This window comes from Ustilago hordei (assembly GCF_900519145.1).
Source record: "Ustilago hordei strain Uho2 genome assembly, contig: UHO2_contig_02, whole genome shotgun sequence".
NCBI lineage: Eukaryota > Fungi > Basidiomycota > Ustilaginomycetes > Ustilaginales > Ustilaginaceae > Ustilago > Ustilago hordei.
In genome coordinates, this window is record NW_024545252.1 from 2502850 (window position 1) to 2645442 (window position 142593).

General features: G+C 49.7%; 20 protein-coding genes across 20 annotated transcripts; 8 read left to right on the plus strand and 12 right to left on the minus strand.

Moving 5' to 3' along the window:
* Window positions 1-1664: 1664 nt before the first annotated feature.
* Window positions 1665-4100, minus strand: UHO2_01568 (uncharacterized protein; the record flags this gene model as incomplete). Its single annotated transcript, XM_041554035.1, has 3 exons — window positions 1665-2087; window positions 2127-3861; window positions 3913-4100. The coding sequence occupies 3 exons, from the start codon at window positions 4098-4100 to the stop codon at window positions 1665-1667; spliced, it is 2346 nt and encodes a 781-aa protein (XP_041409969.1).
* A 1180-nt stretch (window positions 4101-5280) lies between these two features.
* Window positions 5281-6156, plus strand: UHO2_01569 (uncharacterized protein; the record flags this gene model as incomplete). The annotated part of the gene is made up of 1 exon (XM_041554036.1): window positions 5281-6156. One exon carries the CDS (start codon window positions 5281-5283, stop codon window positions 6154-6156), a length of 876 nt encoding a protein of 291 aa, XP_041409970.1.
* Window positions 6157-8499: 2343 nt separating this feature from the next.
* On the plus strand, window positions 8500-11787 carry UHO2_01570 (uncharacterized protein; the record flags this gene model as incomplete). Its single annotated transcript, XM_041554037.1, has 5 exons — window positions 8500-9441; window positions 9556-9863; window positions 9963-10159; window positions 10247-10428; window positions 10705-11787. The coding sequence occupies 5 exons, from the start codon at window positions 8500-8502 to the stop codon at window positions 11785-11787; spliced, it is 2712 nt and encodes a 903-aa protein (XP_041409971.1).
* Window positions 11788-12068: 281 nt separating this feature from the next.
* Window positions 12069-13438, minus strand: UHO2_01571 (uncharacterized protein; the record flags this gene model as incomplete). The annotated part of the gene is made up of 3 exons (XM_041554038.1): window positions 12069-12245; window positions 12366-12588; window positions 12654-13438. 3 exons carry the CDS (start codon window positions 13436-13438, stop codon window positions 12069-12071), a joined length of 1185 nt encoding a protein of 394 aa, XP_041409972.1.
* A 1323-nt stretch (window positions 13439-14761) lies between these two features.
* UHO2_01572 (uncharacterized protein) lies at window positions 14762-16185 on the minus strand (the record flags this gene model as incomplete). Its single annotated transcript, XM_041554039.1, has 3 exons — window positions 14762-15015; window positions 15043-15903; window positions 16002-16185. The coding sequence occupies 3 exons, from the start codon at window positions 16183-16185 to the stop codon at window positions 14762-14764; spliced, it is 1299 nt and encodes a 432-aa protein (XP_041409973.1).
* Window positions 16186-17784: 1599 nt separating this feature from the next.
* Window positions 17785-18741, plus strand: UHO2_01573 (uncharacterized protein; the record flags this gene model as incomplete). The annotated part of the gene is made up of 1 exon (XM_041554040.1): window positions 17785-18741. One exon carries the CDS (start codon window positions 17785-17787, stop codon window positions 18739-18741), a length of 957 nt encoding a protein of 318 aa, XP_041409974.1.
* A 12832-nt stretch (window positions 18742-31573) lies between these two features.
* On the minus strand, window positions 31574-35389 carry UHO2_01574 (uncharacterized protein; the record flags this gene model as incomplete). Its single annotated transcript, XM_041554041.1, has 1 exon — window positions 31574-35389. One exon carries the CDS (start codon window positions 35387-35389, stop codon window positions 31574-31576), a length of 3816 nt encoding a protein of 1271 aa, XP_041409975.1.
* Window positions 35390-40977: 5588 nt separating this feature from the next.
* On the minus strand, window positions 40978-43798 carry UHO2_01575 (uncharacterized protein; the record flags this gene model as incomplete). The annotated part of the gene is made up of 2 exons (XM_041554042.1): window positions 40978-43272; window positions 43766-43798. 2 exons carry the CDS (start codon window positions 43796-43798, stop codon window positions 40978-40980), a joined length of 2328 nt encoding a protein of 775 aa, XP_041409976.1.
* Window positions 43799-50497: 6699 nt separating this feature from the next.
* Window positions 50498-52218, plus strand: UHO2_01576 (uncharacterized protein; the record flags this gene model as incomplete). Its single annotated transcript, XM_041554043.1, has 3 exons — window positions 50498-50860; window positions 51002-51085; window positions 51331-52218. 3 exons carry the CDS (start codon window positions 50498-50500, stop codon window positions 52216-52218), a joined length of 1335 nt encoding a protein of 444 aa, XP_041409977.1.
* A 286-nt stretch (window positions 52219-52504) lies between these two features.
* On the minus strand, window positions 52505-53877 carry UHO2_01577 (uncharacterized protein; the record flags this gene model as incomplete). Its single annotated transcript, XM_041554044.1, has 2 exons — window positions 52505-53024; window positions 53099-53877. 2 exons carry the CDS (start codon window positions 53875-53877, stop codon window positions 52505-52507), a joined length of 1299 nt encoding a protein of 432 aa, XP_041409978.1.
* Window positions 53878-58203: 4326 nt separating this feature from the next.
* Window positions 58204-59642, minus strand: UHO2_01578 (uncharacterized protein; the record flags this gene model as incomplete). The annotated part of the gene is made up of 3 exons (XM_041554045.1): window positions 58204-58357; window positions 58420-59162; window positions 59286-59642. The coding sequence occupies 3 exons, from the start codon at window positions 59640-59642 to the stop codon at window positions 58204-58206; spliced, it is 1254 nt and encodes a 417-aa protein (XP_041409979.1).
* A 1120-nt stretch (window positions 59643-60762) lies between these two features.
* UHO2_01579 (uncharacterized protein) lies at window positions 60763-62191 on the minus strand (the record flags this gene model as incomplete). The annotated part of the gene is made up of 2 exons (XM_041554046.1): window positions 60763-61821; window positions 61871-62191. 2 exons carry the CDS (start codon window positions 62189-62191, stop codon window positions 60763-60765), a joined length of 1380 nt encoding a protein of 459 aa, XP_041409980.1.
* Window positions 62192-66853: 4662 nt separating this feature from the next.
* UHO2_01580 (uncharacterized protein) lies at window positions 66854-67836 on the minus strand (the record flags this gene model as incomplete). Its single annotated transcript, XM_041554047.1, has 2 exons — window positions 66854-67057; window positions 67144-67836. The coding sequence occupies 2 exons, from the start codon at window positions 67834-67836 to the stop codon at window positions 66854-66856; spliced, it is 897 nt and encodes a 298-aa protein (XP_041409981.1).
* Window positions 67837-70087: 2251 nt separating this feature from the next.
* Window positions 70088-74377, plus strand: UHO2_01581 (uncharacterized protein; the record flags this gene model as incomplete). Its single annotated transcript, XM_041554048.1, has 4 exons — window positions 70088-70348; window positions 70402-71221; window positions 71272-73300; window positions 73360-74377. 4 exons carry the CDS (start codon window positions 70088-70090, stop codon window positions 74375-74377), a joined length of 4128 nt encoding a protein of 1375 aa, XP_041409982.1.
* Window positions 74378-89740: 15363 nt separating this feature from the next.
* UHO2_01582 (uncharacterized protein) lies at window positions 89741-94909 on the plus strand (the record flags this gene model as incomplete). The annotated part of the gene is made up of 1 exon (XM_041554049.1): window positions 89741-94909. The coding sequence occupies one exon, from the start codon at window positions 89741-89743 to the stop codon at window positions 94907-94909; it is 5169 nt and encodes a 1722-aa protein (XP_041409983.1).
* Window positions 94910-102055: 7146 nt separating this feature from the next.
* UHO2_01583 (putative Potential protein lysine methyltransferase SET5) lies at window positions 102056-103606 on the minus strand (the record flags this gene model as incomplete). Its single annotated transcript, XM_041554050.1, has 1 exon — window positions 102056-103606. One exon carries the CDS (start codon window positions 103604-103606, stop codon window positions 102056-102058), a length of 1551 nt encoding a protein of 516 aa, XP_041409984.1.
* Window positions 103607-104223: 617 nt separating this feature from the next.
* On the minus strand, window positions 104224-105066 carry UHO2_01584 (uncharacterized protein; the record flags this gene model as incomplete). Its single annotated transcript, XM_041554051.1, has 1 exon — window positions 104224-105066. One exon carries the CDS (start codon window positions 105064-105066, stop codon window positions 104224-104226), a length of 843 nt encoding a protein of 280 aa, XP_041409985.1.
* A 16309-nt stretch (window positions 105067-121375) lies between these two features.
* UHO2_01585 (uncharacterized protein) lies at window positions 121376-122296 on the minus strand (the record flags this gene model as incomplete). Its single annotated transcript, XM_041554052.1, has 1 exon — window positions 121376-122296. One exon carries the CDS (start codon window positions 122294-122296, stop codon window positions 121376-121378), a length of 921 nt encoding a protein of 306 aa, XP_041409986.1.
* A 4132-nt stretch (window positions 122297-126428) lies between these two features.
* On the plus strand, window positions 126429-127001 carry UHO2_01586 (uncharacterized protein; the record flags this gene model as incomplete). The annotated part of the gene is made up of 1 exon (XM_041554053.1): window positions 126429-127001. One exon carries the CDS (start codon window positions 126429-126431, stop codon window positions 126999-127001), a length of 573 nt encoding a protein of 190 aa, XP_041409987.1.
* A 4431-nt stretch (window positions 127002-131432) lies between these two features.
* UHO2_01587 (uncharacterized protein) lies at window positions 131433-133511 on the plus strand (the record flags this gene model as incomplete). Its single annotated transcript, XM_041554054.1, has 1 exon — window positions 131433-133511. The coding sequence occupies one exon, from the start codon at window positions 131433-131435 to the stop codon at window positions 133509-133511; it is 2079 nt and encodes a 692-aa protein (XP_041409988.1).
* Between the last annotated feature and the right edge of the window lie 9082 nt (window positions 133512-142593).

A 142593-nucleotide genomic window follows, 5' to 3' on the forward strand; every position in this document is an offset into this window, starting at 1 on the left:
TGATGTGATCCCTGGACCACAGTGGACGACTGCCTTTGGTTCTATCGATATCCGGACTGCTGGTTTGCTAAGAACTGCCTTCAGATGTCAGGAAACAGTGATACAACACACATGCTTCAATGAGGAGCAATCTATTGATTGCAACTTAAGCTGACTGAAAACTAATGAGTACTTATGTTTCTAAAGTATTGACTAGTTGTATGGTGAGTAGAGTGGATGAGGATCCACTCAACCACTAGCAACGAGAAGGTATGGCTTTATACCTCTTCACAGTGGCACCAGCGCCACTGCTCCTGCTCTCCCTCCAGAGAGTACCTTCTGCATCGAGTACTTCACAGGAGTCTTCAATGAGACCCCTCTGTCAGGGGTCTCGCGCCTGAAACCTAGGTCAGTCTGTCGAGATACTTGGTGACTATCAAGTTGTGCGACAGCTATTGTCTCAGTATTGGTCTCGACAAGCTAGTTGTTTGGTGACTATCAAGTTGCATGATGACAGCAGGTGGCATTCGTTGTATATACTATTGTAGGTTTCAGCTGACCTCTGTGGACACTCCATTCAGGGGTAGCTTGGCATGATCAATATCATTGCATAGGTTATGATGACACCAAGGTCTGGTGTGAGTGTTGCTGATGATGAGGTTGATGGTGTTGGTGATAAGGTTGGTGGCATCAACACGAGTGTCCAGTGTGTTGACTTGATGCTTGAAGTGATCCCCAGACCGCAGTGGACTACTGCCTTTGGTTCTATCTATATCCAGACTGCTGGTTTGCTATGAACCACTTTCAGACATCAGGTAGTGGTGATACAACACATGCACTACAATGAGGAGCAACCTTGATAGATTGCTGCTATGCTGACTGAAACTAATATATACTTATGCTGAAGTGATAACTAGTTATGATGTGTGTAGAGTGGATGAGGATCCACTCAACCTTTGATGATGAGAAAGCATGGTTATATACCTCTTCACAGCGTCGCCAGCGATGCTGCTCCTGCTCTCTCTCTCCAGAGAGTACCTTCTTCATCGGGTACTGTTCAGGGGGCCTCTCCTGCTTGCTTGGCACCCCTGTGCCTCTTGAGCTGTGTCGACTCCTTCGACACTGCTCCTCCTCCTTGCTATCCTGCTTGTTTGGCACCCTTGTGCCTCCTGAGTGGTGTCGACTCCTTCGACACTGCTCCTCCTCCTCAGGACCTGGTGTCAACTCCTTCAACACTGCTCCTCCTCCTCAGGACCCACTTGCCGGTTCCCTATACACTGCTCCTTCTCCTTTGACTGGTGACAGCTCCATTGACTCTTGTCTCTCAAGCCCTTGAGTGGTAACCATCTGCATGCTCCTTGAGCTTGGTCCTCTTCATGGCTGTGCCTGGCCCTCCTCACATATGGGCTCAGTCCTCCTTTGCATGTGAGTCTGTAGGAGTCCATGGTCTCCATGGAGACTGCACTACGACCATGCTCTCTAATGGTATCGACTAGATCTTTGATACCTGTGCTCCTTCCATATGAACCAGTGACCCTCCTGCTTCTTGAGCATTCAGGCCCATGACACTACACCCCTCTTAAGAGCCGAGCTTCATTGAGGCATGCTCTGGTCTGGTTCATGCTGACTCCTCCTCCTCCTCCTGCTCAACAACATCGCCAACATCGCCCTTCCTCCTTCTCTCTCTACTCCTCCTGTTCTCTCCTCCTCTCTCTACTCTGTCTACTCGCTCGTCCCCCCTCCGATACCTCATACTCCTGGATGAGGTCGGGGCAATTGAGGTTCTCTACTGGTTCCCATGAAGCAGCTTCTTCTGAGTACCCTCTCCACAACACTTTGTACTCTGCAGTCCCATTGTGTGAATGCTTGTCGATGAGTGCTTCAACTTCGAAATCAAGGTCCTCATCAGGAAGTGATGGTATGGTGGGCTGTTCAGCTCGTTGAGGAAGAGAAATTGTTCTTGCTGGTTTGAGCATGGAGACATGGAACACATCATGCACCCTAAGGTTTGCTGGCAATGTGATTCGATAAGCTTGGCATCCTACCCTTTCCTGAACTGGGTAGGGTCCTGCAAACTGAGTATCTAACTTGGGTGTGGGTCTCCTTGTCTTCCAGTTTCAACAGTTGATATAGACCATATCACCCACCTTGAACTCGATGTCCTTGTGCTTCCTGTTATACTGGTCTACTGATCTACATTGTGCCTCTCTGATCTGCTCCTGGAGGTACTTGCAATGCTCCTTCCCATCCATGAGGTACTCGAAGCGACCTGGGTCATTGACTCCCAACCATTGAGGGATATCAGGATGAGCTTTGGGGTTCCATCCATAGCATGCAAAGAATGGTGAGACACCAATGCTGTTGTGGACTGTGTTGTTGTATGCAAAGGCTGCAGTGTCCAGCAGGTTGGCCCAGTCATTCTGCTCATAGTTGCAGTACATCCTTAGGTATTGCTCCATGACCTGATTGACCCTCTCTGTCTGACCATCAGTTTGAGGATGGTAAGCTGTGCTAAGTGAGTGCTTCACACCCATTTGTTCTGCGAATGCCTTCCATGCTCCTGATATGAACTGCCTGCCTTGGTCCAAGACCATGTGATCTGGATATCCAAAAAGTCTAACCATGTGTCTGTGTAGCAACACTGCAGTCTGTTTGGCCATGACTGTCTTATGGGTTGGAGCTAGTATGGCAAACTTGGTCAGCCTGTCAACAATGACGAGGATGGAGTCATAGTTCCTTGATGGTGGTAATCCTTTGATGAAGTCGAGGGATTTGGAGCCCCAGGGCCTGTCTGGTGTTGCTAGTGGCTGTAGCAAACCATATGAATGGTGACGAGGAGCTTTGTACCTAGCACATACAGGACAACTTGCTACATAGTCTGCAATCCAAGCTGTCATGTTTGGCCACCAGTAATGTCGTTGTGCTGCCTTGATGGTAGCATCTCTTCCTACGTGTCCAGCAGTGATACCATCATGGCATTGGGTCATCACCATGAATCGCAGATGCTCTACAGAGAGAGACTGTCCATCTACCTCTTTGGCACTCCTTGAGTGTCGGTTGTTGGTCCTCCCTGGCATGATCACTTTGGGGATAACCAACCTTCCTCCACTGTACCATAGGTCATCCCTGACCTCGAAGGGCTTCTTCCTATGTATCTCCTGTAGCTCTTGGTCTAAGGGCTGGAAGATCTGGACCAGGTCTTTGAGACCTTTTGATGCTATGGACTCCATCGAGATCATGGGGGCCACTAGGAGCGAGTCATGGACTGCTGTCTCCTTGAACACTCGAGGAGGCAGTAGTTGCCTCACATTGTGATCCTGCTCTTCACCGGCTGGCTGCATGTCTGTCCTTCTGGTGAGAGCATCGGGTTCACCACCTTTGTCTCCTGGTCGATACTGCAATATGAAGTCGAAGTCTGCTAGTAGTATTGCCCATCGAGCTTGTCGACCTGTGATGCGTCTCTGTGACTTGAAGTACTTGAGGGCTTCATGGTCAGTGAGGATGACCAGTTGGTTCGGTAGTCCAGCTAGCATGTGTCGCCACTGAGTGAGGCAGGCGACCACAGCTAGGAGCTCCTTATCATGGATCTCATAGTTCTTCTCGGCAGAAGACATCTTCCTAGAGTAGAAGGCCACTGGATGCCATCGTCCTTCATGCTCCTGCTTGAGTACTCCTGCTATAGCAAAGTCACTTGCATCAGTTTCCAACCTTGTTGAAAGGTGGTAGTTGAAGTGCTGGAGCACTCCTGCTGATGTGAATGCCTGGATGAGCTTGTGGAAAGCCTGCTGGGCCTCCTCTGGTAGCTCGAACTTCTTGAACCGTTCTATAGGCTTTACCAGTGATGTCAAGGGCTTGGCTATGTGAGCAAAGTGGGCTATGAACCTTCAGTAGAAGTTGGCAAAACCCAGGAACCTTTGGATGTCATGGATTGACTCTGGCATTGGCCACTCCTTGACAGTGCACACCTTTTCTGGGTCCATCTCTATGCCCATCAGCTTGATGATGTATCCCAGGAACTCGACTATCTTGGTGTGAAACTCACACTTCGACAGCTTAGCAAAGAGCCTGTTGCTCCTTAAGTGAGTGAGGACCTCGGTAACATGCTTCACATGTGCTGTCATGGGCCTAGGTGCGCAGAACGAGGAAAGACCGAAATCCATATGAAGGTAGTGCAGGAATCATGGAATCGGGTAGATTGGAGGAGCTGTGACAAAGTTCACCAAGATCAGTAGTAGAATCAGCTCTATGGCAGATCACAGCGAAATCAGCACGAGCATCATCAATATCACGAATCCCACCAGAACCTGCAGCAAGCAAGATCGTGTGGCAGATTCTGTGGGGATCGGTAGTAAGGATGTCCATATGACAATTCACATGCAAGAGGGACCGAGCTCAGTGACATGCGGTCAGTTACCACTCAGGGGCCCACAGGACAGGAGTAGAAGAGAACCATCGCTGGTCAAAGGAAGGAGATCTGTGTATGGGACACCGGTGAAAGGGACATGAAGAGGAGGAGCAGTGTCGATGAAGTCGACACAGCTCAGGAAAGACAGGAGGGACAAGGCTTGAAATGGAGAAGGTGCCTCCTTGGAGTTCCCTGTGCAGTACTCGATGAGGAGGGTACCCTCTGGAGAGAGGGAGCAGGGGCAGTGCCACTGGTGACGCTGCGAAGAGGTATATAGTCCTACCTCCTCATCACAAATGGTCGAGTGGAGGCTCATCCACTCTACACTCATCAACCGTACTAGTATTACTTCAAGCAATAAGTATCATTAGTACACAGCCAGCATAGAAGTAATCAACAGATTGCTCCTCAATGAAGCACATGTGTTGTATCACTGTTTCCTGGCATCCGAAGGTGGTTCGTAGCAACCAGCAGTCTGGATAACAATAGAACCAAAGGCAGTTGTCCACTGTGGCCTGGGGATCACTTCAAGCGTTAGCTGACACACTGGACACTCGTGTTGGCATCATCAACCCATACTCACACCAGACCATTGGTGTCAACATCAAGCTCATTTAGAGTCATATCGTAGTCTGATCGTGCCAAGCTACCTCTGGACAGAGTGTCCACAGTGGTTAGTCGAAATCTGTCACAATGATAATACAACTACAGATTCTAGCGAGAAAGGTGACAGAGAAGGCTCTGTCGCATATTTCACTAAGAATCGAAATACCATTAGCACTGTCACATAATTTGACAGAATCGGTGATAGTACTGATACTACTACTGTTCTCAGGTTTCAGGCATGCGACTGCTGACATTAGAGTGGATCATTCAAGCAGCACCCCACGATCACGATGACAGACCAAGGCCTCAACGATAAGCTCTACTGGCTCCTAGCACTATTGGAAGCCCAACTCGAGCTCACCAGGCAAGGCCAACGAGAAGAACGACTTCGCCGTGCTCATCTAAGCAGAGAAGAGACGATTGAGTTCTCACCATTGGGAGAACAGGTAGGAGGTGACGAATCCATGATAGGAGATCCTCAGACTCCTACACCAGCATCACGACCAAGACAATCGGTCTCGTTTGCTGCCGAAGATGAGCAAGACGACGTTAATTACGAAAAGTATGCATCGCCCACTGGGCCAAGGTACTACAAACCCAGGGAGGATCCATATAGCAGGACTAGGACAGAACCTTATGCCCCATACTCGGAGGAGGATACTAGTGTATTGGCGAACCTCTCTCGATCAAAGCCAATCGTCACACCCTTTCCTAAGTTTAACCCGCGAGATGTGGAGATATTCATTCTCAAAGCCGAAGCCTGGTTTAAGTTTAACCAGGTATATGAGCAAACAAGAATGATCAACCACATGGGCTCTCAATTGGAAGGGAATGCACAGGAGTGGTGGACCTCCAAACTCCGAATTGACAGGGCATGGGAAGGAAGGTTATTCAATGACTGGCACTACTTTACAGAGCGGCTGTCGGAACAATTCAATCCCCGGAATGCTAGAATGGAAGCCTACAACAAGCTGTTGGCTCTCAAACTCACTAGTGATGCACCCGGTGCCACCACATGCCATGTGGAACGTTTCAGAGACCTGGAAGGACAAGTCAATCTGGATGATAACGAACTCATCATTGACTTGTTCAGAGGCAGTCTCACACATAGTCTGCAAGAAAAGTTTGAGCATAACCCGCCTGCAAAGAGGTGGGGATGGTACTGAGAGGTCGAAGATATCGACCGTCAGAGGATGCTGCTACAGCAGTCCTCTGCTAGGCACTCAAGCGCTGCCCCTCCACGATTGAACCCAGGAATCCGACCAACGCCACCCGCTCAGAGTTCACTCCCCATTCAACAACCAGTACAAAGAAACTCCACTTGTATGCTGGCACCAATAATGGCAGGAAGCCTGAGCAGACCAACCAATTGGCTGCTCCCTCAGCAATATGTACTGGGCCCGAAACAAGGAGGCCCCACAGTACCAGGCAATAGCACTTGCCATATCTGCAAAGGCATTGGACATTGGGCCAGAGACTGTCCAAGCAAGAAGGCAGACCCTCTGGGACCACGACCTTCGGGCCCAAGAGTCATGGTAGCCACGGAAGATCCCTTTGAAGAAGGGGCCACCGACTCAGGGGATGGGCATACAGGCAGTGCTGAAACGAGTGACCCTGATGACCTAGACTTCAGTCATTACCAAGTTCCTAATGATGCTAATTGTCATGGGCCTGGATGCTCAAGAAGCAGGAGGGTCACTGGTTCATATGGACGGAGCACAGGTATCGAAGACCTAGCCGATACCAGTAGAGAGCATGGTCGCAGTGCAGTCTCCATGGAGACCATGGACTCCTATGGATTCACATGCAAAGGAGCACTGAGCCCATATGCGAGGAGGACCAGGCACAGCCACGAGGAGGACCAAGCTCAAAGAGCAGGCGCAGCCATGAGGAGGACCAAGCTCAGATGGTTACCACTCAGGGGCTCGAGAGACAGGAAGTCGACACAGGTCATGAGGAGGAGGAGCAGTGTCGAAGGAGTCGACACAGGTCATGAGGAGGAGGAGCAGTGTCGAAGGAGTCGACACCACTCAAGAGGCACAGGGGTGCCAAGCAGGAGAGGCCCCTGAGCAGTACTCGATGAAGAAAGTACTCTCTGGAGAGAGAGCAGGAGCAGCATCGCTGGCGATGCTGTGAAGAGGTATATAACCATGCTTTCTCATCATCATAGGTCGAGTGGATCCCCATCCACTCTACTCACCATACAACTAGTCAATACTTTAGAAACACAAGTACTCATTAGTTACAGTCAGCATAGCAGCAATCTATCAAGGTTGCTCCTCATCGTAGTGTGTGTGTTGTATCACCACTACCTGACGTCCGAAGGCGCCCATAGCAGGTTAGCGGTCCGGATATAGATAGAACCGAAGGCAGTAGTCCACTGCGGTCCGGGGATCACTTCAAAGCATCAAGTCAACACACTGGACACTCGTGTTGACGCCACCAACCTTATCACCAACACCATCAACCTCATTATCATTGACATCACCAATCTTATCATCAACACCATCAACCTCATTATCATCGACATCACCAATCTCATCACCAACACCATCAACCTCATCATCATCAACACCCACACCAGACCTTGGTGTCATCATAACATTGATATTGATCGTGCCGAGCTACCCCTGAACGGAGTGTCCACAGAGGTCAGCCGAAACCTACGATAGTATATACAACGAACGCCACCTGCTGTCACTGCACAACTTGATAGTCACCGATACCGAGACAATAGCTGTCACACAGTTTAATAGTCACCGAGTATCTCGACAGACCGACCTGGGTTTCAGGCGCGAGACCCCTGACACTAATCATGAGGAGCCCCAAGATGACGACGACGAGGGAAATGACAGTGGGGTGATGCACTGATGGCATGCATGGCCCTACAAACCTCCTCACCATCATTGTGTATATATCAAGATTGCCAAATATGTTTCTCCACCAGCAAAGGAAAAGCAGTATTAGAGCTTACAGGAATGGTCCAAGACCATCCTGCTCGTATACTCGCTGACACTGGTGCTGGCTTGTCCATAGTTTCAGATTCCTTTATCAGTAAGTACCTAATACCCACAAAACTCTCAAAAACAAGATCGATTCATGGTGTCACTGGACACCAGCTTGTCATCAATAGTGCCACAACCATACAGGTGGTTATTGGCAAGCACAGCCTAGGTGTAGTTGAAGTATCAGTAGCTGATACCACCAACTACGACCTTATATTGGGATTCACCGAGCTCAGAAGGCTCAAACCCACCATACGATGGGACACAGGCCAACTAGAGTTCAGGTCCCGGGACCGAAAATGACCCCCTGAAGCCGCCGCAACTAGGGGTTTACAATCAAAACCGTCGAAATCGGTCATAGTAGTGGAACTGCTGCAGAATTCGACGAAAGCCACCGCAACAGGTGAGCAAAAACAGGAGCTTGTCATAAGAGAAAGCTTATCACCGATTTCAACGAGATCTGTGGTAATGGGTTCCTACGAGGAAAAAATGGCTTGGCCAACCATGCATGGAAACGAGTTTGTCTCAGCAAAGCGCTTACTTCAGGCAGCTTTAGAGGATGGACCCATAGGGTTCATGTTATTGGAAGTACCACCCTCATCACTCCTGGCCTTCGGTTTTGTTCCTACCAGTGCCGACAAAGGAGTAGAGATGGAGGTTGAGATCGAGAACAAGGTGACGGCAACGGATATACCAAAGCCATACCAACACCTTTGTGATGTGTTCGACGAGGTGGAGGCAGACAGGCTTCCCCAGCATACCGAACATGATCTCCACCTTGAACTAATAGAAGGAAGTCGACCGCCTCAAGGCCCATTGTATCTCAAGGGGCCTAAAGAAATGTCTGAATTGAGGAAGTATCTGGACGAGAACCTCGCGAAGGGATTCATAGGACCGTCGAAGAGTCAAGCAAGGTCACCTGTGCTATTTGTACCTAAAAAAGACAGAGGTCTCAGGCTTTGTGTGGACTATTGGGGACTCAATGAGATTACTGTCAAGAACAGGGCTCCGTTGCCCCTCATCGAGGAGCAACTGTTCCTGCTCTGGAAGGCGAAGTTCTATTCCAAGCTAGATCTCCGAGCAGCATACAACCTCATTCGCATCGCGAAAGGAGATGAATGGAAAACAGCGTTTGGTACACAATTGGGACTATATGAGTACCTTGTGATGCCATTCGGGCTAGCAAATGCACCAGCTCATTTCCAATCATTCATCAATGTCATCTTCCAAGACATTATCAGAGTATATGTTGTGGTATACTTGGATGACTTCCTCATCTTCAGTGACACAGAGGAAGCACACATACGACATGTCACTGAAGTTCTCACCCATTTGAGAAACAATTGGCTGTTTGCTAAACTGTCAAAGTGTGAGTTCCACACCACGACAGTAGAGTTTCTAGGGTATATCATCAAACCCACAGGGGTAGAGATGGATCCTGAGAAAGTATGGACAGTCAAGGAGTGGCCAATGCTGGAATCAATCCATGATATCCAAAGATTCCTTGGCTTTGCCAACTTCTATAGGTGATTCATTGCTCACTTCGCTCGAATCGCCAAGCCACTAACATCACTGGTGAAACCGACAGAACATTTCAAGAAGTTTGAGTTGCCGGAAGAAGCTCAACAAGCTTTCCACAAACTCATCCAAGCATTCATGATGGCCGGAGTACTACAGCACTTCAATTACCACCTTCCTATGAGGCTGGAAACAGATGCAAGCGACTTTGCCATTGCTGGAGTGCTCAAACAAGAGCATGAAGGACGCTGGCACCTGGTAGCATTTTATTTGAGGAAGATGTCGTCAGCTGAGAAAAACTATGAGATCCATGACAAGGAGCTCCTAGCAGTGGTCACCTGCCTCACTCAGTGGTGACACATGCTAGCAGGACTTCCAAGTCAGTTAGTCATCCTCATGGATCACGAAGCACTCAAGTACTTTAAGTTGCAACATCGTATCACTGGCAGACAAGCAAGATGGGCAGTATTGTTAGCAGATCTCGACTTTGTGCTACAATATCGGCCAGGAGACAAGGGTGGCAAACCCGATGCTCTCACCAGACAAGCTGATATGCAGCCAGTCGGGGAAGAGCAGGAGCACAACATTCGACAACTACTGCCCCCCCAGGTGTTTGAACAAGTCGAAAACGAAATCGTGACAGGGAGTGAGTTGCAGCAGATTTCAGCTGAAAATGTAATAGCAAGCATGATATTGCCGATTTCAGCGGAATCGGTTCTAACAGCATGCTCAGGTGACGATTCCGTATTAGTGGCTCCCATCCTCACAATGGAGTCTATATCCATGAAAGGAATCAAAGATCTGGCAAGAATCTTCCAGCCTCTGGATCCCAAGCTGCAGGAGATTCACCTAAGGAAGCCATTCGAGATCAGGGATGACTTATGGTATAGTGGCAGACAGTTGGTTATCCCCAAGGTAACAATGCCAGGGAAGACCAATGACCATCGTTTGCGAAGCACCAAAGAAGTTGATGGGCAATTGTTGTCTGTAGAACATTTGCGATTCATGGTCATGTCTCAATGTCATGATGGCATCACAGCTGGACATGTGGGACGAGATGCTACCATTAAGTCAGCCCAATGACATTATTGGTGGCCAAACATGTCAGCCTGGATTGCTGATTATGTCGCAAGTTGCCAAGTGTGTGCCAGATATAAGGCTCCTTGCCATCGCCCATATGGCTTGCTGCAGCCACTCGCTACCCCGGACAGGCCATGGGGCTCAATATCCTTGGACTTCATTGAAGGATTACCACCCTCAAAGGGATATGATTCATTCCTGGTCATTGTCGACAGATTGACCAAGTTTGCTATTCTGGCCCCTACATACCAAATGGTCACAGCGAAACAGACTGCTGTGCTGCTATGGGGACACCTGGTTAGACACTTCGGTTATCCAGATCACATGGTCTCGGACCAAGGCAGGCAGTTTATCTCAGGAGCATGGAAAGCATTTGCCGATCAAATGGGTATGAAACATTCACTCAGCACTGCTTATCACCCTCAAACAGATGGGCAAACAGAAAGGGTCAACCAAGTAGTAGAGCAGTACCTTCGTATGTATTGCAACTATGAACAGAATGACTGGGCTAGCTTGCTCAACACTGCAGCATTTGTGTACAACAATACCATACACAATAGCATCGGTGTCTCGCCATTCTTTGCATGTTATGGATGGAACCCGAAAGCCCATCCTGACATTCCTCAACACCTAGGAGTGAATGACCCCGAACATTCTGAGTACTTGCTTGATGGCAAGGAGTGCTGCAAGTACCTCCAAGAACAGATTAGGGAAGCACAGCGCCGTACAGTGGACCATTATAACAGGAAACACAAAGACATTGAATTTAAGGTTGGTGACATGGTATACATCAATCGCAAGAACTGGAAGACCAGACAACCAACACCAAAGCTGGACACCAGGTTCGCAGGACCATATCCAGTTCAGGAAAGGGTAGGACATCAAGCCTATAGGATTACATTACCAGCAAACCTCCGAGTTCATGATGTGTTCCATGTGTCATTGCTCGAACCAGCTAGGAACAGTTCCATCCCTCAACAATCGACACAACCAATTGTACCACCACTACCAGATGAGGACCTTGACTTCGAAGTTGAAGCCATTACCAGCAAACGGTTACACAACAGGGTGACAGAATACAAAGTGCTTTGGAGGGGGTACCCAGAGGAGGCTGCCTCTTGGGAACTGTTGTCGCATCTCAACTGTCTGGACCTCATCCGGGAGTATGAGGTTTCAGCAGGGGGACGAAACTAACAAAAGCGAGGAAGAGGCGAAAGCGGTAAGGAAGGAGTTGGGATAGATTTGAGCGAAATCTGCAAGAGTAGAGGCACTATTACAGATTTCGTGGGAATCAGTAGTTGAAGTAGCGGTATGACAGCCTTTCACAACAAAACAGGAAGCAGTGGTTTTCTCACTCACATGAGAAACCAGAGATGAAGTAACCAATGAAACGAGGTCACAGGTATCACACAAGGGTCAGGACACAGGCTCAGAGTGATCACAAGGAAAACTACATTCAGGGTGCAACTATGTCACTATATGTCGACATAGCCAGAGGGGACAGAGGGAGTGGCAAGGGCCACACGAGTCCACCACTCGTCAATTGTAGGCTCCACCCATGAGTCGATGGGGTCAGGAGGACCACCAGATTCTGTCATGGACTCATGGGGTTGGCGCTCGGAAAACAAATGGTCATGACGCTCAACATAGGACTGGAGCATATGAAGGAGTGAGCTTACCAAGTCTTGACAGCAGAGGTGCCAAATCATGCACATCACTGACACCCAGTCTTGAGTCATGACTGGGTAAATTGTCCATTCCTGGGAACAAACAAGACCAGGGCCATTGCCATCAGCCACAGTCAGGTGAGCTCGCTCAGCCTGATGCGAGCCCCGCTGCTGCAAGCTGGGAGTCCCATCGCCAGGGTACTCCATGCCCGGGTGGGTGGGGATGGTATGCTCGCAATGCCCCAAGCCAGCTAGATAGCAATGGGTACAGGCACGAGGAATTCTGTTGCGCTCACCAAAAGGATTGGTGAAGGCAGAAGCAAAACAACTGAGAAAAGCAAAAGTAGTGTTAGCATTGGAAGGGTAGGAAGAGCATGAGGAATAGGAACTTACAGAATACCCAGATTGAAACACCATCGGCACTGCCAACTGGGCCAGGGCATGCAACCCTCAGTAAGACACAGCATGACCAACTGGTGTAGACGACACTCAGGCAAGGAGCCAGTGGGCACATCCCAGTCCAAAGGTAAGTACCAGTCAGCAATCTGAGCCATGAGCTCGGCCACAAAGAACCTCTCAGACCATCCGGCGATCTCTCCGTTTGTTGGTAGATGATGATTGGGAGGGGGAAGGGGAGGAGTCCGACGATCTACCCAGCGAGGAGGAGGGGTCAATGGCTGGACCTCCAGCTGATAAACAGGGGTACTTGGACAATCGATGTCCAAGACCACATCGATGACCTCGTCAGCTGTAGGAGGAGGAGTGGGGGAGCAAGCCAGCTCAGCCTCCCACGCCGCCTGATGCTCCGGGGTTGTCACCTCTACAGTGGGACGCCTCACATCTACTTCGTACAGGTTGATCTCCAGAGAAGCCGGAGAGTAATCATTCCCCATGAGAGATGGGGCAGCGCTGGCCAAAAGGGGGGAGGGAAGGGAACTGGGGGTGATGACATCATCATCCATCCCCAGGAAAAGAGGTGCCAGCGGCGACCAAACTACTGGAGAAGCCAGAGGATCGGCTGCTGGAGGAGGAGGGAGAGATTTGGCTGCAGAAGTCGATCTCTCATGAGGACGAAGCTGGACCACGATCCAACGACGTCTTGCAGGAATGGTAGTCCCATCAGAGGAGGGTGCACTCGTGGTGGCCTGCGAGTGGGTTCGATATCGTGAAGAAACCATGTTGCACATTGAGTCAGGTGGCGAGGACATGGATGGGTAATGATGAAGGAAGACATGACTCAGTACCTGCCTCAACGGAGCTCAGCTCTTAAGAGGGGGGTAATGTCATGGGCCTAGGTGCGCAGAACGAGGAAAGACCGAAATCCATATGAAGGTAGTGCAGGAATCATGGAATCGGGTAGATTGGAGGAGCTGTGACAAAGTTCACCAAGATTGGTAGTAGAATCAGCTCTATGGCAGATCACAGCGAAATTGGCACGAGCATCATCGATATCACGAATCCCACCAGAACCTGCAGCAAGCAAGATCGTGTGGCAGATTCTGCGGGGATCGGTAGTAAGGATGTCCATATGACAATTCACATGCAAGAGGGACCGAGCTCAGTGACACACAGTCAGTTACCACTCAGGGGCCCACAGGACAGGAGTAGAAGAGAACCGTCACCGGTCAAAGGAAGGAGATCTGTGTATGGGACACCGGTGAAAGGGACATGAAGAGGAGGAGCAGTGTCGATGAAGTCAACACAGCTCAGGAAAGACAGGAGGGACAAGGCTTGAAATGGAGAAGGTGCCTCCTTGGAGTTCCCTGTGCAGTACTCGACAAGGAGGGTACCCTCTGGAGAGAGGGAGCAGGGGCAGTGCCACTGGTGACGCTGCGAAGAGGTATATAGTCCTACCTCCTCATCACAAATGGTCGAGTGGAGGCTCATCCACTCTACACTCATCAACCATACTAGTATTACTTCAAGCAATAAGTATCATTAGTACACAGCCAGCATAGAAGTAATCAACAGATTGCTCCTCAATGAAGCACATGTGTTGTATCACTGTTTCCTGGCATCCGAAGGTGGTTCGTAGCAACCAGCGGTCTGGATAACAATAGAACCAAAGGCAGACGTCCACTGCGGCCTGGGGATCACTTCAAGCGTTAGCTGACACACTGGACACTCATGTCGGTGTCATCAACCCATACTCACACCAGACCATTGGTGTCAACATCAAGCTCATTTAGAGTCGTATCATAGTCTGATCGTGCCGAGCTACCTCTGGACGGAGTGTCCACAGCAGTTAGTCGAAATCTGTCACAACGATAATACAACTACAGATTCTAGCGAGAAAGGTGACAGAGAAGGCTCTGTCGCATATTTCACTAAGAATCGAAATACCATTAGCGCTGTTGCATAATTCAACAGAATCGGTGATAGTACTGATACTACTACTGTTCTCAGGTTTCAGGCGCGCGACCGCTGACATGTGCCTCTTCAGTGTCACTGAAGATCAGGAAGTCATCTAAGTATACTACCACATATATCCCAATGATGTCTCAGAAGATGTCATTGATGAATGACTGGAAGTGAGCTGGAGCATTAGCTAGGCCAAAGGGCATCACTAGGTACTCATAGAGTCCCAACTGAGTGCCAAAAGCTGTCTTCCATTCATCTCCTTTAGCAATCCGGATGAGGTTGTATGCTGCTCTAAGGTCTAGTTTGGTATAGATCCTTGCCTTCCTGAGTAAGAACAGCTGCTCCTCGATGAGGGGCAGTGGTGCCCTGTTCTTGACAGTGATCTCGTTGAGACCTCAGTAGTCCACACAGAGTCTGAGACCTCCATCCTTCTTTGGTACGAAGAGCACTGGTGATTGTGCTGGGCTCTTTGATGGTCTTATGAACCCCTTCTTGAGGTTCTCATCCAAGTACCTCCTCAACTTGGACATCTCCTTGGGCCCCTTAAGGTACAGGGGCCCTTGAGGTGGCTTACCTCCTTCTAACAACTCGAGGTGGAGATCATGCTTGGTATGATGGGGCAGCTTGTTTGCTTCCACTTCATCAAACACATCTCGCAGGTGTTGGTATGGCTTTGGTATATCTGCAGCCATCACCACCTTGTCCACCTCTACCTCCATCTCTACTCCTTTGTCTGTGCCTGTAGGTACAAAAGCAAAGGCCAGGAGTGATGATGGTGGCTCCTCCAACAGCATGAACCCTATGGGTCCATCTTCTAGAGCTGCTTGCAGTATGTGCTCTGCTGAGACAAACTCGTTTCCATGAAGGGTTGGTCTCCTCATGGTTAGGTCTCCTGCTCTTGCTGCTTCAGGGGGTCTCCTTGGGGGTCGGTCCTGCTCCTGAGTCTTGAACTCCAGCTGGTGCATATCCCATTGTATGGTGGGTTTGAGCCTCCATAGCTTGGTGAACCCCAGGATGAGGTCATAGTCAGCAGTGTCGGCTACTGAAGCTTTGACCACACCCAGATTGTGTGTACCAATAGATACCTGCATGCTCGCAGAACTATTGATGGAGAGTTGGTGTCTGGTGACACCATGGATCGATCTTGTTTTTATGGGTTTTGTGGGTATTTGGTACTTACTAATGAAAGAATCTGAGACTATGGACAAACCAGCACCGGTATCAGCTAGTATCCGAGCAGGATGGTCTTGAACCATTCCAGAGAGCTCCAGTACTGCTTTGCCTCCACTGGTAGAGAAACATACTTGACAATCTTGATATATACAGAGTGATGGCGAGGAGGTTTGTAGAGCAATGCATGCCATCAGTGCATCACCCCACTGACGTTTCCCTCGTCGTCATCATCGTTGTGCTCCTCCTCGTGATCGAGGTCCATGGGTTGCTGGTATGAGCTGAGGTCCATGGCCTCGGGTTCACTTGTCTTGGTGCTACCTGTGTGGCCATCTCCTGAGTTGGTGGCATCCTCGAAGGGGTCTGCTGTGGTGACCATGACCTTTGGACCCATGGGTCGAGAGCTAAGAGGGTCTACCCTCCTGCTGGGGCAGTCTCTGGCCCAATGGCCGATACCCTTGCATACATGACAGGTGTTGGTACCTGATGGAGCAGGGCTTCCTTGCTTCGAGGTTTGGGTGGGTTGATGAGGAAGGGGTCGATTAGTTGGTTGGTTTAGGTTTTGTGTAGTTGCTTGTGTAGTTGCTTGTGCTGGTGATCGAGCTGAATAAGGTAGAGTGGGTTGACATATGGGGATTGAACCTTGATTTGGCTGAGACCCAGTTCTTAGTGGAGGTGATGTGGCATTTGGGAGTGAGTGTCTAGCCGAGGACTGCTGTAGTAGCATCCTCTGTCGTTCTATCTCTTCAACCTCTCGGTACTGTCATGGGCTTGGTGGCGCAGGAAGCGGGAAGACCCAACAGTTCATATGAAGGTAGCACAGGAATCGAAGGATTGGGTGGATCGGTGGATTTACAGAAGAATTCAGTGAGATCAGTAGTAGACCCAGTTCTATGACAGATCTCATTGGGATCTGCACAAATGAACTCGATATCACAGATCTTACCAGAATCTGCAGTAAGTATGATAGTATAGCAGATTTTGTTGAGATCAGTGACAACAATGTTCATACAACAATTTCACATGTGAGAGGGACTATGCTCGCAAGCGAGGAGGATTGAGTGCTGCTGAGACAGGGACTGAGCTCACGAAGCATGCAGATGGTTACCACTCAGGGGCTCAGGAGATATGCAGACAAGAGAACCATTGCTGGTTGAGGGAAGAGGAGCTGTGTGGCAGGCACCGGCGAACCAATCATGAGGAGGAGGAGCAGTGTCAAGGGAGTCGACACAGCTCAGAAAAGACAGGAGTGATGAGGCATTGTGAGGAAGGAGTTTCAGTAGAGACTCCTGCACAGTACTCAGTGGCGAAGGTACTCTCTGGAGAGAGTCGGAGCAGTGTCACTGGCGACACTGTGAAGAGGTATATAACCATACCTTCTCATCACAAATGGTCGAGTGGAGGGACATCCACTCTACACTCACCATACAACTAGTCAATACTTCAGAAACATAAGTACTCATTAGTTCCCAGTCAGCATAAGTTGCAATCAATGGATTGCTCCTCATCGAAGCATGTGTGTTGTATCACCGTTTCCTGATGTCTGAAGGCAGTTCTAGCAAACCAGTGGTCCAGATATCGATAGAACCAAAGGCAGTCATCCACTGCAGTCTGGGGATCACATCAAGCGTTAGCCGACACACTGGACACTCATGTTGGCATCATCAATCCATACTCACACCAGACCATTGGTGTCAATATCAAGCTCGCTTAAGAGTCATATCGTAGTTTGATCGTGCCAAGCTACCTCTGGACAGAGTGTCCACAGCAGTTAGTCGAAATCTGTCATAATGATAATACAACTACAGATTCCAATGAGAAAGGTGACAGAGAAGGCTCTGTCGCATATTTCACTAGGAATCAAAATACCATTGATGCTGTTGCATAACTCCACAGAATTGGTGATAGTACTGATACTACTACTGATCTCAGGTTTCAGGTGCACGACTGCTGACATTAGAGTGGATCGTTCAAGCAGCACCCCACGGTCAACATGACAGATGAAAGCCTCAACGATAAGCTCGAGAGGCTACTCTCCTTAATGGAAGTGCAGCTGGAGCTTACCAGACAAGGGCAACATGAAGAGCGTCTACACTGCACTCGTCTGAGTGGAGAGGAGGCAATCAAGCCCTCCCACCCAGAAGATCAAGAGGCTAGGGAAGAGATGATGGGAGACCCTCCCACACCGTCCCCAGCATCACGTCCAAGGCAGGCAGTATCATTCATGGAAACGAGCGAACCGCCAGTCAACAACTATGACAAGTATGCCTCACCCACCAGGCCCAGATACTTCAGGCCCTGTGTGGATCTGTACAACCAGCCAAGGGCAGAATCTCATGGTTTTGACCAAGAGGAAGATGCAAGTGCCTCTGGAGACCCCAGTCTCTCATGCTCTAAGCTGGTCGCCACTCCATTCCCCAAGTTCAATCCTAGAGACATTGAGATATTCATTCTTGAGGCTGAGGCATGGTTCAAATTCAACCAGGTCTATGAGCAGGCAAGGATGATCAACCATATGGGTGCTCAATTGGAAGGGAACGCTCACGAATGGTGGACTTCCAAGCTTTGCATCGACAGAGGCCGAGAAGGAAGACTGTTCAATGATTGGCATTACTTCACTGAGCGCCTGATGGAACAGTTCAATCCTCGGAACACCAGAATGGAGGCCTACAACAAACTGTTGGCTCTCTGGCTCATGAGCGATGCACCTGGTGCTGCCACACACCACGTCGAGCAATTCAGGGACTTAGAAGGACAAGTCAATCTAGATGACAATGAACTAGTTATTGACTTGTTTAGGGGAAGTCTCACACAGAGCCTCCAGGAGAAGTTTGAGTGGAACCCACCCATGAAGAGGTGGGAATGGTATCAAGAGGTTGAAGAGATCGACTGGCAAAGGATGCTGCTACAGCAGTCCTCTGCCTGGCACCCAAGCGTCGCTCCATTGTGACCAAACCCCAGAGCTCGACCTACGCCACCGGCTCAAGGTTCATACCCTGCTCGACAACTGGCACAGACCATTCCAACTCGACCGCCAGTACAGACATTGTCAGGGAACCTTAATTGACCAACCAATCGCCTCCCCCCCCACCAGATTGTGCAGGGTCCGAAACAAGGAAGCCCTGCATTAAGCAGCAGCACTTGCCATGTGTGCAAAGGTATTGGTCATTGGGCCAGAGACTGCCCAAGCAAGAAGGCAGACTCTCTGGGCCCACAAACCACAGGCCCAAAGGTCATGATAACCACTGAAGACCTCTTCGGAGAAGGAGCCACTGACTCAGGAGATGGACAAATGGGCAGCCCTGAGATGGGCGAGTCCGAGGAATTAGATTTCAGTCCATACCAGCCACCCATGGACACTGACCATGAGGAGGCCAAAGACGATGTCGATGAGGGAAATGACAGTGGGGCGATGCACTGATGGCATGCATGGCTCTACAAACCTCCTCGTCATCGCTATGTATATATCAAGATTGTAAGGTATGTTTCTCTACCAGCAGAGGAAAAGCGGTATTGGAGCTCTCCGGGATGGTCCAAGACCACCCAGCTCGTATACTTGCTGACACCGGCGCCAGTTTGTCCATAGTTTCAGACTCTTTCATTAGCAAGCACCAAATACCCACAAAACCCTCAAAAACAAGATCGATCCATGGTGTCACTGGCCACCAACTCATCATCAATAGCGCTGCAAGCATACAGGTTGCTATCGGTGACCACAGCTTAGGTGTGGTCGATGCATCGGTAGCCGATATGGCTGACTATGACCTCATATTAGGGTTCACTGAACTTAGAAGGCTCAAACCAACCATATGATGGGATATGGGGCAACTAGAGTTCAGGCCCCAAGGACAGGAGCAACCCCCGAGGCGGCCCCCCGAGAAAGCGGTAGCTGAGGGTTTACACATGAAATTGATGAAATTGATCATAGTGGCGGAACTATCACAGAATTTGACGAAAACTGCTGTAACAAGCGAGCAAAAAAATGAGCTTGCTACAGAAGACAACTTATTACCGATTTCGCCGAAGTTGGTAGTAACGGGCCCCTATGACAAGGGAACGACATGTCCAACCATACATGGTAATGAATTCATTTCAGCGGCAAGTCTGATACAGGCAGCTCTTGAAGACAGACCCATTGGGGTCATACTCTTGGACCTCCCACCATCATCGCTCCTGGCTTTTGGTTTTGTACCCACCGGCAACGACAAGGGAATAGAAATGGAAGTCAAGATTGATAAGGAGGTATCGGTGGAAGAGATACCTGTGCCATATCAACATCTTCAGGATGTGTTTGATGAGGTGGAAGCAGATAAGCTGCCCCACCATACTGAACATGACCTCCATCTTGAGTTAATGGAGGACAGTAAGCCACCCCAGGGTCTGCTGTACCTCAAGGGACCCAAGGAGATGGCCGAGTTATGGAAGTACCTGGATGAGAACCTTGCGAAGGGGTTCATACGGCCCTCAAAGAGCCCGGCTAAATCACCAGTGCTCTTCGTACCCAAGAAGGATGGAGGTCTCAGACTGTGCATGGACTATCGCAGCTTGAATGAGATCACCCTCAAGAATCAGGCACCATTGCCCCTCATCGAGGAGCAGCTTTTCCTACTTCGGAAGGCAAAGGTCTATACAAAACTAGACTTGCGAGTGGCTTACAATCTCATTCACATAGCAAAAGGAGATGAATGGAAGACTGCATTTGGCACACAGTTGGGACTCTATGAGTACCTGGTAATGCCTTTCGGCCTGGCGAATGCACCAGCTCATTTCCAGTCCTTCATCAATCACATCTTCCGGGACATCATCAGAGTCTATGTGGTTGTATACTTAGATGACTTCCTCATCTTTAGTAGTACAGAGGAAGAACATGTACAGCATGTCACTGAAGTCCTCACATGATTATGGAGCAATCGACTGTTAGCCAAGCTGTCCAAGTGTGAGTTCCACATCACCACAGTGGAATTCCTGGGGTACATTATCAAACTGACTGGGATTGAGATGGACCAAGAGAAGGTGCGAACCGTGAAGGAATGGCCAATGCTGGAGACAATCCATGACATCCAATGGTTTCTCAGCTTCGCCAACTTCTACCAGCGATTCATAGCTCACTTCGCCTGAATCGCCAAGCCATTAACATCATTGGTGAAACCAACAGAATGATTCAAGAAGTTTGAGCTACCGGAAGAGGCTCAACAAGCTTTTCACAAGCTCATACAAGCGTTGATGATGGCCGGAGTGCTTCGGCATTTCAATTACCACCTTCCCACAAGGCTGGAGACAGATGCAAGTGACTTTGCCATCACTGGGGTGCTCAAACAAGAGCATGAAGGATGTTGGCACCTGGTAGCATTCTACTCCAGGAAGATGTCCTTGGCTGAAAAGAACTACGAAATTCATGATAAAGAACTTCTAGCAGTGGTAGCTTGTCTCACTCAATGGTGACACATGTTAGCAGGACTGCCAAGTCAGTTGGTCATCCTTACAGATCATGAAGCACTCAAATACTTCAAGTCACAGCATTGTATCATGGGACAACAAGCTCGATGGGCCATACTACTAGCAGATTTTGACTTCATATTGCAGTATCGCCCAGGAGACAAGGGAGGCGAACCTGATGCCCTCACTAGACAAATTGACAAGCAACCAATCGGTGAAGAACAGGAAACCAATCGGTGAAGAACAGGAACACAATGTGCAGCAACTGCTGCCTTCTTGGGTGTTCAAAAAGGTGGAATCTGGCATCGAAATAGGAAGTGGGTTATGACAGATTCCAGTAGAAAATGTAATAACAAGTGCAATACTACCAATTTCAGCAGAATCGGTCTTACCAACAGACTTAGAAAACGAGTCTGTATTGGCAGCTCCCATGCTCATGATGGATACCATAGCAATGAAAGGACTCAGGGACCTGACCAAGATCTTTCAGCCTTTGGATCCAGAGCTACAGGAGATACATGCCAAGAAGCCATTCAAGACCAAAGATGGCTTATGGCATAGTGGGGGAAGATTGGTTATACTGAAGGTAACAATGCCTGGACGAACCAATGACTGCCAGTCACAAAGTGCTCAGGAAGTGGATGGCCAATCCCTCTCTGTCGAACATCTACAGTTCATGGTCATGACCCAATGCCACGATGGCATCACCGCTGGTCATGTGGGACAAGGCGCCACCATCAGAGCGGCCCAGAGGCACTATTGGTGGCCCAACATGACAGCTTGGATTGCTGACTATGTTGCAAGCTGCCCTGTCTGTGCTAGGTACAAAGCCCCTCGCCATCATCTGTATGGCTTGCTCCAACTGCTCGCCACACCAGACAGACCATGGGGTTCAGTATCATTGGACTTCATTGAGGGCCTTCCAGTGTCAAAGGGGTTTGATTCCATCCTGGTCATTGTCGATAGACTGACCAAGTATGCTATCTTGGCACCAACTCATAAGACAGTCATGGTGACACAAACTGCTGTACTACTTTGGAGGTACATGGTTCGACACTTTGGTTATCTGGACCATATGGTCTCTGACTGAGGAAGACAGTTCATTTCAAAGGCATGGAAAGCGTTCACTAAGGGCATAGGTGCTAAGCACTCCCTCAGCACAGCTTATCATCCACAGACTGACAGACAAACTGAGAGGGTCAACCAGGTGGTAGAGCAGTACTTGCAAATGTATTGCAACTATGAGCAGAACGATTGGGCTGATCTGCTCAAGACAGTGGCATTTGTGTATAACAACACAGTCCACAATAGTATTGGTGTCTCACTGTTCTTCGCTTGTTATGGTTGGAACCCGAAGGCTCACCCTGACATTCCTCAGTGGCTGGGAGTCAACGACCCAGATCATTCAGAGTTCCTAGTCGATGGAAAAGAGCACTGCAAGTACCTCCAGGACCAGATTAGGGAAGCACAATGTCACACAGTGGAACAGTACAACCAGAAACACAAAGACATCAAGTTTAAGGTGGGCGATATGGTTTACATCAATCGCCAAAACTGGAAAACCAGACAACCAATGCCGAAACTTGACACTAGGTTTGCAGGACCTTACCCAGTTCAGGAAAGGGTGGGCCGATGAGCATATAGGATCACGTTGCCAGCCAGCCTCAGAGTACATGATGTGTTTCATGTGTCCTTGCTTGAACCAGCAAGAACGAGCTCCCTAGCTCAACAGTCGGAACAACCAATCATACCACTGCTACCAGAGGAGGATCTCGATTTTGAAGTTGAAGCACTCATTGGCAAACATTCACGCAACAGGACAATTGAATATAAGGTGCTCTGGAGAGGGTACCCAGAAGAGGCTGCCTCTTGGGAACCAGTGTCGAACCTCAATTGCCCTGACCTCATCCAGGAGTATGAGGCATCGGCGGGGGGATGAGACTAGCAAGCATGAGGAAAAGGAGAAATTGGTAAGAAGGGAGCTAGAACTGATTTGAGCGAAATCTGTGACAGAATAGGCGCTATTACAGACTACATGGTAAGAAGGAAATTGGAGCGGATTTGAGCAGAAAATGTGAGAGTAGAGGCACTATTACAGACTACGTGGAAATCTGTCACAGTACTAGTGGTATGGCAGATTTCAGGAAGAGGATCTGAAATACTACCCTCAGCATACAAGGAGTGGCTCAAGAGCATGGTAATCAACAGCCAGGCTCATAAGTGACACTGCAGGAGTCAGGACACAGACTCATTCAGGAACAAGAGATGTCAATATTGCAGAATGTGACATGTTGCTACATGTCGACATAGGAGGAAGGAGGAGGGGGAGGAGCAAGAGATGAACAAATCACCAGCTCCTCCTCAGTGGGGGCCACCCACTCATTGATAAAGTCCGGAGGACCACCAGACTCCATTACAGACTCATGAGGCTGGCGCTCAGAGTATAGTTGATCGTGGCACTCAACATAAGTCTGAAGTGCCCGGAGAAGTGAACTTACTAGTTCTTGGCGATGAAGATGCCAAATGACATGCATCGCAGTCACCCAGTCTTGAGTCATGACGGGGTCGATTGTTCGCTCCTGGGAACGAACTAGGCAAGGGCCGTTGCCATCATGCATGGTTAGATGGGCTCACTCAGCCTGATGCGAGCCCTGTGGCTGCATGTCCAGGGTACCATCACCAGGATATTCTATGCCTGGATGGGCAGGAATCATATGCTCACAATGACCCAAGCCAGCCAAGTAGCAATGGGTGCAAGCATGTGGAATTCAGTGGTGTTCACCAAAAGGGTTGGTGAAAGCCAAAGGGAAACAACTGAAATGAAAGAAGGAGGATTAGCACTAGCAGGTTGTGGAAGAAGTGGGGAAGGAGATACTTACAGAGTACCAAGGTTAAAGCATCGCCGGCACTGCCAACTAGGCCAGGGCATATAACCCTCAGTGAGGCGCAGCATAACCAGCCTGTGAAGGCAGCGCTCAGGCAAGGAACTGGCAGGGACGTCCCAATCCAAAGGGAAGTATCAGTCAGCAATCCAAGCCATGAGCTTGGCAACAAAGAATCCCTCAGACCATCTGGCGATTTCCCCATTTGTCGGGAGATGGCAGTCAGGAGGGGGAGGAGGAGGAGTTCGATGCCCCATCCAACAAGGAGGAGGCATCAGGGGTTGAACCCCAGGACAGAAAACCGGAGTACCAGTGCAGGAGACCTCCAAGACTGCATCAATGATATCATCGGTGGCAGGAGGAGGAGTAGGAGAGCAAGCTAACTCAGCCTCCCATGCTGCTTGGCACTCCGGAGTCGACATCTCTGGTGCAGGATGTCTCGTGTCCACCTCATACAAGTCGATCTCCGGGGAAGCTGGAGAATAGTCACTCCCCCCAAGTGCAGGAGGAGAGACCAGGAATGGGGAAGGAGGGGGGCTGGGGATGACCACGTCGTCATCCATCCCCAAGAAAAGCGGCTCCAATGGTGAACGAGGAGCTACAGGGGAGGCCAGGGGATTAGCTACATGAGTTGGCACTGGCGAGGCAGGAGGCTCAGTTGGGGGAGTCAAGTCCTCACGAGGATGCAGCCAAGCAATGATCTGATGACGGCAGGGAAGAGGAGGGGGTGCACTTGTGGCTGCTGCCTGTGAACGAGTATGGTAAGGAGAAGTCATATTGGGAAAGGGGTGACTCGATGATGGCAACAGACAGCACAAGAGAGATGGTATGGCATAGACAAGAAGCAAGGCTGGCCTCAACGGAGCTCGGCCCTTAAGAGGGGGGTAATGTCATGGGCTTGGTGGCACAGGAAGCGGGAAGACCCAACAGTTCATATGAAGGTAGTGCAGGAATCGAAGGATTGGGTGGATCAGTGGATTTACAGAAGAATTCAGCGAGATCAGTAGTAGACCCAGTTCTATGACAGATCTCATTGGGATCTGCACAAATGAACTCGATATCACAGATCTTACCAGAATCTGCAGTAAGTATGATAGTATAGCAGATTTCATTGAGATCAGTGACAACAATGTTCGTACAATGATTTCACATGTGAGAGGGACTACGCTCGCAAGCAAGGAGGATTGAGCGCTGCTGAGACAGGGACTGAGCTCATGAAGCATGCAGATGGTTACCACTCAGGGGCTCAGGAGATATGCAGACAAGAGAACCATTGCTGGTTGAGGGAAGAGGAGCTGTGTGGCAGGCACCGGCGAACCAATCATGAGGAGGAGGAGCAGTGTCAAGGGAGTCGACACAGCTCAGAAAAGACAGGAGTGATGAGGCATTGTGAGGAAGGAGTTTCAGTAGAGACTCCTGCACAGTACTCAGTGGCGAAGGTACTCTCTGGAGAGAGTCGGAGCAGTGTCACTGGCGACACTGTGAAGAGGTATATAACCATACCTTCTCATCACAAATGGTCGAGTGGAGGGACATCCACTCTACACTCACCATACAACTAGTCAATACTTCAGAAACATAAGTACTCATTAGTTCCCAGTCAGCATAAGTTGCAATCAATGGATTGCTCCTCATCGAAGCATGTGTGTTGTATCACCGTTTCCTGATGTCTGAAGGCAGTTCTAGCAAACCAGTGGTCCAGATATCGATAGAACCAAAGGCAGTCATCCACTGCAGTCTGGGGATCACATCAAGCGTTAGCCGACACACTGGACACTCATGTCGGCATCATCAATCCATACTCACACCAGACCATTGGTGTCAATATCAAGCTTGCTTAAGAGTTGTATCGTAGTTTGATTGTGCCAAGCTACCTCTGGATAGAGTGTCCACAGTGGTTAGTCGAAATCTGTCATAACGATAATACAACTACAGATTCCAACGAGAAAGGTGACAGAGAAGGCTCTGTCACATATTTCACTAGGAATCGAAATACCATTGACGCTGTCGCATAACTCGACAGAATTGGTGATAGTACTGATACTACTACTGATCTCAGGTTTCAGGCGCGCAACCGCTGACAGGTACCACTCCCATCTCTTCCCAGGTGGGTTCCTCTCGAACTTCTCCTGTATGCTGCAAGTGAGACTACCTCTGAAGAGATCAATCACTAGCTCGTTGTCATCTAGGTTGACCTGTCCCTCCAAGTCTCTGAACCACTCTACATGACATGTGGCAGCACCAGGAGCATCACTTGTGAGTCTGAGAGCCAACAGCTTGTTGTATGCCTCCATCCTAGCATTGCATGGGTTGAACTGCTCTGACAGTCGCTCTGTGAAGTAGTGCCAATCATTGAACAACCTTCCTTCTCTAGCTCTATCAATATGGAGCTTTGAAGTCCACCACTCTCATGCAGTCCCTTCCAGTTGAGCACCCATGTGGTTGATCATCCTAGACTGCTCATACACCTGGTTGAACTTAAACCATGCTTTGGCTTCTAGAATGAAGATCTCCACATCTCAGGGATTGAACTTTGGAAAGGGGGTGGCAATGGGCTTTGACCAGTTAAGCTCTGCCATGATGCTAGAGTCCTCCTCCTGATCAAGAGCATAGTGTTCTGTCCTGCTCTTGTGGTATGGATCCACCCTGGACTTGACATATCTTGGCCCAGTGGGTGAAGTGTACTTCTCATAGTTGACATCATCCTGCTCATCCAGGTTGACGAATGAGACTGATCATCTTGGTCATGGAGCTGGAGTAGGAGTATGTGGGTCTCCTATCATAGACTCATCTCCTCCTCCTGCTTGGTCTTCTGAGTGAGAGAGGTCAATCGTCTCCTCCCTGCTCAGATGAGCTTGTTGTAATTGTTCCTCTCATTGACCCTGCCTGGTAAGCTCTAGCTGGGCTTCCAATAGAGTGAGTAGTCTATCAAGCTTATTGTTGAGGTCTGGGTCCATCATGGTGATTGTGAGGAGCTGTTTGAACCATCCACTCTAATGTCAGGGGTCTCGCGCCTGAAACCTAGGCCAGTCTGTTGAGATACTTGGTGACTATCAAGTTGTGTGACAGCTATTGTCTCAGTATCAGTCTCGATGAGCTAGTCATTTGGTGACTATCAAGTTGTGCGATGACAGCAGGTGGCATTTGTTGTATATACTATCATAGGTTTCGGCTGACCTCTGTGGACACTCCATTCAGGGGTAGCTCAGCACGATCAATATCAATGCTTCGGTTATGATGACACCAAGGTCTGGTGTGAGTGTTGCTGATGATGAGGTTGATGGTGTTGGTGATAAGGTTGGTGGTGTCAACATGAGTGTCCAGTGTGTTGACTTGATGCTTGAAGTGATCCCCAGACCACAGTGGACTACTGCCTTTGGTTCTATCTATATCTGGACTGCTGGTTTGCTATGAACCGCCTTCGGACATCAGGTAGTGGTGATACAACACATGCACTACAATGAGGAGCAACCTTGATAGATTGCTGCTATGCTGACTGAAACTAATATATACTTATGCTGAAGTGATAACTAGTTATGATGTGTGTAGAGTGGATGAGGATCCACTCAACCTTTGATGATGAGAAAGCATGGTTATATACCTCTTCAAAGTGTTGCCAGCAACGCCCCTCCTGCTCTCTCTCTCCAGAGAGTACCTTCTTTATCGAGTACTGTTCAGGGGGCCTCTCCTGCTTGCTTGGCACCCCTGTGCCTCTTGAGCTGTGTCAACTCCTTTGACACTGCTCCTCCTCCTTGCTATCCTGCTTGTTTGGCACCCTTGTGCCTCCTGAGTGGTGTCGACTCCTTCGACACTGCTCCTCCTCCTCAGGACCTGCTTGCCAGTTCCCTATACACTGCTCCTTCTCCTTTGACTGGTGACAGTTCCATTGACTCTTGTCTCTTGAGCCCCTGAGTGGTAACCATCTGCATGCTCCTTGAGCTTGGTCCTCTTCATGGCTGTGCCTGGCCCTCCTCACATATGGGCTCAGTCCTCCTTTGCATGTGAGTCCATAGGAGTCCATGGTCTCCATGGAGACTGCACTATGACCATGCTCTCTACTGATCTCGACTAGATCTTTGATACCTGTGCTCCTTCCATATGAACCCGTGACCCTCCTGCTTCTTGAGCATCCAGGCCCATGACAGACCTCCCAATCTTGCTCCACTGCTAGTGACAACAGGGCTCTTATTGCACTAAGTGGTGCTACTGGTGCAAAGGTTTCTTCGAAGTCGATGCCCTCTCATTGTGTGAAACCTCATGCAATGAGTCTTGCCTTGTGTCAGACAGGTATGCCATTGGCATCCAGTTTGAGGTGGGGGACAATTTTGGAGTCAACGAGTTTGGTGTCTGGCAGTATGTCTACAATTTCCCAGGTCCCCATAGCCTTGAGCCCATCCAACTCCTTGTGTATGGCTTCTTGCCATTGCTGTGCAATGTCACTGGCAAGTGCTTCCTTCAACATCAGTGCGAGATTCAAGATGGCAGTATTTGCTTCTCCAATCATGTCTTCAACAGCGATCTCCAATTGGTTGTCTTTGGTGGCATCAATGGGTTGTACAGTGGGTGTGCTTGGGAATGAGTCTTGTGTGTCAAGCTCTTCTGTTTCTAGTTCAGGTTCAAGATTGTCTGCCTCTGGTCTGGCACCTTCTGCTTCGAGACTCTCAAACCTGATCTGCAGCAGGCTCTGTACTTTGGGCCAATCATGCCAGCCCTTTGCTTCATGGAATGTAGCTGAATTACTCCACTGGATGGACAGCATGTGGTCTGGGGTATAGAACTTCCAACCCTTGTGTTCATTGTTATAGCCAACCATAATTCCTGGTATGGCTCTCACACCATACTTGCCTGCATGGTACTTCTTGGGGAGGTGGACCCACACAAGGCAGCCAAAGACACATAGTTGCTTGGCTAAACCATGTGCCAATGTGTGGTGAAAATCTTCATATGGAATCCTGTTTGCATTCACTGAGGGTGTCAGGTTAAGTAAATGTCCAGCAGCCATAATGGCATAGGGCCATAGTCCTCTTGGCACTGATCTTTGGATAAGCATTGCACACATCTTTTCTTGAAGTGATCTGATGGTGCACTCTGCTCTCCTGTTCTGTATGCTGACATGCGGGGTGGTTTTCTGCCACTTGAATCCTGCCACCCACTTCCATTCCCCTGCTGTGAAGCTTGACCATTCTGTTCCATTATCACTGCAAATGCACTTTAGTGTGCAATCCATGGTTATCTCTGCTGTTTTGATCCATGCTTTCAGAGTGGGGAATGCTTCTGCTTTGCTGAGGACCAGTTTCACATACACATAGGATGAAGTGTCATCTACAACTACCAGTGCATGGTGATAATTGGGATGGCCTTGTAAGTCTGTCATTAAGTCAATTTGCACCAACTCTAGGGGTGCCTGTGCTCATTCTGTTTTGCTGCTCATCATTCTTGCACATGTTTGTTTTGCCTGACTGCAACAGTTGCAGTCCCTTGCATCATGCTCAAGCTGTGTCTCCTTTCCTAAATAGTGAGCTTGGATTTGCTTGGTCTTATTTCTGCCAGGGTGGCCGAATTGTTTGTGCCATAGTTTGCTCATCATGTGGCTTGCAGGCCTTGCTGGTGTTGTGCTAATATCAATGCCCTCGAGAGGGTCATTGAGCTGTGCTGCTAGGGAGTCACTGTAAACTTCCCATCTTTTCTTATGCTGGTTGGTCTTGTTCTTGACCATGCTTCCATTGTGCTGGAGAATGATGGCTCCAGATTCTTCAAATATCACTTGTGCACCATTTTTGGTCAATGCTGGAACAGACAATAGATTTTTGCTAAGACTGGGAACATAAAGTACATCTGTGAGGGGTATTTTAATGTTTCCGACTTGCAAGGTTGCATCACCTATTGCCTGGACTTGTAGTCATTCTTGTCCAGCAGTATCTACAAATCCTTGCTTTGCTGTCAGGGCAATAAGCTTGCTTTCATCATGTACCATGTGATGCATAGCTCCAGAATCAAGGACCCATGTGCTGTTTTGTTTATGATCATTGGTGTTGCTGACAAAAAGAGTGCACCTGAGTTCCTACTCCTGTTGTGCTGAGGCTTGCTCTTGGCTGTTAGTGCAATTGATTGCAATGTGGCCCAGTTGTCTGCATTTGTAGCACTTAGCTGGCTCATTGGGGTTTGCAGGGTCATGTCTACCTCTGTTGTAGCCTTCTTGGTTGAGGATTTGTCCAAGTCTGCTGGCTTGACTAGTTGCATCCTTGTTGCTGGTAAATCTGGCCACAGCTCAGATGTGGCCCAAAAGTTTGGCTTCCTGATGCTTCTTAGTGAGTGCATGGTAGGCATATTCATAGCTACAACCAGGTTGAGTGGCCTTGAGGGAGTCTACTGTTTGGGTGTAGAGCCAGTCATCCTTGACACAGCAGTACAGGGTGGACTTCTTGAGCTTCTCATCCATGCAGCTGCCAAGCCTTGCAGCATCATTCCAAATTCAGTCAAGTTCCTTGCCAAGGTTGACAACATTTCAGTGGACCAACTTGATCTCATGTACTCAGTTGTGAATAGCAGAGAGTTTGACCTCATTGTTGATTGTGAGTGTAGCCTTGAGCTTCTTGTAGAGTGTGGAGCTGACTTGTTCCTCTTTGTCTTGTTCCCTCACTGTGTAGGTATCAATGCTGCTCATGGGTCCATGGTCACAGGAGGAGAGGATAAGGCCTAATAAGTGGCTATTTAGCTCTTTGTCATAGTTGGTGTGGTCACTAGGAATCTCTCCAGTAAGAATGTGCTTGGCATTCTTGATTGGCTGGATGCAGTCCATAAACATGGGCTCCCAGATGGCCCAGTTGTTCTTGTTGAGCTTGACAATTTGTGATACAATGCTAAGCACTGACTTGGGGATCTTCTCTGCTTGGCTGGCATTTGGTTGAAGATTCATCATGGAGAAGGCACACTCTAGGATTTGGTCTTCATTCCAATTGGTGTGAGCTTCCCTGATTATCTGCACGGTATGCTCTAGCAGAGCTATGCTATCTACCCTGGGTGGCATGCTGACTGTCTGCAGTTGCTGGCTGCAAGGTGCTGAGAGCTGCTGAGCTTCAGACTCTTAATCAGTTGAGAATTTTGGGTTTTTGCTGCTATTATTTTCATTAGATCTATGGACTGCTACATGCATAGTCATATATATATATACTTAGTGATCACCTTCAACATGTGCCAATTTATGATGAGTTACTCTTAATATCACCCCTGCATTGTCGCTTTCTGTGTGTTATGATGACAATGCTTATGTATCCCACATGTGTTGCCACCTGTATGCAGCTTTGCTCCATCAGTGGCTCGCTTATCCTCCATGGACCCCGTGATGCTCCACAGACCCCATGAACCCCATTGGGATGCCGACGCATTTTCAACCGTTGTTACGTCTCCCTCAACTAATGCTAACACGTGCTATGCTATTAAAACCTTTTACAATGACGAACTCCTTCAACGAACCCTAATCTGTCCCCTCCATTTCGGCAGCTTTTGCTTAGCCTCATGGATCCAATCCGCATCATCCTGGCCCTGAGGCCCTAGCGCTGATTCAACCAACTTCCTCGCTGCATGTTGGAAAGCATCTTTACTCTCTACTCCCTCAACCGCCTTCTCTATCGCTGCACCCAAATCCGTACTTCTCGAAACTTTCAGCAACGACAACAACGCAAACAATGAGGTCCAGAACAAAGTCGAATCCAACGGTTCCGCCAATAACAACCTCAATACTGCTGCCAAGATTCCATGCAATGCTCCGACCAACTGTGGTGACGGCTGGCTGAAGTGCACTGAGACGACCTTGCAGAAGGCAACGATAGATTCGAGACCCAATTGTGCCGTTTCGTTCTCGTCCATCTTTATGCATAGGGAGAGGGCTTGGACTGCTTTATCCAGCAATGTGCCGTGAGAAGTGTTGCCAGTTTTAGATGCGACGAGAATCATTCGCCCAGAAAACAGACCAAAGATCGACGACGTGAGCTTTCCCAATCCCTGCCTCAACCTCGGAACGCTTAGCGGATCAGGAGTGAGCAGAAGACCAAGTACATGTTCAAATCCAACCAAACAAACATCGCTAGTCTTACTCGGCTGCAACTCCAACGACTGATCCGACCCTCCATCGTCCACTCCTGCCCTCGCAGAGCCTGAAAGCTCAGCAAGTAATTCAAGCAACAGACACAACCCTTCATACGGCACATCATCATCTAACGGTGACCCAGCCTCCGAAGCAAGCAACAAGTGCGTCTTCTTCTTTCCCGCCCTATTCTCTCCCTGCAAAGCCTGCATCAATTCCCACACTGCCTGATTAAGACCTATAACGATAAATGGCTCAGCACCAAAATCCAACTCCAACGAAACACTGAGTGTGTGAAGCAACCTCAAGATCGATAACGCGATTTCTGGTCGAGAGTCGTACACTCGACACAACTGCGAAAAAGCGGTGAAGAATTTGGAGATGAATCCGTACACAATCTCTGCCGAGTTGGGCTGGATCGAGGAAGCGAGACCTTCAAGCATGTCTAGCGAGGTTTGGACGGCAGAGATGACGTCCGAGCGCTGACAGTTGGCTGCAAAGTCAGAACGAGAGAGGAGAGTGCCGAAACGTGATTCGATGGATGCGGTGATTTGCTTGAAATAGAATTCGGCGGATCGCTCGGTGGGTGCGTCGGTATGCGTTGCGCCAGAATAAATGCAGCTGACTACGGAGGCGATCAGTGCACCGTGCGTGTTGGCGGGAAGGTGATCGAGGCCGGAGACGATTCCTGAGACTAGCTGCTCCATCTCGGGAAGCTGCAGAAGGCAGATCATGATGCCGCTGGATCGAGTGAAAGCGGAGAGAACCTGAGCAAGCTGCAGTAGCACATATGAGTCGGACATCCACAGCTGCAGATTCTCGGAGAGTCGCTGAAGCAAGAAAGTCAGGACTTGTCGTCCTGCCTGATCTCCAAAGGCGCGCTGGATAGCAGCATTGGTTGCAAAGCCAGATCGTTGGTCGATCAGGAGATACGATGATGTCCAACGCCCAGTGAACCAGAGCAGTGTCTCAGTCACTTGCGGACTGGAAGCCGCTACAGACGCAGCGCCATTCGCGGAAAGGTGCTGAAGAAGTTGCATGCCAAGCTGCATAATGAGAGCCACGGCAGGATCATCTGGTTCTGCGCTCGCTGCGATCTCGCTGGGAACTTCGGGTGTTTCGCCACGTGCATCATCCGCTAGCACATGACCAGCGATGAGCATGAGCCAGTGAATCTGCTCCCAAATCTGGCCCATCTCTACGTCGGTGAAGTTGGCCCGTCGCTGAGATTTAGCGATGAGCTTGTCGCATAGAGGCTGGGCGAGTTGATGCAACGCTCGCAGGTTGTCTGCTGCAGAAGTCCTCGCAAGATTGGCGATTGTGATGAGCTGGTCCGAATAGACGTCTCGATCCTTGGCGTCGACTTCTTCGACTTCAGACATGTCTTCTTCTCCACTGACAATCGAGGCTGCTTCCAAACGACCGGTGAGGTAAGGAGCAAAGACTTGGTCACGAATGCTGCCATAAACGGTCCTTGCAAAGGCCTGCACGTTGGTATCCTGAGCGTGAGCAGCGTCCTGTTGACGCAACGACGAGGTGAGGGATTGCCAAGAAGCAAGCAGAGCATCGACAGCATCTTCGGTGAGAACAGCAAGATCATCCTCTTCGTCCGTGTCCTTCGGTCGATGGAAATCAAGAATAAAGATAGCCTTTCCGAGCGATGACAAGGCGGAGACGAACGCAAAGCTACTCTGAGCACGGGCATCGCCAGACTGGAGAGAAGCAGTTAAAATCTGTAAAGGCACTACAGTGACGACGATTTGAAACGCCTGAGCCAAGAAGAGCATCGAGTTGCCACGAGCTGACAGCAACTGTGAAGGTGACGCACACTCTTCCTCAACCAGGGTTTGGAGTGTAGCGCAGAGGTGCTTGGTGCGAGAGATGAGCACAGGAACATGCTGCGGTTTATGCGATTGAGGCGTGAAGCTGCAGGTGGAGAGAATGCACTGTCGGAGGCGATGAACCGAGTAGGATAGATCGCGACTGGCCATCGCTGAAGCCTGCATACGGAGACCGAAGCGATAAGCGGTGGCGAGAAGGGATATAACATCGTCTGAAAGCAAGACGGGAACGAATGCGTGGGGAACATGCTTGGGTCGGAGGGACTTGTTGCCGTGAAAAGTTGTCCATGTAGCGTTTGGCTCGTCTTCTTGGTCGACTCGGGAGACTAAAACAGCGTCAACATCTTGGTTCTGAGAGCGCGCCTGCTGTTGCCATGCTGCGGATGTGAAAGGGTCGAAGCGGGTGAAGGTCCAACCGAGGAGCTTCTCTGTGGCATAGGCAGCCTGGAAGAAGAGCGTATGACGCCAAGAGCTGTCGATGTTGGAAGTGCTTTCCTCGGAAATGGTGTTGTATAGAAGCTGGAAGACGGCAGTCATGAGACCAGCCAGGACGTGGTTCTGGATGAGCGACTTGCACTGTCGATGCTGGAGCAAGTTGAGACCCACGGCAGATCCGGGCACAGCGGATTTGGAAGCGGATTGCAAAGGCTGAGCGCGGCTGCGTTCGGAGGATGCTGAGCTGTCAAAGTCGTCATTGGCGCTGGTGAGAATGAACTCGTCAACGACGGCACGAACGAGTCCGAGACCAGTTAGGATGCGTGCTAGCGCTACTGCCGACTCTGTCGGATCAACTGGCCACGGTGAGGGCAGTGCCAAAAGACTGGAAAGCTGCGTATTGAGCAGACCAACGTGCGATTCGATTGCAGTGTCAAGTGCGGAGCTGGTTCCTGTCAACTGTCCCACATGCTGCGCAAGTTCGAGACCGAGCAGACGCTTCTCCACTGCGATGGCAGTCTGGAAAGCACGTCCAGCAAGGTACTGCGGCCATGAAGCCGAGTTGTGCGATGAAGAGGGACCAGCCAACCGAGAGGATTGTTCGCTGCGAGAGACGCAGAACTGCAGAAGGAAGTCACGCAACAAGCTGAGAGATGCGATGGCTTGACTGGGCTGTTGTGCCGTCAATGATGGAAGCACGTAGAGGAGAACATCGAGCGACTGGAAAAGGACCAGAGGATCGTGCGAATGTTCGAGAGCAAAGCAAGCATAGTCGAGTGCACCGTCGGATTGGCAGAGAGCGATGAAAGTGGCTTCTCCTTTGGCTCTAATTTGCGGATCAGGGTTGGTGAATGCAGAAGAAGCTTGTTGGATCGAAACAAGCGCTTCTTGCAAGTGCGGATTCGGAACGACCAGTGGCATGGTGGCCCGCGCTGACCACCAACCTGAGCGTGGGAAAGAGTGAGAGATGAGCTTTTGGATGATCCGATCCACAACAAAGTGATCAAAGGTCAGCAAGTTGGATGATGGTGACAAGGTGACTGACAGCGGAAAGAGGAAGAACAGTGCCTTGTCACTTGTCCAACTTGCTGTCTCCTTCTTACGCACTTTCCGCTTGCTTGTGCCGCTGTCAAATGGGACTGAAGTGTAATTTTTGAAGAAGCGGAAGATGAACAGGAGCTGCTTCATCACCGAACGTCACTCTTAGTTGAGAATTGCAAGTACAACGCAACTGAACGGAGCTACTAGCAAGCTCTCATCTACAGGCATATAACTTCTTGAATGCATGTGTATATTTGTATCAATGGGATGCTACATACATAGTCATATATATACTTAGTAATTGCCTTCAACATGTGCCAATGCATGATGAGTCACTCCTCATGCTACTCCTGAGTTGTTGTCTCCTGTGCATTATCATGACAACTCCTATGCATCCCACATGCATCACCACCTATATGCAGCTTTGCTTCATTGTTGACTCGCTTATGTTCTGTGGACCCCATGATGCTCCACAGACCCCATAAATCCCCTTGGGATGCTGATGCATCTTCAACTCCCCCCTTTGATGGCATCATCAACCCTAATAACTGAGCTAGCTGTGATGTTGCCAAACCCTTCAATGGCTTCATTAAGATATCTGCCACATTGTTTGCTGTTCCAACAAATTTGATCCCTATCTCTCCATTTTGAACATGATCCCTAATGAAATGATATCTGGTGTCTATGTGCTTCAACTTCCAGTGCTTTGCAGGATCCTTACTCACCTGTATACATCCCTGGCTGTCTGTGTGTAAAACTGGGTGGGTAGCATTGATCTCCAAATCCCTGAGAAGGTATGAGAAGAAAAGTGCTTCTCTCACTGCTTCTGAGGCAGCAACAAATTCAGCCTCCACCACTGATAGTGCTACACATTTCTGGACATGTGATCTCCAACTGACTGGGCATCCATATATGTACATCATCACTCCCAATGTACTTCTCCATCTGTTCATTGGGTCTGAGGCCCAATTGGCATTGGTATACATAACAATTGGCTGCCTTGAGTGTTCACTTGATCTGCTTCCAAAGATCAGTCTGTATTCACTGGTTTGACTGAGGTTCTTCATCAAATGTATGGCAGCTTTCCATGCACTGTTGATTGGGCTCAACATGTACCTTGCCAGTATTCCCATGGTGAATGATATGTCGGGTTGTGCAGTGTTTGCTATCCATAATAATTGTCCCACTAGCTCCTGGTATTGTTTTACCTTTGGTGGATCACACTTATCATTTCCTGTGACATTGGGTATCCCTTGCATTGGCACCCAAGATTTCTGATCTGTCATCTGTAACCATTTACTCACCATCACCTTGATGTAAGCAGTCAAATCAAGTGACATCTCCCCTTTGGTTCTGTCTTGTTTGATACTGACACCTAAGAATTCTTTCACTGGTCCATTATCCTCTGTTCCCCACTTGGACATTATCTCCCTTTTGGTGTGATCCACCTCCTTATGACTGGATGATGCTATGAGCATGTTGTTGACATATGCTGTGATGATGGTTAGGCTGTTTCCAGTTCCTCTTGAATACAGACAAGGTGCACTTGGCATACAGTGAAAGCCTATGCTCCACAGATATGAGTCCAGCTCTATGTTCCATTCTCAGCCTGATTGCTTTAGTCCATATAATCCTTTTACTAGCTTTAAGGCCTTTCCAGATGGGATCTTCATTCCAAGCAGTGGCTTCAAGAAAACATCATGATGTAGTGTTGAATTTATATATGCTTGCTTGATATCAATACTATCTACTTCCCAGTCATGCACTGCTGCTATGGCTAAGACTCCTCGGATTGATTGAATGGGTGTGATGGGTGCAAACACTTCTGTATAATCTATACCTTCTCTTTGTGTGAAGCCTCTTGCCACCAGTCTTGCTTTGAACTTTGTCAGAATCAGGTTTGCATCTGTTTTGATTTTTAGTACCCAATGCATGTTGACAGCATGCATACCTTTGGGGAGATTGACGACTTCCCATGTGCCCATAGCTTTTAAACCATCCAGCTCTTTGCACATTGCCTCCTCCCAATGCTTCCTGTCTTCTCCTGATAATGCTTCACTGACTGTTGGATCTAGGTTTCTTCCCTTGTGATCATTTATTGCCGTGAGTCCAAAATGGGTGCTATCGGTCCATGTGTAATCCCATGTGTTAGTGTCGGTGTCAGTCCTGCATTCAATTGCCTTTGTTGCATCCTGACCCAGGTCTCCCTCATCATCCAATCCATCTATTGCCTCCATATCTATGTACTCGTTTAGTGGCTCCTCCTCTCTTTTGTCAAAGAGGTTCCTATCTGTGTACCTGAAGTCGTCTATGTCTCCTTCATCTGCCAGTGCTGGTGGTGGATGCATATTCACTGGTTGCCACTCTGTTTTGTCAGACCAACATTTTGTCTCCATGAATCCAGCTGAGTTGCTCCAAAATATGTTCAGACTGTAGTCCAGGCTGTAGAAGAGCCATCCTTTCCTTTCCAGACTATACCCCAGGAATATAGATGCTACGGCTTGTTGGTCTAGCTTTTTGTTATCTCTTTTAACCTTGGGAACGTTTACCCATGCTAAACATCCAAAAACACATAGGAGTCTCATGAGCTGCTCCAGCAACTTCCCAAACATGGCTTGGTATAGAAACTCACCATTGATGTTTGGAGTGAGGTTTATTTTGAAAGCTGCAGCCCAGATTGCATAGGGCCAGAAACTCTTTGGTAACCTCCTTTGCATAAGCAACATTTGCATCTTCTCACCCAAGCTTCTGTTCATCCTCTCCACATGTCTGTTCTGTCTGCTATTGTATCCTACCATCATCTGCCATTCAATGCCCTTATCATGTGTCCACTCAAGTGCATCATTGCTTCTCCATTCTGTGCCTTGATCAGATCATATTGCTTTTAGACTTCTTCCTGTCTGTGTTTCAAGGTATGATATGATTGCCTTGAGCTTGGGAAATGCATGGCTCTTTCATGACAAAGGCTGCACATACACATACTTGCTGTGATCATCGACCAGTACCAGTGTGCATGTGTATTCTGTCACATGCAATGAATTGACTATCAAGTCGATGTGAATGAGATCAAGTGGGAAGACAGACTTCTCTCCACTACTTTGTCCCATTCGGGCTGCCATGCTCTTGGATCAGATGCATTGCTCACATGTCATGGCAGTATCTGGGTTCAGACCTGCTGTGTCATTGCCTCCTAAGCAATTGATAATGGCCCTTGTCTTATCTTGACCTGGATGTCCCAGACATTCATGCCATAATTGTTGCTTTGATACTTTGGCCTTACTTTCAGCTTGCTTGAAATCTTCATCAACACCATCAAATAGTGATGTTGATGTGATCATTGCATTTTCTCACCATGTGTTGCCTTGGAACTCTAAGAGTCCTCACTTGCAATCCTTGACCATCTTGAGTAGTGTGCCATTTGCTAAGTGTATCTCCCTGCTGGTTGAATCTAGTATCACTCATGCTCCTTCATCTGTCAGAGAGTTGGTTGACAATAGGTTAACATTCAAATGCTGCACATACAATACATTCTGGAGTAATACGTCTCCATGATTTGTTGATATGCTTGCATCTCCTATGGCTGTTGCTTCTAGAACCTCGCTTCTGGCAGTGAATATGTGCTTTCTGCAGGTTCTAGGATTAATGAGCATGCCATAAGTGTTGACCATGTGGTAACTAGCCCCTGAGTCCAAGATCCAATGAGATGTTTCTTTGGGACCTGGGGGCTTCTGCCAACTCAGTGTGAGGGAGCACCATGCTTCCTATTTTGGTTTGGCAAGAGGGGAGTTCTCAGGGATGGTTACTGAAGCATTGCACTGGCTGATGCCATGTCTGGGGCATTTGCAGACCCAGCACCAAAGCCTTCATGGCCTAGTGGTAACCTTGGCACTGGTGTGATCTTTGTCCTTCTTGCTTCCCTCGTTCTCCTTAATCATTTCATCTTGGTCATCATTGCCAGTGACTCTGGCATTTGCCTGGCAGGGATCAACCTTTTGAACAGGGTTGTTCTCAATCACCAACTGTCGAATAGTTAGAGTGGTGGTGAGGGCACTGAAGGTGAGTGTCAGGGGTCTCGCGCCTGAAACCCAGGTCGGTCTGTCGAGATACTCGGTGACTATCAAACTGTGCGACAGCTATTGTCTCGAGATACTCGGTGACTATCAAGTTGTGCAGTGACAGCAGGTGGCGTTTGTTGTATATACTATCGTAGGTTTCGGCTGACCTCTGTGGACACTCCGTTCAGGGGTAGCTCGGCACGATCAATATCAATGTTATGATGACACCAAGGTCTGGTGTGGGTGTTGATGATGATGAGGTTGATGGTGTTGGTGATGAGATTGGTGATGTCGATGATAATGAGGTTGATGGTGTTGATGGTAAGGTTGGTGGCGTCGATGATAATGAGGTTGATGGTGTTGGTGATAAGGTTGGTGGCATCAACACGAGTGTCCAGTGTGTTGACTTGATGCTTGAAGTGATCCCCGGACCGCAGTGGACTACTGCCTTCGGTTCTATCTATATCCGGACTGCTAACCTGCTATGGGCGCCTTCGGACGTCAGGTAGTGGTGATACAACACACACACTACGATGAGGAGCAACCTTGATAGATTGCTGCTATGCTGACTGAAACTAATGTATACTTATGCTGAAGTGATAACTAGTTATGGTGAGTAGAGTGGATGGGGATCCACTCGACCTATGATGATGAGAAAGCATGGTTATATACCTCTTCACAGCATCGCCAGCGATGCTGCTCCTGCTCTCTCTCCAGAGAGTACCTTCTTCATCGAGTACTGCTCAGGGGCCTCTCCTGCTTGGCACCCCTGTTCCTCTTGAGTGGTGTCGACTCCTTCGACACTGCTCCTCCTCCTCATGACCTGTGTCGACTCCTTCGACACTGCTCCTCCTCCTCATGACCTGTGTCGACTCCTTCGACACTGCTCCTCCTCCTCATGACCTGTGTCGACTCCTTCGACACTGCTCCTCCTCCTCTTGACCTGTGTCGACTTCCTGTCTCTCGAGCCCCTGAGTGGTAACCATCTGCATGCTCCTTGAGCTTGGTCCTCTTCGTGGCTGTGCCTGCTCCTTGAGCTTGGTCCTCCTCGTGGCTGTGCCTGCTCCTTGAGCTTGGTCCTCCTTGTGGCTGTGCCTGGTCCTCCTCGCATGTGGCTCGGTTCTCCTTTGCATGTGAATCCATAGGAGTCCATGGTCTCCATGGAGACTGCACTACGACCATGCTCTCTACTGGTATCGACTAGGTCTTCGATACCTGTGCTCCTTCCATATGAACCAGTGACCCTCCTGCTTCTTGAGCATCCAGGCCCATGACACTACCCCCCTCTTAAGAGCCGAGCTCCGTCGAGGCATGCTCTGGTCTGGTTCATGCTGACTCCTCCTCTTCCTCGACACATTGCCCCCGTCATCCTTCCTCCTTCTCCCAACGTCATCCTCCTTCCTCTTCCTCTCTCTACTCCTCCTGTTCTCTCCTCCTCTCTTCACTCTGTCTACTCACTCGTCCCCCCTCCGACACCTCATACTCCTGGATGAGGTCGGGACAGTTGAGGTTCTCTACTGGTTCCCATGAAGCAGCTTCCTCTGAGTACCCTCTCCACAACACCTTGTACTCCGTAGTCCCATTGTGTGAATGCTTGTCGATGAGTGCTTCGACTTCGAAGTCGAGGTCCTCATCTGGAAGTGATGGTATGGTGGGCTGTTCAGCACGTTGAGGAAGAGAACTTGTTCTTGCTGGCTCGAGCATGGAGACATGGAACACATCATGCACCCTAAGGTTTGCTGGCAATGTGATTCGATAAGCTCGGCGTCCTACCCGTTCCTGAACTGGGTAGGGTCCTGCGAACCGGGTGTCTAACTTGGGTGTGGGTCTCCTTGTCTTCCAGTTTCGTCGGTTGATATAGACCATATCACCCACCTTAAACTCGATGTCCTTGTGCTTCCTGTTATACTGGTTTACTGATCTGCGTTGTGCCTCTCTGATCTGCTCCTGGAGGTACTTGCAACGCTCCTTTCCATCCATGAGGTACTCGAAGCGACCTGGATCATTGACTCCTAGTCGTTGAGGGATGTCAGGATGAGCTTTGGGGTTCCATCCATAGCATGCAAAGAATGGTGAGACACCAATGCTGTTGTGGACCGTGTTGTTGTATACAAAGGCCGCAGTGTCCAGCAGGTTGGCCCAGTCATTCTGCTCATAGTTGCAGTACATCCTGAGATATTGTTCTATGACCTGATTGACTCTCTCTGTCTGACCATCAGTTTGAGGATGGTAAGCCGTGCTAAGTGAGTGCTTCACACCCATTTGCTCTGCAAATGCCTTCCATGCTCCGGATATGAACTGCCTGCCTCGGTCCGAGACCATGTGATCTGGATATCCGAAGAGTCTAACCATGTGTCCATACAGCAATACTGCAGTCTGTTTGGCTGTGACCGTCTTATGGGTTGGAGCTAGTATGGCAAACTTGGTTAACCTGTCGACAATGACTAGGATAGAGTCATAGGTCTTGGAGTCATACTTCTTTGATGGTGGTAGTCCTTCAATGAAGTCGAGGGATATGGAGCCCCAGGGCCTGTCTGGGGTTGCTAGTGGCTGTAGCAAACCATATGGACGATGACGAGGAGCTTTGTACCTAGCACATACAGGACAACTTGCTACATAGTCTGCAATCCAAGCTGTCATGTTTGGCCACCAGTAATGTCGTTGAGCTGCCTTGATGGTAGCATCTCTTCCTACGTGTCCAGCAGTGATACCATCATGGCATTGGGTCATCACCATGAATCGCAGATGCTCTACAGAGAGAGACTGTCCATCTACCTCTTTGGCACTCCTTGAGTGTCGGTTGTTGGTCCTCCCTGGCATGATCACCTTGGGGATAACCAACCTTCCTCCACTGTACCATAGGTCATCCCTGACCTCGAAGGGCTTCTTCCTATGTATCTCCTGTAGCTCTTGGTCTAAGGGCTGGAAGATCTTGACCAGGTCTTTGAGACCTTTTGATGCTATGGACTCCATCGAGATCATGGGGGCCACTAGGAGCGAGTCATGGTCTGCTGTCTCCTTGAACACTCGAGGAGGCAGTAGTTGCCTCACATTGTGATCCTGCTCTTCACCGGCTGGTTGCATGTCTGTCCTTCTGGTGAGAGCATCGGGTTCACCACCTTTGTCTCCTGGTCGATACTGCAATATGAAGTCGAAGTCTGCTAGTAGTATGGCCCATCGAGCCTGTCGACCTGTGATGTGTCTCTGTGACTTGAAGTACTTGAGGGCTTCATGGTCAGTGAGGATGACCAGTTGGTTCGGTAGTCCAGCTAGCATGTGTCGCCACTGAGTGAGGCAGGCGACCACAGCTAGGAGCTCCTTATCATGGATCTCATAGTTCTTCTCGGCAGAAGACATCTTCCTAGAGTAGAAGGCCACTGGATGCCATCGTCCTTCATGCTCCTGCTTGAGCACTCCTGCTATAGCAAAGTCACTTGCATCAGTCTCCAACCTTGTTGGAAGGTGGTAGTCGAAGTGCTGAAGCACTCCTGCTGATGTGAAGGCCTGGATGAGCTTGTGGAAGGCCTGTTGGGCCTCCTCTGGTAGCTCGAACTTCTTGAACCGTTCTATAGGCTTTACCAGTGCTGTCAAGGGCTTGGCTATGCGAGCAAAGTGGGCTATGAACCTTCGATAGAAGTTGGCAAAACCCAGGAACCTCTGGATGTCATGGATTGACTCTGGCATTGGCCACTCCTTGACAGTGCGCACCTTTTATGAGCCCAGGATCGGCTCGAGGGAAGATGGTACTATGGATCACACTGAGATTGGTGATATAAGAGGGGGTATGGCAGATTCTGCCAGAATTGGTAATAGGAGAGATCCTATCACAGATTCCACAGAGATCAGTGATAGGAATGGGCATACCATGAGCTTCCGTGGGGGGAGTGGGACCAAGCACTGCCAAGAGGGGGACCGAGCTCAGGAGCATGCAGCTGGTTACCACTCAGGGGCACACAAGATAGGGGACCGTCGCCGGTCGAAGGAAGGAGAGCTGTGTAAGAGAAACCGGCAAGGAGGACAGAAGGAGGAGGAGCAGTGTCGATGGAGTCGGCACAGCTCAGGAAAGACAGATGGGACAATGCAATGAGGAGGAGGGGTCTCATTGAAGACTCCTGTGAAGTACTCGATGCAGAAGGTACTCTCTGGAGAGAGAGCAGGAGCAGTGGTGCTGGTGCCACTGTGAAGAGGTATAAAGCCATACCTTCTCATCGCTAGTGGTTGAGTGGATCCTCATCCACTCTACTCACCATACAACTAGTCAATACTTTAGAAACATAAGTACTCATTAGTTTTCAGTCAGCATAAGTTGCAATCAATAGATTGCTCCTCATCGAAGCATGTGTGTTGTATCACTGTTTCCTGATGTCTGAAGGCGGTTCTTAGTAAACCAGCAGTCTGGATATTCATAGAACCAAAGGCAGTTGTCCACTGTGGTCTGGGGATCACCTCAAGCATAGTCGATGCACTGGACACCTGTGTTGATGCCACCAATCCATATTCACACCAGACCTTTGGTGTCATCAGCAAGTTCACATAGTTATTGATTGTGCCAAGCTACCTCTGAATGGAGTGTCCAACAGTGGTCAGTCGAAATCTGCAATAGCATCATCACAACTACAGATTCGAGCAAGAAAAGTAATAGAGATGGCTCTACTGCATATCTTGCGAAGAATTGCAATACCACAAGTGCTGTCACATAACTTGACAGAATCAGTAATAGTATTGATACAACTACTGATCTCAGGTTTCAGGCACACAACCTCTGACATTAGAGTGGATCATTCAAGCGGCACCCCATGATCAACATGACAGACGAAAGCCTCAACGATAAGCTTGAGAGGCTACTCTCCTTAATGGAAGCCCAGCTGGAGCTTACCAGGCAAGGGCAACGCAAAGAGCATCTACGCCGTGCTCATCTGAGTGGAGAGGAGGTTGTCATGGACCTAAATGCTCAGGAAGCAGGAGGGTCGCTGGTTCATATGGAAGGAGCACAGGTATCGAAGATCTAGTCGATACCAGTAGAGAGCATGGTTGTAGTGCAGTCTCCATGGAGACCATGGACTCCTACAGACTCACATGCAAAGGAGGACCGAGCCATATGCGAGGAGGGCCAGGCACAGCCACGAAGAGGACCAAGCTCAAGGAGCAGGCACAGCCACAAAGAGGACCAAGCTCAGATGGTTACCACTCAGGGGCTTGAGAGACAAGTGTCGAAGGAGTCGACACCAGGTCATGAGGAGGAGGAGCAGTGTTGAAGGAGTCGACACAGCTCAAGAGGCACAGGGGTGCCAAGCAGGAGAGGCCCCTGAGCAGTACTCGATGAAGAAGGTGTCAGGGGTCTCGCGCCTGAAACCCAGGTCGGTCTGTCGAGATACTCGGTGACTATCAAACTGTGCGACAGCTATTGTCTCGATATCGGTGACTATCAAGTTGTGCAGTGACAGCAGGTGGCGTTCGTTGTATATACTATCGTAGGTTTCGGCTGACCTCTGTGGACACTCCGTTCAGGGGTAGCTCGGCACGATCAATATCAATGTTATGATGACACCAAGGTCTGGTGTGAGTGTTGATGATGATGAGGTTGATGGTGTTGGTGATGAGATTGGTGATGTCAATGATAATGAGGTTGATGGTGTTGGTGATAAGGTTGGTGGCGTCAACACGAGTGTCCAGTGTGTTGACTGATGCTTGAGGTGATCCCTGGACCACAGTGGACTACTGCCTTCGGTTCTATCTATATCCGGACCACTAACCTGCTATGGGTGCCTTCGGATGTCAGGTAGTGGTGAAACAACACACACACTATGATGAGGAGCAACCTTGATAGATTGTTGCTATGCTGACTGTAACTAATGAGTACTTATGTTTCTAAGTATTGACTAGTTGTATGGTGAGTAGAGTGGATGAGGATCCACTCGACCTATGATGATGAGAAAGCATGGTTATATACCTCTACTCAGCATCGCCAGCGATGCTGCTCCTGCTCTCTCTCCAGAGAGTACCTTCTTCATCGAGTACTGCTCAGGGGCCTCTCCTGCTTGGCACCCCTGTGCCTCTTGAGCTGTGTCGACTCCTTTGACACTGCTCCTCCTCCTCATGACCTGGTGTCAACTCCTTCGACACTGCTCCTCCTCCTCATGACCTGTGACAGTTCCTTTGGCTCTTGTCTCTCGAGCCCCTGAGTGGTAACCATCTGCATGCTCCTTGAGCTTGGTCCTCTTTGTGGCTGTGCCTGCTCCTTGAGCTTGGTCCTCCTTGTGGCTGTGCTTGGCCCTCCTTTGCATGTGAGTCTGTAGGAGTCCATGGTCTCCATGGAGACTGCACTACAACCATGCTCTCTACTGATCTCGACTAGATCTTCGATACCTGTGCTCCTTCCATATGAACCTGTGACCCCCCTGCTTCTTGAGCATCCAGGCCCATGACAAGAGGTACTTGTCATGGGCCACAGGTATCGAAGATCTAGTCGACACCAGTAGAGAGCATGGTTGTAGTGCAGTCTCCATGGAGACCATGGACTCCTACAGACTCACATGCAAAGGAGGACCGAGCCATATGCGAGGAGGGCCAGGCACAGCCACGAAGAGGACCAAGCTCAAGGAGCATGCAGATGGTTACCACTCAGGGGCTCGAGAGACAAGAGCCAAAGGAACTGTCACTGATCAAAGGAGAAGGAGCAGTGTCGAAGGAGTCGACACCAGGTCATGAGGAGGAGGAGCAGTGTCGAAGGAGTTGACATCAGGTCATGAGGAGGAGGAGCAGTGTCGAAGGAGTCGACACAGCTCAAGAGGCACAGGGGTGCCAAGCAGGAGAGGCCCCTGAGCAGTACTCGATGAAGAAGGTACTCTCTGGAGAGAGAGCAGGAGCAGCATCGCTGGCGATGCTGAGTAGAGGTATATAACCATGCTTTCTCATCATCATAGGTCGAGTGGATCCTCATCCACTCTACTCACCATACAACTAGTCAATACTTAGAAACATAAGTACTCATTAGTTACAGTCAGCATAGCAACAATCTATCAAGGTTGCTCCTCATCATAGTGTGTGTGTTGTTTCACCACTACCTGACATCCGAAGGCACCCATAGCAGGTTAGTGGTCCGGATATAGATAGAACCGAAGGCAGTAGTCCACTGTGGTCCGGGGATCACCTCAAGCATCAGTCAACACACTGGACACTCGTGTTGATGCCACCAACCTTATCACCAACTCCACCAACCTTATCACCAACACCATCAACCTCATTATCATCAACACCCACCAACCTTATCACCAACGTCATCAACCTCATCATCATCAACACTCACACCAGACCTTGGTGTCATCATAGCATTGATATTGATCGTGCCGAGCTACCCCTGAACGGAGTGTCCACAGAGGTCAGCCGAAACCTACGATAGTATACAACGAACGCCACCTGCTGTCACTGCACAACTTGATAGTCACCGATACCGAGACAATAGCTGTCGCACAGTTTGATAGTCACCGAGTATCTCGACAGACCGACCTGGGTTTCAGGCGCGAGACCCCTGACAGAGGTGATCGAGCCCTCTGACCCAGGAGATCAAGAGGCTAGGGAAGAGATGATGCGAGACCCTCCCACACTGTCCCCAGCTTCGCATCCAAGGCAGGTGGTATCATTCGTGGAACCGAGTGAACTGCCAGTCAACAACTATGACAAGTACACCTCACCCACTGGGCCCAGATACTTCAGGCCCCATGTGGATCTGTACAACTGGCCAAGGGCAGAACCTTATGGTTTCAACCAAGAGGATGATGTGAGCACCTCTGGAGACCCCAGTCTCTCATGCTCCAAGCTGGTCGCCACCCCATTCCCCAAGTTTAATCCTAGAGACATTGAGATATTCATTCTTGAGGCTGAGGCATGGTTCAAATTCAACCAGGTCTATGAGCAAGCAAGGATGATCAATCATATTGGTGCTCAATTGGAAGGGAACACTTGTGAATGGTGGACTTCCAAGCTTCGCATCGACAGAGGCTGAGAAGGAAGACTGTTCAATGATTGGCATTACTTCACTGAGCACCTGACGGAACAGTTCAATCCTCAGAATGCCAGAATGGAGGCCTACAACAAACTGCTGGCTCTCCAGCTCACGAGTGATGCACCAGGGGCTGCCACACACTGCATCAAGTGATTCAGGGATCTAGAAGGACAGGTCAACTTAGATGACAATGAACTAGTTATAGACTTGTTTAGGGGAAGTCTCACATGCAGTTTGCAGGAGAAGTTTGAGCAGAACCCACCTGTGAAGAGGTGGGAATGGTATCATGAGGTCGAGGAGATCAACACAGACTTATCCCCAACCACTGGCACAAACAACAATAGGGAACTTTAGCTGACCAACCAATCGGCTGTTGCCCCATCAATTGGTTCAGGGTCTGAGACAAGGAAGCCCTGCATTACCAAGCAGCAACACTTGTCACCTGTGCAAGGGGCTTGGCCATTGGGCAAGAGATTGCCCAAGCAAGAAGCCAGATGCCTTGGGGCCCCAACCCATGGGCCCGAAGGTAATGGTAACCATGGAAACCTCCTTTGAAGGAGGAGACCTGGACCCCAGGGATAACCAGACAGATGACCTAGAAATGGTCAACCCTGATGTTCTAGACTTCAGCCAGTATCAACCACCAATGGATGCTGGCCAGGAAGAGGTCCAAGACAATGTCGACAAGGGAAATGGCAGTGGGGTGATGCACTGATGGCATGCATTGCTCTGCAAACCTCCTCGCCATCCTTATGTATATATCAAGATTGCCCCATATGCTTCTCTACCAGCAGAGGAATGGTGGTACTAGAGCTCTCTGGAATGGTTCAAGACCATCCAGCTTGAATACTTGCCGACACTGGCACTGGACTGTCAATAGTTTCAGATTCTTTTATTAGTAAGTACCACATACCCACAAAACCCACAAAAACAAGAACCATACATGGTGTCACCAGGCATCAGCTTGCCATCAACAGCTCAGCAAGCATTCAAGTTGCTATCAGCAAGCACAGTCTCGGAGTAGTCGAAGTCTCAGTGGCTGATACTGCCAACTACAACCTTATCTTGGGCTTCACCAAGCTAAGAAGGCTCAAACCCACCATATGGTGGGAGACAGGCCAACTGGAGTTCTGGACCCAGGACAAGGACTGACCCCCAAAATGGCCCCCTGAAGAAGCCATAACTGGGGGACTACACATGAATTCGGTGAAATCTGTCATAAGAAGCAACTTATTACCGAATTCAGTGAAAGGTGTTGTAACTAGCAAGCTAAAATAAGAGCCTGCCATAGAAGACAGCCTATCACTGAATTCAGCAAGATCGGTGGTAACACACCTCTATGACGAAAAACCAAAACATCTGACCATCCATGGGAATGAGTTTGTTTCAGTGGCAAGCCTGATACAAGCTGCCCTGGAGGACAGACCCATTGGGTTCATGCTCCTGGACCTCCCACCCTTGTCGCTCCTGGCCTTTGGGTTTGTACCCACTGGCACCGACAAGGGCATAGAAATGGAAGTAGAGGTTGATCAGAAGGTATCAGCAGAAGATATACCAAAACCATATCAACATTTGCAGGATGTGTTCGATGAGGTGGAAGCAGATAAGCTGCCCCACCATACCGAACATGATCTTCATCTGGAACTGATGGAAGACAGTAGGCCACTGCAGGGTCCACTATACCTCAAAGGGCTAAAGGAAATGGCTGAATTAAGGAAGTACCTTGATGAGAACCTTGTGAAGGGGTTCATATGCCCCTCAAAGAGCCTGGCAAGATCCCCAGTGCTCTTTGTGCCCAAGAAGGATGGAGGCCTCAGGCTATGCATGGACTACTGTGGCCTGAATGAAATCACCCTCAAGAACTGGGCACTGCTGCCCCTCATCAAGGAGCAGCTGTTCCTGCTCCAGAAGGCAAAGAACTATACCAAGTTAGATCTGCAGGCAGCATACAATCTCATCTGCATCACAAAAGGGGATGAATGGAAGACTGCATTCGGCACACAGTTGGGACTCTATGAGTACCTGGTGATGCCCTTTGGCCTGGCGAATGCACTGGCCCATTTCCAGTCCTTTATCAATCACATCTTCCGAGACATCATTGGAGTGTTTGTGGTTGTGTACCTGGATGACTTCCTCATCTTCAGTAGCACAGAAGGGGAACATGTCTGACATGTCACAGAAGTTCTCACTTGATTAAGAAGCAATTGACTGTTCACCAAGCTGTCGAAGTGTGAGTTTCACATCACTACAGTTGAGTTCTTGGGGTACATCATCAAACTGACTGGGATTGAGATGGACCCAGAGAAGGTCCAAACTGTCAAGGAATGGCCAATGCCAGAATCAATACATGACATCCAACAATTCCTAGCCTTCGCCAACTTCTATTGGCAATTCATAGCACACTTTGCTTGAATCACCAAACCATTGACATCTCTGGTCAAACCCATGGAATGCTTCAAGAAATTTGAGCTGTCAGAAGAGGCCCAACAGGCTTTCCACAAGCTCATTCAAGCATTCACGACAGCAGGAGTGCTTTGGCATTTTGATTACCACCTGCCGACAAGGTTGGAAACAGATGCCAGCAACTTCACCATTGCTGGTGTGCTCAAACAGGAGCACGAGGGATGTTGGCACCCTGTGGCTTTCTATTCCTGGAAGATGTCATCCATGGAAAAGAACTACAAGATCCATGACAAGGAACTCCTAGCAGTGGTCACCTGCCTCACCCAGTGGTGACACATGCTAGCAGGACTGCCGAGTCAGCTGGTCATCCTCACAGATCACAAGGCACTCAAGTACTTCGAGTCACAATGGTGCATCACAGGGCAACAAGCAAGATGGGCAGTATTACTAGCAGACTTCGACTTCATGCTGCAATACTGACCAGGAGACAAGGGGGGCAAACCCAATGCTCTCACCAGATGAGTTGACATGCAACCAGTTGGTGAGGAGCAGGAGCACAATGTGTGGCAATTGCTGCCTTCTCAGGTGTTTGAAAAGGTGGAATCTGGAAATGTAATAGGAAGTGGGTTACAACAGATTCCAGCAGGAAATGTAATAGCAAGCGCAATATTACTGATTTCAACAGAATCGGTCCTAACAGCTGGCTTAGGCAAAGATTCCATATTAGTGGCTCCCATGCTCACTATGGAATCAATAGCAACCCAAGGGCTCAAGGAGCTGACCAAGATCTTCCAGCCCTTGGACCCAGAACTACAGGGGATACATGTCAAGAAGCCATTTGAGATCAAGGATGGCTTATGGCACAGTGGCAGTAGATTGGTCATACCAAAGGTAACCATGCCTGGAAAGACCAACAACCACCAGTCCTGAAGTGCTAGAGAGGTGGATGGTCAATCCCTCTCTGTCGAGCACTTGTGATTTATGGTGATGTCCCAATGTCATGATGGCATTACTGCTGGACACATGGGACAGGATGCTACCATTAAAGCAGCTCAATGCCACTACTGGTGGTCAAACATGGTGGCTTGGATAGCTGACTATGTGGTGAGCTGCCCTGTATGTGCGAGATACAAGGCTCCTTGCCACTGACCATATGGCTTGCTGCAACTGCTTGCCACAATGTACAGACCTTGGGGCTCAGTATCACTGGACTTCATTGAGGGCCTACCTTTATTGGAGGGGTATGATTCTATCCTGGTCATCATCGATAGACTGACCAAGTATGCTATCTTGCCCTGACTCATAAGACAGTCATGGCCAAACAGACTGCTCTCTTACTTTGGAAACATGTGATCTGACAGTTCGGTTGTCCAGATCACATGGTCTCCGATCACAGCAGACAGTTCATCTCAGAGGCCTGGAAAGAGTTCGCTGAAGGCATCGGTGCGAAGCACTCCCTCAGCACAGCTTATCATCCACAAACTGATGGACAAACTGAAAGAGTTAACCAGGTGGTGGAGCAGTATCTAAGGATGTATTGCAACTTTGAGCAGAATGACTGGGCCGAACTACTCAAGATGGCAGAGTTTGTCTATAACAACACTGTCCACAACAGTATCGGCGTCTCACCATTCTTTGCATGTTATGGATGGAACCCCAAATCACATCCAGACATACCCCAGCATCTAGGGGTCAATGACCCAGAACAATCCGAGTACCTTGTCGATGGAAAGGAATGTTGTGAATATCTCCAGACCCAGATTCGAGAGGCACAGTGGCAGACAGTGGAGCAATACAACTGGAAACACAAGGACATCGAATTCAAGGTCAGCAACATGGTCTATATCAATTGCTGGAACTGGAAGATGAGACAACCCATGCTGAAACTGGATACCAGGTTTGCAGGACCTTACCCAGTTCAGGAGCAAGTGGGCTGCTGGGCATATAGAATTACATTGCTGGCAAACCTCAGAGTCCATGATGTCTTTCACATGTCAATGCTCAAGCTAGCAAAAATGAGCTCACTCCCTCAACAGTCAGAACAACCAGTGGTACCATCACTACCGGATGAAGACCTTGAATTCGAAGTGGAGGCACTCATTGGTAAATGCACATGCAATAGGATGACTGAATACAAGGTCTTCTGGCGAGGATACCCAGAGGAAGCTGCCTCCTGGGAGCCAGTGTCAAACCTCAACTGTCCTGACCTCATCCAGGAGTATGAGGTGTTGGGGGGGAGAGGAAACTGAGAAGGGCATGGGGTGGAAGGGCAGAAGCGGTAGGAGCAGGGATGGGACTGATTTGAGCGAAATCTGCAATAGAAGATGTGCAACTACAGATTTCACGAAAATCGGTAATAGGACTGAGAGAATTACAGATCTCAGGAGGAGGGTCCAACAGAACAGTGGGTCACTACACAAGAGGGCTCAAAGGCTTGATTTCAGCAATCAGGCGCACATGCAATTTCACGGGGAGTCAGGTCACAGACTCAACAGTCATCAAGAAGAATGGATGATTGGAATTGCAGGTATGTCGCTATATGTCGACATACCCAGATGGGACACAAGGAGCAGCAAGGGCTGCCCGGGTCCACCGCTCATTGACCGTGGGCTCCACCCATGAGTCAATAGGGTCTGGAGGACTGCCAGACTTGGTAACCAACTCATGAGGCTGGCGCTCAGAGTATAAATGGTTATAATGCTCAACAAAGAGTTGGAGCACACAGAGGATAGAACTTACCAATTCCAGCTGGCAAAGATGGAAGATCACTTGCATCGCAGTCACCCAGCCACCAGTAATGACTGGGTTGAAGGTCTGCTCCTCCGAACAAATAAGGCTGGGACCATCTCCACCTGCTATGGTCAAGTGGGCCTGCTCAGCTTGATGTGAGCCCTGCAGCTGCAGACTGGGGGTCCCATCTCCAGGATACTCCATACCCAGATGGGCAGGAATGTCATGCTTGCAGTGACCCAATTTGGCGAGGTAGCAGTGTGTACAGGCATGGGGAATCCAGTTGCACTCACCAAATGGGTTGGTGAAAGTGGAGGCAAAGCAGCTGTAAGAAGGTGCATAAAGGAGGGTCAGTATCAGCTGAACCAAGGGTTACGTGAAAAAAGGGGAGGAACTCACGGAATACCAAGGTTAAAGCACTGGTGGCATTGCCAACTAGGCCATGGCATGCAGCCCTCAGTCAGGTGCAACATGGCCAGACGATGCAGGCAGCATTTGGGTATCAACCTGCAAGGCACATCCCAGTCCAAGGGATAGTGCTGATCAGCGATCTGGGCCACAAGGTCAGCAACAATGAATCTTTCGGCCCAACCAGCGATTTCTCCATTTGTTGGGAAATGCTGGTTGGGGGGAGGTAAAGGAGGAGTTTGGTGACTTCGCCAACGAGGAGGAGACATCAGAGGTTGTACCTCCAGGCAGTAGATGGGTGTGGCTGGTCGGGAAGTGGCTAGCACTGTGTCTACCACCTCGTCAGCAGTGGGAGGAGGAGTTGGAGTCCTAGCCAACTCTGCCTCCCAAGCAGCCTGATGCTCCAGCATGGTCAGGTCTCGAGGGGGGCACCTCGCGTCGACCTCGTATAGATCCAAAGGGGGGGAGGCTGGGGAATAGTCCTCTCCCACAAGTTGAGGCCCATTGCAGGCCAGGGAAGGAGCAGCTGGGGGGCTGGGGATGATGTCGTCATCCATCCCCAGAAAAAGGGGCTCTAGTGGCAAAGGAAGAGCCACTGGGGAAGCGAGCAGGTCAGCCACTCGAGCTGGCCCCAGCGAGTTCGAAGACTTGGCTCCAGGGTCCAAGTCTTTGCAAGGACGAAGCCAGACAATAATCCGACGACATCTAGGAGGGGGAGGAGGAGCACTCGCAGACGCCCACGAGCGAGTTTGGTAAGGTGAATTTGTCATGCTGGAAATAGGTAGGGTGGCAATGACAAAAAGGCAGGAAGTTGGTGGTATGGGACAGGCATGGTGCAAGACTTGCCTCGATGGAGCTTGGCTCTTAAGAGGGGGGTAATGTCATGGGGGGGGGATGTGCAGAAGCTAGAAGATCTGTCAAGCTCATATGAAGGGAGTGCAGGAATCAAGGGATTGGGTGGATTGTGGGATTTGAAGCAGAGTTCACTGAGATTGGTAATAGTACCAACTCTATGACAGATCTCATTGAGATCGGCAGGAAGGAGGATAGTACTACAAGCCCAGGATCAGCTCGAGGGAAGATGGTACTATGGATCACACCAAGATTGGTGATATAAGAGGGGGTATGGCAGATTCTGCCAGAATTGGTAATAGGAGAGATCCTATCACAGATTCCACAGAGATCAGTGATAGGAATGGGCATACCATGAGCTTCCATGGGGGGAGTGGGACCAAGCACTGCCAAGAGGGGGACCGAGCTCAGGAGCATGCAGCTGGTTACCACTCAGGGGCACACAAGATAGGGGACCATCGCCAGTCGAAGGAAGGAGAGCTGTGTAAGAGAAACCGGTGAGGAGGACAGAAGGAGGAGGAGCAGTGTCGATGGAGTCGGCATGGCTCAGGAAAGACAGATGGGACAACACAATGAGGAGGAGGGTGTCATGGGCCTGAATGCTCAAGAAGCAGGAGGGTCATGTCACGGGAGCCGGTCAGCCGAAATGGAGTCTGCACCATCAGCCGAAATGGAGTCTGCGCCATCTGCGCAGACAGAGAGGTTAAATCGGCTGAGGGCCAGTGTAAGAGCCTGGCTCGGCAGATCCCAGGGGAATCCAGTAGATGACTGTAACTTGCTGGACATCGGGGACTACCAGTGGCAGGAACAGATGGGAGGGTTGTTGAGCAGCACCACCCTGTCGAGCACGTGGGAGGTCAATGTCATTGATCGACGATGATTAGACACTTGATGAATTGCTAAGGGAACAATCACTCTGGAAGTGCAGTCGGCTTGGCAGCTCAGAAAGGTGCTGAAGTCAGCATTACCAAGCAAGGCCTGAGCGATGTCACATGCAGGTCATGTGACAGTGCTAGATTGCGATTTCGGTACAGTTTCGTATATATACTATCCTTCCATGCTACTGGATGAGTGGAGACTCATCCACTCTATTAAAAACCTTCACAGTGATCGTAACCATATGTTATACTACACGAACAGCAACATTCTTTATATGTCGCACATCGCAATAACATCTATTGTGATCAGTACAAGTCTGAGTCTTCGTCATCGAACGAAGAATACTGTATCCGACATTGTTGACACCTACATCGACGCTGTAGCACCTCAACTACAGGCGGAACCTCCACTGTGGGCCTGGAACCTCTACCAGTCCCTATAGCCTAACCGCTGCTAGCAACAATGACTGAGCACTAGCTCTGTCACTTGCAGTACTATGCCAACATCTCGACACTCATGCTGGTGTTGTACTACTCCATCGCTAGGAGCTGAACTTGCCATGTTACCTCTGTACAGAGTGCTGACAGCAGTTAGTCGACATCCGTTCCTTGGGCCTCACTCATTGGGTATCATGGGTAACCATTCAGGAGAACTTCCTCACCGGTTCTCCGAGAAGTACACTCAGTCTACCCTCCCTATCGGAACTCACTGAGTTCCGCTGAGACGACCCATTCCGCAGAGAGTCGGGTGTTAGGCACACGACCGCTGACAGGTCACTGGTTCATATGGAAGGAGCACAGGTATCAAAGATCTAGTCGATACCATTAGAGAGCATGGTCGTAGTGCAGTCTCCATGGAGACCATGGACTCCTACGGACTCACATGCAAAGGAGGACCAAGCCCATATGCGAGGAGGGCCAGGCACAGCCACAAAGAGGACCAAGCTCAAGGAGCATGCAGATGGTTACCACTCAGGGGCTCGAGAGACAAGAGTCAACGGAACTGTCACTGGTCAAAGGAGAAGGAGCAGTGTATAGGGAACTGGCAAGCAGGTCCTGAGGAGGAGGAGCAGTGTTGAAGGAGTTGACACCACTCAGGAGGCACAAGGGTGCCAAACAAGCAGGATAGCTCAAGAGGACAGGAGTGGTGCTAGAGGGGCCCCCTGTACAGTACTCGATGAAGAAGGTACTCTCTGGAGAGAGAGAGCAGGAGCAGCGTCACTGGCGATGCTGTGAAGAGGTATATAACCATACCTTCTCATCATCAAAGGTCGAGTGGATCCTCATCCACTCTACACCCATCATAACTAGTTATCACTTCAGCATAAGTATATATTAGTTTCAGTCAGCATAGTAGCAATCTATCAAGGTTGCTCCTCATCATAGTGTGTGTGTTGTATCACCACTACCTGACATCCAAAGGCGGTTCATAGCAAACCAGTGGTCTGGATATAGATAGAACCGAAGGCAGTAGTCCACTGCAGTCTGGGGATCACTTCAAGCATCAAGTCAACACACTGGACACTCATGTTGATTCCACCAACCTTATCACCAACACCATCAACCTCATCATCAGCAACACTCACACCAGACCTTGGTGTCATCATAACCTATGCATTGATATTGATCATGCCGAGCTACCCCTGAATGGAGTGTCCACAGAGGTCAGCCGAAACCTATGATAGTATATACAACGAATGCCACCTGCTGTCATCGCACAACTTGATAGTCACCAAATGACTAGCTTGTCAAGACTGATACCAAGACAATAGCTGTTGCACAACTTGATAGTCACCGAGTATCTCGACAGACCGACCTAGGTTTCAGGCGCGAGACCACTGACACCATGCTTTTAATGTATGCAGTCAGGTCGAGTGCGATTCTGCTTTGTGTTCTCTCTCGAGTGATTCTGATGCCTAGGAATTCCTTTACAGGCCTGTTGTCCTCCGTTCCCCACTTGCTCATGATCTCAGCCTTAGTGTGATTGACCTCCTTTTGGCAAGGCGATGCAATTAGCATATCATCCACATACACTGTGATGATCATGAGTTGATCACCCGCTCCTCTTGAGTAAAGACATGGGGTGCTTGGCATGCAGTGGAAGCTGATGCTTCTGAGATGTGTATCCAGCTCAATGTTCCATTCCCTAACCGATTGCTTCAGGCCATAGAGCCCTTTTATGAGCTTCAATACCTTCCCTGGTGGTACTCTGGTCCCTACCAGCAGCTTCAAATATACATCATGGTGCAGACTTGAGTTGAGATATGCTTGTTTGACATCAATGGAGTCAACCTCCCAATCTTGTATGGCTGCAACAGCCAGCACTCCCCTTATTGCCTGGATGGGTGCCACTAGTGCGAAAATCTCCATGTAATCCAGACCCTCCCTCTGAATAAACCCCTGTGCTACCAACCTTGCTTTGTACTTTGTGGGGACCAGGTTTGCATCAGTCTTGATCTTGAGCACCCATCATGTGTCAACTGTATTCATACCTCGTGGTAGATCAGATGTTTCCCATGTTCCCATTGCTTCTAGGCCATCCAACTCCTTGTGCATTGCTTCCTCCCAGAATCTCCTGTCCTTTCCTGCCAGTGCCTCATGGACAGTTGGATTCAAATTGTCCTTTCCTTCCTTGGCCTTTGGTGCAGCCAGCCCAAAGTAACTCTTCTTTACCCAGGTCTCTGGGTTGTGCATGTTCCTGGCTGGCTTCCAGTTTGGCCATGGGCCTCTCTCCTCAGGTGGTACTGGTGTATATTCTTCTCTCTCTGGTACTTTGTTAAGGACTTCATCATTAACATGCGGCCCTTCGAGTCCCTCTTCCTCAGGAGTTGATACCATATCAACATACTCCTCTAGAGGCTCTTGTTCTCTCTCATCAAACAAGTTTTCTTCTGTGTACCCCAGGTCATTGAGATCCTCTTCAATAGTTGGGACTGGTGGGGGCCAGATATTCATTGGTCGCCATTCTGATCAGTCTGACCAGCACTGTGTTTCCATGAACCTTGCTGAGTTGCTCCAGAAGATGTTTGGAGCATAGTCAGGGCTGTAAAATAGCCACCCTTTCCTTTCCAAACTATACCCTATGAATATGGCTGTGACTGCTTGCTGGTCCAACTTTTTGTTGTTTCTTTTGGCTTTTGGGATGTTCACCCAAGCCAGGCATCTGAATACACACATGAGGCAAATAAATCGTTCTGGTGATCTCTTGAACATGAGCTGATATGGAAACTCTCAGTTGACATTGGGAGTGAGGTTGATCTTAAAGGCTGCTGCTCATATGGCATGCAGCCAGAACCTCTTTGGTAACCCCCTTTGCATCAGCAACATTTGCATCTTTTCACCCAGGCTCCTGTTCATCCTTTCTACTCATCCATTTTGCCTGCTATTGTAACCTATGGTAGTTTGCCATTCAATGCCCTTTTCTAGTAACCATTCTAATGCTTCATTGCTTTCCATTTGGTTCCTTGATCTGATTGGATAGCTTTCAGCTTCCTGTCTGTCTGTGTCTCTAGGGATGAAACTATTCTTTTGAGTTGCATGAATGCATGACTCTTTCATAGTAGTGGCTGTGCATGCACATACTTGCTATAGTTGTCAACCAGCACTAATGTGCATGTATATTCTGTTACGTGGGATGAGTCTATGATCAGATTGATGTGGATAAGATCTAGGGGCCCTGCAGCTGTTTTGCCACTACCTTGCCCCATCTGGGCAACCATACTTTTGGACTGTATACACTGCTCACATGTCAGAGCTGTATCTGGGTCCAATGCTGCTACAGGTTCACCTTTCAATTTATCAATAATCACTCTGGACTTGTCTCGACCTGGATGTCCTAGATGCTCATGCCAGAGCTGTCTTGTGGAAACCTTTTGTCTCTGATTGACCAGCTCGAACTCTTCATCAATGCCTTCAAACAGTGGTGTTGATGTAGTCATTGTGCTTTGTTGCCATGTATTGCCTCTGAATTCCAACAGTCCATGCTTGCGATCTTTCACTATTTTCAATAGCACACCATTTGCCAGGTGTATTTGCCTGCCTGTGGGGTCTAAGGTCACACATGCTCCCTCATCCATTAGTGAGTTGGTTGACAACAGGTTAATATTGAGCCTTTTAACATATAATACATTTTGGAGATGTACGTCTCCATGTTCTGTTTCTATGCTGACATCTCCCACAGCAGTCACTTCCAGTACTTCGCTTCTGGCAGTATACATGCACTTTCTGCAGTTTCTTGGATGAATGAGCATACTGTGGTCATTAACCATGTGATAGCTCACTCCTGAGTCCAAGATCCAACATGTGGTTTCTTCTGACTTTGGGAGCTGCTGCCAACTCAGAGTGAAAGAGCACCAAACCTCCTAGTTGGTCTGGGCGAGGGGGGAATTCTTGGGGATGGTAACAGAAGCATCACATCTGCTGGTGCCATGTCCATAGTGCTTGCACACCCAGCAACAAATTCTCTTTGGTCTGGTTGTGGTCCTCGTGCTGCCCATGTCTGACTCAGTATCATCAGCCTGCTCTTCGTTGCTTCCAGCAACTCTGGCACTTGCTTGCCATGGGTCCACTTTCTGACCAGGTACATTCTCCATTGAAGACTGGTGTGTGGTCAAAGCCATTGCTAGGGCATCGAAACTGACTTGGTGAACTGTGGTGACTGTTTCCTTGTAGATCGGGTGTTGAATTGTGCACCTCTGGAGCACAGCATATAGTGCATCATTGCTAAATGGAGCACCTAGGAGGCTAGTTTCCATCTGCATGACCCTGATTTCTTGGATTAGCTTATGGGCATCAGCATGAAACATCTTTGCCTCATTGAGCTCAGCAAGTAATGCTATCCATTGTGAGGTTCTAGCTGCTTTGCTGGTAAGGCTCTTTTCGATTTTCTTCCAAGCTTGATGGCAGGTCAGGTGATTCTTGCTGATGTCAAGTAGGAGGTAAAGGATGTTGTACTCTCCTTCAGTGTCTAAGGTACTTCATAGGCCACCCACTAGAGTGTTGTCAAAGGTTCTATTCCATTTTGGGTGGTCTTTGTCATACATGCCTTCCAAGTGTCATGTGGCATGAGGGACTACTCTGAGATTGGCCTTGATGAGCATGCTCCAACTATAGTAGTTGCGTGATGTGAGTTTTGGGACTGTCTCCAAGATTTTGGCCAGGGTGCAGTAATCATATTGGTTGTCATCATTGTCTGACTCTGATTCTCCTTCATCCTCATTGTCAAAATACTCGGTCTCATTACCATCAGTGGCCTCTTCATCAATTTGCACTTGTTGTGTCATTTTACCTTTTCTTGTCCTCCTGGCTGCTTCACCCATGCTGGCTTGGCAGTCACTATCTCCTGCCATGATGAATGTCATGGGTTCGAGCCCCACGTTGGGAGCCAGTTGAATTAAAATACACTGATACAGAGGCCACTGGCAGGCACTCACACAATTGGGTATTGTCAAAAAGGCTTGAATTTTATATAGGAGGTAACAACTAAGCTAGGAGTATATATACATGTCCTCAGCACCTGACTGTGCTTACTTTGTCGAGTCATGCCTATGTGCCATGTATCTCCCTTCATAAGTGTTGTCATGCCAACATACCTCCTGCATACCATGGTGTCAACACTTGTGCATAGGCTGTGTTTGCCCCCACTAACTTTGCATTCTGCTTGTCCTCATCATTGCTCATTGCTTTCCCAATTCCCCGATCCCGTGAGCTTCCATTTAACACGTCACGCGTTGGTGATGCCGGTGTATCTTCAACTTTACCGCATCTGCAATCTGATAGACAAGGCGACTCGTCTCGCCTTCTTCATTTCCCATCATACCTTGCAATCGTGGTTTGCGGACTCAAAGACTAAATTTCATATGGAACGATTGTTAGTGTAACATGATTGACGGGACTTTACAGGACCATTTTGGCTGTGCTGCTGTTCTAGTAACGACGAGGGGGAGGACCAGCGTCGTCGTAACGAGGACGAGATGGTGCGTCGGGGTATCTTCCGCCTGGACCACCGGCACGAGGAGGGGGAGGAGGCAGGTCATCGTATCGACCACCACGGGGAGGAGGTGGCGAGAGATCGCGGTAGCCACGAGGAGGAGGGTAGTCACCTGGAGGGCCGCGAGGAGGGAAGTCGCGAGGAGGATAGTCCATGCCTGGACCGCCACGGGGAGGTGGAGGGAGATAGTCGCGGTCACCGCGAGGAGGGTAGTCTCCACGCATTGGGGGTGGGCCGCGACCGTAGCGGTCGTAAGGGTCACCACGCATGGGAGGCGGAGAGAAGGGACGACCGCCAGGAGGGGGTCCGTATCGGTCATATGGGTCGCGAGGGGGGTATGCGGGAGGGTAACCGCCTCCACGAGGGGGCATGCCACCGTATCGGTCATCGCCGTATCCACCGCGAGGAGGGCCACGCCCGTATCCACCTCCACCGTAGTGGCCGGGAGGTCCACCTTCACGACCCTTCTTGGGAGGACCAAAGTAGCGACCGGGAGTGGGAGTGCGAGCACGTCCACGTCGAGCCTTGTCGACGGTAATCTTGCGCCCAAGGAATTCAGTACCGTTCATGGCCGTAATGGCAGCTTCTGCGTCCTCAGCTTTGACAAAAGTGACGAAAGCGAAACCTCTTGGCTCGCGAGAGTGTGGGTCGTACATCACCTGAGCCCTCTCGATCTGTGTAGGCGAGTGATGAAGCGATGTGAACAGGTAGAGAAGAGTCAGCGGTCTGCGCAGGTATCTTAGCGAGTGATGGCGAAAAAGTTCTGGGAGGATACATACAGCTCCGTACTTGCCAAACGCATCCTCGAGGTCACGGTCGGTGGTGCGGTTGCTGAGACCAGAGACGTGAAGGTTGTTGCCTGGGTTGTTGTCACCAGCATCGCGGCCTCCACTGTAGGCAATGCGGAAATGACAATGACCAGAAGATGGTGATGGGAAAGCGTCAGCAGATGTGCGGAGGGCCTTGAGATCAGAAGGGGCGAGACATACCGGTTGCTGCGGTCTTCATTGTCGCCAGTGCGCATAGGAGAGCGAGATCGCTCACGTTCACGGCGGGGAGGAGTGGCAGCGCCCCTTGGTGAAGGGCTTCGTCCACCGTTCCAGGCAGCATTGTCGGTCTCTCGGGCGGCGTCACGGGCGGCGTCGCCGTTCCATTGCTGTGCTGCTGAGTCGAATGGCAAAAAGTGAACGTGCGGGGTTGAAAGTTAGTGATCTCGGGCGTAAGTGATAATTGTTGGTGGATGTGAATGTGATGAGGGCGAGTGGAGACGACGCAAAATGGTGACAGGAGAGAGACAGAGGGAAACGCGAACGAGCTGGCACGATAGAGCAAGGGAACGTGCAACAGGGCCAACAGAGCTGCCATCGTAGTGCAGAAAGTAGTGATGCTGAGAATGGCAGGTGATCTCGAGCGGCAAGTCCGAAGAAACCAACTGCAGTGAACAACTCTGGAAAGGCTGAAAGGTGCGGAACTGGCCGATCCTGTACATATGGCAGCAATTGAAGGGCTGGCGTGGCGACAGTGTGGGCGGATCAGTGCCGACAAGATACAGTCAAGATGCGCAAGAGGCTGAATGATCACGTCACGTCGGATACAGGAAAGGGGGAGTAGCTGATGGAAGGGCGGGGCTGAGTGTGAGGCTGTCGAAGCACGTACCGTCGATGTCCGCCATGTTGGGCTTTTAGTCGAAAGGGTAGCGGGAACGCAGGAAGTGCGGCAGAAGGCGTGACGACAGAAAAGCGAATGAGTCGTATGAAGCCTAGATATGATGCGATGTCGGCCTGAACGAGACTGTTGTGCAGATCACGAGCTTGGAAAGGTCAGTGATTGATCAGGAGAGGTGAGGTGATGGTTGTAGAGCGGAAGTGTATCACCTTCTGTGGCTTTGTGACGAGGTGGAGCAGCATCTTGACCAAAACTGCGCTGCGACTTTGATCTTCGGAAAAGCCGATTCTCGAGATCCAGTTTGTTAGACTTCCGAAATTTTTGGCTGCAAACTGCGTTCAAGCTGCTTCGCTTCTGCATTCACACCAAGTGCGGAGCCCGATCACAGTCAAAGTAGGGGGTTTCAGTTTTCTCTGAGTTTTGAAAACACAATACTTTGAAAATATGTTTGGGCCCAATTTTTGATGCCCCAAGAAACTGCACAGGCCTGTGATACTTGCATCATGGAGTTTCACTTGACTCAGCAGGTAAAGGCAATTGCTGATTCCCTACACCAGGTCAAGATCAAAGTGATCATATCAGACATTGTTGAACACTATACTGAATAATGCCAAAACCTTTGATTGAAAAGCTAAAGCAAAAAGCTTACATCACACCTGTTCTGATTGCTGTCTTCTGTAAGCCTCATGCCATCAGTTTTGTCTCTCCTGCCATTTGGTGAAGGCCAATGTTGTCATTCCCATCCTTTGAGATTCTGCTGTTGTGTCCTCAAAAGGGCAGCCCTGAGAAGCAAAGAGTGCAGTGAGCATCTCCTCCCTAAGATCCAATGCTTTCTCCTGCCTGAACTTCTGGACTTGGTTCTGAGACATGCCCTCCATGGCAGCAGCCTGTTCCTGTTTGTATTGCTGCTGGTTTTCCCTTTGTTGTATCCTTGCATCTTTGGTAGCCTGCTGATATGCTTCCATCTGTGATGTGGTCTCCAGCACTTCAGCTTCAGATAGATTTTCTGATGCCTTAAGGTATTCTGCCACCTCATCTGGTCAATCATAATGGCTTGCAAATGTATGTGCAATGATACAAGCCTGGACTGTATGTGCAGCTTTCTCATGGTCCTTGTCATGGGCCTGGGTGCACAGAACGAGGAAAGACCAAAGTTCATATGAAGGTAGTGCAGGAATCATGGAATCGGGTAGATCATAGGAGCTGTGACAGAGTTCACCGAGATCAGCAATAGAACCAGCTCTATGGCAGACCACAGCGAAATCGGCACAAGCATCATCGATATCACAAATCCCACCAGAATCTGCAGCAAGCAAGATCATGTGGCAGATTCCATGGAGATCGGTAGTAAGGATGTCTGTATGACAATTCACATGCGAGGGGGACCGAGCTCAGCGACACATGGTTGGTTACCACTCAGGGGCCCACAGGACAGGAGTAGAAGAGAACCATTGCCAGTCAAAGGAAGGAGATCTGTGTATAGGACACTGGTGAAAGGGATGTGAAGAGGAGGAGCAGTGTCAATGAAGTCGACACAGCTCAGGAAAGACAGGAGGGACAAGACTTGATATGGAGGAGGTGCCTCCTTGGAGATCCCTGTGCAGTACTCGACGAAGAGGGTACCCTCTGGAGAGAGGGAGAAGGAGCAGTGTCGCTGGTGACGCTGCGAAGAGGTATATAGTCCTACCTCCTCGTCACAAATGGTCAAGTGGATCCTCATCCACTCTACACTCACCATACAACTAGTCAATACTTTAGAAACACAAGTACTCATTAGTTTTCAGTCAGCATAAGTTGCAATCAATAGATTGCTCCTCATCGAAGTGCATGTGTTGCATCACTGTTTCCTGACATCCGAAGGTGGTTATTAGCAAACCAGCAGTCCAGATCTCGATAGAACCAAAGGCAGTCGTCCACTGCGGTCCGGGGATCACCTCAAGCATAGTCGACACACTGGACACTTGTGTTGACGCCACCAATCCATATTCACACCAGACCTTTGGTGTCACCAGCGAGTTCGCATAAGTTATTGATCATGCCGAGCTACCTCTGAATGGAGTGTCTGACAGTGGTCAGTCGAAATCTGCAATAGCATCATCACAACTACAGATTCGAGCGAGAAAAGTAATAGAGACAGCTCTACTGCATATCTCGTGAAGAATTGCAATACCACAAGTGCTGTCACATAACTCGACAGAATTGGTAATAGTATTGATACAACTACCGATCTCAGGTTTCAGGCGCGCGACCGCTGACAGTCCTCTTCTCAATACAGGTTGCCTCAAAATCCCATGAGACATTGGAAGCAGTTCTTGAGGTATGCAATGCCATGTTCAGCCTTGACACAAATGTGGGAGAGTGAATAGTTGAAGTAGTGGAGATCTCTGCTCTTTGCTACTGCAGTGTTGCTGTATGGTCCAACTGTGTAGCTGGAGTAGCCATTACCAGCATCAACCCAGACAAACTCACCTTCATCAAGATGCAAATGAGGCTCCACAACAATACCACTGCCTGAAGCCCAGACTCATGCATCATGTGATGACCCAGGATGTCCAACCACCAACTCAACAATGTGCAAGGAATGAGGGAGGAAGACAAGGGCAATGTTGAATGTATAATCACCCTTGTATGAGTAATGCTCACAAGCATTGAGTGCTGGCTTCCAAGCAAGATTGATGTGCATACCATCTACCACCAACCATCCTCTAGACCATTCCTCAACTCCACTCTTATCAGCAACCCATGCTTTTGCCTTAGCACACTCATCTTCAGTTGCAAAGGTTACTACCTCACTGTTCAGCTTGTATAGGCCTGCAATAGTCCTATCTGTCCACTCATGAACTGAGCCCCAACTGCAACCACAGGCAAATGCAACATCACAAACTCCACCACCATTTCCTGACCATCCAAGCCAATATAGACCAACTGCCACTTGCTGTTGAACATGCCAAAAGCTTGATATTGATCTGAAGGCATTGGTTGTGCTGAGTCTGTAAGTTAGAGCTTGGAATGCATCTGGGGTCATGCAAACAGCCCCTAGAAAGAGCTTGCAGTTGATGACAGCATATTGATCAAGCATGTTGATGAGGGGATCCCTTTGTTGTGGCAGTTGAAGGCATTCAACTGTGTATCAAGACTGGCTGATGATGTCATAAGTCCTGATGAGCATGAATGAGACAGCATGATCAAACATGTCATCATCAGACTCTTCAAGGTCATCATTAGGGTGCCAAGTGGCATTGACATCCATCAGATCAAGTTGCATCTTGAATTCCACCATCAATGAGTGCATGATGGCAGTCTCAATGTTGTCCAGGAGGTGCTGTTTGTTGGAAGTGTGCACCATGGTTGAAGTAGAGGGCCAGAAATAGGAGATTGATGATTGATGAGTTCAGTTGAACAAGGATGATGTGGTCCAAAAGAGAGTCCAAAGCTACAAACACAACTCAGCTGAGTTCTGTGCAACACACATGCTCGGAACCAGGGCTACATGCAGCATTCCTCCCCCAAGATTATTCTTCTGCACTTACACCAATCAGCATCTTTTATGTGGAACAATTCATCACATTGAAGCAATCTACATTCAAGAGATTACATGGAAGACTGGGTATGGGGTATGCTAGTCAAACATATTGAGAGCTAGCTTTAGAGAGAGCAATCATACAACAAGTCAGAAACACAGGAACAGAACTTGGAGAACTTGAAAGGAACACCATTCTTGCCAAATGGTCTACTCACAAGCTGAATTGCTGTTGTCCTGCTGATCCATGGCATGAACCAGTGGGTCAAGTTCAAGATTGCTTTGACTACTTCCAGCGATGTTGCCAAAGGGTAGATTAGGCTTCATCATCTGCACCATCTCCATGAGCCAACCATGCTCTTCAGTTTGCATGCACTCTTGTCTCTCACTTTCTTCCCTGGCAAATTGAATGTGCATTTCCTCCCTCTTCATGCATTCCTCCTCAACCTTGATTCTTGCCTGAAGTGTGTCTTGGGTGCAGGCCTGCACAATTTCTGACAGCACTTCTTGCTTGCTCTTGGAAGGGGAGGGTTGAAACTTCTTGGGTGTTGTACCTGTGGCTGGAGAATGGAAAACAGAGCCATCATCACCATCATCCACTTCATCAGCCCCAAAAGTGGTGCTGGATGAGCACTGGCAGGTTGGAGTGTCTATAGGGGTAATGGTGAAGGGGGTGGGGCCAATCAAAGATGGGTGGATGAGGAAGAGAAGGGTGAGTGGGATGAAGATGAAGCAGCAGCTGGGGTGGCTGCAACCAAAGAAGAAAAAGACAAGATAACTCTTGCTCCAATGGGATCATATTGCAACTCCTCAAGAATGGATTCCATGCCAGGAATGTTGTGTCACTGAGGGTAGAGAGCATTGCTGGCATCATCCATGTTCACATTGGCATCAACTGAGTTATTCTGAGAGGAGGCAGGGGGGGCATCATATGGGTGACCAGTGAGAAGAACAACTGGACCAGTCTGTGCATGGTTGGTCATCATCTTGTGCCAGTGCTCAAACCAAGGGTGGCTTTGAGCAATCAATTCACATGTGGCATAGTCCTGCAAGTTGATAAAGAAGCATAGACAGAGATATAAAGTATAAGAACATTGGCACACTTAACATGAATCAACTAAGTTGTACTTACCGAGCTGTTGTGATCCATGTCTTGAAGAAGTACTCCAGCACTGGTCTGCTGTGAGATGGTCTTCTTGATGTTGTTGTATTGTTCAGTGAGCCAGCAAATTTTAGTCTTTACTTGACCAGCACCACCAACAGTAGACTTGTCTGGGAACAGATCCTGCCATATCTGCCCACAGATAACATCTTTGTTTGTCTTCAGACCCTTTTCCTGTTCCACAGTCAAATGTCCTGGCAATAGAACATGTTGGTATTGATCATTATTGTAGATGATATCAACAAGGTGATTTATGTCACTAGGTGACCAATTGAAGTAGGCAATATGATCTGTGTTGTTGAAACTGCTGCCACGAGTACTGGCTTGATGGCTGCAAGCTGCAGAGATTTGAGTTGGGTGGGTAGAGGCTTGGTGAGGCAAAGAACTGGCAGATGTGGTGGTGTTGGAGCCAGAAGGAGTGGAGGAGGACAAAGGGGAAGTGGGAGAGGTTGCTGGCTGAGTTGACTCAGCCCCAGCCAAGGTGCTGGAAGTTGCAGAAGGGTGGGGCTGATGAGAGCCATCAAGGTTGGACTGAGCTGGCATTGTGTTGTGCTGTGAAGCAGTTGAAGACTGCTCTGATGCTGGAGCCAATCCAGAGGCTTGCTGCAAAGCTGTGAATAGTGTATTGTTGTTGATATGGTCATGAGGGGATGGCATGTCCATGTCCTGGCACTGACAGGGAGGAAATGCTACTGGAGATGGTGATAGAAGTGAAGCAAGGACAGATGTAACTCAAAGTGTGAGAAAGTGTAGACAGTGCAGAAAGTGGAGTTCAAGGGTTGTGTGCAGAATTGTATTAGAATCACATGATATCAGCACATGACAAAAACTCCTGCTGAAAACTCAAATAGTCAGAAACCTGGGCTCATGGCAAAAATAAGTAGAGGTTTTCAAAACTTCTGAGCTTTTCTTTCCTGGCAGAGCTTACTTAAGCAGTGAGTTTTCAAAATCCAAAAAAACCATGAAAACTCAGAGATAACTGAAACCCCTAGAGGGGGTATCAAAGTTTTTGCGTTTTTAAAAACCCGGGTTTTTTCAAGAGCGCATTTTTCAAAAAAACGCAAAAGCTTACATAAGCTCCACAAAGAAAAAAAAAAAAAAAAAAAAAAACCCATTTTCAAAAATGCAGCTCAGGAGGCACTATTGTGAAAATGCGGAATGGTTATCACTCCACATCTTCTCTCCTTTCCTCACTCTTGTTGCACTTTTGCTCAGTCTTGTTGCACTTTTGCTCACTCCCTCTTCCTTGCACTCATTCAACATGACCTCCTCCACTGATGATTCTGGTGACATCTCTGCAGAGTTGTTATGCCAGTCCTCTACACCTACAACCTCTGCAACTCACATTGAAAGTGTGCCTGCACTGTCTCAATCTGGTTCTACAAGCACTCCTGACATCTGCACTTCCTGTCCAACTCAAGCCTCTAGATCTGCCACAGGCAAGAAGAATTTCACATGGTTGGGTGCCAATGTTCTTCACCTTGTCACAATCCTCTACAACAGCAACTCCTACCAGCATGCTCTGCTGCCATCTTGAGAATTGGCTGAGAGTGATCCAGCCCTCAAACTTCGCAAACATCCCATTTTTCAGGAGATCTCCAAGATGATTTTCCCAGGCACATCTGTCAATCCCAATTGCATCAAGTCCAAGCTGAGGTGGCTGCTAGAGACATACTACAGGGAGAAGAAGAAGCTTTCACTCACTGGAGCTGGTATGCTGCTGGAGGACATGGATGCATCCAACCCAGTAAGTTTTGGCAATCTTCATTGCTTGCAATAGTATGCTTGGATGCTGATTCATACTTTTGATTTTAAACAGTCCTACATATCTCACATTGCCCTGTCAACAAAGTATGCTTGGTTTGAAAGGATGCACAAGATGATGAATGGCCAATTCTATGCTGATCCCACAGCACTTATCACAACTCCCAGTCTCAACTTCACCAGCGATGACAAGGTTGACATGCCTTCAAACAGCTCAGCTGACATACCCATGGATATTTGTGGCAGCAAGCTGTACAATCACAGTGCTCACAGCCATGGTTTACCTCCTATTCTCAACTTGATGGAACCCACCAACCCCCTGGCTGCTGTTGCATCCACTTCTGGTGCATCTGTGGCTGGCGCTGGTGATGATGACATCTTTAACACACCTTCACCTCCACCTTTGCAGGCTCAACCACCTTCCTCCACTGCTGGCAGCTTGGATGTCTTTGATTCCACCTCTTCTCAATCTTCAGCCCAGCTCTCTCCCAGCACCAAGCACAAGCAAGGTGCCCTTGATCACAAGTGCAATACACTTGCTGAAGCTTTCTATTGTTCTTCCATTGATACCCTTCAGATCTGCCTGCAGCTTGAACAGGAATGCACCAGATGCAAGAAACTACTGGAGGCTGAGCATACCAAGCATGAGGAGATGTGCATGCATCACAAGAGGGAGGAGAAAGAGCATGATGAATGCATTTGTGCATGTGATCATGAAATGGTGATGGAGATGGTGCACCTCCTTGCTTCTCAGGCCAGCATCAAACAGGACACTTGTCAGAACACCAGCAACAACAACAACACAGACTCTTCATTCAATCTTCCTGTCTTGTAGCATTACATGTACCATCATCTGGTCTCAATGCAAAGTCATTTCTGAGTGTTTTTCTGTAGAGTGCAAGTATGAGGTGAATAAAAATGATGCACAGCACAGTCAAGAAATGATGTGCAGCACAGTCACATAATGAGCTCAAAAGCATGCATCACGTGACGGGCGGGATGATCTGAGCGCGCGCGCGCGGCTGAGTTAAAACTCAGCCGCCGCTGCGGCACTCTCTTCCTTCCTGCCTCCATCATCCTTTCTTCTGGCGAGCGCGTGGCTAGCACGCACTCGCTCCTTGCTCATTTTCAGCTGCCGATCCCTTCCGTCATGGCCCTTGAGCGGGCTTGCTCATCCTGTGGTCTTTTCTTTGCGCAGAACCACTACGTTGGCCGGGGCAATCGCCGCTGCACCCGCTGTGCGGCTTGCCGACGCCAGGCTCCAGCACCCCTTCTCTCGGTCGCCACACCTGCTCCAGCGGTGCTACCGGCCTCCAGCACTACCGCAGCAGCCCCCTCGACCTCATCTGCGCCCGCTCTGGACACATCCGCCGCCTCTCCGGTTGTTCCTGCACCTGAGCCAACCTCTCTGGTACCACTATCCGCCCTTCCCTCGCACACGCCGTCGTCCCCGCACCCTCACAGCCTCTGACCGACACCTCCGCCCACTCCCGCCTTGACGAGCAGGCTGACACCGTCTCTCAGCTCGCAGAGTCCGTCGCCGAAATCCGACAGCTAGTCCTCGCACTCCGCCAAGACCTGACGCCCCCGACCGCGCCTCCTCCAGCACCGACGCCTTTTGCCTCGGCTCCAGCCTCCGGTGAGTTGCAGCTTCGCCGCCTGTTCCCTTGGATCTCTCGCGAGCTCGCGCAGCAGGTCTACGACGACCGCCTTCCACCCCACGAGCTCGGGAAGCTCCGCAACCCGGCCCACAACACCACCGCAAGCGAGCCAGAGCGCGAACTCGGCGTCATCGTCAACGGCGTCCGCGTCGGCGTGCCCGAGCCCTCCTCCTCCGACCTCTCCTCTCGCGCCTTCTTGCGCCTCGTTCCCGACGTCCGCAGCTTTGCCCAAGCCTGGTCCGTGTACACCGCTCTTCGCTCCACCAGCGCCAGCGACCCCCACCTCGCCGCCAGCCTCAGCGCTTTTCTGGTGCACATCATCGACCTCGACACGCAGTACTTCTGGTCCACCGTCGCCGAGTACTTGCTCACAGTCTGCCAGCATCGTTTCGGTCACGCCACCGCCAGCGTCTGGGTCGAGCAGGACATCGCCGCGTGGCAGAAGGACATCGGCGGTGTTCCTCGGCGTCCCATCCCCTCTGCCAAGCCAGCAGCGTCCAAGAACGCCGCCTCGCCTGCGCAGACCAACACCACACCTGCCGCCGGCCAGATACGCCCGCGCGCAGACGCATCTGCCCAGGTCTGCTTCCGCTTCAACTCGGGCGGCTGCTCGGACGGCAAGTGTACGCGGTCCCACATCTGCATCCGCTGCAGAGGTAACCACATAGTGCAGGCATGTCTCGAGCCAGCAGCCGTCAAGAAACTGGCCTAGGTGCCTCGGTGAGTCCCACCCCTTGGCCTCCTCGCCCACTCGACCTCGTGGGCTCGTCTCTGCGGCAGACTCAAGCCCAGTCCCCTTCCTCCTCGTCTCTGCGGCAGACTCAGGCCCAGCCTGGCCTTGTCGGCCCTTCTCTTCCGTCCCCGCAGCGGACTCAGGCTCGGCTCGACCTTGATGGTCGCTCTTTTCTCCCGTCTCCGCAGCAGACTCAGGCTCGGTTTGACCTCGATGGTCCCCCCTCTCGTTCGTCTCCGTGGCAGACTCAGGCCCGGCCCCTCACTTCGGTCCCGGCAGCTCTCGATGTCCCATCAGCTGACCGGTGCCTCTCGCTTCTCCTCGCTCTTCGACAGCACGTGCCCCCTCCTCGGCCCAACACCACGATGGCCCTCGACGTTTTCGATCCGGCCAGCACCCCTGCTCGAGCAGGCTCGATGCAGGCGCAGCTGCCAGCCTGGGAGCGCCTCCTCCTCGACTACCCAGATGAGCGCTTCTGCCAGCAGATGGCTGGCATGATTCGGCATGGCTGCCTTCTCGGGTACGACGGTCCGCTGCGCCACAGCAACCGCCTCGCCGCCAACCTCCCCATCGACGCCGCTGGCCACACCCACCTACGTCGCGAGATCGCTGCGCGCCTGGCCGAGGGCCGCCTCACCATCGTCGGACGCAACCAGCCCCTAGTTGAGTCGCCTATCGGCGTCGTGCCAAAGCCGCGCTCAACGAAGCTCCGAACCATCCATCACCTTTCCCACCCTCGCCGCCCGACGGGCGCCACGCTGCCGTCTGTCAATAGCAGCATCAACCCAGCCATGGTATGCATCCAGTACGAATCGATCGGCCAGCTCGTCGACTTTGTGCGTGCCAACCCCAACTGTCTCCTTTGGAAAGGCGATCTCGAGGACGCTTTCCGCCACGTCGTCACCGCGGAGCCGGACGCCCACTTGCTCGGCTTCCAGTACGGTGGCGTGCGCTACCGAGAGAACGCGCTCACCTTTGGCGGCAGCAGCTCGCCGTTTCTTTTCAACCTGGCAGCCGAATTCCTCCACTGGGTCGTGGCATCCTGCCTACCACCCAGCTGGCCCATCAACCACTATCTCGACGACACCTTCGGCGCTGTGCCAGCCGAGACGCCCGCGCTGGCACTTTGGCCAGTCCGGGTCCTCGCTCTTGCCGCCGCAGCTCTGGGCTTGCGCCTTTCGCCCAAGAAAACATTCGCCAACCGGACTCGGCTTGAGATTCTGGGCGTCGAGATCGACTCGGCAGCGCAAACGGTGGGAGTCACGCCAGAGCGCCGCGCCCTTATCATCGCCCGGTGCCGCACACTGCTCAGCCGCCAGACGGCCGATCTGCTCGACATGCAGCGCATCGCCGGCCTGCTACAATTCGTCTCTCAAGTCTTTCCTTGCGGCAAGGCCTTTTTGCGCCGGCTGTACGACTGCACTCGTCGCTCTCGGCTCGCAGGAAGACGCCGCATACCTCGTCAAGCCCTCGCCGAGCTCGCATGGTGGGTTGCCGTCCTAGTAACCTGGCAAGGCACGTGTGTTCTCTCCCCCTCGCCCCTCCTCGTCGCCCATGTCTGGACCGACGCCTGCCCTCGCGGCTACGGTGCCCACCTCGGCCTCGCCAGCGACCCGGTAGCCGTTTTCTCACAATCGGTACCGCGGCGGCACCGAGGCAAGAACATCCGCTTCCTCGAGGCCTTGGCTGTCCTGGAAGCCCTGCGGCGTTTCCTACCACACTGGCCCACGCCAACCACTGTGGTCGTCCACGTCGACAACGAAAACGTGGAGTACGGCCTGCGCTCCGGCAGCTCGAGGGACCCGCTTACCCAGCGCATCCTCCGGGAGATCTTTGGGCTTTGTTTCGCCCACAACCTCACTCTCCACCCCGTCCGTGTTTCGTCTGCTGACAATGCCCTTGCCGACCTCCTCTCTCGCCGGCAGTTTACCCGTTTGCGCCAGTCGTTCCCCCAGGCTCATCCGCTGTTGTTCTCCCAGCCGGTACCCGACGCCCAGCTGGCCAGCCCCCTGCCACCTTCGCATCCAGCTTGGGCATCTCTGCGGCGGCGGCCTCACTCCTCTGGAACGGCCTGGCGGTCAGCACTCGAGACCGCGCTGGCAGCACCGTCACCGCCTACCGCACCTTCTGCGCCTTCCATTTTGGCTCCAATGTCACCTGTTTCCCTGCCTCTGGCCTGCAGCTCCTCGAGTGGATCGGAAGCATGTCCACCGCCAGCCGTTCCTACCACTCCGCCAAGCACGAGCTCAGCCACCTCCGGTCTCACCACATCGACCTCGGCCTCTCGGTGCATGGTTTCGAATGCGGCCGGGTCGAGCACGCGATCCGTGGCTACAAGAAGATCCACGGCGCGCGGCGCACTGGCGCCAAGCTGCCCATCACGCTTCCCCTCCTCCGCCGCCTTGTCGCCGCCGTCGACACCTTCGCCGCCATCCCGCCGTGGGACCGCGCAGTCTACTCGGCTGCTTTCACCCTCTCATTTGCCTGTTTCCTGCGCTCTGGCGAGGTCGTTTGGGACCGCTCCACCGATCCCGCGGTCGTCCTGCGGGTCTCCAGCGTCGAGATGGCCTCCGACCATGCCATCGTCACCCTGCCCGCCTCGAAGACCGACCCCTTTCGCCTCGGCGTCAAGGTCGTCGCCCCCCTCGTTGGTGGCCCCGAGTGTCCGGTGGCTCGCCTTCGCACCATCATGTCCAAGCGCGCCGCCTCTGCCCCCCTCTTCGGCCTCGGACCATCCGGCAGTGACCCGCTCACGCGCACAGCCTTCGTGGCCACTCTGCGGCGCGCCATCGCCTGGGCAGGCCTGGCACCAGCTGCCTACGCCGGCCACTCTTTCCGGCGTGGCGCCGCCACCTGGGCGGCGCGCCTCGGCGCTAGCCCGGAGACGATCCAGTGCCTTGGCCGCTGGAACTCTGCCTGTTTCAAACGCTACGTTGACCGCTCGGCTAGCGAGCGCCGCAATCTCGCCGTCGCCGCCCTCTTTGCCTCGCGCGAGGGCCCCCTCGTTCCCGACTGCGCATCTTGGCGCGACATGGGCGCGACCTAGCCTTTCGCTGTTGGCCCCAGCCCCGTCGACACCGCTCTCTGCTGCGCAGGCGCCTCGACGCTCAATTGGCGGGCTGGGAGCCTTTGAGCCAGCAGACTTCGCCGCTGCCCCGCCAAACAATTCTCCCACACGCGTCTCTGTTGCATGTGCCGATCTCACACACGCTGTGCGTCCTTCACCCCACCCAGCCGCGCGAGTAGGCGCTGGGATTTAAACAAAAAATTTCACTCTCACACCTCTTCCATTACTACCACCACTCCACTCTGCAACCTTTTGGCATTGCTCTTGCTGCCATCCCCCCTCTCCATCCCCCCTCTCCATCCCCCCTCTCCATGCTCTGTCTCCAACCCCCTTCCTCCTTCCAGCCATGGTGTGCTACAGCAACAAGCAAGTAATTCTCAACAACATTGTCTGCACTCTTGAGCTCTCTATACCTGCAGAGGTCATCCAAAACACTGACAGAGTGCAGCACTCCTGCAGCACTCACATCGACAACTTGGACAATGATGGCAACCCAATTCCGCTCTCATGACACCTTGTCTGCTTTTACACTTTCATATGCAAGCAAAGGTACACAATCACATGTTACACTCCTCTTGGCTGTGCTGATAAGCTTATCCACCTTCTCAACAGGTATGAATCAAGCAATCATAGGATGTATCATGGACTTGTTTGTATGTTGCCTGAAGCATTCAACAATCTCACCATCTGACTCCAGCAAACAGAGGCTTTCTGGTGGAACTACAGCAGCTCAGGTGTGATGTCTCTCAACAGAGTGCAAGAGATCCTTTTGGTGGCTCTGTACAGACTAGGCCATTCTGGAGATGGAGGTGGTGAATGTGATGCTGCTTTGCAATGCAGCTGCAGTGTTGGGAGCATTGTTGGATACACCAATCACACAGTTGCAGGCCTCCTCAAGCTAAACAATGAGGTCATGCAGTTTGCTTCAGAGGGAGAGAGACAACATGCTTCTGCCTGGGTGCACAATACAACTGGGGTTGAAGAGTGGGGTAAGGGCTGGCTTGTGGTGGATGGCATGCACATCCCTCTTGCCTGGAAGCCAGGAGTGCTCAGTTGAGAGCACTTCTGCTACAAAGGCTTCCACAGCATCAATGTAGTGCTGGTGATCCTGCCACACTCACTCTGGATTGTTGAATCAGTTGTTGGACAGCCTGGCAGTGTTCAGGATTCAAAGGTTTGGGCCTCAGGCAGCAACATCCTCAAGAAGCCTTGTGTCAGTGGTCTCGCGCCTGAAACCCAGGTCGCTCTGTCGAGATACTCAGTGACTATCAAACTGTGCGACAGCTATTGTCTCAGTATTGGTCTCGACAAGCTACATCACTTGGCAACTATCAAGTTGCATGATGACAGTGGGTGGCATTCGTTGTATATACTATCATAGGTTTCGGCTGACCTCTGTGGACACTCCATTCAGGGGTAGCTCAGCATGATCAATATCAATATGTAGGTTATGATGACACCAAGGTCTGGTGTGAGTGTTGATGATGATGAGGTTGATGGTGTTGGTGATAAGGTTGATGAGTGTTGATGATGATGAGGTTGATGGTGTTGGTGATAAGGTTGATGAGTGTTGATGATGATGAGGTTGATGGTGTTGGTGATAAGGTTGGTGGCGTCAACACCAGTGTCCAGTTCTATCTTAATCCGGACCGCTGGTTTGCTATGCACCGCCTTCGGACGTCAGGTAGTGGTGATACAACACACGCACTACAATGAGGAGCAATCTTGATAGATTAATACTATGCTGACTGAAACTAATGTATACTTATGCTGAAGTGATAACTAGTTATTGTTCCAACAGGGATCAGTGAGATCGGTAGGATCAATGACTCAATGACATAACTCGTTGTGATCAGTAGGAACACAGGTCCTATTACAGGAGTCAGTAGAATCAGCAGGATCACGCTCACTACAACAGGCCACACAGGGATCAGTTTGAGAGAAACCTCTATTGCCAATACAGTGAGGGGATGACAGAGAACAAGGGAGGAGTCACCACCATATGAAGCAGGGGCTGTGCACAATGATGAAGTCAGTGCAGGAAGATGGGCACTAGCGACAGGAGGGAGATGAAAGGAAGCAGGTCACCACTCAGATGAAGTGGGATCAGCCCCTGATGATGATGAAGTAGCACAAGGGCCATCCATCCACAGGAAGAAAGGAAAGCAGTGCCAGCAAGCAGCAGCTCAATGTGGATGGAAAATGGTAGGAAGGACAAAGAGGAGACATAGGGTTGAGGGGGCCTCACAGAACAGGAGCAGTGTTGCAGGTGACACTGCAAGGATGGTATATAACCATGCTCCTCATCATAGCAATTGCATGGATCACCATCCACTCTACACCATACATAACTAGGTATCACTCCAGTATAAGTATACTTAGTTTCCACCAGCAGTTGCAATCATAATAGATTGCTTCCATTGTAGTGTGTGTGTTGTATCACCACTCACTGACATCCAAAGGTGGTTCATAGCAACCTGCAGTCCAGATAACAATTGACACCAAAGGCAGTTCATAGCAACCTGCTGTCAGGCTTGTGATCATAGAACCAAAGGCAGTCATCCACTGCAGTCTGGAGATCACCTCAAGGATTCAGTCAACACACTGGACACTTGTGTTGGCACCACCAACAAGCACACTCACACCAGACCTTGGTGTCAGTACAAAGTTCCTATCATTATTGATTGTGTCAAGCTACCTCTGGACAGAGTGTCCACAGTGGTCAGTTGAAACCTGCAACAGAGCAAGCACACTACTACATCTTCAAGCAAGAAAATTCATAGAGGCTTTTATATGACATATCTTGACAAGAATAATAATACACAGCACTCTATCACATATCTCAACAGGATCTGTAATAGACACATGTCTATTACAGATTTCAGGTTTCAGGTGTGAGATGTCTGACACATAGCATGAGTGTAGCACTGGTGATCCTGCCACACTCACTCTGGATTGTCGAATTGGTTGTTGGCCAGCCTGGCAGCATTCAGGATTCGAAAGTTTGGGCCTCAGGAAGCAACATCCTCAAGAAGCCTCCCCTGTACCTTGATGAAGGTGAGTTGATCTGGGTTGATGGTGGATATGGCCATTCTGCCATCACAGTTGGACCATTCTCTCACATTGCCACCAACAAGAGTTGAGACCTTTGACACTTCAACTACATGCTCTCTTGAGTCTGAGTACAAGTCAAACATGCCATTGCATACCTGAAGAACTGCTTCCAGTGTCTTACAGGCTATTGTGGTAACATCTACCATGTCAAGGACTGCATCACTGCTGCAGAGACAATCCATGCCTGCATTGTCACACACACCTTTGCAAGTCAATATGACCATCCTGCCAATATTGCCGACCTGCTGTTGCCCTCTTTCTCTGAGGATGAGGTGAATGAGGTTGTTCAAAGCCTCCAACTTGATGCCAGGGATACACGAGAGCTCAGGAGGACAAGACACACAAATCAGCATGGATATGAACTTGACCTTGCCTCTGCAACACAAGGAATGTCGCAGTATGCAGTGACAAGACTTCGAAGTTCTGCTGCACATGATTGTCATGGAGGAAGCAGGAAGGCCGTTGGTTCATAGGGAGGTGTAAGCAGTCGCGCACCAGAGACTTAGCTTTGGGGTGTTATATTGAGTTTGATTGAGTAAGGTCTACTCAGTATGTTTCACCTAAATGTAACCAAACATTGCCACCTGGTAAGTCTTGACTGACCACCTTGAACACTCCATTCAGAGGTTGCATGGCATGGACACTGGTTGCTGGTGAGTGAGTGAAACACCCTCTCCTACAGTATGAGTGTTCATAGTACTGTTGATAATGCTCTTGGACATTGTCTGGACCATGATATGCTAATTGCCTACAGAGGATGGGAGTTACTGGACTGCAGGTGTGATTCACTGCCTACAATAACTGACTGGACTGCAGGTGTCAAGCAACACTGCCTACAACAAGGGACTGGACTGCAAGTGTTGAAGAACACTGCCTACAGTAAGGGACTGGACTGCAAGTGTTGAAGAACACTGCCTACAGTAAGGGACTGGACTGCAAGTGTTGAAGAACACTGCCTACAGTAAGGGCACTGGACTGAAAGTGTTGAAGAACACCACCTACAGTTGTCAACTAATGGTGATACAACACACATGTTGAGAGTTGTTGCAAGAGCACTGCTATTGCAATGGTACTGAGTAAGTAGATAGAGTAAGTAAGAATAAAAAGAGTGGATGGGGATCCACTTGCATGCTATGGTAGAATGAGAGTATTTATGTGTTTGATTGGTGTTGCCCATGACACCTATCCTGCTCCTCTTGAGGGGTGTTTGTCCCCTGTTCGACACTGTCTTGTCCTGCTGGCATCAATCCCATTGATACTGTGCCCCTACCATTTGCACAGCATAAGGGCTATGCAACACTGCCCTCTTGCCTTCATGCTCTCCTTCTGCCTGATGATGTGTGATGCCCCCTTTCGACACAGCTCCTTCGCGACTTTATCTTGTAAATCCCTTTAGCCACTTGTTGAACCTTGTGACCAAACCCCTTGGTCATGTGGTCACTTCGGCACAGCTCCCTCTTGACTTTGTCTTGTGAATCCCTTTAGCCACTTGTTGAAGCATGCTGATCTGACTGAACCTGACTGATCCCCATGAGATTAATCTGGATTCCCAGAGTTCGATCGATCTCGTAATTCATATGCACTGCCAGCCCGATTAATCTCGTTGATCCCTGATGATTTTGGCTCTGATCAATCTGGCACACCCTTCATATGTTGATTGTCATGGGCCTGAATGCTCAAGAAGCAGGAGGGTCACTGGTTCATATGGAAGGAGCACAGGTATCGAAGATCTAGTCAGTACCATTAGAGAGCATGGTCATAGTGCAGTCTCCATGGAGACCATGGACTCCTATGGACTCACATGCAAAGGAGGACTGAGCCCATATGTGAGGAGGGCCAGGCACAGCCACAAAGAGGACCAAGCTCAAGGAGCATGCAGATGGTTACCACTCAGGGGTTTGAGAGACAAGAGTCAAAGGAACCGTCACCAGTCAAAGGAGAAGGAGCAGTGTATAGGGAACCAGCAAGCAGGTCTTGAGGAGGAGGAGCAGTGTCAAAGGAGTCGACACCAGGTCCTGAGGAGGAAGAGCAGTGTCGAAGGAGTCGACACAGCTCAAGAGGCACAGGGGTGCCAAGCAAGCAGGAGAGGCCCCCTGAACAGTACTCGATGAAGAAGGTACTCTCTGGAGAGAGAGCAGGAGCAGCATCACTGGCAATGCTGTGAAGAGGTATATAACCATGCTTTCTCATCATCAAAGGTCGAGTGGATCCTCATCCACTCTACACACATCATAACTAGTTATTACTTCAGCATAAGTATATATTAGTTTCAGTCAGCATAGCAGCATTCTATCAAGGTTGCTCCTCATCATAGTGCATGTGTTGTATCACCACTACCTGACATCCGAAGGCAACCCATAGCAGGTCAGCAGTCCGGATATAGTTAGAACCAAAGGCAGTAGTCCACTGTGGTCCGGGGATCACCTCAAGCATCAGTCAACACACTGGACACTCGTGTTGATGCCACCAACCTTACCACCAACACCATCTACCTCATTATCATCAACACTCACCAACCTTATCACCAATGTCATCAACCTCATCATCATCAACACTCACACCAGACCTTGGTGTCATCATAACCGAAGCATTGATATTGATTGTGCTGAGCTACCCCTGAACAGAGTGTCCACAGAGGTCAGCCGAAACCTACAATAGTATATACAATGAATGCCACCTGTTGTCACTGTGCAACTTGATAGTCACTGATACCGAGACAATAGCTGTCGCACAGTTTGATAGTCACTGAGTATCTCGACAGACCGACCTGGGTTTCAGGCGCGAGACCCCTGACATTGATCTGCTGCGCACCCTTCATATACTGCTCCGTTGCGCGACATTACCATGACTGCTGCTGATCAATTTGGCGCACTCTCTTGCGCTGGCCAGCCGACCCTGTGACAGGAGGGAGCACAGGTATCAGGGGATCAGGCCGATCTACAGAAGGGTCGGCTATAGCATGGTCGTAGTACAGCCTCCATGGAGACCATGGGCAAGGAGGCCTGTACAATGGATTCACATGCAAAGGAGGACCAGGCCCATATGCAAGGAGGACCAAGTGCATATGCGAGGAGGGCCAGGCACCACCATGAGGAAGACCAAGCTCAAGGAGCATGCAGATGGTTACTACTCAGGGGCTCGAGAGATAAGGGTCAGAGGAACCGTCGCCGGTCGAAGGAGGAGGAGCAGTGTATAGGAGACCGGCAAGCAGGTCCTGAGGAGGAGGAGGAGCAGTGTTGAAAGAGTCGACACAGCTCAAGAGGCACAGGAGTGCTAAGCAAGCAGGATGGTAAGGAGGAGGAGCAGTGTCGAAGGAGCCGACACATAGCTCAAGAAGGACAGGAGTGGTACTAGAGGGACCCCCTGTACAGTACTCGACAAAGAGGGTACTCTCTGGAGAGAGAGCAGGAGCAGTGTCACTAGCAATGCTGTGAAGAGGTATATGTCATGGGCCTGGATGCTCAAGAAGCAGGAGGGTCACTGGTTCATATGGAAGGAGCACAGGTATCGAAGATCTAGTCGATACCAGTAGAGAGCATGGTTGTAGTGCAGTCTCCATGGAGACCATGGACTCCTATGGACTCACATGCAAAGGAGAACCGAGCCACATGCGAGGAGGGCCAGGCACAGCCACGAGGAGGACCAAGCTCAAGGAGCAGGCACAGCCACGAAGAGGACCAAGCTCAGATGGTTACCACTCAGGGGCTCGAGAGACAAGAGTCATAGGACACTGGCAAGCAGGTCCTGAGGAAGAGGAGCAGTGTTGAGGGAGTCAACACCAGGTCATGAGGAGGAGGAGCAGTGTCGAGGGAGTCGACACCAGGTCATGAGGAGGAGGAGCAGTGTCAAAGGAGTCGACACCACTCAAGAGGCACAGGGGCGCCAAGCAGGAGAGGCCCCTGAGCAGTACTCGATGAAGAAGGTACTCTCTGGAGAGAGAGCAGGAGCAGCATCACTGGCAATGCTGTGAAGAGGTATATAACCATGCTTTCTCATCATCATAGGTTGAGTGGATCCTCATCCACTCTACTCACCATAACTAGTTATCACTTCAGCATAAGTATATATTAGTTTCAGTCAGCATAGCAGCAATCTATCAAGGTTGCTCCTCATTGTAGTGTGTGTGTTGTATCACCACTACCTGATGTCCGAAGGCGCCCATAGCAGGTTAGCAGTCCGGATCAAGATAGAACCGAAGGCAGTAGTCCACTGTGGTCCAGGGATCACTTCAAGCATCAAGTCAACACACTGGACACTCGTGTCGGTTCTATCTATATCCGGACCGCTAACCTGCTATGGGGCGCCTTCGGACGTCAGGTAGTGGTGATACAACACACACACTACAATGAGGAGCAACCTTGATAGATTGCTGCTATGCTGACTGAAACTAATATATACTTATGCTGAAGTGATAACTAGTTATGGTGAGTAGAGTGGATGAGGATCCACTCAACCTATGATGATGAGAAAGCATGGTTATATACCTCTTCACAGCATTGCCAGTGATGCTGCTCCTGCTCTCTCTCCAGAGAGTACCTTCTTCATCGAGTACTGCTCAGGGGCCTCTCCTGCTTGGCGCCCCTGTGCCTCTTGAGTGGTGTCGACTCCTTTGACACTGCTCCTCCTCCTTGCTATCCTGCTGCTAACCCTACAAGTCCAAAGAATTCACTGTCAATCCGAGTTTCAGTGATTGATCCTTGTTCCATCACCTCTGCCATTCCTCCACTTAACCTTTCTTCCAAATCTGTCTCCATATCCATGTATTCTTGTAGTGGCCCTTCATCTGTTTCGTCGAATATATTTTCTTTGTTATATCCTAGATCTTCAAAATTCTCTTCTGTCATCATTGCTGGAGGTGCCTTTGTGTTGACTGGTCACCACTCCATTCTGTCTGACCAGCACTTTGATTCCATGAATTTTGCTGAATTGCTCCAGAACATGTTCGGATTATAGTCCGGACTGTAGAAGAGCCAGCCCTTTCTCTCTAGACTGTATCCCAAGAAAATGGATGCGACGGCTCGCTGGTCCAGTTTCTTGTTGTCCCGTTTGACTTTGGGTACGTTTACCCATGCCAGACAACCAAACACTCGTAGGAGCTTTAAAGCTCGTTCCGGCGACTTGCCAAACATTGCTTGATAAGGGAATTCATTATCAACGCTCGGAGTGAGGTTTATTTTGAACGCCGCAGCTCTGATCGCGTATGGCCAGAACTTCTTCGGTAGTCTCCTCTGCATTAGCAACATTCTCATCTTCTCTCCAAGGGTCCTGTTCATTCTCTCTACCTGTCCATTTTGTTTGCTGTTGTACCCTACGGTGGTTTGCCACTCTATGCCCTTTTCTAGTGACCATTCTAATGCATCATTGCTTTTCCATTCCGTTCCTTGATCGGATCGGATCGCTTTTAGCTTCCGATCCGTCTGTGTCTCCAGGAACGAAACAATCCTTTTGAGTTGCATAAATGCATGACTCTTTCGTGTCAATGGCTGTGCATACACATACTTGCTATGATCATCGACCAGCACTAATGTGCATGTGTACTCTGTCACATGGGACAAATCTATTATTAGATCGATGTGGATAAGATCCAGGGGCCCTACAGCTCTTTCACTGCTACCTTGCCCCATCTGAGCACTTGTGCTCTTGGATCATACACACTGCTCACATGTCAGAGTGGTGTTTGGATCCAATTCCATGGTATGCTTATCTTTTAACTTGCTTGTGATCGCCTTAGCTTTATCTCATCCTGGGTGTCCAAGATGCTCATGCCATAGTTGTTGCTTTGAAACTTTCAGCTCATTCTTAATATGCTTGAACTCCTCATCAATGCCTTCAAACAATGGTGTTGATGTGGCCATCGTGCTTTCTTGCCATGTGTCGCCTTGGAACTCCAAAAGTCCTCACTCATGATTCTTTGCAATCTTAAGTGTCATGCCATTTGTTAGAAAAATTTGACTGCTGGTTGTGTCCAATATCACTCATGCTCCTTCATCTGTTAATGAATTCATTGACAGAAGGTTAACATTAAGGTGCTTCACATATAATACATTTTGTAGGGAGATTTCCCCATAATCTGTTGATATGCTTGCATCTCCTATAGCTGCCACTTCCAAGACCTTGCTTCCAGCAGTAATTATCTGCTTTCGCCAAGTTCTCAGATGGATGAGCATGCTATAGTCATTCACCATATGATAACTTGCCCCTGAGTCCAAGATCCAATGAGCTGTTTCTTTTGTGTTTGGGGGGTCTTGCCATTTCAATGGGAGGGTGAGGGAGCACCACACTTCCTATTTAGGTTTAGTGAGGGGGGAGTCTTTGGGAATGGTGACTGAGGTGTTGCATTGACTAATACCATGTCTGGGTCACTTGCAGATCCAGCATTGGATTTGGCATGGTCTGCCTGCATTCCTCGAGCTTGTGTGGCTGTTGTCAGCTTCAGCTTCAGTCTCTCTGGCCTGTTCATTTTGATCATCATTGCTGGCAGTTCTAGTGCTGGCTTGTCAGGGGTTGATCTTTTGCATGGGGATGCTCTCAACAGCAGTCTGCTGGATGCTTAGTGCAGTGGCAAGGGTGTTGAAATCGTTTTGATGGATGGTGGCAACTGTCTCCTTATACACCAGATGCCAGATTGTGCATTTCTGCAGAGCTGAGAACAATGTATCATTGGCAAATGGTTTGCCGAGGAGGCTACTTTCAGTCTGTATGGACCAGATCTCTTGAATAAGCTTTCTGGCATCTGAGTGAAACCTCTTTATATCATTGAGCTGCAAGATGAGTGCAAGTTTGTGAGACATCTTGGTGGCTTCGTTTGTGAGACCATTTTCGATCTTTCTCCATACTTGATTGAAAGTAAGGTACTCCTTGATTACATCTAGAACAAGGTAATTTACATTGTATTCTCTGGTAGTGTCGATTGTTCCATGCAGGGCATTGATTAAAGCATCATCGAGGAAGCGGCTCCTTTTCGGGTGCTTCTTGTCATACATTCCCTCAAGATGTTTCATCACATGGGGCACAGATCAGAGGAAAGATTTCATGTGAGCACTCCAGCTATAATAGCTGTGTGACGTGAGCTTTGGCATGGGTTCAAGGAGCTTTGCTAGGGTGCAAAAGTTATATCACTTGTTGCCATCATTGAAGTCGGAGTCAGAATCAGTGTCTTCATTGGCTTCATTGTTGATGGCCTCCAGCTTGTTCTCATTTGTGGCATCATTGTTGACCCGAAACTGGGTGTTCTTGCCTTTTCTGCTTCCTTTGATCCTCATTTCGGTGTCTTCTACCATTGTTGTTGATGAGTTTCAGTTAGCTCAGTGATAGCTTCTTCAGACTCTTATTCAGTTGAAGATAACAATTAATACATGGCATTATTGGGGTCATGATCAGACTCCCTTTACCACAGCCATATGTTCTATGTAATGCTTAGTTTTCATAGTGTGAACCTAAATGACAAACACATATATATACTCCATTCACTGCTCTAGTCCTATCCGAGACAGGATGTGTCACTTCATTTGTACTCCTATGTTGCTATGATACTGAGTGCCACTGAGCTGTCACCATGACAACAATCATGTACCTCATTGTGCTTCTTGCTTAAGTAAGCCTCCTGTGCCTCAGTGTCTCAGCCGTGACATGTGCATCTTGCTTGAGATGCCGACGCATCTTCAACTGAATTTGAACCCCCCCCAAGGAAAAGCAGGTTTCCAAAAACACGATGAAATCATATGGCCGATAAAATACATAACCTAACAGTGAGCATATGTTACTTGTTGCTCCTGTTGCTATTACCCATTGCTTGCTTATATCTTGCTTTCCTCTTCACACAATGCACTCACTGTAATGTTTCATATGGTGGTGAGAAGAATTGTATTCATCAGAAGAAGAGAGAGTGCCTGTCAGATCAAGAATGGTTGTGTCAAGACTTGCTCCTGTCTCTGAGCTGAAGTGCTTTGAGTCATGGCATTGTAGTCCACAGTAGTCCTCTCATGATGTCGAGACAATGCAGTAGTGTCTTCCTCATTGCGCCCAGTTGATCTGAACAGTGCCTGGAACAAACCCTCTCGAAGATCATTGTCAGGGGTCACGCGCCTGAAACCTGGGTCTGCTCATCGTTCGGCAACTATCAAGTTGTGCAACAGCTATTGACTTGTGTGATGACAGCTAGTGGTGTTTGATATGAATGATGTATGCTATTGCAGGTCTCGACTGACCGCTGTGGACACTCTGTCCAGAGGTAGCTCAGCACGATCAATATCAATATGAAGGTTATGGTGACACCAAGGTCTGGTGTGAGTGTTCTTGTTGGTGATGAGGTTGGTGGTGTTGATGATAAGGTTGGTGGCATCGACACAAGTGTCCAGTGTGTCGACTAGTGCTTGAGGTGATCCCTGGACCACAGTGGACTACTGCCTTTGGTTCTATCTAAATCCAGACTGCTGGTTTGCTATGAACTGCCTTTGGATGTCAGTGAGTGGTGATACAACACACACACTACAATGAGGAGCAACCTTGATAGATTGCTACTATGCTGACTGTAACTAATGTATACTTATGCTGAAGTGATAACTAGTTATATGGTGTGTAGAGTGGATGAGGATCCACTCAACCACTGATGATGAGAAGGTATGGTTATATACTGTCAGGGGTCTCGCGCCTGAAACCCAGGTCGGTCTGTCGAGATACTCAGTGACTATCAAACTGTGCGACAGCTATTGTCTCGGTATCAGTGACTATCAAGTTGCACAGTGACAACAGGTGGCATTCATTGTATATACTATTGTAGGTTTCGGCTGACCTCTGTGGACACTCTGTTCAGGGGTAGCTCAGCACAATCAATATCAATGCTTCGGTTATGATGACACCAAGGTCTGGTGTGAGTGTTGATGATGATGAGGTTGATGACATTGGTGATAAGGTTGGTGAGTGTTGATGATAATGAGGTAGATGGTGTTGGTGGTAAGGTTGGTGGCATCAACACGAGTGTCCAGTGTGTTGACTGATGCTTGAGGTGATCCCCGGACCACAGTGGACTACTGCCTTTGGTTCTAACTATATCCAGACTGCTGACCTGCTATGGGTTGCCTTCGGACATCAGGTAGTGGTGATACAACACACACACTACGATGAGGAGCAACCTTGATAGAATGCTGCTATGCTGACTGAAACTAATATATACTTATGCTGAAGTAATAACTAGTTATGATGTGTGTAGAGTGGATGAGGATCCACTCGACCTTTGATGATGAGAAAGCATGGTTATATACCTCTTCACAGCATTGCCAGTGATGCTGCTCCTGCTCTCTCTCCAGAGAGTACCTTCTTCATCGAGTACTGCTCAGGGGCCTCTCCTGCTTGGCGCCCCTGTGCCTCTTGAGTGGTGTCGACTCCTTTGACACTGCTCCTCCTCCTCATGACCTGGTGTCGACTCCCTCGACACTGCTCCTCCTCCTCATGACCTGGTGTTGACTCCCTCAACACTGCTCCTCTTCCTCAGGACCTGCTTGCCAGTGTCCTATGACTCTTGTCTCTCGAACCCCTGAGTGGTAACCATCTGAGCTTGGTCCTCCTCGTGGCTGTGCCTGGCCCTCCTCGCATGTGGCTCGGTTCTCCTTTGCATGTGAGTCCATAGGAGTCCATGGTCTCCATGGAGACTGCACTACGACCATGCCCTCTACTGGTATCGACTAGATCTTCGATACCTGTGCTCCTTCCATATGAACCAGTGACCCTCCTGCTTCTTGAGCATCCAGGCCCATGACATCTGCATGATGCTGAGCTCAGTCCCCTGCTCCTACATGTGGTTATCTCTGTATGCTTCTCCTTCTCATGCCAGTACCTTCCTTCCTGAATCTCCTGGTACTTGCTCATATTGGCTGACTTGCTGAGGCATGCTGATCTGGCTGATTCTGATTGATCCTTGTGAGATTAACCTGGAACCCAGAGTTTGGTTGATCTTGTAAATCATATGTGCTACCAGCCTGATTAGCTTTGTTGATTCCCAATGATTTGGTGCCAATCAATTTGGTGCCCCCTTCATATGTTGATCCACTGACCCTGTGACATTACCATGAATGCTGTCAGTCAATTTGGCACACCCTTCATATGCTGGCCTGCTGGCCTTGTGACAGCCCCCTCCTTCATCAGGGTGGTGAACCTAATGCTCCCACTATCTTGCCCTGCTGAGATGTCCATGCAGTCAGCACCCACATGAGATCCATTGTATGATCATGATATTATGGATCCTGGTGGAATTTGTGATACATTCCTTGTTTGTACCAATCTGGATGAGATCTGTAATAGAGCCCTCTCTTCTACAGATCTCAATGAACTCTGTTGCAAAACCCTTGATCTGCCCAATCCTCGATTCCTGTGCTCCTCCTCATGAGGCTTCCACTTCTCATAAGTCTTCTGCTTCTGCGCTTCGGGTCCTATGGCACCACACTCCTTAAAGTTCTGGATGGTCTTGTGAACTGCTGTCTTGGAAACACCACTTAGCTCTGTGATTTGTTGAATTGGCAGCCCAGTATCATGCATTGCAACAATTGAAGCATGCTGCATTGGAGAGAGCTCATTGCCACAGACCACATTGGTGTTTGAAGTGTTCTTGCTTAGTATGATGGTAGTGCTATTGCTCAATGATGATGACAACCTGAATGCAGGGTATCTGGTTAAATTGGGAAATTACCCAATTGTCCTCAAACTTACACACAGGGTCTGTACGATACAGTGCCTCAGACCTCACTGAAGGCTTGCCGCATTGTCACAGTCGATGTCGATTGTCGAAAGCTTACTTATGGTGTCGCTTGACGATGCTGCGTGTGAGGGTTGAGCAAGGGAACAGGTGTCAGTCAAAACGAAAAACGGCGTCAAGCCTGATCTGTGGTTGCTGTGCTAGAAAACTCCTGAGAGTGTCCACTGGCAGTGCGGCTGGCAGAGTCTTCTGTCCCGATTGATATTTGCAAATCGGCGATATCGTGTATTGAGCTTTTCGCCAGCTCTGATTAATTCAAGTCAGCCTGGAGCAAGTTAATTTGTTTTTGGAGGGCACTGTATTTCTCACTTCAAGAGAAGAGACACCGAAGAAGGGGATTTTTTGAAATGAGCTTAAGAGTGTTCAGAAAAAGGGAATACAATGTGAATATGTCCAGGACACCGATCAGAGGAAAAGGAAAAAGGCAAGAAAGCAAGGGCCAATGAAAGCGAGGCGCCAACCAAGTTTGCGCAACCGCCGCCAAAAGTACCGCCCGACATAGCTGAAATACCGTAGTCAAGCGCGGCAGAATGAAGGCAAAATCTGTGCGGTGGGCAGTTGCAATTAGGAAAATGGCTTACAGTCGAGCTTGTCCGTGTGCCTGTGGTGTGTGTGAACAAGTCAATATTCCCATCCAAGGCTGGAAGCAGACAGAAGTGAGAAAGAGAGAGCCAGAGAGCGTGTGAGCAACTTCAAGATGTGTGTGTGTGTGTGTGTGAGTGTGAGTTGTGAGTGTAAGTGTGAGTGTGAGAGCTAGAGCTGCCGACCCTGTGTCAGTCAGTTGGTCGGTCAGTCAAGTCAAGTCAGGTTCAGCAGTCTTTCTTTTCGAGGTGGGGCCGGAGTCCATCAAAGTGCACATTTTTGCCTTCACTATCGTCGACTATCTTCACCCTCTCATCACCCCCCGACCTTTTTCTCGACAACTCATTCCTTTTGTCCAAGTCTTCAACATTGCCTCGTTCCAGCAATTTCGACTGTCCGTGTTTCATTTCAGGCAGGCAGGCAGGCAGGCAGGCAGCGGCTCTTCACACCAGCAAAGCGAAGAGATTCAACATCGGCATCTCAGCTATTGTCGATCCTTGTCTCCTCGTTGAGTGCTGGTCATATTCTGCCGTTGCTGCCGCCTATATTGCAAACGACTCTTGTTATCGGCTTCGACACAGCAACATAGCAACGCCTTGCTTCGACCCTTTCGTCTTGTTTACGAATCGTGTCTCGGACTGAAACTTTCGCTTTCCGGAGATAGACTCATCGAATCGGAGTATCCATTCATCTCGCTTCAGCAACAGAAGGGAAAGTCGCGCTTCTGCTCGCATCCTCTTATGACTCCTCGAGACTGCCGAACTTCTAGTTCTTTCTGTTGGTATCAATCTTGATCAGCGTCGCAGTTTTCACCACGCTCGAGTTCGACGCACAGCTCAGCCACCACTTTATCGACATCTTAGGACGTCAGTTCATTGGTTCAATCTGTCACGGAGGAGATGGCCAAGTCCAAGCTGCCTCGATCAACACCAGCGGCGCGTGCAGCAGCTGTGCCTCCCCCTAAGCTGGCCGCTGCTGCCCAACAACAGCAGCAACAACAGCAGCAGCAGCAACAACAGCAGCAGCAACAACAGCAGCAACCTCAACAACCAGCAGCGCAACAACCGCCTCAGCCACACGCTCCATCATCACCGGCCCCGATGCAGCAACCCAAAGCGCCCGTTGCTGGCGCATCCACGCCACCACGATCTGTATCGCCTGTCTCCAATCATGATACAGACAATGCTGCTCTCTCTTCTGCTAAGAAGAAGAAGAAGAAGTCCAAGTCCAAAGCCAAGGACTCTGACTTCATCGACGACCACGAGTACGATCTTCGTTCGGCCGCTGCCCTTGGTCAGCGTCCTCGCTCGCCTGCATCGCTTGCAGCGAGGGCACAGGCTCAGGCACAGCTCTTGGCTGCAGCCAGCGAGCTGTACCGAAGAATCGAGGGCGACGCTCAAGGGATCCCAGACGATGATGCCTACTGGACGTCTCTGCCTGCTCATCTCAGAACCTTCATACGCAACGCCCTCCCGCTTGGTCAGTTCCCACCTGCAGCACAGGCTGCTCTCAACGAGAACGCCAATGATCCAGCCAACCGCCACGCATCGACTCAGGCCATGATCGCTGTTGCCCAGCAGCTTGCTCAGGCAGCCCATGCATCTCAGCGCCACCTACAGCAGTACCCACCCGGAACTCATCCGTACCCACCACTGCCCTTTGATGCGTCCATCTTTGCCGATCTCGCTCTTCATCCTGATCAGGCACTGCCCCTTCACCCTCACCCGAATGCTGCTAACAACGTACACCCTGCCTCCAACGGCTCGTACGCTCAGTATGCGTCGAGTCCAAATCCGCCTCCTACCCAGCCACCTGGTGGCCCCTTACCAGACCCCGTAGTCCTGTACGACAACTTCGACGATGAGATCGAGCGTTACGACGATGACGGCGAGGATGGGGCTCAGTACTACGATGATGGTGAGCTCGACGAGGACGACGAAGTGCTTGATGCCCAAGGCGGTCTTCTCCGTGCCCGTGAGCGTGTCTGGATGCAAGATGGCTCCGACCACGCCCACGGTCCCAACGGCATCCTTCATCCAGATGGACAGCGTTCTGCGAGCAAGAACAAAAAGAAGAAGAAAAAGAAGAAGAGTGGTGCCGGCGGCGCAGCCGGAAACGGCGACGAACACGCACACGAGATTGAAGTCACAGTGCCTCCTCCGCCCAAGCCTGTGCCCAACCACCCGCCTCCGACCACCAATGTTCCTTCGGTTGCTCGCAACTCCAATCCACCTCCAAGTTCACGAGCCGCAGGCAAGCAGCCCATGACCTTCAACTCGACGGGCAAGACGCCAGCGAGGCCCGCAAACGGTGTACCACCCTCATCTAACTCGGGCAAGCGCTCTGTCTCGTCCTCGACGCACGGTCAGCAGCCAGCTGCCCACGCCTCGTCCAACAACGCCAAGATCTGGTCCACCAGTTCGGCAGAGGAGCGTGAACGCATCAAAGAGTTCTGGCTCGGCCTTTCGATGAAGGACAGACAGAAGCTCGTTCAAGTCGAAAAGGAAACTGTGTTGAAAAAGATGAAGGAGCAACAGAAATTCCTCTGCAGCTGTGCTGTTTGTGGTCGCAAGCGCTCTGCCATCGAAGAGGAACTCGAGGTTCTCTACGACGCCTATTACGATGAGCTTGAAGAGTACGCCAACCACCAACAGCGATGGGCGAGCAGCGGTGGCACCATTCCTCCACCGCCTGGACCAGGCCCTTTCCCTGGAAGCGTAGCGCTCGACGCATCGGGTGCAGTCATCGGAGGCGATCCTCTTACCAGGAACAGGGCAGCCAACGGCGGCCACGTCGGCAGACACACGCATCCTCACCCGCATGGTCGCAAGGCACCTCTACATGCCGAGTCCTCTGACGGTTATGATGACGACGGCTTGGACGATGATGCCGAGTACGAGGATGAGGATGACGATGCTGATTACGATGACGAAGAAGATGACGTTGAACTAGACAAGGATCGTGCACGCGACGACTATCCCAAACGCAGCTCTGTTCCCTCTACACGTCGACGCGGCACCAACGATGCCAAAGATCTCTTCGGTCTTGGAAGCAGCCTTACTGTCAAAGGTGGCATCCTCACTGTTGCCGATGACATGCTCAAGAATGACGGTCGCAAGTTCCTCGAAATGATGGAACAGCTCGCTGAGCGAAGGATGCACCGCGAGGAGCTCACCAACGCCGAGCTTGCTGCCAGCGACGAAGGGGAAGACGATGTTGAGGGCCCGGACGACGTCGACGTCGATGACGAGGACGAGGACGAGGACGAGGACGACGAGGAGGAAGACGAGGAAGACGACATTCTTACCGAAGAGCAACGCATGGAAGAAGGACGCAAGATGTTCCAGATCTTCGCCGCTCGTATGTTCGAACAGAGAGTCCTCGCCGCCTACCGAGAGCGTGTCGCGCAGGAGCGTCAGCTCCAGCTGCTTCGAGAACTCGAGGAGGAGGACACCAACGAGAAGGCTCGTGAAGCCCGTCGCATGAAGGAGTCGCAGAAGAAGAAGGACAAGAAGAAGCAGCAACGTGAAGCCAAAGAGGCTGAGAAGATGCGCAAGGACCAGGAACGAGCTGCTGCTGAGGCTGAGGAGCGTGTCAAGCAGCAAGCACAACGTGACGCTGAGCTCAAGAAGCAGGAAGAGATCCGTCTCCAGCGAGAAGCCGAGCGGAAAGCCAAGGAAGACGAAAAGGCCAAGAAGGAGGAGGAGCGCCGACGACGCCAGGCCGAAGAACGCGAGCGCGAGATGGAGCGCGAGCGGAAGCGCCGTGAGAAGGAGGAGAGGGCCCGCCTCGAACGCGAAGCACAGGAGAAAGCCAAGCGCGACCGCGAAGAGGCGCAACGTAAGGCCAGAGAAGAGCAGCAACGAGCACAACGTGAGAAGGCCGAAAAGGAACAAAAGGCCAAGGAAGAGCAAGAGCTCAAAATCGATGCTGCCAAGAAGGAGAAGGAGGCTCGAGCCCAGGTTCAGCGCGAGTCCAAGCAGGCTGCATCAGCTGGTTCACAGGCTCGCGGATCGGCTGCCGCTCAAGCTGTTCCCAGCTCGCCTTCGACCGGTCCCAAGGCTGTCTCCGCCAAGGCTACCTACGCACCAGCTCATGGGACACCTGCTCGTGGTGCCAAAAACGGTTCTATTCCTGGATCGCCAGCTGTTGCACAAGGCCAGGCTGCCGCTCGTGGTGCCAATGCGTCGCGTTCTGCCGGTGCCGGTGCTCCCAAATCTGCTCAGAATTCGACCTCAGGCAGCGCTGCTACTGGCGCTGCTCCAGCAGTCACTGCTTCTGCTACTGCTGCTCCTTTGACAAGCGGTGTCATTGCATCGACTCTGCCCGCTCCTCCTCAGGGATTGCCTCCTCGCCCCTCAACTGCCGTCCTCACGCCTGCCGGTTCTTCGTCGCAGGGCTCTTCTGTGTCCGTAGCAGCAAACGCAGGATTGCCGCGACCTCCTGTCAATGCTGGTTCCGTGTCGGCTGTACCACCAGCGCTTGGCTTCGGCTCGATCGCGCCCAATGCATCTGCCTCTGTCGCAGTACCCGTCTCGAAGGCGCCGGGTGCCAGCATTTCGCCAAAGCCAACTCAGGGTTTCGCTCAGGCACAAGACAAGCAGCCTTCACCAGTCGGCTTTGGCTCGCCTCGGCCTTCAAGCGGAGCCGCTTACTTGCAGCAGCCTGGTCTTGAGGGGCTTCGCTCGCCTACGCTACCCAACGGTATGCCCAGCAATGGCGTCTTTGGCAGCAAGGCCGGTATGAGCTCGAGTCTCCAATCTCCAGGCCTTGCTGGCCCTGGACTCGGTGGAATGGCGAACAACCTCGCCTCCTTCAACCTGAATGCTGCGCCTTTGTCCTCTTCTGCTCTCAGCATGGGAATACCAATGGTCGGCAGCAAAGCGTCTATGTCTGGCATGGAATCCAGCACTCCCGGCGGCACGCCTCATGGTCCCTCACACAGCAGCCTTGGTGGCAGCCTGCAGAGCCCGACGCAGACGCCATTCTCGCCTATGGGTGGAAGCAACACTGTCGACACCATGCGAAGTCGCACGGCATCGTTTGCAGACTCGGACCCGATGTCGGCCTTCGCGGGTATGCGGCCCGGTTCGTCGCTCTCCCAGCGCGTCCCCGCCTACCGATCTGGTGCACCGACCCCCATTGGTCCCATTGGCCGGCCAAAGACGCAGGATGCGAACCAACAGCATCTGCATGACGATCACGCCGGCGCCATTGGCAACGGTCGATCCTCGAGCAGTGCCAGTGGGTCCGGGGCTACAAGCCCCAGGCATCAGGAGGGCATCCTCGGAAGCTCCGCTCTTGGCGGTGACGACGACATCATCGATCCCAAACCTCGCAGGGTAAGCCACACGATTCCGATCGGCGGTGGTGCCAGCGGCAGCAACATGAGTGCTGGAGGATCCTTCTTCGGTGGGATGAGTAGTGCCGGTGCTGTCGGCGGTGGCTTTGGCGTGAGCTCTTCTTCGCCATGGAGCTCATTCTCGGGTAGCAACCAGGCCACATCTGGTCCATTGTCCCCTAGCTTCAATGGTGGTGCTCCCGGACCTGGCTCTATTGGTTCCAGCCTGGCATCGAGCAATTTTGGTCTTAATCAGAGCGCAGGCACATCCGGATTGGGCTCCAACCCACCTGGACTGTCGAGCGGTGCTCCATCAGACCCTTGGGCCCGTGTCTCCGCTAGTTGGGACCGCGCGCGCTATGCATTCGAGCAACCTGGTAGCAACAATGTCGGCGGATCTAGTGGAGCCAACCCAGCCGGTTTGGGTGGCATGGGAAGCTCGCTTCATGGCGGACCTCAGTCGCACCACGGACATGGACTTGGAGGACATTCCGGCCAACTTCACCATCCGATGGGACTGAACGGAGGACAGGGTAGCGGTAGTGGTCATGGCAACCTCAACGGCAACGCTAGTATGATGGGCGGCTTCAACTTGGGTGCACCTGGCAGTGGTGCTAGGAACCTCTTTGGCGCTCCTGGTAGCAATGCCTTGCATCCTGGTGCGATTGGATCGGCTCTTTCGCCTACTTCACCCGGCGCACGTCACATCAGTGGTAGTCACGAGTAGATTGTCTGGATCATCCACCATTCCTGTCTTTTGTGTGTTGTAGTGGCTTCTTTAACCTGGTTTGTCCTCAGCATCTTCTCATGCATCGAATCAGACAGTACAAGTTCAATTTTCTCTTTCACATTCCCTGTTGTTTGTTGCGCAGTTTTTGCATTAAATTTGTGGTGGTGAATTATGAAAGAAACTTGAGTCGTTTCGGTCCCGATACTGGTGATTGGGGAGAGTCTAAGTATGATGTCACTGCTAGTTTATAGACAGAACAAAATATACTCAATTGACTAGATAGCATTGTGAGGACCTAGTGTCCCCAGTTCAATATATATACAACTGTGTGATGAGTGATGAATGTGGGTGTATCTCCCTTCATGATATAGTATGGCAACAAGTGGAACTGCATTGCACCTGATCTCCAAGTTGATCCATCCCACAGGATCTCCAATCACATTTGAAATAATTTACATAATCATGTCTGATCATTCTCTTCATCACCCCCTCTTGATCCAGCATGTCTCTCAATTGTCATCAAGCCAATCATGTGTCTAAGATGTGAGAGTGTTGGTGCTGCAAGCAGTTTAGTCATGATGTCAGCTAAGTTGTTGCTGCTCTGGACTGGAGCAATCATGAGCCACTGACTTGTGATCTCGTCCTGCAAAAAGAAGTGAGCTATGTCGATGTGCTTTGTCCTTTTGAAATGTTGGGGATCATTTGTGATCACTCTTGCACCAGATGAATCGCTGTGCAATATAGGTACATTGCTGTCAAAGGTAAGTTCACCATCATGGGAGTGCAGGACAGATGTCCCTGCACTCACCTGTATTCTGCTCATCATCAACATGGGTTGCTCAAGTTTGTGTAGGAACATTGTCACCCATAATAGTTCCCTTGCTGCCCCCACTAATGCCACATATTCTGCCTCCACTGAACTGTTTGCTACCATTGGCTGGAGCTTGGATGACCAACTGCATACCAGCCCATCGATAGCAAAGACATATCCAGATGTCGATCTTCTGCAATCCCTTGAGCCAGCCCAGTCACTGTCAGCCCACCCTGTGAGCATTTGCCCCCCGACTGGTGTTGCTGCTGTGAGACTTACCTTTATGGTGCCCTTGAGATACCTTAGTATGTGTGTGGCTGCCATTAGGTGCTCCCTGGATGGGTTTGCCACAAAATGCACACACCTGCCAATGGCAAAGGCAATGTCAGGTCTACTGCCTTGCATGACCCATAACAATGATCCTATGAGCAATGCATAGTGTCGCACCTCTTCCACGCTCACTGTGTCACCTTCTCGCAGCCTGAGGTCATTTAGCAATTCAGTCCCTGGCATTGACACTGTCCAAGCTTTATCCATTCTGAATTTGGTCAGGATTCCTTTGATGTATCCACTCTGATTGATCGAGAGTGTGTGTTCTTTATGCTTGTACCTTACATTTAGCCTGATGATGTGGGAGATGTTCCCTTGATTGGTTATGCTAAACATGCTTGAAAGTTGTTGTTGCACTGCCTGGATCTGTGAGGTGGATGCTCTGATGACCAACAAGTCATCAACATATACTGCCAGGAGTACCATTGTGTTGCTAGAGCCTTGTGTATATACACATGGTTCTGCTTGGCAGCGCTTGAAACCGAAGGCTTGCAGCTGCTTGTCAAGTGCTGCATGCCATAAACATCCTGCTTGTTTGAGGCTGTATAACGCCTTCTTCAGCCTGTAGGACTTACCATCATTCTCCTTGGACTTGAATGTTGGGGGTATCCAGATGTGGACCTTTTTGTCAATTTTTCCATTCAGGAATGCAGTGCTAACATCGAGTTGACTAATGTGTAGTCTGTATCATCTAGTGAGGGTGAGCAGCATTCAGACAGTCTGTAGGCAAATGACTGGGCTAAAAGTCTGGTCATAGTCCAGGCCTTGGCATTGAGCATACCCTTGTGCAACCAGTCTGGCCTTGTACCTCGTTGCTTGCCATTGGGCATCCAGTTTGAGTTTGAACACCCAGTGGACACCTATGAGCTTTCCATCTGGCAGTATGTCTACTAGTTCAAAGACATCCATTTTGCTCATACTCACCATTTCATCAATCATTGCCTGGTGCCATTTGTTCCAGTCATTGCATGACTTTGCTTCGTTGAGTGAGAGCAGTTCTAGTAAAATTCCATCAGCACTGTGCAGTTGTTGACCACTGGTGACAAGTGCAGCCCTGTCCATTACCATCGCTGTGAATGCCATCTGTTCAAGGTGGTGGCTACCAAGTGGTGTCACTTGAGATTCGGAACAGTTTGTTGTGAAGGCCATGTAGCTGGGCAGCTCTGCAGGGTCAGGTGATGTTGTGCGATCAGACCCAAGCACTGAAACATTGTTGTATATGCTTGGGACCATGTCACTGTGGGGTGTTTGAAGCAGAGGTATGCCCCCAGGGTCCTCCAGTGATGTTGACAACTGGGGCATTCCCCCCCCTCGGTCGAGGCAGTGTCGAGCTTGGCATTCAGGTCAGCAGTGATCGCATCAAGGTCCACCACAATCTCTCCTGCTGCCTCAATAGCTGCCATCATTTGGTCCCAGTTGCGATCATAGCTAGATGAACTAGACGGGGGTGGTCAAGGTGTGTCTCCATGCTGCTGAGAGTAAGGCATCAGCAAGGGTGGCATGTCGTCATTGGACCCCATTTCAGTGGGGTCATCATCTCGTGGGATCCAGGTGTAAGAGCAGAGGAGCTCAGCATTTCCAGTGAGGACAGGAGGATGGGATGGGTTAGTATCAGTCTCCGATTGTTTGAGCTTGGAGAATTGTATGTCCTTTGTGATGACAATACAGTTGAGTTCTGGGAGCCATACTCGATGGCCCTTGACAGTGCATGGTGTGTCAGAGAAACCCAGGTATGTTCCATGGAGGGTGCATGGTCGAAGATGCTTGCTTGCTACCAAGTGATTGCAAAGCAGCCATTTCAATTGAGTGTTTCCCCAGAGTACAACATAGGTGATGCAACCAAAGTGCCACAGTTGGTGCAATTCAGGGTGTTTTTCATAGAAGAGCTCAAAAGGTGTGAGGTTTCTGCAAGTGGCTCCTGCTAGTTGATTGTGAATGAAAGCGGCTTGTGAAATGGCATATGGCCACCAACATTTGTTGAGGTTTGCATCATAAAGGATGCTTTGGGCGATCTTCTGTATGGTCTGAATTGCCCATTCAGTGAAGGCATTGTCCAAATGTTGTTGAGTTGGAGCAGCTTGTCATGGGCCTGGATGCTCAAGAAGCAGGAGGGTCATAGGTTCATATGGAAGGAGCACAGGTATCGAAGACCTAGTCGACACCAGTAGAGAGCATGGTCGTAGTGCAGTCTCCATGGAGACCATGGACTCCTATGGACTCACATGCAAAGGAGGGCCAAGCACAAGCCACGAAGAGGACCAAGCTCAAGGAGCATGCAGATGGTTACCATTCAGGGGCTCGAGAGACAAGAGCCAAAGGAACTGTCACTGATCAAAGGAGGAGGAGCAGTGTCGAAGGAGTCGACACCAGGTCATGAGGAGGAGGAGCAGTGTCGACAAGAGGCACAGGGGTGCTAAGCAGGAGAGGCCCCTGAGCAATACTCGATGAAGAAGGTACTCTCTAGAGAGAGAGCAGGAGCAGCATCGCGGGCAATGCTGTGAAGAGGTATATAACCATGCTTTCTCATCATCATAGGTCGAGTGGATCCCCATCCACTCTACTCACCATAACTAGTTATCACTTCAGCATAAGTATACATTAGTTTCAGTCAGCATAGCAGCAATCTATCAAGGTTGCTCCTCATCGTAGTGTGTGTGTTGTATCACCACTACCTGACGTCCGAAGGCGCCCATAGCAGGTTAGCGGTCCGGATATAGATAGAACCGAAGGCAGTAGTCCACTGCGGTCCGGGGATCACTTCAAGCATCAAGTCAACACACTGGACACTCGTGTTGACGCCACCAACCTTATCACCAACACCATCAACCTCATTATCATCGACATCACCAATCCCATCACCAACACCATCAACCTCATCATCATCAACACTCACACCAGACCTTGGTGTCATCATAACATTGATATCGATCGTGCCGAGCTACCCCTGAACGGAGTGTCCACAGAGGTCAGCCGAAACCTACGATAGTATATACAACGAACGCCACCTGCTGTCACTGCACAACTTGATAGTCACCGATACCGAGACAATAGCTGTCACACAGTTTGATAGTCACCGAGTATCTCGACGGACCGACCTGGGTTTCAGGAGCGAGACCCCTGACACAGCTGTGACTTTGATACCCATCAACAAGCAAAGGTTGTGGAAGGCATTAGACCATAGCTCTCCTTGGTTGATGCATACTTCCTTGAGTCCATGATTGAACACTACCTCTGATGGCACTTGGCAAGTGGCGACACAAATCTCAGCAAACCACCATGCTGCTTCTTGGGAAGCCTGGCTCTTACTCGCGAGACCTTGTGTCCAGATCATGCTAGAGTAGGCATCATGGATGATCAATACATATGTGAACTTGGTTGCACCATGTAAGGGACCCATGACATCCATCAAAACTAGCTCAAGTGGTGCCTCAACATGTCTTGGGTGGGTCAGTGTCCTGGTGGTGGCTTTGCTCTGGACACAGATGTTGCAGAGTGTATCAGAAGTGGGTGAGGATGATGGGATGTCATGGGTGAGGGTGACAGTTCTTGTATGCAGTGTTGCATCATGGCTAGCATGGCCCAGGCAGTGGTGCCATAGTACTGCCTTGTCTTGAGCTCTGCATTGCTGCCCTGGACCTGCTGTTTCAGCAGCAAAGGCAAGCGAGATAGCTGGTTTGGGCATACTGTCATCCCATATGAGCATGGCAGTGGTGGGGTAACTGTCTCCAGACATTGACACCTGAATGGCATGACCATGCTTGTCTTGCACTGTAATGAGTTCATTCTCAAAAATCACTTTACCCTGAGCATGTGTGACAGATTTGGTTCCAATGAGGTTTGTCACCAGATTGGGGACAAGGAGGCAATTTCAATATGTCATCTGCTCCCATCATTGCATCTTGGGACTAAAGCTCAGTAGACTGACTGTGCCTCCCATCTTAGATGCCCAGAGTAGTCTGCTGTTGGCAGTGGTAATATTAACTCCTCATTCCATGTCTTGCCAACCTTTCCCATAGTGAGTGCAATTGACCATGACACAAGATGTGCCAGAGTCAAACACAAATGGTACAAGCTGAGGTGGTAAGTTGATTGGTGCCAGCTCAACCTCTGTAAAGAAGGCCAAGACCAGCACTGCATCCTATTCTTCCCAAGAACTTGCAAGTGGTAGTACTATACAAGTGTTGGTGTGACATTTCAGTTGTGCCTTAACCTTGCCCTCTTTCCAGTGTGTGTGTGCCACATTGTTGGGACAACAATTGGCTGCATGACCCAGTTTGCCACATGCCCAACAGTTGATGAGAGTGGCGGCTCACAATGCAGTAAGTTTGGACTCTTCTGTCATGCAGTGATGGCTCATTGGGGTGATATCAGCAGCGAGTTTGTAACACTGGCAGAGGATGTCAGTGACACTTTCGACTGTCTGGTCTCTGCCATGGATCTTCTTGTGTAGAATGAACACAGAGTTGAACAGGGCATTTTGGTCTGAAGGGAGGGCTCGCTTGAGGGTCTTGTAGTGGTAGCCTGGTTTCCACAGGTCTTGTAAGTACTTGTGTAGCTCCGATACATGTGCCTCCCATTTAACAAGGAAGTTGTATGTGTGGCTTCCCACCTGGTCCCAGTGTAGATCAAGTGTCACCATGGATAGTTCATACTCTTTGGTGGTGGAATGTGCTTTGCATTTATTCACTGCCCAATTGAACAGATCCACAGTGATTGGTATTGGCTTGTCTCCATGCTCAGCAAAGTATTTGATACATAGCTTGTTAGAGAAGCTCCACATGATAATTGAGCTGAGTATTGAGTCAGCATCCTCAAAGGTAGTCATTTTTTGGTCTAAGACATTTTGTGCAAAAGGGATGATGGATAACATTGCAAAGACTTTGCATTGCCATGCATGCACAGAGACCACTCTTGGATCGAGAAGGTCATGTTCATCCCATCGCATCTTTTTGTTCAAGCTTGAGAGGGTCTTGAGATGATGGTTTGTGATTGCACTAAGTTCAGGAGTGGGACCTGGCATAGCATCACAACCAATCAGGCAATGGTTGGTAACATTTGGAGCATATGGAAGGTTTGGGTTGAAGACGGGAGTGTTGCTTCTAGCCAAAGCTAGGGCTTCGCTCTTAACTGGATTGGATTGTTCTGTATTCTGGATGGACTCAACTGAGCCTTTGATCTTGAGGTCAAGTATGTGATTGGCATCCCAACCTTCGTTGGCTAGGAAGAGAATCACTCTAGCTCACATTCCTCTACCAAGTTCAGTTCCACTAGTGAATGGACTGAGACTGTGCATTGCTTTATAAAGGTTACTGGTACACTTGATCAGAATGGATAGGGGTGAGATGATTTGCTCCCCATCACTTTCTTCCATGGCATACTTCAGTAGTAGGCCATCTTTTGGGGTGATAGGAGTGCCATAGGTGGCATTTGCGATTTCCTGATTGAACCAGTTTTGGAGGATCTTTGGCAATCATGGCAGAAGGTCCTGTATAGCTTCGATGAAGTCATCATAGTTTGAATAGTTTAGATTTGACATATTGGTGGCAAAACCTCTTGTTGATGTTGCTGATAGTGCGATGGTAGTATATCAGCTTATTGGGCTCATAACCTGAAAGAAACTTGAGTCATTTTGGTCCCAATACTGGTGATCAGGGAGAGTCTAAGTATGATGTCACTGCTAGTTTATAGACAGAACAAAATATACTCAATTGACTAGATAGCATTGTGAGGACCTAGTGTCCCCAGTTCAATATATATACAACTGTGTGATGAGTGATGAATGTGGGTGTATCTCCCTTCATGATATAGTATAGCAATGAGTGGAACTGCATTGCACCTGATCTCCAAGTTGATCCATCCCACATGATCTCCAATTGCATTTGAAATAATTTACATAATCATGTCTGATCGTTCTCTTCGTCAAATTAATGTGCGACAGGCTAAAGTAGGCGGCTTTAGAGGTCCTGCGTCTACTTGTGTACAACAATGGTAGAATGACAAGGTTAAAAACCAAGAGAAGCACGCAACTCCTCCTCCAAACTGGAATCTTCTCCCACATTTGGCCCTGCTGCTGTTGCATCTGTGTCTGTCGCAGTCTTCTTTGTAACGCTCTCCAAAAATCCTTTGACTCCATGCTTTGTCGGATGGTACTCCAACCCCATCTCTCCCAACTCCTTTTTACACTTCTCGCATACACAAGGACCGAAACAGTAATCTCGGTATAACAACAACTGTCTTCTACCTAACCTTGTACTTGGGTCGATATAACTGATTAGCAATTCCTCTCCCTTCCTCACTGGCCTCAAAGCCAAAGCTGCAATCTTCATACTTGCCAAAATCCCGCGTTCGGGTACGTGACGAATTTGAACATTAGGCGAACAAGAATGATTGAGGAAAGAATGGATACTGTAAAGACCGCCGAATTTTTCCATGTTGATGTTGGCTCGACCTAGGAGTTTGAGGAATGTGGGGAAATCGAAGAGGTCCTTGAGCTGGCCTTTGCGAGATTTGACGCTTTCGATGAGGTCGATGCGGATGTGGTGTGGTTCGTGGTTGGGGTTGGTGGAGCGAGAGGTGACGCGCGATTCGTGGTATGGGTCGAGAGCGGCGCGGAATACAGAGTGGGCTTCGGCGAGAATGGCCTCGAAGGAGGTTTTTTCGGTTGCCCAGCCTGGGTTACGGGATCTTCGTTCAAGTTCAGAAACGGTCGCGAAGGAGGAAAGACGGCTGAAGACAGTTTCAAAGTGGCCGTATTCTTTGAGCAGGTCATCTTCGTCTACTGCGTTCTTGGATGTGGTCCGGGAGGTTGGCACAGTGCTGTGCGGTGTAAGCGTGGACAGCAAGCGAGCGGTCGAGCGTGCAGCACAATGAAGACTCTGCCATTTCTGCGACTGGATCAAATCCATCAACGGCGTAGCAGAAGGGTTGATGCTGGTACACAGCAGATTATGGTGCGTGGCCATAGCTGTTCGATGACATCCACTTGTGCAGAAGCGATATTTGCATTTGGGGCAGTTCTTGATCGCCAAAGCTACCGGTGCTGATGAGACAGGCAAGAAGCACTGGCCACACAGCTCTCCTCTGAGAATCTGATCCAGCGCCTCTGGTGGTGGTGTAGCGATATAGGCTTCCTCTGTGAATAACAACTCGCCTTCAGCAAAGTCTCGTTCCGCTACCAAGCCTTTACCCTTCACCGCATCAAAGTACTCTCCATAGATACCGGCAGGCATGTCGACGCTAGCATCGATGAATGATTTGGGTACGACATGATCTGTCTTTGACTTTTTCTTCTTCTTGCTAGCTGATGAGGAGGCAATGCCGGTGCTGGTGCTATCGCTTGCAGCTGCGTTTCCGTTAGCAGCCGTAGTTGGTTCGGTGATGAGATTGTTCCTTGTCAGGACAGACTGGAATTTCTTGGCCGAGACATCGCTCCAGTCATTCTCGAGTTCGAGTGTGGCGAGAAGGCGTGCGAGGTCAGATTGTTGGAGATCGGATGTGCCGTTGATTTTCGCTTTGACCGCATCGACAATCTGAGCTTCGGAAGGGGCGACCATTGCGATGCGGCTGTTCGATGCCGAGAGGCCGATCAATTGTAATCCAGTGTGCTGAGATTGGGTAGGCGTTGTATATTGCAGCAAAGATGAAGAACTTGCTTGATGCAACCAGCTGTCGTGTGCTCGAGCGCTGTTCTCAAATTCTTCGTGTTTCGGATGATCCGAAACGCAATTCTTCCTGCGCTGCAACTTTGATTTTCTCGGCTCAGCTCCGCCATTGGGAATTTCCCACCTTCCCAAGTCCCAACCCTTGCTTCTTTTCTCCAGGCATCACATCAAAGTGCCACCGTCACGAAAACATTCACAATCTTGAATTAAGATTTCTAGAGCATGAGAACTACTACTACAAGAGGAAGACGTAACAATGCGGGACTTTTATTTTGGATGAGGATGTGCAGAAGCATGACCACAATGGCCAGCCTGTGCTTGTTGCTCGGAGATCCTGCAGACATCCATACCGACCTTTGCTGGATTCAGCAGATATGCATGTCTTGCAAGCTACTTCACTCAAGAAGGGCCCTAGTTAATCCTGTCCGATGTGTAGGCACCGAGTGGGAAATGATAAGAGAAGAAAGCGTTGCGGATTAGTCTTGAGATGCGGAGAAAGTATGGCGTCATCACTCGTTGCTTACCCAACCAGCGTTGCCATCAGCCTCCTCAGCCTTATTCTCCTCGCCAGCGTCGACAGCATTTTTGTTTCCGTTGGCAGCCTCGTCCATAGCCTCGTCCTTGGGAGCTGCTTCCTCAGCATCCTTGCCATTGGTAGCGCTGTCGCCGTTCCCGTGGCGCTGTTCCCTGTCAGCGTCATCGTCACGACGCGAAGAGCTTCTGCGGTCCTCAGCGTAGTCAGCATCATTGTCACGTCGAGGTTCAGGCGAACGCTCACGACGAAGTGCTGCACGTCTGCGGGCACGTTCCTCAGCTGAGCGGTCGGCCTCCTCCTGCTCCTCAGCGGTGAGCTTGGGACGTGGAGGAGGAGGAGGAAGATCGGAGCGTGAAGAGCCACGGTCATCGCGAGAGTCACGACCACCGCGACCGCCAAATGCAGGAGGAGGAGGAGGAGGAGGGCCGCGAGAAGGACCGTCGAATCTCCAGTTGGCCGACGGAGCGTTCTTTGCAAACTGAATCGAGATCTCGTGGCGTCCGAATCGCATACCGTGCATATCGCGGAAAGCGGCATCCGCATCTCTTGGGTCCTCGAATTCAACGAAAGCATAAGGAGTTGCACTGGTCGACTTGAGTGCTGGGATATCGCATCGAATCAAGGGTCCCATGCGCTCGAATTCGTACGCCAGGTCCTTAGCTCGCATGTTCGGGGGGAAGCCGGCGACAAAGAGAGTAGTGGGTGGTGCGCGGTCTCGGCTGTCGCGACCGCCACGGGGTGGACGGTCAGCGCGGCCACCTCGTCGGTCATCGCGATCGTCACGGTCGTAACCTCGGTCGTAACCTCGTCCGGACATGCTTGGCAAAGTCGTAGGGGTTAGTCGATCGTTCTTTCGAAGCTGGGCTGTCAAAGATTGCGCTGTGACAAGTTCTAACTGTCTGCGATCTGGTCGATCGTAGTGAGGCAGATATCAAAAAAGAGAGATCGTAACCGCTCGGATGGTGTGGTGGGAGGGGAAAGAGGAGGTAGAGCTGAGCTGCACGTTGTCTGTTGGATTGCAGCTGGCCAAGTTTTCGCGTTTCAGAAGAACTTCTCCACAGCTTCTTGTGCGGAAGACGGTTGGATCTTTGACTTGGATTAGAGTCTATAGCAGTCTCATTCATTTCATCTTTCACCGCAGCCGCTCAGCCAAGGTCGAAACGGGATTGAACCGCAGAAGAGCGTGAATGTGGCACGGCCTGGTCGAAAATGAAAAAATGAATTTAAATTGCGGAAAGCGCACTAAGGGGGTATCAAAGTTTTTGCGATTTTAAAAACGCGGGTTTTTTGAAAAGCGCGTTTTTGGAGGGAATTAGTTGAAGATAACAATTAATACACGGCGTTATCAGGGTCACGATCAGACTCCCTTTACCACAGCCATATGTTCTATGTAATGCTTAGTTTTCGTAGTGTGAACCTAAATGACAAACACATATATATACTCCATTCGCCACTCTAGTCCTATCCAAGACAGGATGTGTCACTTCATTCATACTCCTATGTTTCTATGATACTGAGTGCCACTGAGCTGTCACCATGACAACAATCATGTACCTCATTGTGCTTCTCACTTAAGTAAGCCTCCTGTGCCTCAGTGTCTCGGCCGTGACATGTGCATCTTGCTTGAGATGCTGACACATCTTCAACTCCCCCCTTTGGCAGGATCTCCAGCCCTATCATCCTAGCCAATCATGAGGTGTTGAGACCCTGTAAAGGTTTTGTCAAGACATCTGCAATGTTGTTTGCTGTTCTGACATGTTTGATTGCCACATTGCCCTCTTGCACATGATCATGGACAAAATGATACTGTGTGTTGATGTGCATTAACTTCCAATGTTTGGCTGGATCTTTACTCACCTGCATGCACCCCTGGCTATCAGTGTATAGTATGGGCCAAACGTCCATGATCTCCAAGTCCTGGAGCAAATATGAGAAGAACAATGCTTCTTGCACTGCTTCGGAAGTGGCAATGAACTCTGCTTCGACTGCTGACAATGCCACACATTTTTGAACATGAGACTTCCAACTCAATGGACATCCATACACATATGTTATTGACCCCAAGGTGCTCCTTTGTCCATTTGTGGGGTCAGATGCCCAGTTTGTGTTGGTATACATCATTACCAGTGTATCTGAGTGCTAATTTGTCTCCCCTCCTAAGTGCAACTGATATCCATTCATCTGGTTCAGGTACTTTACCATGTGAATGGCTGCCTTCTGTCAGGGGTCTCGCGCCTGATACCCAGGTCGGTCCGTCGAGATACTCGGTGACTATCAAACTGTGTGACAGCTATTGTCTCGGTATCGGTGACTATCAAGTTGTGCAGTGACAGCAGGTGGCGTTCGTTGTATATACTATCGTAGGTTTCGGCTGACCTCTGTGGACACTCCGTTCAGGGGTAGCTCGGCACGATCGATATCAATGTTATGATGACACCAAGGTCTGGTGTGAGTGTTGATGATGATGAGGTTGATGGTGTTGGTGATGGGATTGGTGATGTCGATGATAATGAGGTTGATGGTGTTGGTGATAAGGTTGGTGGCGTCAACACGAGTGTCCAGTGTGTTGACTTGATGCTTGAAGTGATCCCCGGACCGCAGTGGACTACTGCCTTCGGTTCTATCTATATCCGGACCGCTAACCTGCTATGGGCGCCTTCGGACGTCAGGTAGTGGTGATACAACACACACACTACGATGAGGAGCAACCTTGATAGATTGCTGCTATGCTGACTGTAACTAATGAGTACTTGTGTTTCTAAAGTATTGACTAGTTGTATGGTGAGTAGAGTGGATGAGGATCCACTCGACCTATGATGATGAGAAAGCATGGTTATATACCTCTTCACAGCATTGCCAGCGATGCTGCTCCTGCTCTCTCTCCAGAGAGTACCTTCTTCATCGAGTACTGCTCAGGGGCCTCTCCTGCTTGGCACCCCTGTGCCTCTTGTCGACACTGCTCCTCTTCCTCATGATCAGTGACAGTTCCTTTGGCTCTTGTCTCTCGAGCCCCTGAGTGATAACCATCTGCATGCTCCTTGAGCTTGGTCCTCTTCGTGGCTGTGCTTGGCCCTCCTTTGCATGTGAGTCCATAGGAGTCCATGGTCTCCATGGAGACTGCACTACGACCATGCTCTCTACTGGTGTCGACTAGGTCTTCGGCACCTGTGCTCCTTCCATATGAACCCATGACCCTCCTGCTTCTTGAGCATCCAGGCCCATGACACCTTCCATGCACTGTTGATCAGGATCAACATGTATCACAACAATATGCCAATGGCAAAGGCAATATCTGGTCAGGCTGTGTTGGAGACCCATAATAGTTGGCCAACCAACTCTTGATACTTCTTTGCTCACTGAGGTTCACATCTCTTGCCTCCAGTGATGTTCACTACACTCAGCATGGGTACCCAAGATTTCTCATTTGCTCCTCCTAAGCATTTGTTCACCATTTCTTTGATGTATGCTGTTAGACCCAGAGATATCTTCCTCTGTCTTCTATCACATGTGATCTTGATACCCAGAAATTCTTTGATCCCTCCATTGTCTTGCATCTCCCATTTGTCCATGATCTCTCACTTAGTGTGGTCTACTTCATCACAACTGGGTGATGTTATCAGCATGTCGTCCACATATGCTGTAATGATTGTGATCTTGTCGCCTGTCCCTCTTGAGTATAGGCATGGTGTGCTCAGCATGCAATGAAATCTGATCATCCAGAGATGTGAGTCTAACTCAATGTTCCATTCTCAGCCTGATTGTTTCAGACCATACAGTCCTTTCACTACCTTCAACACTTTTCTGGGTGGTATTTTGATTCCTACTGGGGGCTTTAGATATACATCATGGTGTATAGTGGAGTTCAGGTATGCTTGCTTTACATCAATAGAGTCTATTTCCCAATCTTGTATTGCTGCAACAGCAATCACCCCTCAAATGGATTGGTTGGGTGCTACTGGTGTGAAGACCTCTGTGTAGTTGATGCCCTCATGTTGGGTGAAACCTCATGCCATGAGCCAGGCTTTGAACTTTGTTGGCACAAGGTTCACATCGGTTTTGATCTTGAGTACCCAACGCATGTTGATGGTGTTTGCACCCTTCAGGAGGTTGACAATCTCCCACATGCCCATCACTTCTAATCCATCCAGCTCCTTTCACATGGCCTCCTCCCAGTGCTTTCTGTCTTCTCCACTCATTGCTTCATGTATGGTTGGGTCCAGGTTCTTTCTGTCAGGGGTCGCACACCTGAAACCTGAGATCTGTGGTAGTATTGATACTATCACCAATTCTGTCGAGTTATGTGACAGTGCTAATGGTATTTCGATTCCTAGTGAAATATGCAACAGAGCCGTCTCTGCCGCTTTTCTTGTTGGAATCTGTAGTTGTATTGACATTATGACAGATTTTGACTGACCACTGTGGACACTCTGTCCAGAGGTAGCTCAGCACGATCAAACTATGATATGACTCTAAGTGAACTTGATGTTGCCACCAATGGTCTGGTGTGAGTATGGATTGATGACACCAACACGAGTGTCCAGTATGTCGACTAATGCTTGAAGTGATCCCTGGACCGCAGTGGATGACTGCCTTCAGTTCTATCATTATCTGGACTGCTGGTTTGCTAAAAACTGCCTTTGGATGTCAGGAAATGGTGATACAACACATGCACTTCGATGAGGAGCAATCTTCTGATTACTACTATACTGACTATAACTAATGATACTTATGCTTAAAGTAATACTAGTTGTTTATGATATGAGTAGAGTGGATGGGGATCCACTCGACCATTTGTGACAAGAAGGTATGACTATATATCTCTTCGCAGCATCGCCAGTGACACTGCTCCTGCTCTCTCTCTCCAGAGAGTACCCTCTTTGTCGAGTACAGTACAGGGATCCCCAAGGAGGCCCCTCCTCCATATCGAGCCTTGTCCCTCCTGTCTTTCCTGAGCTGTGTTGTCTTCATCGACACTGCTCCTCCTCTGCATGTCCCTCTTGCCAGTGTCCTTTACACAGCTCTCCTTCCTTTGACCAGCAATGGTTCTCTTTTACTCCTGTCCTGTGGGCCCCTGAGTGGTAACCGACCGTGTGTCACTGAGCTCGGTCCCTCTTGTGTGTGAATCATCATACAGACATCCTTACTACCGATCTCCATGGAATCTGCCACATGATCTCGCTTGCTGCAGATTCTGGTGGGATTCATGATATCGACGATGCTCATGCCAATTTTGCTGCGATCTGCCATAGAGCTGATTCTACTGCCAATCTCGGTGAACTCTGTCGCAGCTCCTACGATCTACCCGATTCCACGATTCCTGTGCTACCTTCATATCATTTCGGCCTTCCCTCGCTCTGCGCAGCTTAGGCCCGTGACACTTTCTCCATTCCAGTCGTGTCGATGCTCAAGAAGCAGGAGGGTCACTGGTTCATATGGAAGGAGCACAGGTATCGAAGATCTAGTCGATACCAGTAGAGAGCATGGTCGTAGTGCAGTCTCCATGGAGACCATGGACTCCTACAGACTCACATGCAAAGGAGGACCGAGCCATATGCGAGGAGGGCCAGGCACAGTCACGAGGAGGACCAAGCTCAAGGAGCATGCAGATGGTTACCACTCAGGGGCTCGAGAGACAAGAGTCGAAGGAGTCGACACCAGGTCATGAGGAGGAGGAGCAGTGTCGAAGGAGGAGGAGCAGTGTCGAAGGAGGAGGAGCAGTGTCGAAGGAGGAGGAGCAGTGTCGAAGGAGGAGGAGCAGTGTCGAAGGAGGAGGAGCAGTGTCGAAGGAGTCGACACCACTCAGGAGGCACAAGGGTGCCAAACAAGCAGCAGGATAGCAAGCAGGAGGAGCAGTGTCGAAGGAGTCGACACAGCTCAAGAGGCACAGGGGTGCCAAGCAAGCAGGAGAGGCCCCTGAACAGTACTCGATGAAGAAGGTACTCTCTGGAGAGAGAGCAGGAGCAGCATTGCTGGCGATGCTGTGAAGAGGTATATAACCATGCTTTCTCATCATCAAAGGTCGAGTGAATCCTCATCCACTCTACTCACCATACAACTAGTCAATACTTTAGAAACATAAGTACTCATTAGTTTTCAGTCAGCATAGCAGCAATCTATCAAGGTTGCTCCTCATTGTAGTGTGTGTGTTGTATCACCACTACCTGACATCTGAAGGCGCCCCATAGCAGGTTAGCAGTCTGGATATAGATAAAACCGAAGGCAGTAGTCCACTGTGGTCCAGGGATCACTTCAAGCATCAAGTCAACACACTGGACACTCATGTTGATGCCATCAACCTCATCACCAACACCATCAACCTCATTATCATCGACATTCACCAACCTTATCACCAACACCAACACCATCAACCTCAACATCATCAACCCTCACACCAGACCTTGGTGTCATCACAACCTATGTATTGATATTGATCGTGCCGAGCTACCCCTGAACGGAGTGTCCACAGAGGTCAGCTGAAACCTACAATAGTATATACCCGAATGCCACCCATCGCGCAACTTGATAGTCGCCGAGCAACTAACTCATCAAGACCGATACCGAGACAATAGCTTTCGCACAGTTTGATAGTCACCGAGTATCTCGACAGACCGACCTGGGTTTCAGGCGCGAGACCCCTGACACACAGCTCTTGTATGAAGGGGACCAAGCTCTACTGGGCCGAGGACCAAGTTTTGCCAAGATGGGGACCGAGCTCAGTGACACATGGTTGGTTACCACTCAGGGGTAAAGGGGAACCGTCGCCGGTCAAAGGAAGGAGAGCTGTGTAAAGGACACCGGTGAGAAGGACATGAAGAGGAGGAGCAGTGTTGATGAAGTCGACACAGCTCAGGAAAGACAGGAGTGACAAGGCTCGATGTGGAGGAGGAGTCTCCTTGGAGATCCCTGTACAGTACTCAATGAAGAGGGTACTCTCTGGAGAGAGAGAGCAGGAGCAGTGTCGCTGGTGACACTGTGAAGAGATATATAATCATACCTTCTCATCACAAATGGTCAAGTGGATCCCCATCCACTCTACACACCATATAAACTAGTTATCACTTTAAGTACAAGTATACATAAGTTCCAGTCAGCAAGTAGTAATCAATAGATTGCTTCTCATTGTAGCATGTGTGTTGTATCACTGCACACTGACATCTGAAGGCAGTTCATAGTAAACCTGCAGTCCAGATAATGATAGAACCAAAGGCAGTTGTCCACTGTGGTCTGGGGATCACCTCAAGCATTAGTCGACACACTGGACACTTGTGTCGACATCATCAATCCATACTCACACCAGACCATTGGTGTCAACATCAAGTTCACTTAGAGTCATATTGTATTTTGATCATGCCGAGCTACCTCTGGATGGAGTGTCCACAGTGGTCAGTCAAAATCTGTCATAATGTCAATACAACTACAGATTCCAACAAGAAAAGTGACAGGGATGGCTCTGTCACATATTTCACTAGGAATTGAAATACCATTAGTGCTGTTGCATAACTCGACAGAATCGGTAATAGTATCAGTACTACCACCGATCTCAGGTTTCAGGCGCACGACCCCTGACAGGCCCCTACCTCATCCAGTGGCGACCCCAAGTGTCCTCCCCTTCTAGCCCTTTTATCATACAAACATCCTTGCCATTGATCTCTGCAGGACCTGTCATACAATCCAGTTTATTGCAGATTCTGGTGTGATTTTTCATACCCTGAGTACTCATACCAATCTAGATGAGATCTGCCTTAGAGCTGCTTCTCCTACAGATTTTGGTGGACTCTATTACAGGTCCTGTGATCTGCCCAATTCCTCAATTCCTGTGCTCCCTTCATATGTTTTGATGGAACTTCCTGATTCCTGCGCATCCTGTCCCATGACATGTAGCACATGTGTTGTATCACCACTCACTGACATCCGAAGGCAGTTCATAGTAACCAGTGGTCCAGATAATGATTAGAACTGAAGGCAGTCATCCACTGCAGTCCAGGGATCACCTCAAGCACTTGGTTGACACACTGGACACTCCTGTTGGCACCACCAACAATCTCAGCTGCACCAGACCTTGGTGTCAGTACCAGTTCATATAAGTTATTGATTGTGCTGAGCTACCTCTGGACAGAGTGTCCACAGTGGTCAGTCAAAACCTGCAATAGCAAACACATTACTACATCTTCAGGTGAGAAAAGTCATAGAGGCTTCTCTACAACATACCTTGATAGAAATCATAATACACAACATGTTACCACATATCTCGACAGGATTTGTAACAGATGCATTCCTAACACAGATATCAGGTTTTAGGCGCGAGACCTCTGACAAAGGGCAAGGTTAGGACGACGGGAGAGGTTTCACATGGGAGAGGGTCCAAGTTCAGCCAAGGAGAGGACCAAGCTCAGGAGCACACAGTAGGTTACCACAGAGGGGGACATGCTTGCGATCACATAGAACTGGTCACAAGGTAGAACACATGGATGGGAGTGGGACAATAAGGTTGGTCACATGGTCAAGAAGGACCATCAGTTAGGGGCCAATAGAATGGCCATGGATTGAGAGAGGAAGGGAGCCAGCCCAAGGGACCAGCATGGGAACCATGAGGAGAATGGACAGTGTCGAGAAGGCCAAACACACAGCTTGAAGAAGAGGAGGAGAAGAGGGAGGATGGGAGCACTCCTCAAGAGGAGCAGGAGTGGTGTCACAGATGACACCCTCCAAACACATAAATACTACCACTTCACCATAGCATACAAGTGGATCCTCATCCACTCTACTCTTTATCTTATTACTCTTTACTTGGCTCATATCATTGCAATAGCATAGCTTTGCAACAACATCTCGAACATATGTGTTGTATCACCATTGGACATCAACTGTAGGTGGTGTTGCTCAACACCTGCAGTCCAGTTCATCACTGTAGGGGGTGTTGCTCAACATCTGCAGTCCAGTTCATCACTGTAGGGGGTGTTGCTCAACATCTGCAGTCCAGTCAGTTACTGTAGGCAGTGTCAACACACTTGCATTCCAGTACCTCCCAAAATCTGTAGACAATAAGTCTTATTGTGGTCCAGATGATGACAAGAGCATCTAGCACTATGAACACTCATGCTGCAATAGGAGAGTTGTGTCTGATATCACTCTCACCTCAACATGTTATGGATGTGTCACATAGCCTCTGAATGGAGTGTTCAAGGCAGTCAGCCAGAACCTACCAAAACTCAACTGTCTGGTTACTTTCACCTGAAACATATTGAATAAGGCTTACTCAGTTGATCTCACTGAAATCAACCAGAAGCACCCAATCTGGTTTCAGGCACGCAACCGCTTACATATGTTAAAACTGACAATAATGATGCGGACTTCTTCACCAAACCAGTATCCCAACATCTCTTAACTCACACTTGACAAGTTGGCGAGGGGGACAGTTGAAGCATGTGACCTCTCAGAGTAAAGCATGTGGCCTCTTGAAGTATGCAACTTCTATGCCAAGCTCACATCTAATGCCAACCTTGCTCACTTGGATTTAACACATCACCCGGACCGACTGTTGGGCATCAGGACGCCGGCCAATAGATAGCTGGTGTGGCCTCTCCATAGTTTCACAACCATGTTTTGGCCTTACCATCCAAGTACAGTCCCTGTCCAAAGTTTGGGGACAGGGTCCAATAGCATACCTTCCATCTGCTTGGAGGAGTGATCTCTCATAAGTGTCAGACTGAGCAAAACACACAGTGAGCAAGCTCGGAGGAAGGGCTTTCAATTGCAGTTAGTCTTGGAGCCAACTAATACTTGAGCAGACCTCCATGCTTAGTAAGCACTTGCTCCATGCAATGCTCCATTGAGTTGATCACAGGGTTGATATGTTCGAGTGTGATCTGGGTGTTCCACACTTCCTCTGCAGCTCTTGCAAGTTCATCCTGGGTTTTGGGAACCAGCAAGCACTTACCAAGCAAGTTTTTGAATACATACCATATGTTCTCAATAGGATTCAGATCTGGCAAAGCTGGCAGGTGTTCCTGCATCTTAATGTTGTATTTGGCCCACTGTTGCTTGCAGATAGCAGCCTGATGACAGCTGCTGCCATCTTCGACAACCAACAGGCCATCAGGGTATGCACTAACAGCAGTTACGGCATCCTGGAGCAGGCCATTGATGATCCAATCATGATATCTGACAGCTGTGAGGTTCTTGGCAGGATCCCATTGATTAGCTGACCACAGCCACTTCTTTCTTGGAGCCAATGGGAGCACAGTCAACAGGGTTTTAAGGTTGTATGCAATGCTGGCCCATACCTGCATGCTGAAATGGCCAGAACAGAATGTCAGAACCATGTGTCAGCGGTCGCGCACCTGAAACCTGAATCAGTAGTAGTATCAGTACTATCACTGATTCTGTCGAATTATGCGACAGTGTGAATGGTATTTCGATTCTTAGTGAAATATGCGACAGAGCCTTCTCTGTCACCTTTCTCGTTAGAATCTGTAGTTGTATTATCATTGTGACAGATTTCGACTAACCGCTGTGGACACTCCGTCCAGAGGTAGCTCAGCATGATCAGACTACGATATGACTCTAAATGAGCTTGATATTGACACCAATGGTCTGGTGTGAGTATGGATTGTTTGATGCCGACATGAGTGTCCAGTGTGTCGACTAATGTTTGAAGTGATCCCTGGGCCGCAGTGGATGTCTGCCTTCAGTTCTATGGTTATCTGGACTGCTGGTTGCTACAAACCACCTTCGGATGTCAGGAAATGGTGATGCAACACACACACTTCGATGAGGAGCAATCTGTTGATTACTACTATGCTGACTGTGAACTATCATTACTTATTGCTTGAAGTAATGCTAGTTGCTTGATGAGTGTAGAGTGGATGGATCCACTCGACCATTCATGACAAGAAGGTATGCCTATATATCTCTTCGCAGCATCGCCAGTGACACTGCTCCTGCTCTCTCTCTCTCCAGAGAGTACCCTCTTCATCAAGTATTGTACAGGTGTCTCCAAGGAGGCACCTCCTCTGTATCAGACCTTGTCCCTCCTGTCTTACCTGAGCTGTGTCAACTTCATCGACACTGCTCCTCTTCTTCATGTCCCTTTCGCCGGTGTCCTTTACACAGCTCCCCTTCCTCTGACCGGTGACAGTTCTCTTTTACTCCTGTCTTGTGGGCCCCTGAGTGGTAACTGTCCATGTGTCACTTGAGCTTGGTCCCTCTCGCATGTGAATCGTCGTACAGACAACCTTGCTACCAATCTCCATGGAATCTGCCACAAGGTCTCGCTTGTCGCAGATTCTGGTGGGATTCGTGATATCAACGATGCTTGTGCCGATTTTGCTGGGGTCTGCCATAGAGCTGATTCTACTGCTGATCTCGGTGAACTCTGTCACAGCTCTTACGATCTACCTGATTCCATGATTCCTGCGCTGCCTTCATATCATTTCGGCCTTCCCTTGCTCTGCGCAGCTTAGGCCCATGACATTACCCCCCTCTTAAGAGCCGAGCTCCATCGAGGCATGTCCTGCACCATGTCTAAGTCATACTACCATCTTGTTCCATCTACTCATCATCAGTATGAGTTCTCATTACAATACTCGTTTGCGGTCCTCCGCTAACGATGCTATTCCTGCCTCTAGTTGTCGTTGGATCGTTCTTCAACTACGTCCGCATGAGGAATCGGCTCCAACAGCTGCTCCTCCATCTCCTCCTTTGTCTGCCGTTCCCTTGGCTTCTCCGGTGGCTCGTTCACCACTAGAGCCTCTTTTTTTGGGGATGGATGATGACACGGTCATCTCTCCCCTCCCTTCCCTGTACTTGGCTCCCATCGTTCCCAACCCCATGGGGAATGCCCCTTCCCTGGATTCTCCGGCCATCAACCTGTACGAGGTTGACTCGCGACGTGCTGCGCTGGAGATGACGACTCCAGAGCACCAAGCAGTTTGGGAGGCCAAACTGGCCCAGTCTCCCACTCCACCTCCTGCTGCCGATGAGGTGATCAACATGATCCTATTGGCTCCTTGGCCTGAGACCCTGGTATATCGACCAGTGGTCCAACCTTTGACACCGCCTCCCCACTGGGTGGCTCGTCGAACTCCTCCTCCTCCTCCTCCAGACTGCCACCTTCCCAGCAATGGTGAAATTGCTGGGTGGTCAGAACAATTTGTCATGGCTGAGCTCTTGACTCAGGTTGCTGACCATTACTACCCTCCAGACTGGGACGTACCGGTTGGTTCCTTACCAGCTAAATGCCTTCACTGTTTAGTCATGCTTCGCCTCATGGAGGGTTGCATGCCATGGCCAAGTTGGCAGTGTTGATGCTGCTTCAACTTAGGCATTCTGTAAGTACACTTCTCAACTTTTGCTTTTGACTCTGAACCGATACTGATGAACTCCTTTCTTCATTTTAGCTGCTTTGCATCTGCATTTACCAACCCGTTTGGTGAACGTACCCAAATCCCTTATGCCTGCATGCACTGTTACCTAGCCGGGTTGGGTCACTGCGAGTGCAGCATCCCAGCTCACCCCAGCATGGATTACACTGGTGATGGGACTCCGAGTTTGCAACCTCATGGGTCTCATCAGGTAGAACACGTGCACTTAACCATAGCAAATGGATATGGTCCTGGATTGGTTCGGTCAGACGAATGAACCACCGACCCAGTGATGACCCACAACTGGGTGGCTGCAATGCAGGTCGTGTGGCACTTACGCCAACAGGAATTGGTAAGTTCCCTCCTCCATATGCTCCAGCTATACGTTGAGCATCATGACTGTCTGTACTCAGAGCGTCAGCCTCACAAGTCTGTCATGGAGTCTGGTGGTCCTCCAGACCTCCTTCACAAGTGGGTCGCCCCTACTGAGGAGGAACTGGTGATCCATTCGTCACTTGCTCCTCCTCCTCCTCCCTCTTCCTATGTTGACATGTAGTGACATGTCTCCTGCTGTAATGTCGATGCCCTTGTTTTTTGAACTGAGTCTGTGGCCTGACTCTTGTGATGTTGATTATGAGCCTGGCTGTTGAGTACCATGCTCTTGACCCTCCTCTCGTATGGTGAGAGTAGTTTTCAGGTCCTCTTCCTGAAATCTGTCATACCATTAGTACTGTGACAGATTCCCGTGTAATTCGTAATAGCACCTCTACTCTCACATTTTTCGCTCAAATCGGTTCTAACACCCTTCTTACCGATTTCTCCTTCTCCTCGTGCTTGTTTAGCCTCGTCCCCCTGCCGAAACCTCATACTCCCAGATGAGGTCAGTACAGTTGAGATGCAACAATGGTTCCCAAGAGGCAGCCTCCTCTGGGTACCCCCTCCAAAGCACCTTGTATTCTGTTGCCCCATTGTGTGAATGCTTGCCGACAATGGCTTCAACTTCGAAGTCCAGATCCTCGTCTGGTAGCAATGGTATGATTGGTTGTGTTGATCATTGAGGAATAGAACTATTCCTTGCTGGTTCGAGCAAGGACACATGGAACACATCATGAACTCTGAGGTTTGCTGGCAATGTGATTCTATAGGCTCGTTGGCCCACCCTTTCTTGTACTGGATAAGGTCCTGCGAACCTGGTGTCCAGCTTTGGTGTGGGCCGTCTCATCTTCCAGTTCTTGCAGTTGATATAAACCATGTCGCCAACCTTGAATTCTATGTCCTTGTGTCTCCGGTTATAATGGTCAACCATATGACACTGTGCCTCCCTTATCTGTTCTTGAAGGTACTTGCAGCACTCTTTACCATCAAGCAAGTACTCAGAACGTTCGGGGTTGTTCACTCTTAGATGTTGAGGAATGTCAGGATGGGCTTTCGGGTTCCATCCATAACATGCAAAGAATGGCAAGACACCGATGCTATTGTGTACAGTATTGTTGTACACAAACGCTGCAGTGTCAAGCAAGCTGGCCCAGTCATTCTGTTCATAGTTGCAGTACATACGAAGGTACTGCTCTACTACTTGATTGACCCTTTCCGTTTGCCCATCCATTTGAGGATGATAAGCAGTGCTGAGCGAATGTTTCATACCCATTTGATCAGCAAATGCTTTCCATGCTCCTGAGATGAACTGCCTGCCTCGGTCCAAGACCATGTGATCTGGATAACCGAAGTGTCTAACCAGATTTCCCCATAGCAGCACAGCAGTCTGTTTCGCTGTGACTGTTTTGTATGTAGGGGCCAGAATAGCAAACTTGGTCAATCTGTCGACAATGACCAGGATTGAATCGTATCCCTTTGAGGGTGGTAATCCTTCAATGAAGTCCAAGGATATAGAGCCCCATGGCCTGTCTGGGGTAGCGAGTGGCTGCAGCAAGCCATATGGGCGATGGCAAGGAGCCTTATATCTGGCACACACTTGGCAACTTGTGGCATAATCAGCAATCCAGGCTGACATGTTTGGCCACCAATAGTGTCATTGGGCTGACTTAATGGTAGCATCTCATCCCACATGTCCAGCTGTGATGCCATCATGACATTGAGACATGACCATGAATTGCAAATGTTCTACAGACAACGATTGCCCATCAACTTCTTTGGCACTTCGCAAATGACAGTCATTGGTTCTCCCTGGCATCGTTACCTTCAGGATAACCAATCATCTGCCACTATACCACAAGCTGTTTCTGATCTCGAACGGCTTCCTTAGATGGATCTCCTGAAGCTCTGGGTCCAGAGGCTGGAAGATTCTGGCCAGATCTTTGATTCCTTTCGTGGCTATAGACTCCATCATGAGGACAGGAGCCACTAATATGGAATTGTCACCTGAACATGCAGTTAGAACTGATTCTGCTGAAATCGGCAGTATCATGCTTGCTATTACGTTTTCAGCTGAAATCTGCTGCAACTCATTCCCTGTCATGATTTCGTTTTCGACTGGTTCAAACACCTGGGGAGGCAGTAGTTGTCGAACATTGTGCTCCTGCTCTTCGCCGACTGGCTGCATGTCAGCTCATCTGGTGAGAGCATCGGGTTCGCCACCCTTGTCTCCTGGTCGATATTGTAGCACAAAGTCAAAATCTGCTAACAATACTGCCCATCTTGCTTGTCTGCCAGTGATACGACATTGCAACTTAAAGTACTTGAGCACCTCATGATCCGTGAGAATGACTAACTGACTTGGTAGTCCTGCTAGCATGTGTCGCCATTGAGTGAGGCAGGCGACCACTGCTAGGAGCTCCTTGTCATGGATCTCATAGTTTTTCTCAGCTGATGACATCTTCCTTGAATAAAATGCTACCAGGTGCCAACATCCTTCATGCTCTTGTTTGAGCACTCCAGCGATGGCAAAGTCACTTGCATCTGTTTCCAGCCTTGTAGGAAGGTGGTAATTGAAGTGTCGTAGTACTCCGGCTGTCGTGAACGCTTGGATGAGTTTGTAGAAAGCTTGTTGAGCTTCTTCCAGCAACTCAAACTTCTTAAAATGTTCTGTCGGTTTCACCAGTGATGTTAGTGGCTTGGCGATTTGAGCGAAGTGAGCAATGAATCGCCTATAGAAGTTGGCGAAGCCAAGGAATCTTTGGATATCATGGATTGATTCTGGCATTGGCCACTCTTTGACTGTCTGTACTTTCTCAGGATCCATCTCTACCCCTGTGGGTTTGATGATATACCCTAGGAACTCTACTGTTGTGGTGTGGAACTCACACTTCGACAGTTTAGCAAACAGCCAATTGTTTCTCAAATGGGTGAGAACTTCAGTGACATGTCGTACGTGTGCTTCCTCTGTGTCACTGAAGATGAGGAAGTTGTCCAAGTATACAACAACATATGCTCCGATAATGTCTTGGAAGATGACATTGATGAACAATTGGAAATGAGCTGGTGCATTTGCTAGCCCGAATGGCATCACAAGGTACTCATATAGTCCCAATTGTGTACCAAACGCTGTTTTCCATTCATCTCCTTTCGCGATGCAAATGAGGTTGTATGCTGCTTGGAGGTCTAGTTTGGAATAGATCTTCGCCTTCCGGAGCAGGAACAGTTGCTCCTCGATGAGGGGCAATGGAGCCCTGTTCTTGACAGTAATCTCATTGAGTCCCCAATAGTCCACACAAAGCCTGAGACCTCCATCTTTCTTAGGTACGAATAGCACAGGTGACCTTGCTGGACTCTTCGACAGTCGTATGAATCCCTTCACGAGGTTCTCGTCCAGATACTTCCTCAATTCCGACATTTCTTTAGGCCCCTTGAGATACAATGGGCCTTGAGGCAGTCGACTTCCTTCTATTAATTCAAGGTGGAGATCATGTTCAGTATGCTGGGGAAGCCTGTCTGCCTCCACCTCGTCGAACACATCATGAAGGTGTTGGTACAGCTTTGGTATATCCGCTGCCGTCGCCTTCTTCTCGATCTCAACCTCCATCTCTACTCCTTTGTCAGTGCTGGTAGGAACAAAACCAAAGGCTGGGAGTGATGAGGGTGGTACTTCCAATAACATGAACCCTATGGGTCTGTCCTCTAAAGCTGCCTGAAGTAAGCACTTTGCTGAGACAAACTCGTTTCCATGCATGGTTGGTCGTGCCAATTTTTCTTTGTTGGAGCCCATTGCCACAGATTTCGTTGAAATCGGTGATAAACTACCTCTTATGGCAAGCTCCTGTTTTTGCTCGCCTGTTACAGCAGCTTTCGTCGAATTCTGTGACAGTCCCACTACTATGACCGATTTTGACGCTTTGGATTGTAAGCCCCTAGTTGCGGCAGCTTCAGGGGGTCGTTTTCGGTCCTGGGACTTGAACTCTAGTTGGCCTGTGTCCCATCATATGGTGGGTTTGAGCCTTCTGAGCTTGGTGAATCCCAGTATAAGGTTGTAGTCAGCAGTATCGGCTACTGATACTTCGACTACACCTAGGCTGTGCTCGCCAATAACCACCTGTATGGTCGCAGCACTATTGATAATGAGCTGGTGTCCAGTGACACCATGAATCGATCTTGTTTTTGAGGGTTTTGTGGGTATTAGGTACTTACTGATAAAGGAATCTGAAACTATGGACAAGCCAGCACTGGTGTCAGCGAGTATACAAGCAGGATGGTCTTGGACTGTTCCTGTGAGCTCTAATACTGCTTTCCCTTTGCTGGTGGAGAAACATATTTGGCAATCTTGATATATACACAACGATGGTGAGGAGGTTTGTAGGGCCATGCATGCCATCAGTGCATCGCCCCACTGTCGTTTCCCTCGTTGTCGTCATCTTGGGGCTCCTCATGATTAGCATCATTAGGAACTTGGTAATGACTGAAGTCTAGGTCATCAGGGTCGCTCATTTCAGCGCTGCCTGTATGCCCATCCCCTGAGTCGGTGGCCCCTTCTTCAAAGGGATCTTCTGTGGTTACCATGACTCTTGGACCCAAAGGTCGTGGCCCCAGAGGGTCCGCTTTCTTGCTTGGGCAGTCTCTGGCCCAATGTCTGATGCCTTTGCAGATATGGCAAGTGCTATTGCCTGGTACTGTGGGGCCTCCTTGTTTCGGGCCTGGTGCATACTGCTGAGGTAGCAGCCGATTGATTGGCCTGCTTGGGCTACCTGCCGTCATTGGTGCCGGCATATGAGCAGAGTTTCTTTGTGCCAGTTGCCGAACGGGGAATGAACTCTGAATGGGTGGCATTGGTCGGATTCCTGGGTTCAATCGTGGAGGAACAGCGCTTGGGTGCCTAGCAGAGGACTGCTGTAGCAGCATCCTCTGCCAGTCGATATCTTTGACCTCTTGGTACCATCCCCACCTCTTTGCAGGCGGGTTACGTTCAAACTTTTCTTGTAGACTATGTGTGAGACTGCCTCTGAACAAGTCAATGATGAGTTCATTATCATCCAGATTGACTTGTCCCTCCAGGTCTCTGAAACGTTCCACATGGCGGGTGGCAGCACTGGGTGCATCGCTAGTGAGTTTGAGAGCCAATAGCTTGTTGTAGGCTTCCATTCTAGCGTTCCGGGGATTGAATTGTTCTGACAGCCGCTCTGTAAAGTAGTGCCAGTCATTGAATAGCCTTCCTTCATGTGCCCTGTCAATTCGGAGCTTGGAGGTCCACCACTCCTGTGCATTCCCTTCCAATTGAGAGCCCATGTGGTTGATCATTCTTGTTTGCTCATATACCTGGTTAAACTTAAACCAGGCTTTGGCTTCGAGAATGAATATCTCCACATCTCGCAGGTTAAACTTAGGAAAGGGTGTGGCGATTGGCTTGGATCGAGAGAGATCTGCCAATACACTAGGGTCCTCCTCCGAGTCTGGGACATAAGGTTCCATCCTAGTCCTGCTATATGGATCCACCCTGGGTTTGAAATACTTTGGCCTGGTGGGTGATGTGTACTTTTCATAATTGATGTCGTCCTGCTCTTCTGCGCCAGTGAATGAGACAGATTGTCTTGGTCATGGTGCCAGTGTAGGAGTCTGAGGATCTCCTATCATGGATTCGTCACCTCCTACCTGTTCTCCCGATGGTGAGAACTCAATCATCTCTTCTCTGCTTAGATGAGCACAGCGAAAACGTTCTTCTCATTGGCCTTGCCTGGTGAGCTCGAGTTGGGCTTCCAATAGTGCTAGGAGCCAGTCAAGCTTATTGTTGAGGCCTTGGTCTGTCATCATGATCGTGGGGTGCTGCTTGAACGATCCACTCTAATGTCAGCAGTCGCATGCCTGAAACCTGAATCAGTAGTAGTATCAGTACTATCAATGATTCTGTCAAATTATGTGACAGTGTGAATGGTATTTCGATTCTTAGTGAAATATGTGACAGAGCCTTCTCTGTCACCTTTCTCGTTAGAATCTGTAGTTGTATTATCATTGTGACAGATTTCGACTAACCGCTGTGGACACTCCGTCCAGAGGTAGCTCAGCATGATCAGACTACGATATGACTCTAAATGAGCTTGATATTGACACCAATGGTCTGGTGTGAGTATGGATTGTTTGATGCCGACATGAGTGTCCAGTGTGTCGACTAATGTTTGAAGTGATCCCTGGGCCGCAGTGGATGTCTGCCTTCAGTTCTATGGTTATCTGGACTGCTGGTTGCTACAAACCACCTTCGGATGTCAGGAAATGGTGATGCAACACACACACTTCGATGAGGAGCAATCTGTTGATTACTACTATGCTGACTGTGAACTATCATTACTTATTGCTTGAAGTAATGCTAGTTGCTTGATGAGTGTAGAGTGGATGGATCCACTCGACCATTCATGACAAGAAGGTATGCCTATATATCTCTTCGCAGCATCGCCAGTGACACTGCTCCTGCTCTCTCTCTCTCCAGAGAGTACCCTCTTCATCAAGTATTGTACAGGTGTCTCCAAGGAGGCACCTCCTCTGTATCAGACCTTGTCCCTCCTGTCTTACCTGAGCTGTGTCAACTTCATCGACACTGCTCCTCTTCTTCATGTCCCTTTCGCCGGTGTCCTTTACACAGCTCCCCTTCCTCTGACCGGTGACAGTTCTCTTTTACTCCTGTCTTGTGGGCCCCTGAGTGGTAACCGTCCATGTGTCACTTGAGCTTGGTCCCTCTCACATGTGAATTGTCATACAGACAACCTTGCTACCAATCTCCATGGAATCTGCCACAAGGTCTCGCTTGTCACAGATTCTGGTGGGATTCGTGATATCGACGATGCTCGTGCCAATTTCGCTGGGGTCTGCCATAGAGCTGATTCTACTGCCGATCTCGGTGAACTCTGTCGCAGCTCTTACGATCTACCTGATTCCACGATTCCTGCGCTGCCTTCATATCATTTCGGCCTTCCCTCGCTCTGCGCAGCTTAGGCCCATGACACCATGTTGTTGATGTCTTCTCGAGTGTTTTTCTGGCAACTAACCCATGTGCATCTGGGCTGGTAGCCAACCTTGACAGCTGCCTTGTCCATGAACAGCACACCCCTCCAATCAGTGGTGCTGTTAGCCTTGGCCCATTCTAGACATTTATGTTGGTTTTTGGCTGTCAGAAACAGCTTTCAGAGCACAATCTGGCAGTTAATACTGGCCCAGTATGCTGCTTTCCAGAGCTGCATAATGTCAGGGGTCTCGCGCCTGAAACCCAGGTCGGTCTGTCGAGATGCTCGGTGACTATCAAACTGTGTGACAGCTATCGTCTCGGTATTGGTCTCAATGAGCTAGTTGTTCAGCAACTATCAAGTTGCGCAATGACAGCAGGTGGTATTCATTGTATATACTATTGTAGGTTTCGGCTGACCTCTGTGGACACTCCGTTCAGGGGTAGCTCAGCATGATCAATATCAATATGTAGGTTATGATGACACCAAGGTCTGGTGTGAGTGTTGATGATGAGGAGGTTGATGGTGTTGGTGATAAGGTTGGTGGCATCAACACAAGTGTCCAGTGTGTTGACTTGATGCTTGAAGTGATCCCCAGACCACAGTGGACTACTGCCTTCAGTTCTATCTATATCCAGACTGCTGGTTTGCTATGAACCGCCTTCGGATGTCAGGTAGTGGTGATACAACACATGCACTACAATGAGGAGCAACCTTGATAGATTGCTACTATGCTGACTGCAACTAATATATACTTATGCTGAAGTGATAACTAGTTATGATGGGTGTAGAGTGGATGAGGATCCACTCAACCTTTGATGATGAGAAAGTATGGTTATATACCTCTTCACAGTGTCACCAGTGATGCTGCTCCTGCTCTCTCTCTCCAGAGAGTACCTTCTTCATCGAGTACTTGTACAGGGGGCCCCTCTAGCACCACTCCTGTCCTCCTTGAGCTATTGACTCCTTCGACACTGCTCCTCCTCCTTGCTATCCTGCTTGCTTGGCACCCTTGTGCCTCTTGTCTCTCGAGCCCCTGAGTGGTAACCATCTGCATGCTCCTTGAGCTTGGTCCTCTTTGTGGCTGTGCCTGGCCCTCCTTGCATATGGGCTCGGTCCTCCTTTGCATGTGAGTCCATAGGAGTCCATGGTCTCCATGGAGGCTGCACTACGACCATGCTTTCTACTGGTATCAACTAGATCTTCGATACCTGTGCTCCTTCCATATGAACCAGTGACCCTCCTGCTTCTTGAGCATTCAGGCCCATGACACATAACTGGAATGCCACCAAGCAATGCTGACAGCTGTCGCCATGATAGAAATGGGTTTTTGAGTACCTCATGCTGAAGGTATCAGTCCAAGGTAGCTGTCCAGGAGTGCAGCCAGCCAGATCATGCTTTTGTTTCGAAGGTACCATGCTCCTTAAAGTTATGGATGGTCTTGTGAACTGCTGTTTTGGAAACACCACTTAGCTCTGCAATTCATCGAATTGGCAGCCCAGTATAATGCATTGCAATGATTGAAGCATGCTTGCTTGGAGAGAGCTCATTGCCATGGACCATATCAGTGTTTGAAGTGTTCTTGATTAGTATGATGGTGGTGCTATTGCTCAATGATGATGATGATGAGAATGTGGGGTAACTGACTAAATTGGGAAATTATCTGATTGTCCCCAAACTTATGCACAGGGACTGTACACACATACAAAGAGTATTGAGACATATATATACACTCAGATCATCATGTACTTAGCAATGCTCCTTATTGCAATTGATACATGTGATCAACGATATTTGACGCACACCCTTCAACTGTGTGTCTCCTGTTGAACCCCTTTGGTCGTCTTCTTGTGCTGAGCTCTAGTTGAGGGAAACACGACAACGTAGGAATTCCCCCCCTTGAAAATTTTGCAGCAGTCCAGCACACATGCAAATGGAGAGGGGGACTTGGGAGTTTCTGGGCTCAAACTTGCCAAAACAGCCAAGTCCCCCTCCGGACCTGAGCTTGTACTTAGAACAACACCATCATAGCAAATTCGAAACACCGCAACTGCTCTTGAGTCGTTGTCAAGTCAACCAACATGCATTTCACATGCATGATCCTCAGTTTTTCTGCATCTCGGCTAAACCTTTGGAAATCCGGTGGTCGTCAAGCAACATGGTGGGTGATAGGGGGCGGTTTCATATCTTTTGTGCAGGTCATGCGAGCAAGTGCGGAGCTGCTGAGCCTCCTCTCCCCTGCATCGACCGTCGAGCTCATCTGGTGAAATGTGAGCTTCGGCTTGCTAACCGAGAGAAATACATATAAAATCGGTTCCTTCCCAACGTCTTTGCCACTTCTTAACTAGTGGCACAAGAACTGCTGTTCATTACTCCCCATAAATTTTTCCTGACGACGCAACGATCGTGTGCGCATTGTATACACCGGATAGACAGCCAAGATGACAAAGCTCGGCTTCTCGTGTCTCTGCTTGGGGCTTGTCTTCTCTCACCTTGCCACAGTTCTCTCGCTGCCTCTTGCCGCACACCCTTTCTCCGGTCCACAAGGTGTCTGGCTCTCCCGACGTAGCCTCGTCTTAGGCCACTTGCTCCAAATTGAAGCTCAACCATCCCCAAAACCTATCACCGCCTCCGTCTACCTCGCCCCATCCTCGAATCAGCCCAGCTTTCTCAATCACTCCAACGGACAGAATCGTGTGATTCAGTGGCACAGTGGACCTTGGGATCGCGCATGGGAATTGTGGACTAACGTCGCCGACAAACTCAAACTCGTCAAACGAGAGGCACCTCTTGAGGTCGAAGAGGAGATTGCCAATCATCTCAGACCCACAGGCTGGCGACAAAAGTTCAAGGATCTGTGGAGGAAGATGACTTTCCGCAAACTCAAAGTGACGCGCTCACAATACGATCAGATCAGGAAGAAGTACTCGAGAACCTCTCAATCTCCGAATCCAGCGCGGTACAAGAAGAGTAGGTTCCGCTCCGCGTTCGTGTCCAGGCCTGCAGTTGGCTAGAGATTGCAAATAAGCGATGGCCATGCTGTTTTGTAACTATCATTTGATGAGAGTGATGCTACAGCTTTCACGACGTCCACAGTCCACTTTTAGCAGTTCTACCGCGCACGAATTTCAATGCATCCTTTTAAAACTTTAGCGGAAAACGGTGCCTTTCGGCGGATACGTACAGACTTTATACCGCGTAGCGCATCCAGAACTAGGTACTTAGGTTGGACACACTATTCATCTAGGAAAACGAGTTATAGATAGAAGAATGATAAGAGTGTATTGAATTAATTAAAGTGTCGACACCACTGCGATGGGGCTACGGTCAAGCTCCCTTCAGACAGGTGTATGGTAACTGAGGACATTATTTTATTCAAGTGAGTTAGGACTACAAACATGAGTATATATAGCTTCACAGTCTTCATGAGGAGGTCTTGATTGCCTAGAATGGACATAGCACCTGTTCTCCTGAGCTCTTCAATCATCACTCCTGTAGAGTCTCCTGCAATACTCCTGAGCTATTTTTGTCCACTACATCATACTTGCTGCGTTTCTGAGTCATCTCGTGAGTGAGCATGACTCGGCAATTGGTAGTTGAAGTTATGCAGTACACCACTTCGTCTGGGCTACGTTCTAGCTCCTTTCACACAGGTGTAAGATAGATGCAATGCTTAGAATTTCTCATGAACTATGTCTACAGTATCACTTGTATATATACCTTTAGTCCTTTGTTGTGAATCCCTGTTGCCTCCCACTTAATTGAGTGTGACACATGTCACCTCAGCATTGTCTCTCTTGTGCCTCAGCATTGTCTTTCACAAGCACCTCCTAATTGGTTGCCACACATTGATCATGCACATTTGTTCTTCGAATCCTTGGTGACTCGGCTTTCTTGCATCTCGGCTAAACTCCTGGTAATTGTCATGGGCCTGGATGTGCAAGAAGTAAGAAGATCCATCAACTCATATGAAGGGAGCACAGGAATCAAGGAATTGGGCAGATCATGGGATTTGCAGCAGAGTTCATTGAGATCTGTAGTAGAAATGGTTCTATGACAGATCCCACCAAGATTGGCACAAGCAAGGATAGTATCATGAATTCTGCCAAGATCAGTAGTAGAAGAGATCATATAGCAGATTCTGCAGAGATTGGTGGCAAGGATGATCATACAATGAACTCACATGCAAGGAGGACCAAGCTCTGCCAAGACAGGGACCAAGCTCAGAAGCATGCAGCTGGTTACCACTCAGGGGTTCACAAGACAGGAGTTGGGAGAACAGTTGCCAGTTAGGAGGAAGGAGAGCTGTGTCAATGACACTGGCACATAGGTCATGAGGAGGAAGGGCTGTGTCGAAGAGGTCAACACACAGCTCAGGAAGGACAGAAGCAATGTTACAGGGACTCCTGTACAGTACTTGATGAAGAGGGTACTCTCTGGAGAGAGAGCCAGAGCAGTGTTGCAGGTAACACTGCAAAGATGTATATAATCATACCTTCTTGTCATAGGTGGATGAGTGGATCTCCATCCACTCTACACCTTTCATTACTAGTTATAGCTTACACTTAAGTATACATTAGTATTCAGTCAGCAAGTTGCAATCTCAATACAATTGCTTCCATCATAGTGCATGTGTTGTATCACTGCTCCCTGACATCTGAAGGTGGTGTCATGGGCCTGGATGCTCAAGAAGCAGGAGGGTCATGGGTTCATATGGAAGGAGCACAGGTATCGAAGACCTAGTCGACACCAGTAGAGAGCATGGTCGTAGTGCAGTCTCCATGGAGACCATGGACTCCTATGGACTCACATGCAAAGGAGGGCCAAGCACAAGCCACGAAGAGGACCAAGCTCAAGGAGCATGCAGATGGTTACCATTCAGGGGCTCGAGAGACAAGAGCCAAAGGAACTGTCACTGACCAAAGGAGGAGGAGCAGTGTCGAAGGAGTCGACACCAGGTCATGAGGAGGAGGAGCAGTGTCGACAAGAGGCACAGGGGTGCTAAGCAGGAGAGGCCCCTGAGCAATACTCGATGAAGAAGGTACTCTCTGGAGAGAGAGCAGGAGCAGCATCGCTGGCAATGCTGTGAAGAGGTATATAACCATGCTTTCTCATCATCATAGGTCGAGTGGATCCCCATCCACTCTACTCACCATAACTAGTTATCACTTCAGCATAAGTATACATTAGTTTCAGTCAGCATAGCAGCAATCTATCAAGGTTGCTCCTCATCGTAGTGTGTGTGTTGTATCACCACTACCTGACGTCCGAAGGCGCCCATAGCAGGTTAGCGGTCCGGATATAGATAGAACCGAAGGCAGTAGTCCACTGCGGTCCGGGGATCACTTCAAGCATCAAGTCAACACACTGGACACTCGTGTTGACGCCACCAACCTTATCACCAACACCATCAACCTCATTATCATCGACATCACCAATCCCATCACCAACACCATCAACCTCATCATCATCAACACTCACACCAGACCTTGGTGTCATCATAACATTGATATCGATCGTGCCGAGCTACCCCTGAACGGAGTGTCCACAGAGGTCAGCCGAAACCTACGATAGTATATACAACGAACGCCACCTGCTGTCACTGCACAACTTGATAGTCACCGATACCGAGACAATAGCTGTCACACAGTTTGATAGTCACCGAGTATCTCGACGGACCGACCTGGGTTTCAGGCGCGAGACCCCTGACATTAGAGTGGATCGTTCAAGCAGCTCCTCACGATCACCATGACGGACCCAGACCTCAACAATAAGCTCGATAGACTACTCACTCTATTGGAAGCACAGCTAGAGCTTACCAGACAGGGTCATCGAGAGGAACGATTACAACGAGCTCAACTGAGCAGGGAGGAGACAATGGACCTCTCTCACTCAGAAGACCAAGCAGGAGGAGGAGATGAGTCTATGATAGGAGACCCACATACTCCTACTCCAGCTCCACGACCAAGACGATCAGTCTCATTCAACCTGGATGAGCAGGAGGACATCAACTACGAGAAGTACGCTTCACCTACTGGGCCAAGATATGTCAAGACTAAGCTGGACCCCTACAGCAGGACTAGGACGGACCCTTACCCCCTGGACCACGAGGAGGATACCAGCATCATGGCAGAGCTTAACCGGTCAAAGCCCATTGCCACTCCCTTTCCAAAGTTCAATCCCCGAGACATGGAGATCTTCATTCTAGAAGCCGAAGCATGGTTTAAGTTCAACCAGGTGTATGAGCAGTCGAGGATGATCAATCACATGGGTGCTCAACTGGAAGGGACAGCAAGAGAGTGGTGGACCTCTAAGCTCCGTATTGATAGAGCTAGAGAAGGAAGGTTGTTCAATGATTGGCACTACTTCACAGAGCGACTGTCAGAGCAGTTCAACCCACGCAATGCTAGGATGGAGGCATACAACAAGCTGTTGGCTCTCAGACTCACAAGTGATGCTCCTGGTGCCGCCACACGTCATGTAGAGCGGTTCAGAGACTTGGAAGGACAGGTCAACCTAGATGACAATGAGCTAGTGATTGATCTCTTCAGAGGTAGTCTCACTCGCAGCATACAGGAGAAGTTCGAGAGGAATCCACCTGGGAAGAGATGGGAGTGGTATCGAGAGGTTGAGGAGATCGATCGACAGAGGATGCTACTACAGCAGTCCTCGGCTAGACACTCACTCCCAAATGCCACGTCACCTCCACTAAGACCTGGGTCTCGGCCAAATCAAAGTTCAATCCCCATCCGACAACCCACTCAACCTTATCCAGCTCGATCACCATCACAAGCAACTACACAAGCAACTATACAAAACCTAAACCGACCCCTTCCTCATCAACTCACCCAACCCTCGAAGCAAGGAAGCCCTGCTCCATCAGGTATCAACACCTGTCATGTATGCAAGGGTATTGGCCATTGGGCCAGAGACTGCCCCAGCAGGAGGGTAGACCCTCTTAGCTCTCGACCCATGGGACCAAAGGTTATGGTCACCACAGCAGACCCCTTCGAGGAGGCCACCGACTCAGGAGATGGCCCCACAGGCAGCACTGAGACGGGTGACCCCGAGGCCATGGACCTCAGCTCATACCAGCAACCCATGGACCTCGATCACGAGGAGGAGCACGATGATGATGACGACGAGGGAAACGTCAGTGGGGTGATGCACTGATGGCATGCATTGCTCTACAAACCTCCTTGCCATCACTCTGTATATATCAAGATTGTCAAGTATGTTTCTCTACCAGTGGAGGCAAAGCAGTACTGGAGCTCTCTGGAATGGTTCAAGACCATCCTGCTCGGATACTAGCTGATACCGGTGCTGGTTTGTCCATAGTCTCAGATTCTTTCATTAGTAAGTACCAAATACCCACAAAACCCATAAAAACAAGATCGATCCATGGTGTCGCTGGGCACCAACTCTCCATCAATAGTTCTGCGAGCATGCAGGTATCCATTGGTACACACAATCTGGGTGTGGTCGAAGCTTCAGTGGCCGACACTGCAGACTATGACCTCATCCTGGGGTTCACTGAGCTACGGAGGCTCAAACCCACCATACAATGGGATACGGGCCAGCTGGAGTTCAAGACTCAGGAGCAGGACCGACCCCCTAGGAGACCCCCTGAAGCAGCAAGAGCAGGGGACCTAACCATGAGGAGACCAACCCTTCATGGTAACGAGTTTGTCTCAGCAGAGCGCATACTACGAGCAGCTCTGGAAGATGGACCCATAGGGTTCATGCTGTTAGAGGAGCCACCATCATCACTCCCAGCCTTTGGGTTTGTACCTACAGGCGCAGACAAAGGAGTCGAGATGGAGGTGGAGGTAGACAAGGTGGTGACGGCTGCAGACATACCAAAGCCATACCAACACCTGCGAGATGTGTTTGATGAGGTGGAAGCAGACAAGCTGCCCCATCATACCGAGCATGATCTCCACCTCGAGTTGATAGAAGGAGGGAAGCCACCTCAAGGGCCCCTATACCTTAAGGGACCCAAGGAGATGTCCGAGTTGAGGAGATACTTGGATGAGAACCTCGAGAAGGGGTTCATAAGACCATCGAAGAGCCCGGCACGATCACCAGTGCTCTTCGTACCAAAGAAGGATGGAGGTCTCAGACTCTGTGTGGACTACAGAGGTCTCAACGAGATCACTGTCAAGAACAGGGCACCATTGCCCCTCATCGAGGAGCAGCTGTTCTTACTCAGGAAGGCAAGGATCTATACCAAGCTAGACCTTAGAGCAGCATACAACCTCATCCGGATTGCTAAAGGAGATGAATGGAAGACAGCTTTTGGCACTCAGTTGGGACTCTATGAGTACCTAGTGATGCCCTTTGGCCTAGCCAATGCTCCGGCTCACTTCCAGTCATTCATCAATGACATCTTCCGAGACATCATTGGAGTATATGTAGTGGTATACTTAGATGACTTCCTGATCTTCAGTGACACTGAAGAGGTACATGTGAAGCATGTCACCGAGGTCCTCACTCGTTTAAGGAGCAACAGGCTCTTTGCTAAGCTGTCGAAGTGTGAGTTCCACACCAAGACAGTCGAGTTCCTGGGGTACATCATCAAGCCAACGGGCATAGAGATGGACCCAGAAAAGGTGCGCACTGTCAAGGAGTGGCCAATGCCAGAGTCAATCCATGACATCCAGAGGTTCCTGGGTTTTGCCAACTTCTATCGAAGGTTCATAGCCCACTTTGCTCGCATAGCCAAGCCCTTGACAGCACTGGTAAAGCCTATAGAACGGTTCAAGAAGCTCGAGCTACCAGAGGAGGCCCAACAGGCCTTCCACAAGCTCATCCAGGCCTTCACATCAGCAGGAGTGCTTCAGCACTTCGACTACCACCTCCCAACAAGGTTGGAGACTGATGCAAGTGACTTTGCTATAGCAGGAGTGCTCAAGCAGGAGCATGAAGGACGATGGCATCCAGTGGCCTTCTACTCTAGGAAGATGTCTTCTGCCGAGAAGAACTATGAGATCCATGATAAGGAGCTCCTAGCTGTGGTCGCCTGCCTCACTCAGTGGCGACACATGCTAGCTGGACTACCGAACCAACTGGTCATCCTCACTGACCATGAAGCCCTCAAGTACTTCAAGTCACAGAGACGCATCACAGGTCGACAGGCTCGATGGGCCATACTACTAGCAGACTTCGACTTCATATTGCAGTATCGACCAGGAGACAAAGGTGGTGAACCCGATGCTCTCACCAGAAGGACAGACATGCAACCAGCTGGTGAAGAGCAGGATCACAATGTGAGGCAACTACTGCCTCCTCGAGTATTCAAGGAGACAGCAGACCATGACTCGACCCTAGTGGCCCCTATGCTCTCGATGGAGTCCATAGCATCAAAAGGTCTCAAAGACCTGGTCAAGATCTTCCAGCCCTTAGACCAAGAGCTACAGGAGATACATAGGAAGAAGCCCTTCGAACTCAAGGACGACCTATGGTACAGTGGAGGAAGGTTGGTTATCCCCAAAGTAATCATGCCAGGGAGGACCAACAACTGACACTCAAGGAGTGCCAAAGAGGTAGATGGACAGTCTCTCTCTGTAGAGCATCTGCGATTCATGGTGATGACCCAATGCCATGATGGTATCACTGCTGGACACGTAGGAAGAGATGCTACCATCAAGGCAGCTCAACGACATTACTGGTGGCCAAACATGACAGCTTGGATTGCAGACTATGTAGCAAGTTGTCCTGTATGTGCTAGGTACAAAGCTCCTCGTCATCGTCCATATGGTTTGCTACAGCCACTAGCAACCCCAGACAGGCCCTGGGGCTCCATATCCCTCGACTTCATTGAAGGACTACCACCATCAAAGAAGTATGACTCCAAGACCTATGACTCTATCCTAGTCATCGTCGACAGGTTAACCAAGTTTGCCATACTAACTCCAACCCATAAGACAGTCACGGCCAAACAGACTGCAGTATTGCTATATGGACACATGGTTAGACTCTTCGGATATCCAGATCACATGGTCTCGGACCGAGGCAGGCAGTTCATATCAGGAGCATGGAAGGCATTTGCAGAGCAAATGGGTGTGAAGCACTCACTTAGCACGGCCTACCATCCTCAAACTGATGGTCAGACAGAGAGAGTCAATCAGGTCATAGAGCAATATCTCAGGATGTACTGCAACTATGAGCAGAATGACTGGGCCAACCTGCTGGACACTGCGGCCTTTGTATATAACAACACGGTCCACAACAGCATTGGTGTCTCACCATTCTTTGCATGCTATGGATGGAACCCCAAAGCTCATCCTGACATCCCTCAACGACTAGGAGTCAATGATCCAGGTCGCTTCGAGTACCTCATGGATGGAAAGGAGCGTTGCAAGTACCTCCAGGAGCAGATCAGAGAGGCACAACGTAGATCAGTAAACCAGTATAACAGGAAGCACAAGGACATCGAGTTTAAGGTGGGTGATATGGTCTATATCAACCGACGAAACTGGAAGACAAGGAGACCCACACCCAAGTTAGACACCCGGTTCGCAGGACCCTACCCAGTTCAGGAACGGGTAGGACGCCGAGCTTATCGAATCACATTGCCAGCAAACCTTAGGGTGCATGATGTGTTCCATGTCTCTATGCTCGAGCCAGCAAGAACAAGTTCTCTTCCTCAACGTGCTGAACAGCCCACCATACCATCACTTCCAGATGAGGACCTCGATTTCGAAGTCGAAGCACTCATCGACAAGCGCTCACACAATGGGACTACGGAGTACAAGGTGTTGTGGAGAGGGTACTCAGAGGAAGCTGCTTCATGGGAACCAGTAGAGAACCTCAACTGTCCCGACCTCATCCAGGAGTATGAGGTGTCGGAGGGGGGACGAGTGAGTAGACAGAGTTGAGAAGAGGAAGGAGGATGACGTGGAGAGAGGAGGAGAGAACAGGAGGAGTAGAGAGAGGAAGAGGAAGGAGGATGACGTTGAGAAGAGGAAGGAGGATGACGTTGAGAGAAGGAGGAAGGATGATGTTGGCAACGTTGTCAAGGAGGAGGAGTCAGCATGAACCAGACCAGAGCATGCCTCGACGGAGCTCGGCTCTTAAGAGGGGGGTAGTGTCATGGGCCTGGATGCTCAAGAAGCAGGAGGGTCATGGGTTCATATGGAAGGAGCACAGGTATCGAAGACCTAGTCGACACCAGTAGAGAGCATGGTCGTAGTGCAGTCTCCATGGAGACCATGGACTCCTATGGACTCACATGCAAAGGAGGGCCAAGCACAAGCCACGAAGAGGACCAAGCTCAAGGAGCATGCAGATGGTTACCATTCAGGGGCTCGAGAGACAAGAGCCAAAGGAACTGTCACTGACCAAAGGAGGAGGAGCAGTGTCGAAGGAGTCGACACCAGGTCATGAGGAGGAGGAGCAGTGTCGACAAGAGGCACAGGGGTGCTAAGCAGGAGAGGCCCCTGAGCAATACTCGATGAAGAAGGTACTCTCTGGAGAGAGAGCAGGAGCAGCATCGCTGGCAATGCTGTGAAGAGGTATATAACCATGCTTTCTCATCATCATAGGTCGAGTGGATCCCCATCCACTCTACTCACCATAACTAGTTATCACTTCAGCATAAGTATACATTAGTTTCAGTCAGCATAGCAGCAATCTATCAAGGTTGCTCCTCATCGTAGTGTGTGTGTTGTATCACCACTACCTGACGTCCGAAGGCGCCCATAGCAGGTTAGCGGTCCGGATATAGATAGAACCGAAGGCAGTAGTCCACTGCGGTCCGGGGATCACTTCAAGCATCAAGTCAACACACTGGACACTCGTGTTGACGCCACCAACCTTATCACCAACACCATCAACCTCATTATCATCGACATCACCAATCCCATCACCAACACCATCAACCTCATCATCATCAACACTCACACCAGACCTTGGTGTCATCATAACATTGATATCGATCGTGCCGAGCTACCCCTGAACGGAGTGTCCACAGAGGTCAGCCGAAACCTACGATAGTATATACAACGAACGCCACCTGCTGTCACTGCACAACTTGATAGTCACCGATACCGAGACAATAGCTGTCACACAGTTTGATAGTCACCGAGTATCTCGACGGACCGACCTGGGTTTCAGGCGCGAGACCCCTGACAGGTGGTTCATAGAAACCTGCAGTCCAGACAATGATAGAACTGAAGGCAGTCATCCATTGCAGTCTGGGGATCACCTCAAGCACTCAGTCAACACACTGGACACTCCTGTCAGTGACAATGACAATCTTAACCACACCAGACCTTGGTGTTAGTACCAGTTCATATCAGTTACTGATGGTGCTGAGCTACCTCTGGACGGAGTTGTCACAGGGCCAGTGGGCCAGCACAAGAAGGGTGCGCCAAATTGACTGATGGCATTCATGGTAATGTCGCAGGATCAACAGATTAACATATGAAGGGGGTGCAAAATTGATCTGTGCCAAGTCATTGGGAATCGACAAAGCTAATTGGGCTGGTAGCACATATGATTTACAAGATCAACCAAACTCTGGGTTCCAGGTAAATCTCATGAGGATTGATCGGAATCAGCCAGATCAGCATGCCTCAGCAAGTCAGCCAATATGAGCAAGTACCAGGAGATTCAGGAAGGAAGGTACTGGCATGAGAAGGAGAAGCATACAGAGATAACCACATGTAGGAGCAGGGGACTGAGCTCAGTGTCATGGGCCTGGATGCTCAAGAAGCAGGAGGGTCACTGGTTCATATGGAAGGAGCACAGGTATCGAAGACCTAGTCGGTACCAGTAGAGAGCATGGTCGTAGTGCAGTCTCCATGGAGACCATGGACTCCTATGGACTCACATGCAAAGGAGAACCGAGCCACATGCGAGGAGGGCCAGGCACAGCCACGAAGAGGACCAAGCTCAGATGGTTACCACTCAGGGGCTCGAGAGACAAGAGTCATAGGACACTGGCAAGCAGGTCCTGAGGAAGAGGAGCAGTGTTGAAGGAGTCGACACCAGGTCATGAGGAGGAGGAGCAGTGTCGAAGGAGTCGACACCACTCAAGAGGCACAGGGGTGCCAAGCAGGAGAGGCCCCTGAACAGTACTCGATGAAGAAGGTACTCTCTGGAGAGAGAGCAGGAGCAGCATCGCTGGCGATGCTGTGAAGAGGTATATAACCATGCTTTCTCATCATCAAAGGTCAAGTGGATCCTCATCCGCTCTACTCACCATATAACTAGTTATCACTTCAGCATAAGTATACATTAGTTTCAGTCAGCATAGCAGCAATCTATCAAGGTTGCTCCTCATCATAGTGTGTGTGTTGTATCACCACTACCTGACGTCCGAAGGCACCCATAGCAGGTTAGCAGTCTGGATATAGATAGAACCGAAGGCAGTAGTCCACTGCAGTCCGGGGATCACTTCAAGCGTCAAAGTCAACACACTGGACACTCGTGTTGACACCACCAACCTTATCACCAACACCATCAACCTCATTATCATCAACACTCACCAACCTTATCACCAATGTCATCAACCTCATCATCATCAACACTCACACCAGACCTTGGTGTCATCATAACCAAAGCACTGATATTGATTGTGCCGAGCTACCCCTGAATGGAGTGTCCACAGAGGTCAGCCAAAACCTACGATAGTATACAACGAACGCCACCTGCTGTCACTGCACAACTTGATAGTCACTGATACTGAGACAATAGCTGTCGCACAGTTTGATAGTCACCAAGTATCTCGACAGACCGACCTGGGTTTCAGGCGCGAGACCCCTGACATTAGAGTGGATCATTCAAGCAGCTCCTCATGATCACCAAGACGGACCCAGACCTCAACAATAAGCTTGATAGACTACTCACTCTATTGGAAGCACAGCTAGAGCTGACCAGACAGGGTTATTGAGAGGAACGATTACAATGAGCTCAACTGAGCAGGGAGGAGACAATGGACCTCTCTCACTCAGAAGACCAAGCAGGAGGAGGAGATGAGTCTATGATAGGAGACCCACATACTCCTACTCCAGCTCCATGACCAAGATGATCAGTCTCATTCAACCTGGATGAGCAGGAGGATGTCAACTACGAGAAGTATGCTTCACCCACAGGGCCAAGATATGTCAAGTCCAGGGTGGATCCATATAACAAGAGCAGGACAGATCACTATGCTCTTGATCAGGAGGAGGACTCTAGCATCATGGCAGAGCTTAACCAGTCAAAGCCCATCACCACCCCCTTTCCAAAGTTCAATCCCTGAGACATGGAGATCTTCATTCTAGAAGCTGAAGCATGGTTTAAGTTCAACCAGGTGTATGAGCAGACTAGGATGATCAACCACATGGGTGCTCAACTAGAAGGGACAGCAAGAGAGTGGTGGACCTCCAAGCTCCATATTGATAGAGCTAGAGAAGGAAGGTTGTTCAATGATTGGCACTACTTCACAGAGCGACTGTCAGAGCAGTTCAACCCATGCAATGCTAGGATGGAGGCATACAACAAGCTGTTGGCTCTCAGACTCACAAGTGATGCCCCTGGTGCCGCCACACGTCATGTAGAGCGGTTCAGAGACTTGGAAGGACAGGTCAACCTAGATGACAATGAGCTAGTGATTGATCTCTTCAGAGGTAGTCTCACTCGTAGCATACAGGAGAAGTTCGAGAGGAATCCACCTGGGAAGAGATGGGAGTGGTATCGAGAGGTCGAGGAGATCGATCGACAGAGGATGCTACTACAGCAGTCCTCGGCTAGACACTCACTTCCAAATGCCACGTCACCTCCACTAAGAACTGGGTCTCGGCCAAATCAAAGTTCGATCCCCATCAGACAACCCACTCAACCTTATCCAGCTCGATCACCATCACAAGCAACTACACAAGCAACTATACAAAACCTAAACCGACCCCTTCCTCATCAACCCACCCAAACCTTGAAGCAAGGAAGCCCTGCTCCATCAGGTATCAACACCTGTCATGTATGCAAGGGTATTGGCCATTGGGCCAGAGACTGCCCCAGCAGGAGGGTAGACCCTCTTAGCTCTCGACCCATGGGACCAAAGGTTATGGTCACCACAGCAGACCCCTTCGAGGAGGCCACCGACTCAGGAGATGGCCACACAGGCAGCACTGAGATGGGTGACCCCGAGGCCATGGACCTCAGCTCATACCAGCAACCCATGGACCTCAACCATGAGGAGGAGGAGCACAATGATGATGACGACGAGGGAAATGTCAGTGGGGTGATGCACTGATGGCATGCATTGCTCTACAAACCTCCTCACCATCACTCTGTATATATCAAGATTGTCAAGTATGTTTCTCTACCAGTGGAGGCAAAGCAGTACTGGAGCTCTCTGGAATGGTTCAAGACCATCCTGCTCGGATACTAGCTGATACCGGTGCTGGTTTGTCCATAGTCTCAGATTCTTTCATTAGTAAGTACCAAATACCCACAAAACCCATAAAAACAAGATCGATCCATGGTGTCGCTGGGCACCAACTCTCCATCAATAGTTCTGCGAGCATGCAGGTATCCATTGGTACACACAATCTGGGTGTGGTCGAAGCTTCAGTGGCCGACACTGCAGACTATGACCTCATCCTGGGGTTCACTGAGCTACGGAGGCTCAAACCCACCATACAATGGGATACGGGCCAGCTGGAGTTCAAGACTCAGGAGCAGGACCGACCCCCTAGGAGACCCCCTGAAGCAGCAAGAGCAGGGGACCTAACCATGAGGAGACCAACCCTTCATGGTAACGAGTTTGTCTCAGCAGAGCGCATACTACGAGCAGCTCTGGAAGATGGACCCATAGGGTTCATGCTGTTAGAGGAGCCACCATCATCACTCCCAGCCTTTGGGTTTGTACCTACAGGCGCAGACAAAGGAGTCGAGATGGAGGTGGAGGTAGACAAGGTGGTGACGGCTGCAGACATACCAAAGCCATACCAACACCTGCGAGATGTGTTTGATGAGGTGGAAGCAGACAAGCTGCCCCATCATACCGAGCATGATCTCCACCTCGAGTTGATAGAAGGAGGGAAGCCACCTCAAGGGCCCCTATACCTTAAGGGACCCAAGGAGATGTCCGAGTTGAGGAGATACTTGGATGAGAACCTCGAGAAGGGGTTCATAAGACCATCGAAGAGCCCGGCACGATCACCAGTGCTCTTCGTACCAAAGAAGGATGGAGGTCTCAGACTCTGTGTGGACTACAGAGGTCTCAACGAGATCACTGTCAAGAACAGGGCACCATTGCCCCTCATCGAGGAGCAGCTGTTCTTACTCAGGAAGGCAAGGATCTATACCAAGCTAGACCTTAGAGCAGCATACAACCTCATCCGGATTGCTAAAGGAGATGAATGGAAGACAGCTTTTGGCACTCAGTTGGGACTCTATGAGTACCTAGTGATGCCCTTTGGCCTAGCCAATGCTCCAGCTCACTTCCAGTCATTCATCAATGACATCTTCTGAGACATCATTGGAGTATATGTAGTGGTATACCTAGATGACTTCCTGATCTTCAGTGACACTGAGGAGGTACATGTGAAGCATGTCACCGAGGTCCTCATTTGCTTAAGGAGCAACAGGCTCTTTGCTAAGCTGTCGAAGTGTGAGTTCCACACCAAGACAGTCGAGTTCCTGGGGTACATCATCAAGCCAACGGGCATAGAGATGGACCCAGAAAAGGTGTGCACTGTCAAGGAGTGGCCAATGCCAGAGTCAATCCATGACATCCAAAGGTTCCTGGGTTTTGCCAACTTCTATCGAAGGTTCATAGCCCACTTTGCTTGCATAGCCAAGCCATTGACATCACTGGTAAAGCCTATAGAATGGTTCAAGAAGTTCGAGCTACCAGAGGAGGCCCAACAGGCCTTCCACAAGCTCATCCAGGCATTCACATCAGCAGGAGTGCTCCAGCACTTCGACTACCACCTTTCAACAAGGTTGGAGACCAATGCAAGTGACTTTGCTATAGCAGGAGTGCTCAAGCAGGAGCATGAAGGACAATGGCACCCAGTGGCCTTCTATTCTAGGAAGATGTCTTCTGCTGAGAAGAACTATGAGATCCATGACAAGGAGCTCCTAGCTGTGGTCGCCTGCCTTACTCAGTGGTGACACATGCTAGCTGGACTACCGAGCCAACTGGTCATCCTCACTGACCATGAAGCCCTCAATTACTTCAAGTCACAGAGATGCATCACAGGTCGACAGGCTCGATGGGCAATACTACTAGCAGACTTCGACTTCATATTGCAGTATTGACCAGAAGACAAAGGTGGTGAACCTGATGCTCTCACCAGAAGGACAGACATGCAACCAGCTGGTGAAGAGCAGGATCACAATGTGAGGCAACTACTGCCTCCTCGAGTGTTCAAGGAGACAGCAGACCATGACTCGACCCTAGTGGCCCCTATGCTCTCGATGGAGTCCATAGCATCAAAAGGTCTCAAAGACCTGGTCAAGATCTTCCAGCCCTTAGACCAAGAGCTACAGGAGATACATAGGAAGAAGCCCTTCGAACTCAAGGACGACCTATGGTACAGTGGAGGAAGGTTGGTTATCCCCAAAGTAATCATGCCAGGGAGGACCAACAACCGACACTCAAGGAGTGCCAAAGAGGTAGATGGACAGTCCCTCTCTGTAGAGCATCTGCGATTCATGGTGATGACCCAATGCCATGATGGTATCACTGCTGGACACATAGGAAGAGATGCTACCATCAAGGCAGCTCAACGACATTACTGGTGGCCAAACATGACAGCTTGGATTGCAGACTATGTAGCAAGTTGTCATGTATGTGCTAGGTACAAAGCTCCTCGACATCGTCCATATGGTTTGCTACAGCCACTAGCAACACCAGACAGGCCCTGGGGCTCCATATCCCTCAACTTCATCAAAGGACTACCACCATCAAAGAAGTATAACTCCAAGACCTATGACTCTATCTTAGTCATTGTCGACAGGTTGACCAAGTTTGCCATACTAGCTCCAACCCATAAGACAGTCACGGCCAAACAGACTGCAGTGTTGCTATACGGACACATGGTTAGACTTTTTGGATACCCAGACCACATGGTCTTGGACCGAGGCAGACAGTTCATATCAGGAGCATGGAAGGCATTTGCAGAACAAATGGGTGTGAAGCACTCACTTAGCATGGCCTACCATCCTCAAACTGATGGTCAGACAGAGAGGGTCAATCAGGTCATCGAGCAGTACCTAAGGATGTACTGCAACTATGAGCAGAATGACTGGGCTGACCTGCTAGACACTGCAGCCTTTGTATACAACAACACGGTCCACAACAGCATTGGTGTCTCACCATTCTTTGCATGCTATGGATGGAATCCCAAAGCTCATCCTGACATCCCTCAATGACTAGGAGTCAATGATCCAGGTCACTTCAAGTACCTCATGGATGGAAAGGAGCATTGCAAGTACCTCCAGGAGCAGATCAGAGAGGCACAACGTAGATCAGTGGACCAGTATAATAGGAAGCACAAGGACATCGAGTTTAAGGTGGGTGATATGGTCTATATCAACTGTCGAAACTGGAAGACAAGGAGACCCACACCCAAGTTGGATACCCGGTTTGCAGGACCCTACCCAGTTCAG